At 40.8% G+C, this 144,179-nt stretch overlaps 1 long non-coding RNA gene across 1 annotated transcript in view; it reads left to right on the plus strand.

Moving 5' to 3' along the window:
- Positions 1-143,640: 143,640 nt before the first annotated feature.
- The window catches only part of LOC131188505 (uncharacterized), a 5,604-nt gene continuing 5,065 nt past the window's right edge, over positions 143,641-144,179 (plus strand). Inside the window, exon 1 of the long non-coding RNA XR_009152790.1 lies at positions 143,641-143,776. This is a non-coding gene — a long non-coding RNA (uncharacterized LOC131188505). The remainder of the gene's footprint in view (positions 143,777-144,179) is intronic.

A 144,179-nucleotide genomic window follows, 5' to 3' on the forward strand; every position in this document is an offset into this window, starting at 1 on the left:
TGGGTGGTTCAGAGAACCAGGAGCAAAAATCCCTGCCCCCCCACCATGCCCAGCTGAGCTGCACGATCTTCAGAGGTTTTTTTATTTTTTTTACTTTTAAAAACATTTTTTCTTCGGCTGAAAAAATGCTTTTAAAAGTAAGAAAGAAAGCCTCTAATGATCGCGCAGCTCAGCTGGGATCATCAGAGGCTTTTAAAAGCATTTTTTCTACAACCTCTTCGGCTGAAGAGGTTGTAGAACCTCTTCGGTAGAAAAAATGCTTTTAAAAATGCTTTTTTGAAGGGCCTCTGTGGCTCAGACTGGTAAGACAGTCTGTTATTAACAGCAGCTGCTTGCAATTACTGCAGGTTCAAGCCCCACCAGGCCCAAGGTTGACTCAGCCTTCCATCCGTTATAAGGTAGGTAAAATGAGGACCCAGATTGTTGGGGGCAATAAGTTGACTTTGTATATAATATACAAATGGATGAAGACTATTGCTTGATATAGTGTAAGCCGCCCTGAGTCTTCGGAGAAGGGCGGGATATAAATGCAAATTTTTTAAAAAAAGGCTCCTCTGACGATCCCAGCTGAGTTGCCTGATCGTCAGAGGCTTTTTTTCCTTTTAAAGGCAAAAAAAAAAAAATCGGCCAAAGAGGTTGTAGAAAAAATGCTTTTAAAAGTAAAAAAAACAGCAACTTGGCCACACCCACCTAGTCACATTAACTCCCCACCAAGCCACACCCACAGAACCGGTAGTAACAAATTTTACATTTCACCACTGGACAACACTTACTCAACACTCCCTTGCTTAGCAATGGAAATTTTGGGCTCAATTGTGGTCATAGGTTGGGAACCTGTAGATTGAGGACTACCTGTAAATGAATCCATCACTTCGCTGCTGGTTATCCTCATCTTCCCTTTCCTTCTATCTTTCCAAGCATTATGGATATCTTCATAATGAGAGAAGCTAGGCCTAGACGTTAGAGAAGCTAGGAATTCAAAGTGTGATGATTTGAATTCAGTCATTTGTGCCTCAAGTGAGAACTCTGTGTTGATTTGTTCAATGATTCATTTGTTTGTTTCCACGGTATTCTCAGGAATCTTGGACACCAAAGTTAAAAAATGGCAATACTCTTTTTGTCCTGATTTTTAAAGTCCAACTTTTGTTTCCATGGAGTGTCCCAAGAAAAACCATTGCCTGCAGAATTATGATCTTTGTAGGTTTAGGTACAACCTAGCATCTGAATATCTTTGCAAGGCCTCCATGGCTGTTCTATCATGTATATTTTGTGGCAGCTGGTTTCTTTACAACTAAAAAAACATGATAAAGACACTATTAATTATGCATGATATAGAGAGGAAGTAGAAAGAGTCCCCTCCCTTTTAGCCACCTCATCCACATCATACAAAGAAAACAGATTAGGGAATTCAAGACAGATAAGGAGAATAAATTTTCTCATGGCACTTAATGAAACTATGAAAATCACTATCTATAAGATGAGGTGATAAGACAATGGACCAAAATGAATTTAATGGGTAGTTGGATACGCTTATGGTAGATAAGTCATGTTAGCTATATCTTATCTTCATTATAAAGGAACTACCTCATTTTGCTTAATGGCACTACCATATTCTTAACCGGTCTTATTCCTGAACTACTTTATTCTTCCTATCCCTCCTCTACTTTCAAATTATTGATACAAGACACTGGGCTGTCAGCTAGAAAGTTGGCAGTTTGAAACCCACATACTGCATGATGGAGGGAGCTACTGTTCTTGCCCAACCTCCTGCCAATCTTAAAGTTCGAAAGCATGCAAATGCAAGTAGATAAATAAATACCACTTTGGTGGGAAGGTAACAGCATTCCGTGAGCCTCAATGTTGGCCACATGATCCATAGAAGTGTTTTTGGGCAATGCGGAGCATGGGCGGGGTGGACGGAGTGGGTGAGCAGTGACTGGGTGACCAGGAGGGTGGGGGAGGGGCCAGCTGTTAAACTGGTATTTGCCAGTTCGGTGAACCAGTTAAAATTTCTGCTAGCAGTTCACCCGAACCAGTCTGAACCGGCTGAATACCACTTCTGGAGCAGCCCCCTTAGAGCAGGGATGGCTAACCTTTTTGCGGTTGGGTGCCAAAAGCAGGGGAGCATGGAGTGGGTCATACACATGCATTCCCACACTCATAATTCAATGTGCCCCACCCCCTGTGCATGGATTCGTTATACCACCCCCCGTGCTCCCCTCGCTTTTGACACACAATGGCCTGGTGGGCCCGGTAGGCCCATTTTTCACCCTCTCCAGGCTCTAGAGGCTTCCTTTGAGCTTAGGGAGGGTGAAAACAGCTTCCCCACCCACCTGGAGGCCCTCCATAGGCTGGAAATGGTCCGTTTCCTGACTTCTGGTGTGCCTGGAAGGCCCATTTTTCATTCTCCCCAGGCTCCAGAGGCTTTCTCTGGAGGGCGAAAATGGGCCTTCTGGTCCCACCCGAAGTTGGGAAATGGGCCATTTCCGGCCTATGAAGAGTCTCCGGGGGGTGGAGAATGACCAAAAATCAGCTGGCCGGCACGTGCATGTGTGCTGGAGCTGAGCTAGAGCAATGCTCACGTGCCGATAGATAATGCATGCATGCAATAGGTTCGCCATCACGGCCCTAGAGTCAAATACAACTAGACAGGAGAAACCTTTACCTTTTTAAAAAAAATTAAGTATAGAAATAAATAATAAAAACATTGTTTTTAGAAGCCATTAGACTGTAAACTATAGCCAAGGTTATGACATGAAAACAAGGTACATTAGTATATAGTTTTTGAATTGGGTAGAGAATAAGGTCAGATTTAAAATCCAAATTGAAACTCTCTGGGTCTCTTTAAGAATCACATACAAAAGGTTTAGAGTCCTATCCTCTTATAATTTTTTGTGCCTTCTATTTTCCCCCAAGTTTTCCTCTTTTGAAAAGCCTGGGATAGGGAAGAATACATTGAACACACCTCTTTTTGCAATTGCATCTGTTAAAAGTGGTGAAGGACACAGAGTCACTGGTTTCCAACTTTTGACCTTAGTTTTCTTTCAAAAGAAGAATCAAGCATACCCTGAGACTATGCAGAAGAATTGTTTTCCAACTGATTCACAAGTGAGAAGAGGTTTGTTGGAAGCAGAAGTGGTATTCAGCAGGTTTTGACCAGTTCTGGAGAACCGGTAGTGGAAATTTTGAGTAGTTCAGAGAACCGGCAAATATCACCTCTGACTGGCCCCGCCCCCATCTATCTTCTGCCTCCCGAGTCCCAGCTGATCAGGAGGAAATGTGGATTTTGCAGTAACCTTCCTCTGGAGCGGGGAAGGAATGGAGATTTTATATATCCTTCCCCTGCCATGCCCACCAAGCCACACCCACAGAACAGGTAGTAAAAAAATTTGAATCCCACCACTGGTTGGAAGGATGATGACACAACCGAATTGTGTCCCCCCCCCCTCCAAAATTAAACAATAAACAGATCTGGTCTGAGAGGAAAGACATGAGGGACATTAGATAAACCAGGACCTTGGGATTCTTTCAGGAAACCAAAGCCCTCCTCTGATTAGGCATTTACCTCAGCACCAATGACAAAGAATGACTGTTTTTGTTTTCTTGTTTCATAGCCTTTTCAAAAAGTCCAAGGTCTTTTTCCAGAAGATCATTTCAGTGCACAATCAAGGTTTTATTGTTTCTTGGACACCTTTGAAGTCTGATGGCGGCAGCTGTTGACTTTTCCCCCAACGGCAGCTTTGAGTTCCCTTCTGCAGCAGATATAAATGCTGAGGTCAGCACAAGGGATATCGAGAACGCAGTGTGAGTTATAGATATGTTGTTGGCTCTGTGTTTCTAATCTCTACTGTGAAATTTTTAAAAAATATCCCTTCTGTCATAGATATATTGATGTAATAAAAGACAGTCCCAGGAGATAAAACACATAAAAGAGGGACTAACTCACTAGGCAATTTTTTACATACACATAACATGCATACACTTTTACTTTAGAAGCAGGAACCACAATATAGCATTATGGTTACAGAAAGGATAACTAAAATACCTAGTTCAGATTAAAGGGTTCGATGCAAAGCAGAATCAAATTAATTTTCTTGTGTAATTTGGGTTTTTATGACTAGATATCCTGAATTAAATGAAAATCAGTATTTATTTTTTATTTTTATTTATTTATTAATTTGTCAAACATGTACAAGATAGCAGGTATGAATATGAACATGGACATGAATGAATAGAATAGAATAGAATAGAATAGAATAGAATAGAATAGAATAGAATTTTTATTGGTCAAGTGTGATTGGACACACAAGGAATTTGTTTTGGTGCATATGCTCTCAGTGTACATAAAAGGGAAAAAAAAACCTTCATTAAAGGTACAACATTTACAACACAAATGATGGTCATAGGTTGCAATTTAACCCTTAATGATAGCAACAAAAAGTTACAGTCATACAGTCATAAGTGGAAAGAGATTGGTGATGGAAATGATGAGAAGATTAATAGTAGTGTAGATTTAGTAAATAGTTTGACATTGTTAAGGGAATTATTTGTTTAGCAGAGTGATGGCCTTCGGGAAAAAACTGTTCTTGTGTCTAGTTGTTCTGGTGTTTAATGCTCTATAGCGTTGTTTTGAGGGTAGGAGTTGAAACAGTTTATGTCCAGGATGTGAGGGATCTGTAAATACTTTCACATCACTCTTCTTGATTCGTGCAGTATACAGGTCCTCAATGGAAAGCAGGTTGGTAGCAATTATTTTTTCTGCAGTTCTAGTTATCCTCTGAAGTCTGTGTCTGTCTTGTTGGGTTGCAGAACCAAACAGACAGTTATAGAGGTGCAAATGACAGACTCAATAATTCCTCTGTAGAACTGGATCAGTAGCTCCTTGGGCAGTTTGAGCTTTCTGAGTTGGCGCATTTGTTCATTTCAACAAATGAAGGAAATAAATAAATGGGGACAGTAGGACAGGGACGGTAGGCACGCTGGTGCGCTTATGCACGCCCCCTTTACGGACCTCTTAGGAATGGGGTGAGGTCCACAGTAGACAGTTTAAAGTTGAAGCTGTGAGGGTTTGAGGATGTAACAATGGAGTCAGGTAGAGCATTCCAGATGTTGACCATCCTGTTCCTGAAATCGTATTTTCTGCAATCGAGTAATCAGGGGAAATAATTCTAGAACGGTAGTTATGACAGTCCATTGCAAGCAAATTTAAAAAGTATCTAATGGGCTCTGAAAGGTTAGAGAGTATTTAACTTTAAGAAGTTGCAAGCAGTTAACCAAAGGCACAAAGCATCACATGTAGGTGGGACTATCCCTAAATTGGTGGCGGTAACAGTGGAACACCAATCAAAGCAAATAATCATCAAGCTTTCCTCACAGTCTACCACAAACACACTGTATAAAATCAGTGGTGGGATTCAGCCAGTTCGCACCACTTCGGGAGAACCGGTTGTTAACTTTCTGAGCAGTTTGGTGAACTGGTTGTTGGAAGAAATCATTAGGAAAGAGAACCGGTTGTTAAATTATTTGAATCCCACCACTGTATAAAATATACTGTCCTTGTCACAACACTGACAGTGTCATGATCATTAACCTGTGCATTTTACCATTGTCAATATCATTCAGAAAGTGCTCAACAGACATTCTTTCTTTGGTGTCCCTGGGGAAGGCAATGCAGAAGACAGCTCAACTACAGTTTCAAGTGGTGTGCATATTTTGTCCCCTTAACTGGTTCTTCAACTTGGATCTCTTTCATTAGAATACAATGGGCGAGATTGAATCTTTGCAGAAGGTTATAAAGTTTATGGTTTGTGCTGCAGGGAGGTGGCATCTGGATTTGTTCCTTGTATCCTGGGGACAAGATCAGATCTGGTGCAGCGTGTCCCTTTTGGAGTGTGGCAGCTGAATGCCATCACTGTCATTCCCAGTAGGAAATGTGTGGGAGAGAGGCATATTAAACCTATGCCACTATGTTATTGCCTACCATAGCTTTAACTCAGCAAGGAGATGCATGAGCAGTTACAGAGCAACAGTGCCATGCCTGCAAATGCAGGAGGGTAGAAGACAATGGCCAGGGAGACTGGAAATGAAGGACTCTCCTCCATCCCTTTGTGAAAATCTCTTCTATCACTGAAGCCATCCGCCATTCTAGCCATTTGCTCAGTTGTTCTCAGCAGTGACTAAGAAGAATTTTTTTCTCTCTCTCCGCAGGAGCTTGGAAAGAGAAATTCCACGATTATTTGAAAACATTATGATTGTTTGCTCTTACAGCTATCAAGACTAGTATCCGTCAACAGCCCAAACTGTAGAATGCAGCTTTCTATAATTGGATTAAGATCTGGAATGGGAGTAAGAACTAATTTCCTCTGCTTGCCTGCCTGCCAGCCTTCTTGCCTACCAGTGCAAACTGCACGCAAAAGTAGATTGGTACAGGGTGAGACTGCAGTGCAAGCCAAAGGTTTAATTCTTCTTGTTTGAAGCACAAATTTGATCAATCCCCATGAATTCGTTCTGCAGTTTTCCAGGAAAAATAATCTTGTTGGCCAATAGAATGACCGAATAATAAGCATAGGGGGGCTGTTAAGCTCATTTACAGAGAGAATGAATATTTGTTTTCTTGTTGCAGAGCGAAACTAGATCCTGCTTCCCATCTTCTCCTGATAAAAGAGTGGCAGTGACTAGTTTTGACAAAAAGCTGCTCCAGATATAATATGGCATGACATGAATTTAAAATCTCTACAGCCCTGAACTGAACAGGCACTTAGTTACTTTAATTGATCAATTGATGCTTAAAATAAATATCAAGTACCGTAAATGCTACATCTCGAGATGAAAGCAACAACCAACCAGCAAAACTCCAGCATTCTGAAAAAATGGGCACTATTGAATAAAAGAGAACTGGTTTGTTATGTGGTTAAGGCACCAGACTAGAAAGTGGAAGATTGAATTCATGGGCGCAAAGCCAGCTGGGTGATTTAGGGCTAGTTACTCATTCTCAGCTCTAGGAAGGAAGCAATGGCAAACCATGCCAAGAAAACTGCAGGGACTTGTCCAGGCAGTTGTCAGGAATCAACACTGACTTGAACGAAAGCAAGATAAACAAACAAACAAAACCAAATAAAACTTCCTGCTACAACTAAGCTGTTAATATAGTCAGAGTTCTTCAGAGATTTTGTGACAATTTTTTTTATTAATCACGGAGGGCTTCATCTAACCCCATCTAACCACGTTTCAATCATCTTTAGACTATGATAGTTTAGTTCAGATAATTTTTACCCTACCTGTAGAAACTGTTTTTGCTTTGGAGATTTGTATATATTCTGGTGAAAATTGCTCTATCCTCATCATGAAAAGTTGTACATAAATAATTCACTAAGTGGTAAGAGCTGTTATTTCGTGTGATTTAGGGCTGCCTAAGCATTGACACTGATTCATTCACATTGCAGAAACAACCAAGAATTCAGTGACACTGACAAGACTCACGCTAAGACTCACGCGGGTTAGGTGCAGTGATGGGATTCAGCCAGTTCACACCCCTTCGGGAGAACCAGTTGTTAACTTTCTGAGCCGTTTGGTGAACTGGCTGTTGGAACAAATCATTAGGGCAGAGAACCGGTTGTTAAATTATTTGAATCCCACCACTGGTTAGGAGCCCTGTTAATAAGGAAAATTGACAGCCATGAAATCTTGCAATACAATGATCCCCTAAAGGTTATTATTCCATCAGCATGTACTAATATTTTTAAAAGGCACCTCAAAAAGGGTCTTCTTTTTAACATGTTTTTTTAAAACCTGGTTTTCTCTTTTGAATCAAGTAAGTATAACTTTCTTCAGTGTTATCAGTACTGTCTCCTGACTTACATTCTTAAGTTCAGCTCTTACGGTTGTGGTTTTCTGAATTTTCAAATTCAATTTCCTAATACTTTAAAACCAGTTAATCAAGTTTGTATCAGCCTTTCAGAAGTCTAATCAAGGCCGAAAAGACCAAAGAGGCAGGAAGTTCAGCAAATAGACTCTTGCCTGCTCCAAAAGTGACTTGTGAAAACAGCTGGCCAGCCCTGACCTCTTCCCAGATGTTCTTTTTAACAGCACACTTAATTTGTTTATGTTTTCGCCAATGCTGAAAATGGTGGCCAATTTTTTTTTTCTTTTTGTTTGTTTCTTTCTTTTTTGTTAAGGAGCCTTTGCAATGTTTTGTAGGTGGTCTTGTAAAGGGAAAGAGGTATTTAACCTCACCCCATCATCTTTTCCACAAGCCCTAATTGTTTATAGTAGTGAAGCTTGGTACCAGTCAGTGGCTGCAGATAGCAGAAGTAGGCCGGGAGACAGCAACAGAACTGCAGCTGTGGGTCACGCTACATACTGACACCACTGCCTGCCGTTCCTTTGGATTTGGGTTGGGCAAAGTAAGAGAAGAGAATTGAATTCTTGACATAAATCTACTCAGGCACATATATACAGAAAAGCAGATGTATACATTAAAAGGTATGCATGAGAAGAATGGGAGAATTTCTTATCAGCAAGAGTTTGGGTGGTCATCATAGCATTCACCCATGGCAAAGAAGAAGTAACATAGTCTTATGCCCTCAATATGTGCTGAAACTCTAATTCTCAGAATGATGGCCTGGAATTTGGGGAGGTGTTAAGTCTCAATAAAATTAGTTAGGCATGCTGGGAGTTGTAAGTCTCAATCCTTCTGGACAATACTAAGCTGGGGAAGGCTGGTTTAGAATGCCACATATGCAATCTCCTTACTTGTTTGAATGCTAATACTATAATATGTGTATAGTCTCTTGTTTTGTTCATTACCAAGAACAAAATGTTTGAATTGCCTTGTGGAAAGAAATGTGGGCTCAAATAATAACGCATGGGATGAAGTGAAGTTAAAATCATATGTAAAATGGAATAGAAAAGTCCTCATCCGTTTGTCTAAATGAGGCTAATTTAAACTGCCTGACTTCAGAATATAAATGGTATGTGTTGAATTCACTTCTTTCCATAAACCCATAACCCTAATTAAGACCCACTCAATGAAATTCCTTACTCAATGGAATTATCCTGTATAAGATATAGTGTGAATCAGAGGTGGTATTCAGCAGGTTCTGACCTGTTCTGGAGAACCGGTAACAGATATTTTGAGTAGTTTGGAGAACCGGTAAATACCACCTCTGGCTAGCCCCCACCGCCATCTATTCTCTGCCTCCCGAATCCCAGTTGATCGGGAGGAAATGGGGATTTTGCAGTATCCTTCACCTGGAGCAGGGTGGGAATGGAGATTTTACAGTATCCTTCTCATGCCACGCCCACCAAGTCCCACCCAACAAGCCATGCCATACCCACTAAGCCACACCCACAGAATTGGTAGTAAAAAAAATTGAATCACACCACTAGTGTGAATCATTTTTCTTGCTTCTAGAAGACCTTAATAATTACCATTAGTGAAAAAAACAGCTTGTTCCATATTAGTACCATACTTTCTCTGATCTGAACAAAACTGTTCAGACTGTCAGTTATTTCATGGCAATTTTTCTAATCAAATAAAGGCATAGCCGGTACCGCATTATTTTTTTAAATCAAAATTCATGGCAATTTTATCTCTGAATGTTATCCTAAATCATTTTCTTCCCGGTTTACACAGAATTACAGGCTGATCTAAAATACTGGGCTATGGGTCTGATTGACTTCTTTGGCCATATTGAACTAATTTGGTTTAATTTAATTCTCATTTCTTAATAAAACTATAGTTTTATAAGGATGTGGGAGAAACATTATGTGATCTCATTCTACAGAGCTAAAGTTTCCAGAAAGTTCCCAGAAAGCAACGGAATGAAACTTTAGCCAATTGAAATTTCTGATGCCAATGTGCAATAATGAGATGAATATCTTAATAATAATAATAATAATAATAATAATAATAATAATAATAATAATAATAATAATAATAATAATAATAATAATAATAATAATAATAATAATTTAATTTTTATACCGCCCTTCTCCCGAAGGACTCAGGGCGGTGAACAGGCAGATAAAATAATACCATATATTACAATAAAAACACTCTTTAAAAAACTTATTCAATATAGCCTAAAATTTAAAATACAATACAAAATATAAAATAAACCCCAATAAAATCCATATTTAAAAACCCTATTTAAGCCAGTCCTGCTCGGAAGAATAGATACGTCTTCAGCTTGCGGCGAAAGGTCCGGAGGTCAGGAAGTTGTCAAAGTCCTGGGGGAAGCTCATTCCAGAGGGTAGGTGCCCCCACAGAGAAGGCTCTCCCCCTGGGGGTCGCCAGCCTACACTGTTTGGCTGACGGCAACCTGAGAAGACCCTCTCTATGGGAGCGTACCGGCCGGTGGGAGGCATGTGGTAACAGAAGGCGGTCCCGAAGATATCCCGGTCCTATGCCATGGAGCGCTTTAAAGGTGATAACCAGCACCTTGAAGTGCACTCGGAAAACCACAGGTAGCCAGTGCAGCCTGCGCAGGATCGGTGTTATATGGGAGCCACGAGTGGCTCCCTCTATCACCCGCACGGCTGCATTCTGAACCAACTGAAGTCTCCGGGTGCACCTCAAGGGGAGCCCCATGTAGAGAGCATTGCAGTAGTCCAGGCGAGAAGTGACGAGGGCGTGAGTGACCGTGCATAAGGCATCCCGGTCTAGAAAGGGGCGCAACTGGCGGACCAGGCGGACCTGGTAAAAAGCTCTCCTGGAGACTTTTATCTTAAATAAAGTTTTTAGTTTTATGGTTTTTATATCTATGCTATGTTTTAAAACAGATGGGTAGCAATTTCCCCCCCTAAATTGTCAGTTTCACCTGGCTTGGTACCTTTTGGTGTCACTCCTTTTTTTTTTACTTGTTTTTCCTTATTGATTCAATTTTCTTTTGAAGATTCATTGTTCTGATATTCCATGTATTTCATCCTGGTACTTTGTGGAAGGACTAAAGGCAAGTCTATTCTAAGAGTACTATTGTGAATTTTATAGAGTAGTATTTTGTTTCATAGATCCAACAAGCACTTTACAAGTGTTGTAAAGAGAAACACATGTTATTTCTATGGTGTTAGTGACTTTGACATCCAGTTTCTGTATAGATTTCATCACAGATACGTTGCAAGTTAGAACAGAAATGAATAAATATGTCCCATTATACTAAAACAATTTCTTTAATGGAATCCTATTGCCCCTAATATATTTCATTTACTGTTGAGTTGCAAAATCTATTTTCTCTTGCTCCAGTGGAGCCCTAGCAATAAATCTTACAGTGAAGGGAAATTGCATATTATTGCTTGCTGAGACATTAATTTCATACAGTGTAACAATCACATTTTCCTTGAATCAAATGGATCTGCTTGCAAGAAGGCACAGTGGCAGTTCATTGTGCAAAATGGCAGATTGGAGCCAGTTTTACCCATTAGGAATCGGTGGGAGGAATAGCAACTATGGGTGAAATGGCAGGATCTTTTTCCTGCTGATCCCATAAGCAATGAGAGATACTGATGGTCTTTAAGGTATCTCTCAACCTTTTCCTCAACCTTTAGGATGTGTGGAGTACAACTCCTACAATTCACCAGTCAGCATCAGCCAGAATTCTGGGAGCTGAAGTCCACACATATTAAAGACATGGAGATTGAGAGACACTGGTCAATACATTAATAGAAGATGAGAAGATGAGGAGCAAGATGTTGTGACTCAGGCCCCTGGACTCGGCCTCCTGGAGGAGGATGAATCAGAGAGTGAGGAGGAGAAGCTGGCAAGGCCTGCTTCCCCTGGGCCCTCTTCCTCCCTGGCACCGCCCCAGGAGGAGGAGGAGGGGCTGGCAAGGCCTGATTCCCTCGGGCCTTATTCCAATTTGGCAATGCCCCAAGACCAATCTTGCCTCAATGCGAGACTGCGAAGACGGGATCGGCGCGCACAGCAGAGGAAACAGTGGGGCAAGCCCAGGGAGTACTGAGTCACAGAGCGACACCCACAGGGGATAAAAGCAGGAGGAGGAGCTTCTTGGCTCTTTGTGTTGGACAAAGCTGTGAATTTCGTGGGCAATCTGTTTCATGGATGGAAGAATCTCTTTATGAGTGACTTTTGCTTTATCTGCAATTTCCTGGTTACCTCAGTAACAGACCGTTTCAGAGATTTTGGCTGGCACGTGGGGAAACGTGGTCAGAACATTTCTGTGCCAAAAGGAACCCAGCCAAGTGTAAATAAACTGTTGGCAGAAAGCCTTTGACTGACTTTTTCTTGGGAGTGTTGGGGGGGAAACAGAACACAAGATAATTCAACTCAACCAAAGAACATCCAGGAATCAGTCTGGAAGTGCTTACTCACAACCACTGTCCACATCCCCCAAAATTCAGAAAGTAATTCATGCCATCTCATAATTCACCTGTTCTGTTTTTATAGTTCTCCTGTTACTCTTGGGCTCCTGAACCAACCGGTATGTACGTCTTTAAGCAGAGCAAGATGCTCCACTCCCCAAAATCAGTAACCATCCAATGTCCCATGTGCTAATTTTATGCTGTTTATTTTTGTGGCATCTAAAAGAGGGGAAAAAGTAGCAGTGAGTGGATCACTGAGAGTGAAAGAGTCCTTTAACTTGGATGGGAAAGAACTGGAAACCAAGAGTTAGAAGTGACCCATTTCTCAAAAAGAAATTCACCCATCTGCTTGATTATCCAACAGCAATAGTGGTATGTGTAATGTATTTGAATTTCAGGAGGGAAATTTAGGCAGGAAAAAAGCACGTTGCTGATTGGCTGGTGCCTCAGCCAAATTACTATTTAAAGAGGGGTTTTGCCTGTTGGTTTTCGCTGGGATCACAATAAGCTAAAGAGCTGTTGTCACTTGTATCGTCTCCTGCCTCTTCATTGCCCGAACTTAACATTGGCGACGAAGGTGGGATATTGAAGGCAGTGAGACTAGGAAAAGAGCTGAAGGAGTAACTTAGTTTCAAACCCAGCCAGTCATCCAGAGCGGATACATAGCGATGTCTAGCTATACACCGCCAGCACCATTTGACCCAGCCAAGGAGAAATGGGGGTTGTACATGGCTCGTTTCGAGTGTTTCCTCGAAGCTAACGAACTGCAAGGAATATCAGATAATCGGAAGTGCGCTTACTTCCTGAGCCACTGTGGGCCAGAAGTCTTCGATACCGCCGAATCGCTGTCGGAACCAACGGCTGTACAGTCGGTGCCATGGCCAGTGCTACAGATGACGCTACGAGCACACTACGCGCCAGTGCTGTCGAAGTTCGTGCAATGGTTCGAGTTAAAGCAAAGAGTTCAGCAAGAGGGCGAATCGATAAGCGTGTACATGGCCGCATTAAGGAAAGTCGCAACCCACTGTGAGTATAGAGACTTGGAGGACACTTTATTAGAACAACTCATTTGTGGGGTCAGGGACATCCGACTACAGAGGCGGCTGCTGTCGAAAAGCAACCTAACCCTGGCGATAGCCCTGGATGAGGCCAGGGCACACGAGATGTCCACCAAAGTGGCAGAAACCTTACAGAAGCCGAACGCACAAAGTCCCTCAGCGAAAGCAACGCCAGTCCACAGCGAAGAGATCCAGGCAGAATGGGAAGAGGAAGAAGAGGAAGAGGTTTTCCACACCGGGAGGCCGGAAAGAGGCGACCGTGATGAGTGCGTAAGTTGCGGAGGCCAACACCAATGATAGAATTGCAGATTCAAGGACGCAATTTGTCAGCGGTGTGAAAGAAAGGACATATAGCTCAGGCCTGCCGAGCCTCCCAACCTTCCCGCCAAAAATTCAAACCAGCCAATCAACAGGGCGCCGGTTCCGCGAAGCGGCCAGGGATTGGCCAGTTCAAAAAGGCGCGAAGTCGAATCACACCACTGTGCGAGTGGGCCACGCATCGACACGGCTAGAAAAGAAAATATTCACTAAGACCTACATCGAAGGAGTGCAGTGTAAAATGGAGGTGGATACCGGCTCATCAATCACGATTATGTCCTGGGACACGATCGCATGGGACCTGCCAGAAGTCGCGAAACGACAGCTGCAACCCCAAAAGCTGAGAGTGCAAGACTACCAGGGAAACCAGATCCCTGTTAAAAGAGCCACAAGGTCAGAGTAAGATATGGACAATTCAAGAAAACCCTGCCGATCACCATCGTTGACGGAAGCCTGCCCAGCTTACTGGGACTGGACTGGTTTCGAGCCTTAGGAATGGGCATAACCAGGATCCACAGCAGTGGAGTCAACCTGAAGGACGAATTGTTGAGGGAATTCGAGGACGTTTTTCAAGACAGCCTGGGCAAGTACATGGGGACCCCCATCTCATTCAATTTAGACCCCCAGGTAGCTCCCATTAGATTAAAAGCTAGGAGAGTTCCGTTCACTCTCAAACCCAAGATTGACAGGGAATTAGACAAACTAGTAAACCAGGGAATACTAGTCCCCATCGACCATGCAAAATGGGAGACACCAATAGTGACCCCAGTCAAACCGGACGGATCGGTCGTATTTGTGCTGACTATAAGGCAACGCTTAACAAGGCATTGCAAAAGAGTGCTTACCCCGTCCCCATAGTGCAACATTTGTTGCACTCGTTAGGACAGGGACAGGTTTTTGCCAAACTCGACCTGGCTCAAGCCTACCAACAACTACCAGTTGACAACGAAACGGCCGAAGCACAGACAATTGTCACACACTGGGGTGCTTTTAAATGCACTCGACTTCAGTTCGGAGTTAGTGTAGCCCCCGGGTTATTCCAAAACCTAATGGAACGGCTCCTACAAGGTCTGCCGGGAGTAGTTCCATATTTCGACAATGTACTGATATCAGCAGAAAACTTGGAAGAATTAGGGGTCAAATTGCGGAAGGTTTTGGGCATTTTCAGGTCTGCGGGGCTTAAGGTGAAACTCAACAAATGTCAGATAGGAGTTGAATCTGTAGAATTCTTGGGTTACTGGATAGATAAGGAAGGAATCCACCCAACTGAGAGCAAAGTGCGAGCCATTACAAAGGCCCCACCCCCAAAAAATAAAACAGAATTACAAGCATTTTGGGGGCTTGTAAACTTCTATGCGGTATTTTTAAAAAATAAGTCAACGGTAGCCGAACCGCTACATAAACTGCTAGCGAAAAAATCTGTATGGACTTGGGGTAGGGTTGAGGCTAAGGCATTTGAAGGCATTAAGAAACTTCTGTCCAGCGATAGCCTTTTAATTCAGTACAATGGGACGTTGCCACTAGTACTAGTTTGTGACGCATCACCCTACGGGGTAGGGGCTGTCCTCAGCCACAGGTTACCGAACGGCTCAGAAGCCCCTATCGCATATTTTTCCCGCACGATGTCCGCAGCAGAAAGGAACTATAGCCAACTAGACCGGGAAGCCGTTGCTATAGTCTCTGGGGTTAAAAAATTCCATGAGTACCTGTTTGGGCGGCAATTTGAAATAGTCACAGACCACAGACCTTTATTGGGACTCTTGGCGGGGGACCGTCCAACACCGGTTGCATTATCACCCAGGCTGACCCGTTGGACTATTTTCCTGGCAGCATATTCGTACCAACTGTCTCACCGACCGGGCAAGGATTTGGGACATGCGGACGCTTTAAGTAGATGCCCGTTGCCAGAGACTATTGAAGACCCAACCCCAGGGACGCCTGTCTTGTTAATTGACTCTTTGGACTCTGGCCCAGTCACATCCACGAAAGTGACTAGGGCATCTTACAAAGATATTATTATAAGGACTGTGATCGGTTGGGTGCAGAGGGATGGCCCGCTGCACCGGGGGATCGTTTCAAAGAGTTTACAAAGAAGCGTTCAGAACTGTCGGTATAAGGGGGTTGTCTATTATGGGGGGATAGAGTGGTTATTCCAGAGAAATTATGAGGGCATGTGTTGGAGCTATTGCATGTCGGCCACCCAGGGATTGTGAGGATGAAAAGCCTAGCGAGAAGTTATGTGTGGTAGCCACAAATGGATAAAGACATTAGTGACCGGGTATGGAAACGCCAAGCTTGTCAGGAATCAAGGCCACTACCCCCAACAGCCCCCATCAGGGAATGGGAGAAACCCCAGGGTCCGTGGTCCAGGATCCACATAAATTTTGCCAGGCCGTTCCATGGGCAGACCTTTTTAATTGTGGTAGATGCCTACTCGAAGTGGTTAGAAATTTTACTAATGAAAACCACAACAGCGGAAGCTGTAATCACAGTCTTGAGGCATCTATTTGTGACACACGGGTTACCCAACACTCTAGTGTCCGATAATGGCCCGCAATTCACGGCCATCCAGTTTGAGGGGTACTTGGCAGGAGAGGGCATCTGACATGTCCTCTCGGCACCTTTTCACCCAGCGACGAACGGACTTGCAGAACGTTTCGTATGCAGTGCCAAGGAAGTGCTATCTAGAATTAGCCCAGGAGATTGGCAATCCAAAATTGATACCTTCCTGGCAGTCCACCATAGAACGCCCTGTGTGACCACTGGCCGCAGCCCATCAGAGTTATTAATGGGTAGAAGACTCCGGTACCCCCTAGATCGGTTAAACCCAACATACTCCCCTGATGGGTACCAAAGCACGAAAGGAAAAACCAGAACAATGACAACAGGTGACCCAGTATGGGCACATAACTATAGTGAGGGCCCAGCGTGGCTTAGGGGAACAATTGTAGGAGTGACGGGCCCAAAGTCATACTTAGTGGACATGGGGGATGGCCGAGTGTGGAGACGCCACACAGATCAATTACGAAAAAGAATACAAAACGATCCAGAAACCAAACAGCCAGACCCTGACTACCACATATTTGAACCAACAGCTAGCTCAACCCCGAGGCGGTTGGAGGACTTAGCTGAGGCTGAAGAAGTCCAGCGATGCCAACCGGTTCCTCCAGAGGACAGCAGGGACGACTCTGCAAATAATCCAAGGCCGGAGGGCCCAGAGGAGGAGCTGGGAGGAACAAACAGTCCCTCCGACCAGCTCGACTCACTCCCAGGGAATGAATTGCGCAGGTCAGAAAGAGTTAGGAGACGCCCTGTCTACCTGCGTGACTACGTGGAGAGATAACATGCAAATGTTATGCAAAAATTATGTAAATATGGTAAAATGTGTTCTGGGAGGGGAGGAGTGTAATGTATTTAAATTTCAGGAGGGAAATTTAGGCGGGAAAAAAGCACGTTGCTGATTGGCTGGTGCCTCAGCCAAATTACTATTTAAAGAGGGGTTTTGCCTGTTGGTTTTCGCTGGGATCACAATAAACTAAAGAGCTGTTGTCACTTGTATCGTCTCCTGCCTCTTCATTGCCCGAACTTAACAGTATGTGGTCAAGCCAATCCAGGAAAAGCACAAAGGTCATCCTTGGAGGGACAACAGACTTCAAGCTGGGAGTTTGGATAGGCTTTGATTCTGGGAAATTAAAAACAATTCCTGATTCCAGAATTAAAATTAATAGTGAGGTAGGACCAGGAATAAGAAGAAAAAATCCACGTAGAGGTAGTTGGAAGAAATAATTACTAGAGATGTTGTAATTAGTTGAACCAGGAACCAGGAAGGAATATTTATCTTTTGTTTCAAAGCTTTTCATTTTACAGGCAGGCAACTCCTTTTCCATTACAATGCAATAAAAAAGATTCTGGTGCCTGGATTTCAGTTACAATAAAGCTAACCTAGTGTTGCTACGATTAGGCTTCATTTGCTACTAATTCTTTTCCTAAAAGACATTTACATTAAACTTTAATGTGTAACGTTCTAAGGCAGAGATTGGCAAACCTCTCGAGAGCTTTCTTGGATCACAATTGCCAGCATCATATCGACTGCAGCTTCACACCATTTTGAGATAAATGTTATGATCCAGGCCCAAGTAGGTAGTAGAAAACTTAGTCTGTGAAAAAACAAACTTTATTCGAACAGCTGAGAATTAATTCATTCCCAGCATCGTTCAACTCAAATTAAAACAAATTCCTCCCAACACAAATTCCTCAGTTCTCTGACAAACCTTGGTCCAATTAGGCAAACTGCCAAAGGTCTTTCTTGGCAAACGTTCAGAAATCACAAAAATAAATGCAAGACGTAGACAAAGCAGAAGATGAAGCTACCAACGTTCTTTTCTGGCAAAGCCCAAACACCGTTACCAGTTTGTTTTAAGCCTTAGGGGAGGGGCCAATCATTTCTTGGCCCTATTCCCGAATTGTCCTTTTTGCTTGAGCAGCTCTTGCCTTCTGGCAGCTCTTCTCATGTGTGCATTAGGAACAGGCTCCTCCTGTTCCTCTGCCTCACTACTATCAGTCTCTGGAGGCTCTGGAGTCCGCATCTCACTCCCCGATAATAATAATAATAATAATAATAATAATAATAATAATAATAATAATAATAATAATAATAATAATAATAAGAATAATAATAATAATAATAACGACAACGACAACGACAACAACAACAACAACAACAATAATAATAATTTAATTTGTATACTGCCCTTCTCCCGAAGGACTCAGGGCGGTGCACAGCCAGAATAAAATACACAAACTACGCATACAATACTAAGAACAACCCTTAAAAAACTTATTCGAATGGCCACATTGAAATAAAATATCTCCCTATAAAATTTACAAAAATTTAAAATTTAAAAATTTAAAATTTAAAAATTTAAAAATTTAAAACGATGGCTCTGGCCTCACCTCAGCCTTATCGCTGTCCGACTCCATTGCCAGTTCCGCAGGCTGCTGGTGGACCACAGCAATAATAATAAGAAAAAAGGCAACTTAAAGACCTAATTTAAGAATTACATTATCCTTAACGTTGAGGGAAAAGCAGAAGATCCTGGTCTTGCCAATGTGTGACCCACCACTATCCACTGTATAGCAGTCCATTGTGCTTTGTTCTTTCTCCTAGCTACCAAGGTCTGCCAGCTCATCTTAAGATGATGCTTAACTCTATGTGCTCTTAAGAGCATCGAGGCTGAGATTTCTAGTACCAAAGCTACTTTTCCCCATTCATTCTATTGCTTCTATAACGAGGTATTCTGAGAACTGCTCTACTTTTAAATTGGTCAATAAGGCAGCATCGGCTTTATCACATTTTACAACACTTGTGTTGTGCCTCGCTCGCCCCCCTCTCCGCAGCCGGGCCCCTCTCATCTCCTGCTATCTCAGCCAGAGACTGATAGTGCAGAAAAATGTCCTGGCATGCCTCCAGCCCCATGCCCGAACAAACCGAGCAAACAAACCTCCCCCCGATAGCATGTGCGCCTGAAGCCAGCCACGAGCTGGAATTGCCGGCAGCTGGGGACGAAACGATGCAGTGGATAGATCCATGCTTCTGGAGAATGGAGAGGCGACGTCAGCAAAAGGAAGGGAGGGGCAGGCCTGGATAAGTGATGAGTCATGGAGCCACACCCCATGGCCTATATAAAGGCTCTTCTTTCTGACATTCTTTGAGTCAGGCAAAGTCTAATTTGGATTGCTGAAGTCACATCCTGGTCTCCTGCCTGCCCTGAGAACTCTGACAGAACTTTGGCAAAGCTGCAGAGGCTTTGTGGCCACGCTTGATACGGACTTCCCTGACCCGGCCGTCAGAGGAGGAGTGGGACCCGACAACTTGCTTTGTGGATGTTTTTCTAGAAGAGAATTTGCTGTATAGAAGCAAAAATCAATTCCAGTACCTTTTGATTATTCAGCACTACTTTTTCCACATATGACATTTGAATTTGATGTTTCTTTTTCTTCTTTAAGCTAACTTAAAAAATATGGAGGATCCTTAGCTGGCAGAAAAGAGATATGGAATAGATTAACACAGGGTTGAAATGCTCCTGGTTCAGACCGGATCAGCCGATCCGGTAGTGATGGTGGCGGGTGCCCACTCAATTGCCCGGTCGCCCTCTTGCCCGCTTGCCCGCTTACCACTTCTTTTAAAAAATGCTTTTAAAAGGTAAAAAAGAGGCTCTGATGATCACAACTGAGCCACACGATTGTCAGAATCTTTTTTTTTTTAAAGGATTTTTTACAACCTATTCGGCCCAATAGGTTGTAAAAAAATGCCTTTAAAAGATAAAAAAATGGCTCTGACAATCACAGCTGAACTGCCTGATTGTCAGAGCTTTTTTTTTTTTTTTTTACTTTTAAAAGCATTTTTTTACAACCTATTCAGCTGAATCGGTTGTAAAAAAACTGGTTCAGATTTCACCACTGGATTAACATCTTGCAGCCACCTAATGATCTTCCAGAATTTTGCAGCTGATATCTCGTAGTTCTATTTGCAGAATTCTGGTGTAAACTATTATTTCAGAGGAGGCATTCAAAAGGAGCGAGCCATCTTTCACCATTTTGGCACCATTCAGATACTGAGACCATCGCTTTTGCAATTCCCAGCTAGCAAGACAGATGTTGTAACTCAGACACACCTAGAGGACAGCAGGAGGAAGAATGCTTTGAGAAAACGCTTGAAAAAATGCTGAACAATGTTTCATTTGGTCGTTTTCCTTCATGGTGGTCTGCAGGATTCCCATCAGGTGCTTATGAGCTATTTTCATTACACAGGCAACTTTTACTAATAATTGCCTGCAGCTAAGAAGGCATATTTGTTTAAATAGGCAGGCGTTCTGGTTTATTATTTAGCAGCCAGCTTTCTTAGCTTCATATATTTTGATAAGGAGTTAGTATAGCTTCTGTCCAGAATGGAACTGAGCTTTGTGGGGAAGGGAAAATCTAACCGGGTATAAAAGTCACTCAGTCCTACAGATACTGTACATCTTTTACTACAGTTTTCCTGCAAGAACTGGTTTTTGTTCTCTCTGGCTGGATGCTTCAATAAACAGTCAAGCGATTTGTTTCGGCTAAGGGCCCTTCATCAATCTTCCGTAATAAACTTCCTTCAGAAACAGCTGGCTTATTCCCAGGCTACCAGATCCAAAAAATCTTCCATTAAGCAATAGGATTACAGCTATATATCAGACTGCTTTTTATTTCAAAGTGGGAGTTTTTTGTCCTTATTGCAACACTATATTTACATATCCCTGTCAGGAAATTCTGGACTGCGTCAGTTCAGGGGAGAAAAAAGATTGACATTGCAGTTTGAGGCTATAATCTTCTACACACTCATTGCAAGAAGCCCCGCTGAAGTCAGTCAGCCTTAGGTAAACATGCATAAAATCCTAATAGATCTTTTTCCAAGCCAGATAGTCTCTGCTTTCAATCTATGCTTTTCAACACATTATAGCTGCTTTTTTTGTAAAATGGTTTACTTTAGTGTTTCTTTTTATGAATTTAAATAATTTATTGCACAATTAACATTTCATTTTAAGAGACCCAGATTTCTGAAATATACAACACAATCTCAAAACTAAAACAAGCATATATTGTAATTTTTTTAAAAAAAAAATCAGTGTTAAAACAAGAAAAACTTCTCAGTCACTTACAGATCCAACTTGAACAACACAAACAGAGATGATGTGAGGAAAGAGATGGATTTTCAAAGGCTCTATAGCAGGGGTCTTCAACCTTGGCAACTTTAAGACTTGTGGACTTCAACTCCCAGAACTCCTCAGCCAGCAAAGCTGGCTGAGGAATTCTGGGAGTTGAAGTCCACAAGTCTTAAAGTTGCTAAGATTGGAGACCCCTGCTCTATAGGACATTCTTATTTGGTACCACTCTTATTTGAGTAGAGTGCTTCAATGAATGTGTGTATCACAGAAAAAAAACCCACTTCTGAACAACCACCAGAGGAAAACTTTTTTGTTGTTAGTTGCGAAGTCATGTCCGACCCATCGCGACCCCATGGACAACATTCCTCCAGGCCTTCCTGTCCTCTACCATCCTCTGGAGTCCATTTAAACTCATGCCCACTGCTTCAGTGACTCCATCCAGCCACCTCGTTCTCTGTTGTCCTGTTCTTCTTTTGCCCTCAATCATTAGGCTCTTCTTCAGTGAGTCTTTCCTTCTCATTAGGTGGCCAAGATATTTCAGTTTCATCTTCAGGATCTGGTCTTTTAAAGAGCAGTCAGGGTTGATCTCCTCTAGGACTGACTTGTTTGTTCGCCTTGCAGTCCAAGGGACATTGTAATAAAAACCAGGTCTTTCTGCATGAATTTTGCATTTGCACAGTTCTATATCAGGCAAAGCAATCAATTACTAAACACTATGACCAACATTTCTATAATAAATATCTATCGGCCTCTTCCATTCAAACCTCATTTCTTTGGAAAGAATGAAACCTTTTGTTATAGGTAAATTTTTGTCCAGGCTATCTTTGATGCTAAAGTAAAAGCAATATATCACTTTACAAAGTGATTAAAAATACATCATACTTCCTTGAGTACCTTGAGGTACTTCTCTTCTACTTAGACTGAATCACAGCAGTTCCATCTGTCAGTTAGGTGTACGTAGTTTAGTATAAATTCTATACGCTATAAATTCTAAGTTAAAAGCAAAAAGGGGAAAACCCTATTGATAATCAATTATTTACCCATAACAAATTCCCTGGAACAAACGACATTTCAGAACTATAAACATTTTTTTATTCCTCCCCCCCCCGCCCCCCTTGGGATGAACAAAAAGGAAATCCTGACCTACAACTGAATCTCCTGATCTAAACACAATTTATTGCTGCTAATCTCTTTTTCATTTTAGCCATTATAAAAGGCAAATACATAAAAGACGATTGTAAATTTTCCAGGTCAAAAAGAAAACTTGTTGGGCAAAGTCCATCATAATACATTTTCCTCTTTTTATAAATAGACACTAGGATTGGGACAGATGTTTGTCTTGCAGTATTTTGCATTTAGTATCTGATGAAGGGAGTAGAATTGTTTCAGTCTGGCCACAGTATTGCCACTGCTGTTGCTGCTGCTCCACTGAGTAAAGACACTGACCACAATTCCCTGATGCTCTCCAGCAGAAGAATTTTGCAGAAAACTTAAGAAGGATCATGGGACCTGTAGTTAGATATCTGGGTGCTAGTTTGGGGAATAGTATTCAATATTTTCATTGCTGAGGTCAGGAGACAGTTTAGTGCAGTTATGCATACCTTTAACAGATACCCTTAGCAATGCAAGTTTCTAGAAATTTCTGCTAAATTAGAACATGCACACATCTTCTTTATACCCCTCTCCCAAATCTCTTGTCTACAAGGAGGACTATGGTACTTGTCTAAAGTTCCTTTTCCTAAAGCAAAACTCTCCTCCCCTTCAATTTAAAAATTTTGTGACCTAGGAAAGCTTTTGTTCTTTGACATCTCCCAGCATGGAGGAACAGCATGCAGAGTAGGGGTGGGGTTTTTTTTTAAATTTATTTATTTATCAATCATATATAAGATAACAGATAAAAGTATAAACATAATTTGGGTTCTACTTACCTTTACTACCAGTTCCCAACGGGAGCGTGTGCATGCGCAGAAGTGCCTTGATGACGTTGGGGCGGGTGGGCGGAGCCTCCCGCCAGTTTTACTACTGGTTCTATAGAACAGGACAGAACCAGGAGCAACCCACCATTGATGCAGAGGAAAAGAATGAAAGCTTCCTTCAGGCTATGGGGTGAAATCTCCCAGAGCCTACAAGGAACATAATCTAACCCAGGGGTCTCCAACCTTGGCAACTTTAAGACTTGTGGACTTCAACTCCCAGAATTTCCCAGCCAGCATGACCTATAAATATGAGCAAGTTGCTGGCTGAGGAATTCTAAGAGTTGAAGTCCACAAGTCTTACAGTTGCCAAGGTTGGAGACCCCTGATCTAACCTACTCTTCTAGATGCAGCGGAGTTGTGTTAGGATGATTCCTTCCTCACTCCCTCACTCCCTTCCTTCCACTGTGTGTTGTTAATAAAGTTTAAATATTATTTCAAATAAATCATATTTAAAGTTAGTTTGTATTTTGGTTGGTTGTAATCTGGTAACCTACTTTACTAGACCTTTTCAGATTGATGAAGAAAATGCTGGTCTTAAAATAACCTTGTATTTTCCAATTTGCTAAAAGTAGAAAACCATCAACCTCCTTTTGAGTGAAGGAGATAGTGATATGGAAACATCCTGACCCCCCACAGGGCCTTCCTAATTTTCTCATCCCTGCTATCAAGCCAAGGAAAAGAATGAAGTCCAGGACCAGTTTTTTGGGAGTAGTTGAATCACTGGAATTCCAGACCAGGAGAAATTTTAAACCAATGAATAGTGGACCTAGCCTTGACTGCACTGGTCAGCCATGGTTCTTATTTTAAAAGGTTAAGGGGAAAAAAAGATATGGCAATGGGCATTTACTGCCATATCTTAGTCCTATTAATTTGGCCAAAGCCACACAATGAATTTAATAAATAAGTAAGGGTTGAATTTGGGATCTGGAAGAGCAGAATTTGGTGACAGTTTACTGTATGCTCTAGAAAATATATTTTATGTACTAAAGTATCTTACTTTTGCTGCAAAATTCACACCTAACTCAAAAGCTTACTGGAGACTTTCTGTCAGTTTCTAATGTAAACTATCAAACCTCACATTATTGTTCAGAGGATAACATGCAGAAGGTAACAACAATGAACTATAATGCGGAGGTGGGATGAATGAAAGAATAAGCAAGTCTGTCTAATAGAGTTACAAGGTAGATTTTGTTACATATTCTGTTTCCAGGTAATGGAGACCTAAAAAATGGGCCCAGGTTATTTCTACAATGGAGAGAGGGAGATTTATTATGAGTTTTCTGTAATATATTTTCTTACAGCAGCTCAGAAGAGCCCTTATACTTGATTGATGTAATAGTACAGCACAATAGAAATGTAGAACAAGCAAGTCATATTTAAAACATGCACACACAAAAAGGTTCAGGAATGGCTTTATATTGTGATAAAATGTAATTCTCCCATAAAAAAGGAATTAAATGGAAAGTGATTTTGGACTTCTGGGCAACAACTAATGTCTAGCTGACTTCGACTGATCTCAAAAAGTTAAGCAGGCTGGGTCTAATAAATATACGGATGGGAGATCACTAGGAAATCTCAGGGATATGGGCTAGAGCCAAATTTTTAAAAAACAGAGGACAAGGAATCTTTACCATTAAAATAACTATTTTTACTCAAGGAAGACATTTACAGCGGTACCTTGGTACTCATCTGCTTTGAAACTCATCGAATTTGGTACTCAACGCATTTCGATGTGAAAATTTTGTCCTGGTACTCGTCGTTTGTTTGGTACTCAACGCATAAGCTAGATAGAACCTGTCAGTGTTGGCTGCCTTGTGACTCACCTCATTATTCTTTATGCGGAAAAATTGTTTGGTACTCATCGTGTTATGTATTCTTGTTTGTACCTTTAAATATTTGAGCGGGAAATCAGCACGTTGCTGATTGGACGAAGCCTCCAGCAGAACTGTATAAAAGGAGAGGTTTTTCCCCCAGCCTGTTGCTGGGTTCACCCTATATTAAAGAGCTGTTGTCACTACCCTGGTCTCCAGCCTCGTTACTTCCAGAACTTAACATTGGCGACGAAGGTGGGATCTCGAGGCTGAGGAGAACCAGAACCGAGCTGAAGCACGATAGACCCGAACCCAGCAAATCCAGGGCAGAAAAGCGGAGATGGCCAGTTACACTCCGCCCGCACCGTTCGACCCGGCTAAGGAGAAATGGGGGACGTATATGACCCGTTTCGAAAGCTTCCTAGAAGCCAACGAACTGCACGGAGTTCCAGACAACCGAAAAGGGCTTATTTCTTAAGCCCCTGCGGCCCGGAGGTCCTCGACATCGCGGAAGCCCTGGCAGAGCCAACGCCATTGCAGTCGGTGTCGTGGCCAACTTTACAGACTTTATTAAAAAACCACTTCGCACCAACGCCGTCCAAATACGTGCGGCGGTTTGAATTCGGAGAGCGAAGGCAGATGGAGGCGAGTCCATCGGTGACTACATGGCGCCCTAAGAAGAGCGTCAAGGACTGCGGATACCGTGACCTGGGCGAGGTGCTCCTCGAGCAACTCATCCGAGGTCAAAGACATCCGTTTGCGGCGACGGCTGCTAGCAAAGAGCAACCTAACGCTAGCCAACGCTCTGGACGAAGCCAGAGCACATGAAATGTCCTCCCAAGCGGCAGAGACACTGCAGAAGCGGTCCCACAAAAGGCGGCGCGAAGGCAACTCCGGTGCACCAGGAGGAGGTTCAGACCGAATCCGGCGGTGAAGGCGAGGAAGGGTCTGCCGCACCGAGAAACGCGACAAAGGGGACCGAGGCGAATCACGGAAGCTGTGGGGTCAACACCAGCGACAACGCTGCAAGTTTAAAGACGCGACATGTCGGCGGTGTGGGAAGAAAGGGCACCTAGCTCAAGTTTGTCGGCGGCCCAACCTTCCGCCGAAAATTCAAATCGGCCAATCAGAGCGCGGAATCGTCAAAGGCGACCCGCGATTGGCTCAAACAAAAAGGCGCGGATTCCAACCAAACAACTGTGGTCATAGGCGCGCCTCGACCAAAGTGGAGAAGAAGATCTTCACCAAGCCAAAAATAGAGGGAGTACGGTGCGGCTTGAAGTAGACACGGGATCAGCGATCACCATCATGTCCTGGGACACTTTGGCGAAGTCGCTGCCGTCCGTCGCGGCGCCACCTGCAAGCACAACGGCTACGAGTCCACGACTACCAGAATCGCATCCCTGTTCGAGGACCACCTCCGTCCGAGTCGAGTACGGTCCACACAAGAAGACCCTGCCCATCACGATCGTTGAAGGAACTTTGCCCAGTCTGTTGGGACTAGACTGGTTTCGTGCCCTGGGCATGGGAGTGACTGGCATCTACAGAAGTGACTGCAACCTGAAAGACATTCTCTTTAACGAGTTCAAGATGTCTTCAAGGACTGCCTGGGCAAGTACAAGGGACCCCTATTTCCTTCAACTTAGACCCCAGGTAGCCCCATTAGGCTAAAGGCGAGGAGAGTCCTTTTTCCCCTAAAACCAAAAATCGATAAGGAGCTGGACAAGCTCATAAATCAGGGGATTTTGGTGCCAGTCGATCACGCAAAGTGGGAGACGCCAATCGTCACCCCAATAAAGTCGGACGGGTCAATTAGAATTTGCGCTGACTACAAGGCGACGCTTAACAAAGCCTTACAGAAAAGCGCTTACCCGGTTCCCGTGGTGCAACATTTATTGCACTCTTTGGGGCAAGGGCAAGTCTTTGCAAAGTTAGACTTGGCCCAAGCCTACCAACAACTGCCCGTAGACGCCCGCACCGCCGAAGCCCAAACGATCGTAACACACAGGGGGGCATTCAAGTGCACCCGATTGCAATTTGGGGTCAGTGTGGCACCAGGGTTGTTCCAAAACCTAATGGAACGACTACTGCAGGGGCTTCCAGGGGTAGTCCCCTACTTCGATGATGTCCTAATTTCAGGGGAAAACATGGAGGAATTGGGGGAGCGTTTAAGAAAGGTTTTGGGGATTTTCCGGACAGCCGGATTAAAAGTCAAGGCAAACAAATGCCAGATAGGGGTCGAATCCGTCGATTTCTTGGGCTACCGGATAGACAAGAAAGGAATTCACCCTACTGAGAGCAAGGTCAAGGCAATTAAGAAGGCTCCAGCGCCTAAAAATAAAGCAGAGCTGCAGGCATTCCTGGGGTTGGTGAATTTCTATGCGGTCTTTTTAAAGAACAAAGCAACCGTTGCGGAACCGCTGCATAGGCTCTTAGGAAAAAATACTGTTTGGTCTTGGGGAAAGACAGAAAATAGGGCTTTCGAAGCAGTAAAGAACCTGCTCTCAAGTGATAGCCTGCTCATCCAATATCACAACTCGTTACCCCTAGTGTTGGTTTGCGATGCCTTCCCTTATGGGGTGGGGGCTGTGCTCAGCCATAGACTTCCAAACGGCACAGAAGCCCCTATAGCTTTTTATTCTAGAACGATGTCCTCCCCAGAGAGAAACTACAGCCAATTAGACAAAGAAGCACTAGCCATTGTGTCAGGGGTTAAAAAATTCCACGAGTATGTCTTTGGGCGGAATTTTGAAATCGTGACTGACCACAGACCGCTACTAGGGATACTGGCTGGCGACCGCCCAACGCCTGTGGCACTTTCGCCACGCCTGACCGGATGGACTATATTCTTAGCCGCTTATTCGCATAAGCTGCAGCATCGACCAGGAAAAGAAGTGGGGCATGCAGGCGCGTTAAGCCGATGCCCACTACCAGGGCGACCGAAGACCCCACTCCGGGACGCCCATCCTACTTATTGACTCTTTGGACTCTGGCCCAGTCACATCTAAGGAAGTGGCTCGGGCATCATACCGGGACATTGTGTTAAGGACTGTACTCGGTTGGGTACAGAGGGTGGCCCGCTGCGCCGGGCGAACGGTTCAAAGAATTTGTTAAAAAACGAGATGAGCTCTCGGCTCAAGGGGGGTGCCTGTTATGGGGTGATCGTGTAATAATTCCTGATAAATTAAGGGGAAAGGTATTGGACCTCCTCCACGAGGGTCACCCAGGGATCGTAAGGATGAAGGGGTTGGCTAGAAGCTATGTGTGGTGGCCACTCATGGACGCAGAGATTGCTGAGAGGGTAGGGAAATGCCAGGCTTGCCAAGAGTCCAGACCTCTACCCCCAACGGCCCCAGTCAGGGAATGGGAAAAGCCCCAAGGGCCCTGGTCAAGAATCCACATTGATTTTGCTGGCCCTTTCCACGGCCAAACGTTCCTAGTGGTGGTTGATGCATTCTCTAAATGGTTGGAGATCATACTCATGAAATCCACTACGGCCGAAGCAGTAATCGCAACCCTGCGCCACCTATTCGCAACTCACGGGTTGCCGGACACTCTGGTGTCCGACAATGGGCCTCAATTCACGGCAGCCCAGTTTGAAGAATACCTGGCAGAGGAGGGCATCCGACATGCCCTCTCTGCGCCTTTCCACCCTGCGTCGAATGGCCTTGCAGAGCGTTCCGTCCGGAGCGCTAAGGAGGCATTGTCCAGGCTCAAGCCAGGTGACTGGCAAACAAAGATAGACTTTTTCCTAGCTGTCCAGCACAGAACCCCAAGCACGGCCACCGGAAAAAGCCCAGCCGAATTACTAATGGGACGGAAACTCCGGTGCCCACTTGACCGTTTGAATCCCCATTACACGCCAGAGGGTTACAAGGGGGAACTAGAAAAGACAAGGGAAATGAGCATAGGCGACCGGGTGTGGGCCCGTAACTATGGGGACGGCCCCAGTTGGTTCGCAGGCCAAATAATAAAGATAACCGGGCCAAAATCGTACGTGGTAGAGCTACCAGACAACCGAGTGTGGAGGCGCCACATAGATCAGTTAAGGAAACGAATAACTGATCAAACCGAACCAAATGAAACAAATCATGACCAATACCAATTTGAATTCACAGCTGACAATGACCGGGAGGCGCAAGACTTAGCTGAGGTCCCAGAGTTCCAGCGGCGCCATCAGGTTCGAGGGAAACAGCTGGGAAAGTTTCAGAAGTAATCCAAGGCCGGATGGCCAAGAAAAAGAGTCAGCCCATAATCCAGAGCCCGTTGGCTCAGAGAAAGAGCTGAGAGGAGAAAACAGCCCCTCCGACCAGCTCAATACACCACCCAGAACTGAACCGCGCAGGTCAGAAAGAACTAGGAGACGCCCAGGTTATTTGCGTGACTACGTCGAAAAATAACATGTAAATAAATATGTAAATAGAGGCAAAGTGTTTTCTGGGAGGGGAGGAGTGTTATGTATTCATGTTTGTACCTTTAAATATTTGAGCGGGAAATCAGCACGTTGCTGATTGGACGAAGCCTCCAGCAGAACTGTATAAAAGGAGAGGTTTTTCCCCCAGCCTGTTGCTGGGTTCACCCTATATTAAAGAGCTGTTGTCACTACCCTGGTCTCCAGCCTCGTTACTTCCAGAACTTAACACATCGTTTTTGGTATATCGTGTGTGTGTGTGAGAGAGAGAGAGAGAGAGGGGGTGGGGGTGGGGGGTGGGGGAAGGATTCACCTATCCAGCTCAACTGGATTTGGACATACATTGCAAGCATGCAATTAGATTTGATACATCATTGCTCTGATATGCACACCTTGGTGCAGAACTATCTATCTGCAGTGATGCATTCTGGTCCACCCAGACATCCAGTTGCTAAGTAAAAGCTCCCATTTTTGCCTAGGTGCATTTGTGCGCCTTATAAATCACACAGGCAAGACTTGGTGCAGCTTTAGACCTCCATGTTTGCTGTTTCTCCTGCCTTTCCACAAGCTTCAAAGTCATAGTTCCACTTATTTCTTCCCCCTTGCCCCCTGGACAGACCCCCAGCTTCCCCAGCTAATTGGTAACATCTGGGAGGAGGCTGAGCCTTGTGATCGAGATGAAGAAGGTGCTGGTGGGCAGCCAGAGGGCCCCTGTTTTCAAACAGAAACCACTTTCTGGACTGGATTAGGCACTTCCTTGAGCAATAAGAACACCCAGATGTTTCGGAGCCAGACAGCACTCCTGCTCATAAAGAGAGGAAATTGACTCTTTTCTTTTATTTATTTATCTACTAGGAATTGGACCCAAAATCTGGCAGACATTTTATTTTTCCAAACTGAGGAAAGGTCACTGAGGCAACAGGGGAGGTACTCCCTAGGAGTTGCTGGCAGCAGTTCAGCTTTCTCTATTGTTCAAGCTGGAGGTTGGTTTTTTTCCCCCTAGGCCCGCAGGGGTGTCCAAACTTGGCCCCTTGAAGAGGGGTGGACTTCAGCTCCCAGAATTCCCCAGCCAGCATGAGCTATAAATATGAGCAACTTTCTGGCTGGGGAATTCTGGGAGTTGAAGTCCACCACTCTTCAAGGGGCCATGTTTGGACATCCCTGCCCTAGGGAGAGGATTTTCACCCTTTTTCTGTCACTTTCACTTCCAGGAGAAAACTACCCTATTTCTAAAGGGCATATTATTTGCTAATCTGCCAGTGAAATACAGGGTTACCATCTGACAAATGCCCAAGTAGACTATACAGAAATTGGCAATATAGTCTTGAGCAAATGTCAGCCTCCGTAATCCAGCATTACACCTCTTTGTGGTACCATCAGGTTGTATCTTCCTAGTTAGCTATAAAATGTAGACTAGTTGGGTTCACATAGAATGATATGCTATAACATGGTTTGATTGGTTTTGACAAAGTCTTGGGTGAACACAGCCTGATGTAGGTCTTCTTCTCCTTCTCCATTGAAGTATACAGGTGGTCCTCAACTTACAACCGTTCATCTAGTGACCGTACAAAGTTACAGCAGCACTGAAAAAAATGACTTATGACTATTTTTCCACACTTAACGATTGTTGCAGCATCCCTGTGGTCATGTGATCAAAATTTGGATGCTTGGCAATTGGCATGTATTTATGACGGGCTGCAGTGTCCCAAGATCAAGGGATCATCTCTTATGACCTTTCTGACAAGCAAATTCAATGGGGAAGTCAGATTCATTTAACAACCATGTTATTAACTTGACAACTGAGGCAACAAATTTTATAAAATGGGCCAAAACTCACTTATTAACAAACGTCTCGCTTTAGCAACAGAAATTTTGGATTCAGTTGTGGTTGTAAGTCAAGGACTGCCTGTATCTTTGTAGGCCAAGAATCTCAGCTCTCATACAACTAACTTGAATCTTGGGGTTTTTGTTTTCCATGGGAACAAAGAGGGAACACTTTACTCATGTCAAAAGGTCCAGAAGCAGAGGTGGGATTCAGTCGGTTCAGGCCGGTTCAAGAGAACCGGTAGTTAAATTGATGGGTGGCCCCATCCCTCCCCTCCCCTTCTAGGAGTCCCCATGCACCCCATTTTGGCTCCCAGGTAAGTGCAGGGAGGCCTCCTAGGCCCAAAATGGGGTGTGGGGGTGTGGTGCGCCCCCTGTGGCCCATTTTTGCTCCAGGGAGGCTGCAGGGAGGCCTACTAGGCTCAAAATGGGGTGCGGGGGAGGCCAACATGCCCCCCCGTGGCCCGTTTTTGCTCCTAGAAAACTGCAGGGAGGCGTACTAGACGGGGGGGGATTTCTCTGATCTGGCCTTAGCCTGCTAGTGGTAAGAATGTACCCAATGAAGGCACATCTTCAGTGATCCATAAGGAGGCAATCTCAGAGCTATGGCAAAGAAAATTTGTGGATGACTCTTAAGTAGTGGTGGGATTCAGCCAGTTTGCACCACTTCAGGAGAACCGGTTGTTAACTTTCTGAGCGGTTTGGTGAACTGGTTGTTGGAAGAAATTATTATGGCAGAGAACCGTTTGTTAAATTACTTGACTCCACTGCTCTTAAATATATTAAGTGGCAGAAAATGGATTGCAGTTCTGGCATAATAGCTACAAGTGTATAGTTGGTGAGATTTACCTTTTACAGCCTCAGAGGTGTTTCTTAAACAAAAATGCATAGGCATAGGAACACTTAATACAGATTAATTATACTTTAACCATTAAAATGTATTTTGGAAGCTTATGACAGAACACCTTCCTTTTGAATGGTTAATAGGAGACAGGGGTTTTAAATATAAAACTCCCCATACCACATACAATATGCCATCAACTAATTTTTTTCCAGCTTCCCTTCCTCCTGCAGCAGTTCAAGAATAGAATTAACTTGAGTTCCTTGGATTCTCACTAGAAGTTATTCTTTGTCTCCTTGGGGAAATAGAATGTGTTAAACTATTATCCTTCTTTATTCTTAGCCCTGCACAATTTACAATTATGATTGCTCCATCAGTATAACCTCCATTTATTATTTCTGGTAAGATTCTGAGAGATTACTGGGGATTTTGTTCAAAAGAAGATTGTATCTTTGAATAACAATTTGCAATGGGATTAATGCAATGGGATGCAAAGAAAATATTTCAACTACATATGGCTAGTCAGTCAAGTTACATTTGGGTTTCATAGAACAGTCTACCTGCTGTAGAGTAACACCCCATATCAACTAGTGACCGGTTTCATCCTTTGGATAATTTCTTTCAATTTGTTAGACATTAGTTAAGGTTTTGTGGGTGTTTTTTTTCAACTATGTGGCTTATTTTAAAAGTACACAGTTTCCATTTCAGGAAAAACAAAATAATCCAGCAATTAATATCATGCACATCTGGATCTTTCTGGATTAATCATTTGTTTATATTTAGTAAGGATTTGGTTAAGACGTGTATATTTTAAATAGCTTCTGTTTTATTGAAATGTATATAAGTGCATGCGAGAGAAGAGGAAGCGAAATGACATTTTCAGAATCCTTTCATAAGGATAAGATTTGGTGCTACAGCTTCGTTCCTCTCTCACTCGCTTTTTCATTTTAACGGAGTGGGTTAAAATGCTGTTTCATTGCTCTTAAATTAAATGCAATTATCTATTCAAATGCTACTAGGGACACCACTACTGTAGTTAAAAAAACACTGACAACTTGAGGCCCAAGTGGTAGCTTAGTCATCTAATTCTGGATTTCACCCGTCAAATGTTACCTAACAGGAAATTATAGTGGGATGTCTAACCTTGCCTGAAAATATGGAGGAGGCAGATTAATATCAAGTCCTATGAGGTTAGCAAACTTCAAATGAGAACCACTTTGAAGTCTGGAAATATTTTTATTGCAAGTAGGATAATGTAATAAAATCTTGAAAACCTCCCCAAGTAATTTTTCTGCATAATGTAATTAACACACAGTTACTCTGAGCCTTTTTGTCATGCTTCCCGTTCCTCCTGGTCTCTAAAGTCTCTTCTGTAACAGCCCTGTTTCCTCACTTAATTGTCTTTCTGCCGTCTCTCTGTTCCCAAGGTCAGTTAGGCATTCCATAACAGACATCTAAATCAGCTACAAATGCCGGTTTCACCTGCCAGTCAGAACAGAATGTCAGGTCGACATTCTGCCTCAGTCTTGTGAACTGCACCAAGAAAAGCCACCCAAGGAATCATACATGATGTAGCCAACAGAAAAGAAAGCATGAATGAAAAGGTCTAATCTTAAGTAGAGTCAGGCTGCCTTGAAAGAATACATGTTCTGGATAAACAGATATTTTTCTATTCAGCCAAACTAGTTTTGCAAGATCTCAGCACAGCTCACCTGAACTAGAGAAAACCTGGCAGTATAGGGCACCTACTGACATCTGTAAAATATCTTCTTAAAGAGCAACGTAAGGCTTACGGGAAAGGTTTTGTGCAGTTCTACTCTTGCTGAATAATTAGAAGAATGCTGTGATACACTCAACAGCTGAGTATTACAATCCTGTAATGTTAAATAATGTTCACACAAAAGCAGTGGACGCCCAGCTTCATCATACTATGAGGCTAATATCAGGAACTATTAAATCAACACCTTCCAAATGGCTACTGGTGCTAACTTACGATCCCCACACCTTAAACAGACAGTGGCAGAAATGTATGGCAAACCGATTATTATCTATACACAAGAACAATCAAATACTCAAACAATCAAATACACAAGAACAATCAAATATTTACGGGACCACCTGCTGCTACCAATAGCTTCCCATTGACCTGTGCGCTCCCATAGGGAGGGTCTCCTCAGGGTGCTGTCAGTCAAACAATGTCAACTGGTGACCCCCAGGGGGAGGGCCTTCTCTGTGGGGGCTCCTGCCCTCTGGAATGAGCTGCCTCCAGGGATACGTCAACTCCCTGACCTCCGGACCTTTCGACGCAAGCTAAAGACTTTTTTGTTTCATCGCGCAGGGCTAGCTTAATGTAGTTGTAATGGGGGTTTTACTATAGTTTTAGTCTGTTTTGGCCTGATCGAATTAAGATTCTTAAAATGTTTCTTAATTTTTGTGATATTTGTTTTTATTTGGCTGTAAACCGCCCCGAGTCCTTCGGGAGAAGGGCGGTATATAAATTAATTAATTAATTAATTAATTAATTAAATGAATAAATAAATACTCAGACTCAAATCTCGGAACCCACCATGGAAACTTGGACAGCAATTAATCAAAGAAGACTTTGATATTGAGGCACCAAGAATGGGCAACTTTTAACCCAGATCTGTTTAATTTAGTGACTGATCTAGTACAATGCTCCTTCGGCTTTAATCAATATAACAATATAACAACAGAGTTGGAAGGGACCTTGGAGGCCTTCTAGTCCAATCCCCTGCCCAGGCAGGAAACCCTACACCATCTCAGTTATCCAACATTTTCTTAAAAATTTCCAATGTTGGAGCATTCACAACTTCTGCAGGCAAGTCGTTCCACTTATTAATTGTTCTAACTGTCAGGAAATTTCTCCTTAGTTCTAAGTTGCTTCTTTCTTTGATCAGTTTCCACACATTGCTTCTTGTTCTACCCTCAAGTGCTTTGGAGAACAGCCCGACTCCCTCTTCTTTGTGGCAACCCCTGAGATATTGGAACACTGCTATCATGTCTCCCCTAGTCCTTCTTTTTATTAAACTAGACATACCCAGTTCCTGCAACCGTACTTCATATGTTTTAGCCTCCAGTCCCCTAATCATCTTTGTTGCTCTTCTCTGCACTCTTTCTAGAGTCTCAACATCTTTTTTACATCGTGGCAACCAAAACTGGATAAAATATTCCAAGTGTGGCCTTACCAAGGCATTATAAAGTGGCACTAACACTTCACGTGATCTTGATTCTATCCCTCTGTTTATGCAGCCCAGAACTGTGTTGGCTTTTTAAGCAGCTGCTGCACACTGCTAGCTCATATCTAAATGGTTATCCATTAGGACTCCAAGATCCCTCTCACAGATACTACTATTGAGCAAGGTGCCACATATACGGTACCGGTGCATTTCGGGTTTTTTGCCTAAATGTAGAACCTTACTTTTTTCACTGTTGAATTTCATTTCGTTAGATAGCGCCCAATGTTCAAGTCTGTCAAGATCTTTCTGTAACTTGAGCTTATCTTCTGGAGTGTTGGCTATTCCTGCCAACTTGGTGTCCTCTGCAAATTTGATGAGTTCCCCATCTATCCCTCGTCCAAGTCATTGATGAAGATGTTGAAGAGTACTGGGCCTAAAACAGAGCCTTGGGGTACTCCACTGCATACTTCCTCCATGTGGATGTAGTTCCGTTGAGGACTACATGTTGAGTGCGTTGGTCAGCCAGTTACGAATCCATCTGGTGGTGGTGCTGTCTAACCCACATTTTCTACTTTATCTAGTAGTAGGTTATGGTCTACTTTATCAAATGCTTTACTGAAGTCCAAGTAAATTATATCGACAGCATTCCTCTGGTCTACTAATTTTGTCATTTTGTCAAAGAATGCGATAAGATTAGTCTGGCATGATCTGTTTTTGACAAACCCATGTTGGCTTTTGGTTATTACTTTGTTTGCTTCTAGGTGTTCACTGATTCGTTGCTTGATTATCTTTTCCAGAATCTTCCCCGGTATTGAGGTCAGGCTGATAGGTCTGTAGTTTCCTGGATCTGTTTTTTTTTCCTTTTTTGAAGATGGGAACTACATCAGCTCTTTTCCAGTCCTCTGGCAGCTCCCCTGTGCTCCAGGATCTTTGAAAGATATAGTTCAGTGGTTCTGAGATCACGTCTGCCAGTTCCTTCAGAACCTTGGGGTGTAATCCATCCGGTCCTGGTGATTTGAACGGTAATCTTCCAAAGAAAAATTGGCCAGCGCTCAATCAGATCCAAACCAACCACGGCAGGTGCCACTATTGAAAATACAAATGGGAACTTGTTGATAATACTAACTGTGACTGTGGGAACATCCTGCAAACTGCATCATATTGTGATGGAATGCCCGCTCAGAAGGTTCCCTGGATCCTGTCAAGAACTACATCATCTTGAGGGCACTGTTATGGCTAAATGATCTAGATATCTGGCCATAGGCTTGATGCTCATACATAATTTAATTTTATTCATAATTTTATTCATCATTAGTAGTAGTAGTAGTAGTAGTAGTAGTAGTAGTAGTAGTAGTAGTAGTAGTAGTAGTAATAATAATAATAATAATAATAATAATAATAATAATAATAATAATAATTTAATTTTTATACCGCCCTTCTCCCGAAGGACTCAGGGCAGTTAACAGCCAGATAAAATAACAATCAAATACAATACAATAAAACCAGAATTAAAAAACCTATTCAATTTAGCCAATAATTTAAATATAAAATACATAACATCGTAAAACCCCATTAAAAGTCCTATTTAAAACCCATTTTATGCCAGTCCTGCACGGAAGAATAAATACGTCTTCAGCTCGCGGCGAAAGGTCCGGAGGTCAGGAAGTTGACGGAGTCCTGGAGGAAGCTCATTCCAGAGGGTAGGTGTATTATGCATTTTTTAAATAATTCACTGTTCTGGTGTTTTAAATTTTGATATACATTTTACATGGTGTCTTTGTGAATTACATGGATTAATGCTGTATTCTGAAATGCCATATGAAACAAACAAAATAAATGTTAGAAGAAGTCTAGCTCTACCTCTCAGAACTGGTCATTGCTTGCTGAAAGTCAGCAACTAAATGCTGAAAGAGAGTTAGGTATCACACAGCCGCCCTGCATTCCCAAAGGAAGCCATATGAGAGGGTTATCTTTGCTTTTCTACTTTAAGCTTTCTTACAGTGACTGGAAAAGGTCGCCATCTTGGGGTTTCTTGCCTCAGGCAACAAAATGCCCAGGTCCAGTCCTGAACTACAGAGCCTAGTGAAGACCAGACATTATTAAATCACTAGACATATCTTGGAAGAGTTTGACAATTCAACTGCTAAATATCTGCATAGTATTGCTGTCTCTGCCCCGACTACAAGTAAGTGTATATTTGACCTCCTTTTCTGCCACAGTCCACTCTGTATCTGATTTCACCAATCATCAGGTTAATCTTAAAACAGTTATTTTCAGCTAAACTAAGAATATAGATAATGGATGAAAGAAATACAGACTCTGTGGAATAATATTGGCAGCAAAAATATTTTCAGGATTATTTATACAGAGGATTTATAAACCACTCCAATCTGAACTATTCCCTAAGAAGTAATTCAGTTTGAAATCATAGTTAGTTAAAAAAAACAACTAGAGGTATTCCTATGAAACTGGTGGTCTTACCAACTTCCTAAAAACCAGAAGGGAGCAGGGCCTGATTACACCTTAGGAGGTAAGTTTTTCTAGAAAGGAAGGACTACTTGACCCTTGAGGGTGATATATATCTCAGTTTGCTAAGTTTGCTAACTAATGTGACATGTAGTGAGTGGGCCTACCAGATCCAATCAGATGAGCAGATGTTATAGGGAGCAAATAGTATTGCAGATACCTAGTTTTGTTAATAGATTGTGATAAATAGATAATTTTGTGGTGTGTACCCCAAATATAGGATGTGGTGGCTCAGTGGCTAAGGCGCTGAGCTTGTTGATCAAAAGGTCAGCAGTTCAGCGGTTCGAATCCCTAGTGCCATGTAATGGGTTAGCTCCTGTTACTTGTCCCAGCTTCTGCCAACCTAGCAGTTCGAAAGCACATAAAAAATGCAAGTAGAAAAATAGGGACCACCTTTGGTGGGAAGGTAACAGCATTCTGCGAGCCTTTGGTGCTTAGTCATGCTGGCCACATGACTATGGAGATGTCTTTGGACAGGGCTGGCTCTTCGGCTTTGAAACAGAGATGAGCACCACCCCCTAGAGTCAGGAACGAGCAACTGACATGTGATTGGGGTTTTGGGGGTGGTGGTTTGTTTTTAACAATATCAACATATGACTCCCTTTATTTGACTTCTAAAGGATTCAGATATTCTTTTGAGAGATAGGTCTTTCTGAAAAATGACATCTTCTCATTCAAAGAGAAGGCATGGAGAAATCCATACAATATTATTCCCTTGGTAGAAATAAATGACAGGATTTCTCTGCTTGTGACTAATGGCTGCAATTAAGAACTATAAAATCCACAATGCTAATTAAAGATACAATCTTAATCCTAGTATGTGGCATAACATTCAGCCTGTCAGCAGTGGAATTACTAACCCAAATATTCATATAAATATATGCCTTTATCCCTTTTAGAGCGAGCAACATTATGCAAAGTGCAGAAAAGAAATAAGAAATATCAAGCAAAGAAAATTATGACGTGATAATTAAAGGAAATAAGCTAAATCTAGTTTACACTAGCTAAATCTAGTTTACACTGGGTTGGTGTGGAGAAAATAAGAGGAGGAAGGTGTGTCGAATATATTTGCTGCCTTGAGTTATTTGCAAAAATAACAAAGGTGGGATATAAATAAATTTCCACATCTTTTTATCCTTGCTTCTATTTTTCCACATATCAATTCATACACTGCCTTTTGTTCTTCTTGTCGCCTCTCTCTTTTCTAAAAGCTGATCAACTCTGTTGATCCACAAACACTAATATATTTTTGAGCTTATTTCTATTTTTGCCACGTATCTCTGAAGGAACATATTTCCAATACATTCAACTTATGTTTATGTTTCTTCTGAAACACTCAGTTTTCACTTCCATATTACAAATTGGATAGAGCACTTTTTTATACACAGACATGGTCACATCTTTCAACAAATATTCATTCATTGTTATTCACTACTTTCTTATCAGCATTTGCACCCCTTGTCATTTTTCCATCCACAGCCTCATCTGTCAGGGAACACAAATGAATCAATGTGCTCTAGTTTTCCCCATATGTATGTAATTCGTATTCATTCACTCCATTTTATTTATATTGTTGGTACCTAATATATTAATTTTCACACACTTTATGCACCTCATTCCCATCTAACATTTTCTGCAAACCATTTGTATACAAAAATTCATTGACATTCATGTTCCTAACCAACACACTTTTACCATCACCCAAGTATTCCTTATGCATTTCTCTTCAATTCACTAAATAAAGGGATATCACACACCCTTATTTTCCTCACTTCTCAGTGTCAAACCATTTGCTAAGCGTTCAGTTCCCTTCTCACTTACTTTCCTTACATCATACTCAGTGCTGCTGTTACCAAATTCAGCATCTAACTTCGACTCCATATTCCCAGAAAACATTCTTCAGTTCAAGTCTGTATCATTTGCTTTCTCTAAAACAACAATAAATGTACACTAAACCTTATTACGTTCATACTGGAATAAGATTCTAATACAACATGTCCTGTTGTGTTTTTCTCAATAAAATATTTTTAAGGATTAACTTTTGAATGCATCAGAAAGGAAGCATTAAAAGTCATCCCAAATTAAATGAATGATTTTTAAATCTAAGCAGCAAGGTGTACATTTGATACTGAATTTGATGCAAACTGATGACGTTTTACTTAAACTTTACTTAAATACACATCTTGGGGGCATAAAGGATAGAATGGTAAAGGTAAAAGATAATAATGCCATCATGTTGGGCATGACTTCTGGTAATTATGGACACAATTATGTCATTTTTGGCAACAATACAGAAGTATACTTGTTCCAATTGAGAAGAAGGGGTCAACCTATTTTCCAAAGCACCAGAAGGCAAGACAGGAAACAATGGATGGAAACTAATCAAGGAGAGAAGCAACCTAGAAATAAGGAGAAATTTCCTAGCAGTGAGAATAATTAACCAATGGGACAACTTGCTTCCAGAAGTTGTGGGTGTTCCATACTGGAAGCTTTTAAGAAGAGATTGGACAGCCACTGGTCTGGAATGGTACAAGGGGGTTGGATTAGAAGACCTTCAAGATCAATAACAAAATCTCTGTTATTCTATTATTCTGGTTTGTCACTATTTATATCCAGGATTAGTTTTTTTGACTATAGCTTTGGTATCCTGAGTGGTTTTACATCCAAGTACTAACTGGACCCAGCTTCCAAGTCTAAAAAAATCAGCTGGATGGTGCTATCTCTTTTTGTCACTTTTGTTACTTTTTCAGAAGAGTAGTGAATATTCTAGGACAGAGTGTTAAAGGAATAATTAGACTGTGTTGGTAGTGAGAGCTGAGAATAGAGACTCGCTGCTTTTAACTTAGAAGGAGAAGCATTTTCAAGAAATTGTAATTCTGAGCTCGCAAATAGTTGGTAAGTTAAAGCCCTTCTGCGATCACATCTTAGCAGTGATTCCACTGAAGAGATAACAAATGACTAAATATTCTTTCCACTTCTCTTGGTTGAATCCGATCCATCTGTCAACCCTGAAGCTGACCTGACCGGAGCCATCTTTAGAGAGAGCGCCAATTAATTCTATTCCTTACGTTTTAGACCCAACCTGAACATTATCGATTCAGATTTCACTTGCTTGACCTTCTGTCCACTAACTGGGAACTGAAACAATTATAGTATAAAATCAAAGTCAGATGCACACAGGGTTTGTCACATTATTCCATGGTGGGCTTTAAAGCCTCAGCATGTGCCCTGTCTGGAATCTGCCCTGCATAAAAACTCTTGAATCCAGCATCGCTGTACCAAGGTGTCTCTGGTTAAAAGCACACAGAGTCTCAAGGGAGAGTGATTTTCATGGTTTATGTCTCATTTGATTAACGGGAAAGTGTAATATACCATTGTTCGGATGAGCTTGGTAACTACAAAAGCTAATTACTTCTTATGAGCTTCTCATTTCCATTAGCTCCAGAGTTAATTGCATTTGCTTAATTATTTGGAAGTCACTTAATATGGACTTTGCCCACATACCACAGTTTAGCAAGAGATTAGCTTTGTGTTTGGCCTTGTATATAATGTGACAAGCTTCAATGGAAAAAGAGGGGATCCCAAGCTCCAAGTACGCAGTGTTAAATGCTTAGTTAGCACTTATTTTTTCTCCTAAGTGCTCAGAATGCACATTGCCGCAGGGATCTCTTTAAAGAACAGGCCAAATTTATTAATTTATTGCAATATTTCTGGAGGGTAGAAAGAGGGAAATCTAACGTTGAAAGATGTGATACAGATAGTCCTCGACTTACAGCAACTGAGTCCAAAATTTCCATTGCTATGCAGTGTGAGTTTTGCCTCATTTTACAACCTTTTGTGCCAGAATTGTTAAATGAATCGCTGTAGTTGTTAAGTTAGAAACATGGTTGTTAAGTGAATCTGGCTCCCCATTGGCTTTGCTTGTCAGAAGGTCACAAAAGATTATCACACAACCACAGGACACTGCAACCCTCATAAATACACGCTAGTTGCCAAGCGTCCAGATTTTGATCACGTGACCACGGGGAAGCTGCAATGGTCATAAGTGTGATAAATGGTCATAAATCATTTTTTTTCACTGCCGTTGTAACTCCAGGCACTAAAGGAATGATTGTAAATTGAGGACTACCTATATTAGTTTATGTAAGGCTACTCAATGAGATTGAGATTAGACTTAGATTTGGGCTAGGCGTGTTCATATCAAAGCTTATACTCTTTGATACTTTAGTGTCCCTGGCTTCAATTTTGTATTTATTAGTGCTATATAAAATTCATAACTTGGGGGTGGGGGGGAGGATGGAGCCATGTAGGAAAGCACATGCTTTACTTCTAGAAGATAAAAATCTCTATGACATCAGACTGGGAACAAGAGATGCACTAATTTCAGAGTTGGAAGGGTTTTGGAGATCATCTAGTTCTAATCCCTGCCTGCTCACTGTAGGATTTACAATATTTTTACCTAAGTGAGATAAAATTGCTATCAATCCCTGTAGAGAATACTGAGCAACATGGATCAGTGAGCAGATTCTGTAGGAGGTAATTTCTTGTTTACTCAATTTCTATGCTGCTGCAATCTCACAGCTCTCAGTGGTTACAGTGTCACAACACAAGCAACAGAATTAAAACAATAAATAATTCAAATGGCAAAAACAAAATTAAAGTGGGAGAAAAAAGAGCAAGTGGCACAGGTGATGTTATTGAAAAAACTTATTTTTTAATAACTTCCTAAAAGCTATCAATGAGGAGCCAGTGTTCTCAGTGGGGAGCCCATTCTATTCTTCAATATTTCCTAGTTCATCTCCCTTAGCATCCCAGAAATATGTCCTTACATGATCTAACAGCCTAGGCCAAAGCTATCAGGAGGAGGTAGTCCCATTGGTACCCAACCGCAAAGCCGTGAAGGAATTTATAGACTCGCATCCTCTTTCAAAATTGTATTCGGAATTAAACCAATAACCAGTGCTGGTCTTGTAATACATTTATAATATGCTTCCAACATTGAAAATCAGTTAACATATGACTGCCACATTCTGGACTAATTATCATTTCTGGCTAGTCCAGTGGTGGATTTCAATTTTTTTTATTACCAGTTCTGGGGGATGGCTTGGTGGGGGTGGCATGGACTGGTGGGCGTGGATTGGTGGGCGTGGATTGGTGGGCATGGCAGGGGAAGGATGCTGTAACATCTCCATTCCCTCCATTCTCTCCTCAAGCAGGGGAAGGTTACTGCAAAATCCCCATTACCTCTTGATCAGCTGGGACTCGGGAGGCAGAAAATAGTTGGGGGCAGGGCCAGTCAAAATTTTTACTACCGGTTCTCTGAACTATTCAAAATTTCCACTACCGGTTCTCCAGAACTGGTCAGAACCTGCTGAAACCCACCTCTGGGCTAGTCTTAAAAGACAGCCCCATGTAACCTATAATGGTGATAATGAGAGCATGAATTACTTTTCCTGTGTCCTCCTGCAACAATAAGGATGCAAAGACCGCTGGTCACAGCCTCCACCCGCTGTTCAAGCAGGAGCTGTGAGACCAGAAGGACCTCCAAATCACAAACTGTCTCCTGGATGGATAGACCTGGTCCATCCAGGAATAACACTGGAATTAAACAAGAACCCAAAGAGCAACACTAAGTTCAGTTTCTATCCACAGCCTCCATGTTCAAGGACTGACCATCAACAGCATGTCCCCCACAGTCCAGGGTAGTGATGTATTGATGGGGTAAATCAGCATATAGATAATACTGTACCTCAAGTGGTCAGATGACCCTCCCCCATTGGTTTTCTATGCTCAAGGCTCCCATGTCATGGGGTGTCTGGGACAGCTGCCTCAATCTTTGTGATCTCATTCATGGAGGTGTCTCTGCATTCTGCCTAAAAGCTCATTTGCAATTCACCCTGTATTAAACATTCTCTTTTCTTCTTCTTATTGCCCTGAGAGGAAAGAATGATACAGCAGGGGGAGAAGAGGGACCCCTACAAGGGAGCACAAAAGGAATGGCATTTGCATTGAAAAACCACCAAGTGAGCAGCAATTAAACCGTTGCTTTCTGGGAAAGCACTTCAGCCAGACCATTATTGACTATAGACTTGGTTTATGATGGCGGCAGCTGAAACACATAATACTGCTATTTATTTTCTGACAGGTCTTTGATAATCAGAGACTGTGCTCTTCATTTACCTTCAGCCGTGCCAAATATTTTACCACCTTCTTGCTGTTGCCCTGTTTGCGGAACATCTAGCTGGCAACTTCGTTTACAGCAACTAATTCTGCCATGATTGTGCTGTTCAGAACAAGTTCACCCAGAGATGTTAAAGGTTAAGGAAAACTTGGGAAGTTTCTTATTTCCTAGGAAAAAGAAGTCAGATCTGTCATGAGCCAGGAAAATCCCTTTAAGAGAATTCAGTCCATGAATCATGTCTGTTGCTCATGAGAATTGCCAGCTTTCTTTTTCCTGTTGTGCATTTCAGATCTGCAGGGAAATGAGGGCCCCAAATGCGGCGGTAAGGAGACTGAAGTCCTGAGTCCATGGCCAGCACAGAAAAGTTCAGGGAACATGACTCTAGAATAGAATAGAATAGAATAGAATAGAATTTTATTGGCCAAGTGTGATTGGACACACAAGGAATTTGTCTTGGTGCATATGCTCTCAGTGTACATAAAAGAAAAGATACGTTCATCAAGGTACAACATTTACAACACAATTGATGATCAATATATCAATATAAATCATAAGGATTGCCAGCAACAAGTTATAGTCATACAGTCATAAGTGGAAAGAGATTGGTGATGGGAACTATGAAACGATTAATAGTAGTGCAGATTCAGTAAATAGTCTGACAGTGTTGAGGGAATTATTTGTTTAGCAGAGTGATGGCCTTCGGGAAAAAACTGTTCTTGTGTCTAGTTGTTCTGGTGTGCAGTGCTCTATAGCGTCGTTTTGAGGGTAGGAGTTGAAACAGTTTATGTCCAGGATGCGAGGGATCTGCAAATATTTTCACGGCTCTCTTCTTGATTCGTGCAGTATACAGGTCCTCAATGGAAGGCAAGTTGGTAGCAATTATTTTTTCTGCAGTTCTAATTATCCTCTGAAGTCTGTGTTTTTCTTGTTGGGTTGCAGAACCGAACCAGACAGTTATAGAGGTGCAAATGACAGACTCAATAATTCCTCTGTAGAACTGGATCAGCAGCTCCTTGGGCAGTTTGAGCTTACTGAGTTGGCGCAGAAAGAACATTCTTTGTTCTAGCATGTTTATTCACTAGGCTAATATGACACTCCAATCATACCTGAATCTGAGTATCTTATATCCATTAGTACAGGGGTCTCCAACCTTGGCCCCTTTAAGACTTGTGGACTTCAGCTCCCAGAGTTCCTCTGCCAGCTTTGCTTTGCTGGCTAAGGGACTCTGGGAGTTGGAGTCCACAAGTCTTAAAGGGACCAAGATTGGAGACCCCTGTACTAGTACTAATATTAAAACGATATAAAAATATCCGTAATAACAACAAGAAAAACAACAACCCCAAAACAGAGCATTAACATGCTCATGTAACCTACATCCTCAGGACAGAACAAAACATGCCCCCTCTCCACATCCCAAAACATCATTGAAAGAACCAAGCTGTAGCAGCTTTGCAAAAGACCTGAAGAAATAAAGCCTATCTGATTTCACAGGAAATGCACCACAGGGAATAACGGCAAGGGTGGCCCCAAATCTGAGATCTCAACAGATGACATTTCTTAAGGATCAGATCCAGTGAGAGCCATCTCTTCCAGATCTTATCGGCCAGGCAGAAAACACTAGAAGTAAGCAATCCTGTAGATTCTCAGTAATGAACTATGAAGGGCTTTTGTAAGGGATAAACAGCACCTTGAATTACACTCGGAAACATGCTGGTAACCAATGCAGCTCTTGTTGCATGAGCAAATCCATTAATGCCCATACTTAAGTAAATTTAGTATTGTGACCAGTGGTGGGTTTCAAATTTTTTTACTACCGGTTCTGTGGGTGTGCCTTGGTGGGCATGGCATGGCTTGATGGGTATGCCTTGGTGGGCGTGGCAGGGGAAGGATACTGTAAAATCTCCATTCCCTCCCCAATCCAGGGGAAGGTTACTGCAAAAGGTTACTGGGCCCAGAGGGGGGGGGGTCCCCCTTGTGGAGATGTGCCCTCCAGGTTTCCGAGCATTTCATCAGCCGAGGGTCCAAGGCAGGGGTGGGGGGTGGCGGTTGTTATCAAGGAGGATCTAGAGCCGAGGGAGACCACTATTCCTCAGATTGCCGGTTGTGAATCCCTCTATGTGCGGTGGGGCTATAGGAATCAGTTGGGCTTGGTGATCGCTTGGTGATCGCGTACCTGGCTCCTTGCTGCGTGACCACAGCCCTGCCTGAGCTGTTGGAGGTACTTGCTGCTGTGGCGGTTGAGACCCCCAGACTTATAGTCATGGGGGATTTCAACCTGCCATCAGCTGGCTCGTCATCGACGGCAGCTCGGGAGTTCTTGGCTTCCATGACGGCCTTGGACCTGATTCGAGTAAATGATGGCCCTACGCACACGGGGGGAGGCACACTGGATCTGCTTTATATCTCTGGACAGTGGTTAAATGATCTGGTATTAGATGATTTAGTAACAGAACCAATGTCATGGTCGGATCATTTTCTCCTTCACCTAGACTTCCGAACCGCCATTCACCACCGCAGGGAGACGGAACCTATCGGTGGTTCCGTCCCAGGCGCCTGATGGACCCCGAGAGGTTCCTGACGGAGCTTGGGCCATTCCTGAGGAACTGGCCCACGGCATGACTGAGGAACTGGTGGTGGCCTGGGAACAGGCAGCGGCGGGGCCTTGGACCGTGTCGCGCTTTGCGGCCTCTGACCCGGCGTAGATCTCGACCGGCCCCTTGGTTCTCCGAGGGGCTGAGGAGATGAAACGCCGGAGAAGACGCCTGAGAGCACCTGGAGGTCCAGTCGCTCCGAAACTGATCGGACACTAGTTGGGTCCTATTCTAGGACCTACCTAGTGGCAATGAGGCGAGGCGTTCTCGCCTCCACCCTCATTGCGTCGGCAGATAACCGCCCGGCCGCCCTGTTTCGGGTCACCTGCTCTCTCCTACATCAGGAGGTGCGGGATGACCCTTTGCAGGGACGGGCCGAGGAGTTTAGCGGTTATCTATACGATAAAATTGCTCAGCTGAGGGGCGGTCTGGATCAATTTGGGATGATCCAAGCGAGGGAGAGGAGGCACGTCTTGTTGAGTCCATTTGGGATGAGTTTGACCCTGTGGCTCCCGAGGACATGGACAGGTTGTTGGGGAGGCTTCACGGCACGACATGTTTACTGGACCCGTGCCCTTCCTGGCTGGTACTGGCCACTCAGGAGGTGACACGAGGGTGGCTCAGAGGATTATCAACGCTTCTTTGTTGGAAGGGTTTTCCTGCCGCCTTGAAAGAGGCGGTGGTGAGACCCTCCTTAAGAAGCCTCCTGGACCCAGCTATTTTGGGTAATTATCGTCCAGTCTCAACCTTCGCTTTGTTGCGAAGGTTGTAGAAATGCCGTGGCGCGACAGCTACCCCAATACCTGGATGAAGACGTCTATCTAGACCCGTTCCAGTCCGGCTTCCGACCCGGATACAGCACGGAGACAGCTTTGGTCGCATTGGTGGATGATCTCTGGAGGGCTCGGGACAGGGGTTATTCCTCTGCCCTGGTCCTACTAGACCTCTCCGCGGCGTTGATACCATCGACCATGGTATCTTGCTGCGCGGTTGGGGATTGGGAGTGGGAGGCACCGTATATCGGTGGTTCTCCTCCTATCTCTCCGACCGGTCGCAGACGGTGTTGACAGGGGGGCAGAGGTCGACCGCGAGGGGCCTCACTTGTGGGGACCCTCAGGGGTCGATTCTCTCGCCCCTTCTGTTCAACATCTACATGAAGCCGTTGGGTGAGATCATCAGTGGTTTCGGGGTGAGATACCAGCTGTACGCTGATGACACCCAGCTGTACTTTTCCACCCCGGACCACCCCAATGAAGTTGTTGAAGTGCTGTCCCGGTGCTTGGAAGCAGTACGGGTCTGGATGGGGAGAAACAGGCTCAAGCTTAATCCCTCCAAGACGGAGTGGCTGTGGATGCCGGCACCCCGATTCAGTCAGCTGCAGCCACGGCTGGCTGTTGGAGGCGAGTTATTGGCCCCAAAGGATAGGGTGCGCAACTTAGGTGTCCTCCTGGACGATCGGCTGTCGTTTGAAGATCATTTGACGGCCGTCTCAGGGGCCTTCCACCAGGTTCGCCTGGTTCGCAGTTGCGCCTTCCTTGATCGGGATGCCTTATGCACGGTCACTCATGCGCTCGTTACCTCTCGCTTGGATTACTGTAATGCTCTCTACATGGGGCTCCCCTTGAAGTGCGCTCGGAGGCTTCAGTTAGTCCAGAATGCAGCTGCGCGGGTTATAGAGGGAGCTACACGTAGCTCCCATGTAACACCGATCCTGCGCAGGCTGCACTGGCTGACTGTGGCTTTCCGAGTGCACTTTAAGGTGTTGGTTATGACCTTTAAAGCGCTCCATGGCTTAGGACCTGGGTACTTACGGGACCGCCTGCTGCTACCACACGCCTCCCACCGACCCGTACACTCCCATAGAGAGGGACTTCTCAGGGTGCCGTCCGCCAAACAATGCCGGCTGGCGGCCCCCAGGGGAAGGGCCTTCTCTGTGGGGGCGCCCACACTCTGGAATGAGCTTCCCCCGGGTCTACGTCAAATACCTGACCTTCAGACATTTCGTCGTGAACTAAAAACACATCTCTTTATCCGCGTGGGGCTGGCTTAAATTAGTTTTAAGGGGAAATTTTATTAATTTTAAATGGGTTTTTTTAGTATGGAAATTTTTAATCTCAGGCTAATTTAAATAAGTTTTTTAAATGGTATTTTAATCTGTATATTGTATTGTTTTATTTTTGCCTGTACACCGCCCTGAGTCCTTCGGGAGAAGGGCGGTATAAAAATCAAATAAATAAATAAAATAAATAAATAAATAAAATCCCCATTTCCTCCCAATCAGCTAGGACTTGGAAGGTAGAGAATAGATGGGGGCGGGGCCAGTCAGAATTTTTACTACCGGTTCTCTGAACTACTCAAAATTTCTGCTATCGGTTCTCCAGAACTGGTCAGAACCTGCTGAAACCCACCTCTGGTTGTGACGGATCAGATTAGAGAAAACTTGCATTGGGCCAGTAGCCTCAGGAATGCCCAGTCATAGCAATGTCAATTACTGCTTTCTGGACTCTGGACTCTCTCTCAAGACTATTTATTTGGGCAGACAGCTGCTGGGCTACTGTCTGCGGGCCCCAAACCTGTCTTCCTGGCAGAAAGTGACTCAGAGAGTGAGGAGGAAGAACCGACAGGGCTTCCCTCTGCAGGACCTTCCTCTCTGGCTCCATTCCAGGTTCCAGAGGCAGGCCAGGTGGAGGAGAAGGAGCTGACATGGCCTCTTTTTCCCGACCCCTCCTCCTCCCTGGCAACACCCCAAGAGCCAGCTGTGGAGGATCAATCTTGGCTAGATGCAAGGCAGCGACGCCGAGAGAAACATGCGCAGCAGAGGAAAGGGAGGGGCCGGCCCAGGGAGTGCTGAGTCACGGAGCCACACCCTATAGGGCATAAAAGTGGTAGAGCTGCCATTGGGCTTCGTGATGGACAAAAACTGACTTTTGGAAACTTTGGCTCCTTTATTGCGAGACTAAGGAATTGGCTTCTGGATTTCTGTTTATTTCTGAACTCTGGGTTGCTCCAGCAACGGACCGCAGTTTCACTGAAGAGATAAGAGGACTTGGCAGGCAATCGCAGTTTCATTGCCAGAACTGATATCTGTAGTAGGAATAAATTGCTGGCAAATATAGTCAGCTCGTGTGTCTTCTTGGTTGTGGTTGGGGTGGGGGACAGAACGGCTACTAAGTAATGGTTCCAGAATAGCTGCTTAGTTGAGGAATTTATCCCAGGGTGAAATTCACTTACCTTTGCTACCAGTTCACAAATGTCAGTATGGGCATCTCCTCCACACATGTGCAGAAGGTAAAAAACGGGACATGATGACGTCCAGGTAAGTGGGCGGACCCTCCTGCCGCCGGTGCTACCAGTTTGCCCGAGCTGGATAGAACCGGCTGAATTTCACCACTGCCTTATCCCCACCATTCTAAGACAGTGTGTGCACATTTCTCATGTACCTTCAGTCTTACAACCTAATCCTCCTTTATTCAGAAATGACAAGCAAAATGATAAATGATTTCTACAAATTACAGAGCAGCTTTTAAAAAACCTTTTCTCTCACTGAATTCTGGTCCATAGACCTGGTTCTTGTTCTTGGTGTGGTATTCATTCAGTCAGGAATGTTTTAGATTGGAGGTTGTTATTGAACATAAAATTAAAATACATTGTGATTCACAGGGACTGGAAGTATAGAGTATGGGTATTTAAAAAATATAGCATCATGAAGTTTTTAAATTTGTTATTGGGATTTTTTTTTTAAAAAAAGTCAAAAACATTTTAGAATGATAGAATTTAGAGGTGATATTCAGCAGTTTCTGACCAGTTCTGGAGAATCAGTAGCGGAAATTTTGAGTAGTTTGGAGAACTGGCAAATACCACCTCTGGCTGGCCCCAGAGTAGGGTGGGAATGGATATTTTGCAATATTTTGCAATATCCTTCCCTCAGGAATGGGGTGGGAATTAAGATTTTGCAGTATCCTTCCCCTGCCACACCCACCAAGCCACATCACTCCCACCAAGCCATGCCCACAGAACCGATAGTAAAAAAATTGAATTTTACCACTGCCTCAACCATTAATTCAGTGACCCACCCACCCCAAGTCACCATGACACTGAAAAAAATGACTTTTGACTAGTCTTCACACTTAATGAATGTGACAGTGTCCCCATGATCACTTGATCAAAATTTGGGTGTTTGGCTTCTATTTACAGCTGTTGTTGTATCCCAAAGTTATCCATTTGCCATTTGTGACCTTCTCAGAGGGCTTTGAAGATCAAAATCAGTGGTGGAACCAGATTTGCTTAATGACCATGGCAAAAAAAGGTAATAAATTTGAGTGTGGGTCACTTAATGACCGCCTTGCTTAGAGATAGAAGTTGTAAATCAAAGATTACCTGTAATACGATAGCAATAAAAAGTTGCTATGTGGAATAGTTGCAATAGTAGTAGAAATTATAGTGAGGTCATCATAATCAACACTAAACCAGTATACATTTAAAAAGCAGGAAGATTTTAAATATATTGTCTTCTCTGCCCATCACTCTTCATGGATGCTATCTGCTCCTTTTCAAATACAGAAGCCATTTGTGCAAGTCATATAGTCTGCCACAGAATTACAATCTTTCCTCTAAATTCCATGTTATTATTATGCATATATTTATTAGTAAAGTCAAGTATTTTCATCTTGCTATAGCATTTTTTTTTTAAAAAACAAATCAACAAACCATCTACCAACTCCTCTGATAAAAGGATGGCTATATGAATGTGTTAAATAAATAAATCTACTTTCATCACAACATGCTTCAGCCATCTCCGGTTGGATAACCTCCAAATGTACTGAATTATAACTTCCATCTCTTAAAGTAAGGTTAAACCATGCTGGGAGGGGATGATGGGAAGGGTAATCTAACACAGGACTGTCAAACTTTTGGCCTGTGGGCCAGATGCATCATGTGCTGGCCACGCCCATGACCGGTTTAACAAAGGGGGGGAAGTCCCACCACATCACGTGACACTGCCGTGATGATGTGAGTTTGACACCCCTGATCTAACACATCTGGAAGGTATCTCTAATGTTTCAAAATCCATCAGCCTTATTTTTGCCCACCTGAATCTATATCTGTATCTCTTAAGCTTTGCCTGTCATACAGGTATTGCTTTACGTAAATGTAACAGGTTTTGGAGAATTGCTTTCCCACCAACTACACTGAGCAAGAGCAGAAAGAAGACATAACTAACTAGCACTCAGCAGGTCACAATACACTAGAGTAGAACAATGGAAGGTCCATATGGAATAAGTCAAGTATTTACCTTCCCCGCTTGACTCAAAGTTTCTTGACCTGTATTTTCAACATGATAATTAATACCATTTGCTAGCCAGCTTTGGTACTGGTTTGTACTTTCCCTTCAATCCTTTTTTTTAAATATATATAATTTGGGATTTTCTGAATTTGTTTTGAAAATTGAAGTTCGAACTTCTGGGAATGCTTATCTTTCTGGTAGCTGTAGCAGCAACACATAGGCAGTCAAAGGAAAGCATCAAATTGTGGTTTTTTTCCGTTCACGAAATGCCTTGCCTGTGAAGTTTATTTTACAGATATGTTGAGAAAGCATCCATAAAGGAAAGACATTTACTGATTTCAACAAGGAGGGGACCATATTGGATACTCTATTTCTCTACAAACTGAACAGTATTAATGTTTTACGAAAACTTTAAAGGAAAACTTAGATCTCTTCTAAACAAGTTTTCGATATATATTAATAGGGATGGGCAGTATGCTCTCTGCCTAACAAAATGTTGTTTCAAATGAAAAATAATTACGTGGAAAGTGCTGCTGACACATTCTGGTATCCAGGGATTTATTATTCACTATGCTTACATTTGCCTCGTTCCAGATTTCTATTTTGTTGATTATGAATTTTGTTTTGGAATTCCAGACTAATTCTTGCACAATGTTCATGTAATCTCAAAAGTATTGTTTGGAGAAATCTAAATTGTTTAGAAAGACGTGGGTAGAAATAGACTTCAACTTTGTGCAGTGGAGAGAATATGATACAATGATAATGTTAAGTTAATAAAATGGGCAGGCTACAGAGCTATGCTTACTGATTTGTGTGTTCTAGTTAAATAGAATCTCCTCTGGAGACATACTTAAAAAAGAAAACTTGGCATGCTATTGTACAAGTGGAATCTAAGGGTCTAGAAATGGATTAATTAACCATGATATCTGATTTCACATGATGCTATGTAGCAAGTCAATTTTCTGTCCTTGCTTTACTGGAACAAATCATGTTCAAACCTTTTATTATTTTTACTATTTTATTTCCTTGACTTTGAGTCAATATTGACTTCTGATAACTGTCTGGACTAATCCCTGCAATTTTGTTGGAAAGGTCTTTCAGAAATGCTTTGCCATTGCTTCCTTCCTAGGGCTGGGGAAGAATGACTGGCCGAAGGTTACCCATCTGGATTCTAGTCTGATGCCTTAGCCACTATACCATCTCCCACTTCCCATCCTGGCATGCCTCCAAACACCTTGTCCATCTAGGGAGGAAGAATGCTTATCCATCACTTGCCAGCATCCCCTAACCAGCTCTACCTCACCAGCAGACATCTGAGATGCTCCTTCATCATTCCCTCACTGTTAAGATATTTCAAATTTCATCCTTAGTTTCAAGGCAGCCAATCACTGCTCACCTGTTGGGCCTTGCAATCAACCAGTGGAACAGCAGGGAGGCTTTTAAGAAGAGACTGTAAAGCTACTAGTCTGGAATGGTATAGGGTCTGCTGCTTGAGCAAGGGGTTGGACTAGAAGACCTCCAAGGTCCCTTCCAACTCTGCTATTCTGTTATTCTGAAAGTGTAGTATTTCTGAAGCAACCACAGCTTTCCCAAATCGAATTCCCATTAGAATCATGAATCCCAGCATTCTGTAAATTAGCCCATTTGTGTTACCTTGCTTCAACAATTGTTGCAACAGATCTTTCAATTTCATCCAACTGAAGGTTACAGACAAACATACATTAGAATTTTAGTAATATATATATAAAGACTGGTAACGATTTTAAGAGTATGAATATGTTTGTGATGTTAGAGACAGTTAAAAGATGTTTATAGTGTATATTCAGTTTCCAATGCGGGGATATTCATTGTCTCATTTTACTGAATGGGGATGCAATGACTCAGCAGTTAAAGAAGCTGAACTTGTTAGCTGGAAAACTGACAGCCCAAGTTCAAGACCCAAGTGCTACACGATGGGCTGAGTTCCTGTTAATTGCTCCAGCTCCTGACCACCTAATAGTTTGAAAGCATGCAAATAGATAAATAGAAACCACTTCAGTGGGAAAGTAACAGTGTTCTGTGCACATTGGCATATTGTTGTGACCTAGGCTCAAGTAGTTATTACCAGACACAATCAGTCAGGGGTGAAATCTAAAAAAATTTGCTACCTGTTCTGTGGGTGTGGCTTGGTGGGTGGGTGTGTCCTGTGACTGAGTGGGCATGGCCAACTCAATGTCCCTCACAGCTATGCCAACTCAGTCACAACCCCCCCCCACAAAGCCACGCCCACAGAACCCAGTAGGAAATTTTTTTAAATTTCTATTCTGCCTTTTCCCTTTTTGCGAGATGCCTGCAGCTGCAGCCTCTCCGCCCGCTTGCCACCCACTCGCCACCTGTTCTCCCTTCACCTTGGGTCAGGGGCAGGGCCTAGGGATGCGCCATTCTCCGAGGCCTCGGAGCTGCCACCTGCCTCAACGGGGTCGGGGAATGCACCATTCCCCAACTCTGGCCTTTCTCTAGAGCTGCCGCCCACTCGCCGCCTGCTCGCCCTTCGCCTTTGGTCAGGGGTCTGGGCCCAGGGATGCCCCATTCCTTGAGGCCCCAGAGTTGCCACCTGCTCGCCGCCTGCCTCAACCGGGTCGGGGAATGCACCATTCCCCGACACCAGCCTTTTCCTGGAGCTGCCGCCCACTCTTCCTTCGCCATGAGGCATATACTTATTTTCCTCCAGCGGCTGGCTGCCAGGAAAGGCAAGCGTCCAAAAGTTACCGGAGTTGCTCTCCTTGAATATGCCACCTTGTTCTATGCTGTGCAAGTGCACACCCAACCTGCCAATGATAAATAAATGAAATAAACGGTGTGCGCTTGCGTAGCCGGTGCATGGAACAAGCAGCAATGGCGGCAGCATATTCAAGGAGAGTGACTCCAGTAACTTTTGGACAGTTGCCTTTCCTGGCAGCCAGCCGCTGGAAGAAAGTAAGTATACGCCGTGTGGTGAAGGAAGAGCAGGCGGCGGCTCTGGGGCAAGACTGGTGTCAGGGAATGGTGCATTCCCTGACCCAGTTAAGGCAGGCGGCAAGCAGGTGGTGGCTCCGGAGTCTCAGGGGAATGAGGCATCCCTGGGCCCTGGGCCCTGACCAAAGGCAAAGGGCGAACAGGTGGCGAGCAGGCAGTGAGTGGGCAGCAGCTCCGGAGAAAGGCCGGAGTTGGGGAATGGTGCATTCCCTGATCCAGTTGGGGCAGGCGAAGGCTCCGGGGCCTCGGGGAATGGGCTCCGGCCCCTGACCGAAGGGCGAGCAGGTGGTGAGCTGCCTTCCCGGTCCTTGCGAAGGCTGGACTGCGGGCCGTGGACTGGTTTGGGGGCGTGGCCAGCCAGTGATTGCTACTGGATTGGCGAACCAAACCCAATCTCTACTACCTACTCGCCCAGTCCGGTCCGATCCAGTAGCATTTCACCCTGCAATCAGTCCTAAATAAACATATTTTATTAGAACACTTAGTCCAAATTAAGTCTAAAACAAAGTCCTTCATAAAAAGTCCTTCAGCCTTATCACAAACCTTTGTCTTCTTTGGCACCCTGCCAAAGGCTTTTCTTGGCAAGAACCCCACGAAGTTCAGACACAGAAGACAAGATACAATTGTAGCAACATTGCTTTCCTACAAAGAACCAAGAGCCGTTGCTGCTCTTTTAAGCCTTATGGGAGGGGCCAATCATCTCCTGGCCTTACTCTCAAGTTGTCCTTTTTGCTTTAGCTGCTCTTGCCTTTTGGCAGCTCTTCGCATGTGTGCACTAGGAACAGGCTCCTCCTGTTCCTCTGCCTCCCTGCTATCCTCCTCTGGAGGCTCCAGAATCCCAAATGGCCCTGGCCCCAACACTGCCTGTGATGCAGAGCCCTCGTCCAGGCCTTTCTCTGACTCCAGGTCTGGCCCATGGTCCTCCCCAGCCTCCTCACTGTCCGACTCCGCTGCCAGGTCTGCAGGCTGCTGGCAGACCACAATACATATAGTCATGCTGGGCACATGATCCCAGAAATATCTTTGGACAGTGCTGGCTCTCTCAGCTAAGAAATGGAGATGAGCACTGCCCTCTAGAGTTGGATACAACTGGAAGGGGGAAACTTTTACCTTTATTTTACAGAACAGGGGAAACAACTAGATATATTCTAAATGTCATTGACATGCAAGTTTTATGAACTGAGTCTCAAGTTCTGCCAGCAATGGTGTGGGATCTGCAATAAAATTTGGATGATGTCATATATGACCAAGGCAAATTAATTCAAAGCAAACAAGACCCAGATCCGTTTGGATCTAAATGGCAACTCCCTGGAATTGAAATGTTTAGGGCATTTGGTAGGGTTTAGCTATATTCCTGGTAAAACAATGCCTACTCTTCAAACAGGGTGATTAATCTGCTTTCTTTCTTCTGCACATACTGGCTCCCAGATGGTAGTGTATTGTTCTGGCTACCCAGCAATTGATTTGTAGATAATTCAGGTGGCTATTTATTTATTCAGTTGCGATTGCTCATTTTTATATAAAAGCAAAACCTTACGTTGCGATGGGGGAGGCTTAAAATTTTAGCATTCTGTCATGTCTCTCGCATTAATTTTTTTTGTATCGCTGTCTGCTAAAAATCTGTGATTTCCAGGAATAACTGAAACAGACTTAATGAAAATGATTAAAACAATATTGCAAAGAAAAACCAAACTGTTAAGTTAGACTCGTAACTATTATAATCAATATGCCGGGTTAAAATCTTTTAACATTCCAGTAACGTGGCTCGTTCCTTCAAACTGGAATAAACACATATACAAGCAATATAACAATGTGTCTGTGTATGGTGAGGGAGCTAGACAAATATATTACTTGAATATAAATTTTTGGTTGAGGTTTAAGCCTGCAAGCAAGCAATAACAGATAAAATCTATTTGGCCTCTCTGCCTCCCCATTATTGCTTTAATTTATCCAAGCAAATAAAAACTGGTGCCTATAGGCTACGTTGATGGAATCGCTGCAGATACCATGAAGCAAAGCGTAAAGATGATCTCTTGTCATTTTAAAAGCCCATTACCCCTTTATGTGCAAGTTAACAAGTATCACCCTACAAAGACTGTGTTCTTTGAAAACAGATTTTAACCTGAACAGATTTCAGGTTCAGACGGAACCTGAAAAGCTTACAGAAGCCTTCATGGAAAAGGATTGTCTAGCTGACAAGACTAAAACTCTTATAAAGAAGGGGGAAAAAATATTCCCAGAATCAGTTCAACCAACCTGAATTAATGGAGAATTAATAGAGTATTAATAGAAATACTGTTAACATAAATATGACTTGGATTTTCATGGATATTTTGTTTTGGTTTCTAAGGCCGCTGGAAGTATGTGCAATTATAGTTTCTGATTACCCACTCTTCAGATAAAAGGATGCATGATGACCCAATCCTCAAACATTTATAATAATGTAGGAAATACAAATATCTGTCTGTTAATTCAATGCACGTATCCTTTTTTAAACTCAGTTGAATGAATATTTGTGACTAACATCAATTAAAATGCAAAATAATGGAATAACATTAATAATATTGCAATGGGGTTTGGACAGGACAAATGTGCCACCCTCACCATCAGCTGGTAAGGAAAAAGAGTGAAAACTAAAGGAATTAATATGCCCTTTGGAAATAACATTAAGAATCTGGATGAGGACAATAACTACAAATACCCGAGAATCCCTCAAATTGATAACACAGGTACCGTATATGTGGTACCTTGCTCAATAGTAGTAACCTAGTGGACAACCATTTAGATATGAGCCAGCAGTGTGCAGCAGCTGCCAAAAAAGCCAACACAGTTCTGGGCTGCATAAACAGAGGGATAGAATCAAGATCACGTGAGGTGTTAATACCACTCTATAATGCCTTGGTAAGGCCACACTTGGAATATTGCATTCAGTTTTGGTCGCCATGATGTAAAAAAGATGTTAAGACTCTAGAAAGAGTGCAGAGAAGAGCAACAAAGATGATTAGGGGACTGGAGGCTAAAACATATGAAGAACGGTTGCAGGAACTCGGTAGTTTAATGAAAAGAAGGACTAGGGGAGACCTGATAGCAGTGTTCCAATATCTCAGGGGTTGCCACAAAGAAGAGAGAGTCAAACTATTCTCCAAAGCACCTGAGGGTAGAACAAGAAGCAATGGGTGGAAACTAATCAAGGAGAGAAGCAACTTAGAACTAAGGAGAAATTTCCTGACAGTTAGAACAATCAATAAGTGCCTGCAGAAGTTGTGAATGCTCCAACACTGGAAATTTTTAAGAAAATGTTGGATAGCCATTTGTCTGAAATGGTGTAGAGTTTCCTGCCTGGGCAGGGGGTTGGACTAGAAGACCTCCAAGGTCCCTTCCAACTCTGTTTTTTTTTATTTGAATTTATATCCCGCCCTTCTCCGAAGACTCAGGGCGGCTTACAATGTGTTAAGCAATAGTCTTCATCCATTTGTATATTATATACAAAGTCAACTTTGATTGCCCCCAACAATCTGGGTCCTCATTTACCTACCTTATAAAGGATGGAAGGCTGAGTCAACCTTGGGCCTGGTGGGACTTGAACTTGCAGTAATTGCAAGCAGCTGCTGTTAATAACAGACAGACTTAGTCTGCTGAGCCACCTGTTATGTTATGTTATGTTATGTTATGTTATGTTATGTTATGTTATGTTATGTTATGTTATGTTATGTTATGTTATGATAACATCAAGCATACTGATCTTAATGGCTGACCAAGTAATGGGAGAGTTGTCTGAGATCACTCAAAGCATCTCTTCTCATTCCCAAGGGATGGGAATGAACAGATTGAGGTTGTACCAGTCTCCACCTGTCAACAAAAGTTAGGGCTTCTCTGTGTATATCTTTGTGTGTGTATGTTTCTCTGTCTCTGTCTCTGTCTCTGTCGTCTCTCTCTTTCTCTCTCTCCATATATATAGAACCAAAATAGCATTTATTTTCCTTCTACCAAAGGGAAGATGGGAACCACATCAGCTCTTTTCCAGTCCTCTGGTAGTTCCCCGGTGCTCCAGGATTTTTGAAAGGTGTCCTCCAGTGGTTCTGAGATCTCATCTGCCAACTCCTTTAGAACTCTGGGGTGTATCCATCAGGTCCTGGTGATTAGTATTCGTCAAGATCAGACAGGTGTTCTCTTACTGGGTTTTTTTTGTGTGTGTGCTTATTTTACCTTTTATTTCTAGTCTGTCTTTTATGGTTATGTTTTTGGTAGGTTGGACTATAGTTTCTTTTTGTGTGAAGACCGATGCAAAGAATGAGTTAAGCAGCTCTGCTTTCTCTCTGTTGCCTGTTACTTCCTTGCCATCTTCTCTTTTTAGTGGACTGACTGTTTCCTTTATTTTTTTCTTGTTTTTTTATATGTTGGAAGAAACTTTTTTTTTAATTATCTTTGACTTTTGTTGCAAGTCTTTGTTCATTCTGAGCCTTTGCTTTCCTGACTTTGTCTTTACAGATTCTGGCTATCTGCTGATATTCTGCCTTAGTTGTGTGTCCCACTTTCCAGTTTTTGTAAAATAATTAAAACAGTAAAGCAAAGGGTTAAAAAGTGTAAAAAACTGTAAAAAGCATTTTAGAAAACAACATATGAGAGATTATGTTAATAGTAGGAAAACTACTGTTTTCCAATATAATGTATCCCCCCCAAAATCAAGACAACTTCAAAAATTTAAACTATATTTTAAAATCTTTGGGGGAGGAAAAAGAGATTCTTATTCTCCCAAGAGCACTGGGGTTTTTCACACCAAGTGTGTGACATGTTGGTGTCTCTGGACGAAATGAAAATCATCTTTGTGCACTCAGAATACTGGGATATATCTGGAATTTTCAGTTTCCTGAGCAGAAGTGATGCAAGTTACAGAGAAAATAGAAAAGGGGGAAAGTGAAATAGCACAATAAATTGAAGAGCGGGAAAAAAGAACACACCACAACAGGCAACTCTCATCGACTTGGGGGACACCGACTATTATGTAATATAAAGCAGCTGGCAGCCCCAGGAGGCAGGATGCAATCTCTTTTGCTCAGAGAACAGGGGTCTTATGTTCCAGGAAGCTCAGCTCTCTGACTTAATCCTACTTGCGCCTTTCACATCATGAAACCGTCCATGATTTCAGGACAATTTGCCACAGTTGAAATAATGGTGAAGACAGCTAGGCTGCAGCTGGCAACTCTGAACAAAATGCAACGGGTGAGTGGGTGGGCCGGGGGAGGCTTGAGAGAGAAAGAAACCCAGGCTGTGGGGAGGAAAAGGAAAGCGTTTGGGGAGGGGGGGAAGGAGCATTTATTTTCACCTCTTTGCCCTTTAAAGCAATTATTTGAGGTTAGTGTTAGTATTATTAAAAGGCACTTCACATCAAGACAATCCAAACACTTGCATTTCCCCTCTTAACATATAAAACAGCAACAATTTGACTAATAGCAAATAAATGAGCCGAGACTGCCCAAAGGGTTTGGTATCTGTACTGAGGCAGCGCAATCATGCTACAAAAATTCCTTATGAAGGGTTGCAGAAGCGAAGGAAAAAGATAATCATAATGAATGGCAGCTTACACTTCAGCCCACCCTCAAAACTATCCCGTTTATTATTACATCTTGCTTGGAAATTCAAAGCAGAAAAACGTGGAATGGAGAGGAGAAGTTTAAGTGCAATTTTAACAAAAGCCGATCCTGGTTATGACAATATTCCAAGACTAAGTTGTTTCTCTCAGCTCTAGGAAAGAGATAATGGCAGGCCACTTTTGAAAAACCTTGTCAAGAAAACTGCAGGGACTTACCCAGGCAGTCTCCGAGAATTAGACAGGATGGAACAAAAGGGGGAAGAAGATTTATTTGGCTCTGTAGTAGCCCATCAACTGGTGTATTGCTGTTGATGGGCTACTTCAGAGACAAATAATCTCTGAATTATTCTTGTTGGGGATTTTACCAGAAATTTACAGTAAAGAAACTGTATGTTTGATAATTCATGTAATAACTGCAGCTAGGATTGTATTTGCACAAAAATGAAGAGATTCCTATGGATGAGTATGTAATTAGGAAAATATTAGAATGTGCAGAAATGAACAGGCTAACACTTGAAATGAAAGAAAAGGAACAATCCGATTATTACAATATATGGGAATTATATATTGTAATAATCGGATTATTATTTACCTTCAAATTTCTAGGTTCTATCATATTGCAAGATCTCAAATGGACAGCTAACATCAAAAACATCATTAAAAAAGGACAACAAAGAATGTTCTTTCTGCGCCAACTCAGTAAGCTCAAACTGCCCAAGGAGCTGCTGATCCAATTCTACAGAGGAATTATTGAGTCTGTCATTTGCACCTCTATAACTGTCTGGTTCGGTTCTGCAACCCAACAAGAAAAACACAGACTTCAGAGGATAATTAGAACTGCAGAAAAAATAATTGCTACCAACTTGCCTTCCATTGAGGACCTGTATACTGCACGAATCAAGAAGAGGGCCGTGAAAATATTTGCAGATCCCTCGCATCCTGGACATAAACTGTTTCAACTCCTACCCTCAAAACGACGCTATAGAGCACTGCACACCAGAACAACTAGACACAAGAACAGTTTTTTCCCGAAGGCCATCACTCTGCTAAACAAATAATTCCCTCAACACTGTCAGACTATTTACTGAATCTGCACTACTATTAATCGTTTCATAGTTCCCATCACCAATCTCTTTCCACTTATGACTGTATGACTATAACTTGTTGCTGGCAATCCTTATGATTTATATTGATATATTGATCATCAATTGTGTTGTAAATGTTGTACCTTGATGAACGTATCTTTTCTTTTATGTACACTGAGAGCATATGCACCAAGACAAATTCCTTGTGTGTCCAATCACACTTGGCCAATAAAATTCTATTCTATTCTATTCTATTCTAGAGAATAAATATGAATGAGTGAAATAGAGAAAATGTTTTAACAAAGTTAAATAAGCTAAGAAGAGGATGGTTATAGTGTTAGGTATGGTATATATTAGTATTAAGAATAGATAAAATATGACCGTTAATCGTAATTGTTATTGTATAACATATTTGCACAAAATGTTTGTACGCAGATGACATACTGTTTAATGAAAGATAATGTTCAAATCAAAATAAAATTAAAAAATTTTATTAAAAAAAACTGGTGTGAAACTACTTCAAAAAGGAAGTGATTTTGTTTTTCTCGTATCTTCTTCTGATCTGTCTGGACTCAGAGCATGAGGCTGGCATCTTTAAAACTGACCTTGATTTTGTTCTATTTGGCTTTTGGTTCCCTTCCTGCACTTCTTGAGTTGGTTTATCTGAAACTAGAAAAAGCTTGTTTGGTTTTGTAATGGTGCACATTTATAGATCTAGAGAACAGTTCATTTTCTCATTAGAGGGAAGTTTTATCTCACTCCCCACCAGCTCCTAGATTCTCTTAATAGTATGCATAATAATATGTAATAATATGTGGCTCAGTGGCTAAGACACTGAGCTTGTCGACCGAGAGGTCGGCAGTTCAGCGGTTTGAATCCCTAGTGTAACAAGGTGAGCTCCCGTTACTTGTCCCAGCTTCTGCCAACCTAGCAGTTCAGAAGCACATAAAATATGCAAGTAGAAAAAATAGAGATCACCTTTGGTGGGAAGATAACAGTGTTCTGTGCGCCTTTGGCATTTAGTCATGCCAGCCACATGACCACGGAGATGTCGTCGGACAGTGCTGGCTCTTTGGTTTTGAAACGGAGATGAGCACCGCCCCCTAGAGTCAGGAATGACTAGCACATATGTGCGAGGGGAACCTTTACCTTTACCTTTTAATAATATGTTGCTAATTGACAGGGATTTTGTCAGGATGGTGGCAGGGTAATTTTACAGCTTATTTCACAACAGAAAATTGCATGCAGCAAAACATTGCTCACAAAATACTTTAAGGAAATTGGTGGTAGTGGGGATAAGTTCAGCCATGTATTTTCCTGACCCTTTTGGGAGAGATTCCTCCAAAACCGGGACAAACTCAGAACATAGCTGGATTATGTTTGTTTCCACTGTCCCTTGGTGTTTCGAGATTGATGGAAGTGAACCATAAGTGATTGGCTTCAAGCTGCTTTTGAGAGGTTGGAGAGTGTCAAAGGTGATTTTCTCGAAATGCTATGCCTCTTAAATAGAGGAAAAGCAAAAACAATGAATTTAGCTGGGAGGCATAAATGCGCATTGTTTTTCATAGGGAGGACAAACAAACAAACAAACCACCAAGATGAATTACCTTGGTCTTCTTAATAAGTTTAAAGTAGTCTCGATCAGCTTTCCCCAACATTGCCCCACTAGTAGTTTTGGATTACAATGGTCACCATCCAAAATCAGCTTTTTGAAGGATCTGGATGGGGAAAAGTAGTGTAGAAAAATTCTGAAGAATGCTTAACATTTGTAGCACAGGGATTTATTTATTACTCTCACAGGCTTTATAGCCTTACCAAATCAAATGACTCTGGACAGCTTACAACACATTATATTTGAAAAAATCAAGAATACTAATAATTCATCAACCCTACTTCAACATGGACACTAATAACAATTAATTAGGGTTGAAAGCATGGTTATCTATTTACTAAATAAATTGGGATAAACACATTAATAAACTTGCTATTTACAGATCAAGTATTTGTCCAAGCAAAACAGTTGGAAATACATTTTTTTCCTGATTTTAACATACATCACAGAAAAAAACTATACCCCCCTCACACACATATACAGTACACAAAACAATCTTCATATTATAGATAGAAAATTCAGATTCTTGTTGACTGAGACAGTTTGAACAGATTAGAAAAAGTGAAAGTTATAAAACTGAGTTACCTAAATTTATAACTCGAATGAAGCACCATCATGTTATTACTTTATCCTGAGGTTATCCGCATGAACAAAAGCTCATATCACTAGCAGCATCTTTTTATTGTACTGAATAACTAATTGCCTCCCTATCTCAAAGTACCATATTTTTCGGAGTATAAGATGCTCTGGACTATAAAACGCACCTACCTTTTTTGGTGAGGAAAAAAAGAAAAAGAAATCTACCTCTGCCTCCCAGTAATTTTGCCTCGTTGCACCAAACAGCAAATAGCCTGCTTTACTTTCATTTTCATTTTCGTTTTCAGCATAGCTTGATTAGCACAAGAACAAAAAATCTGCTCTCAGCAATTTACCTCCTTGCAGCAAGCAGCAGAGACCCACACAGCAATAGGCAATTGCAATCCCTGTAGTCTGAAACAGCTGGCAGTCGGGAGGACGATCCAACAGACAATCAACTTGTGCTAATTAGGCTGTGCTGAAGCTGAAATGGGCTGTTTCTTCTTGCTGCTTGCTGCGAGGAGGTAAATTGCTGGGAGGCAGAGGCCAAAGGGTGGGGGTTAATGGGTGGCCGGGGCTACATTCGGTGTAATCCCCCCTTTTGGGGGAAAAAAGGTGCGTCTTATAATCTGAAAAATATGGTACTTAAAATTTAGAATATAAAGAAATTGTATAGGCATATCCAGTTATCATGATGATGTGGATATTTTTATGACAGTGATGAATAGAATAATTAAAGCAATATTCTTTTCACTAGTAATCCATGGCAGTCAAACCTGGACACCTGGAAAAGAGGAAGTAAAAGAAGATAGACATCTTTAAATCATGGGTTTGGAAAGAAGAGGACGCTAAACTCAGCAGTGTCCTAGGGATGTGTGTGTCATACCAATCAATCTGACAATGGGCCTACATCCCAAAAAAAGTGGAACTTGTGGCAAAACAAAGCAATTCTGCATTTATCATTTTGATGAAAGCAGATGGAATTGCAGATGCCTAGACATGGATTGCAAGAAAAAAAAATTAATCCTGGATCAAATGTAGGCTGACTGGTGCTTTCTATTGTTGAGCACTAAGCAGAAACTCATATACATGTGAGCATATGATACGATCAAATTAAAGATGCAAATTTGGCAAGGATGATGGAAGGAGAAGAAGGGAAAGATGATAGATAAACTGGATGGACTGAAGAGATTACTAGAATTCTCTTGGAAAAGCAACGAATTAGTAGAGAAGGCAAAACATTTTGCAGATAGACCCTGGGCAGCCAACCCAACTTCATGTTGCATAGCTAATTAACTAAGATAATTCATGCTGTTCCTGAATCTAAGATTTAGGTGATTCAACAAGCTTGAAGTAGGCATTGCTGAGCAGATCCTTCTAGCTTCATGAGTTTTATTTACACATATTGCTGAAGTAGATTAGTATAAATTCAGCAGATAAATTCAGTCCTCATGTTACAGTCATTCATTTAATGAAAGTACGAAGTTATAACAAGAGCACTGAAAAAAGTGACCAATTCTCATACCTATGATCCCTGCAGCATTCCTGTGGTCAAGGGATCCAAATCTGGGTGCTTGGCAATTGGCATGTTATTCATGATGGTTGCACTGTTTGGGGGGGGGGGGGTGTCATCTGATCAGAACTTGTGAACTTCCCAACTGGCTTCTGACAATTAAAGTCAATGTCACAAACCAGATTTTCTTAATGATCATGTGATTCACTTAACAGCAGCTTAACAATCAAGGCAAAACAGGCTGTAAAATAAGGCACAATTCACTTAACAAGGGCCTTGCTTAGCGACAGAAAAGTTGGGCTCAGTTGTGGGTGGTAAGTCGAAGGCCACCTTACATTCATTCAGCATGCTAATGTCCATTAGCTTTTGTCTTTATTCAGATTTAAGAAGTGAAAAAGTTACTGTTTATTTCAGTCTAAAAATTAAGCATATTATTGCATAAAGGCATGGCTGATTTAAAACCAGCTACATAGAAGATGGGACCCTAAATCTCTGTGGCTGGGCCATGAAAATTCTAAGATGAGCAGGAATTAAAGAGCAAAGAGGATAATGCTATCAACTTTGCCTGAAACAGTCTGAGTGCTAAACTCATAATGGCAGCTGTGCACGCAACTTTAATAATTCATTAAAAAAAGAAGCTGTTCAGAGCCCAGACAAAATCATCGAAACAAATATCTGCCTCACTATTGATTTAGAAAGCTTCCATTGCTCTGCAATATGAATTAAATAATGTTTTATTCATAGAAAGTAAAGATTTTATTACCCCATTTCCCCTTCATCTCTTTTCCCATGCAAGCTGATTCCTTTACCAGAAATTATTAGGAAGATTTGTGGCAAAGATTGTGCTCAGTTGTACCTCTAAAGAGTTTTCCCCTCCTTTGCTCTATGTTGATGATGGATGAGGATGATGAGGATGATGATGAGGAGGATTTTGTTTTTATTTCTCAAGGAATAGCACAGTATAAAGAAGAAAGAAAGAAAGAAAGAAAGAAAGAAAGAAAGAAAGAAAGAAAGAAAGAAAGAAAGAAAGAAAGAAAGAAAGAAAGAAAGAAAGAAAGAACCAGACCGAACACTAGTGAGATCGCTCCGAACCAGACCGAACACTAGTGAGGTCATATATTCAGACCTACCTAGTGGCGATCAGGGTGGCGAAACATAACTATTTCTCCGCACTCATCGCATCGGCAGATAATCGCCCAGCCACCCTGTTTAGGGTGACCCGCTCCCTGCTTAGGCAGGAGGCTCGGGAGGACCCCTTACAGGGACGTGCTGAGGATTTTGTTCAATATCTGTCTGATAAAATCGCTCAGATTCGGGACGGCTTGGACACTGATTGGATAGATTCAGGTGGGATGGCGGAGACGAGTCTTGAGAATGTTATCTGGGCTGAGTTCGATCCTGTGACTCCTGAGGACATGGACAGGTTGTTGGGTAGGCTGAACTCCACCACATGTTTATTGGACCCGTGTCCCTCCTGGATGGTGCTGGCTCCAGGAAGTTACCAACGCTTCTTTGTTGGAGGGTGTTTTCCCTGCCGCTTTGAAAGAGGCGGTGGTGAGGCCCCTCCTTAAGAAGCCCTCCCTGGACCCGGCTATTTTAGCGAACTATCGTCCAGTCTCCAACCTTCGCTTTTTAGCGAAGGTTGTTGAGAGTGTGGTGGCATATCAGCTTCCTCAGCACCTGGAGGAATCTGTCTATCTGGACCCGTTCCAGTCCGGTTTCAGGCCCGGTTACAGCACCGAGACGGCTTTGGTCGCGTTGGTGGATGACCTCTGGAGAGCCCGGGACAGGGGTTGTTCCTCTGTCCTGGTTCTTTTAGATCTCTCAGCGGCTTTTGATACCATCGACCATGGTATCCTACTGCGACGGTTGGAGGGATTGGGGGAGGGAGGCACCATTTATCGGTGGTTCTCCTCCTATCTCTCTGACCGTTCGCAGATGGTGTTGGCAGGGGGGCGCCTCACTTGTGGGGTGCCTCAGGGGTCTGTTCTCTCCCCTCTCCTGTTCAACATCTACATGAAGCCGCTGGGTGAGGTTATCCGTGGTTTCGGGGTGGATTATCATCTGTACGCTGCTGATACGCAGCTGTACATTTCCACCCCGAACCACCCCAACGAAGCTGTTGAGGTGATGGGCCGGTGCCTTGAGGCCGTGCGGGTCTGGATGGGGAGGAACAGGCTCCAACTCAACCCTTCCAAGACAGAGTGGCTGTGGGTACCGGCGTCCCGGTACAGTCAGCTTACACCATCACTGACTGTGGGGGAGGAAGTACTGACCCCCAGGGAGGGAGTGCGCAACTTAGGCGTCCTCCTGGACGATCGGCTGTCCTTAGAGAATCATTTGACAGCCGTCGCCAGGGGAGCATTCTATCAGGTCCATCTGATTCGCCAGTTGCGCCCCTTCCTTGACCGTGACGCCTTGCGCACAGTCACTCACGCCCTCGTCACTTCCCGCCTGGACTATTGCAATGCTCTCTACATGGGGCTCCCCTTGAAGAGCACCGGAGGCTCAGTTAGTCCAGAATGCGGCCGCGCGGGTGATAGAGGGAGCACCGCGTTGCTCCCATATAACACCTATCCTGCGCGGCCTGCACTGGCTACCGGTAGTCTTTCGGGTGCAATTCAAGGTCTTGGTTACCACCTTTAAAGCGCTCCATGGCTTAGGACCGGGATACCTTCGAGACCGCCTTCTGCCGCCGATTGCCTCCCAACGACCTGTGCGCTCCCACAGAGTGGGCCTCCTCAGGGTGCCATCGATCAAACAATGTAGGTTGGCGGCCCCCAGGGGGAGGGCCTTCTCTGTGGCGGCACCAGCTCTGTGGAACGAGCTTCCTCCAGGATTACGACAACTACCCGACCTCCGGACCTTCAGACGTGAACTGAAGACTCTATTGTTTCAGCGTGCAGGACTAGCCTAAGATAGAAGGTTTTAGCATATTTTAATGGGGTTTTTATAGGTTTTACTGTTTTAGTGATCAGGCCATGATAATATTTAGTTTTAATTGGGTTTTAATGTTTATTTATTATACTGTTTTAATATGCCTGTGAACCGCCCTGAGTCCTACGGGAGATGGTGCGGTATATAAGTTTGATTAATAAATAAATAAATAAATAAATAAATAAATAAATAAATAAATGAATGAATGAAAGAAAGAAAGAAAGAAAGAAAGAAAGAAAGAAAGAAAGAAAGAAAGAAAGAAAGAAGGAAGGAAGAAAAGAATCACATTTGTTGGTGTTTTTCGGAAATTTAATTTCCAGCAAGAACCTTATTCAAGTAGCACTGTAACCTAGAAGCAACAAAGTACACTTTTCTGTAAATCCAAGTTGATACAGCTGAAATATTTAGCGCTTTTAAAATCTACCCCACTTAATTCTGTAAGTTGAATGGATTTGTTTTAAGTTTTCTTATCTGTTTTATTTTATTGCATTTTGTTATTCTGTTGATATTTTTATCCTGTTGGCTGTTCAGAGACATTTTATGTGAGATGGATGGCCATATAAATCGAATGGATGGATGGACGGACAATAACTATATGGTTGACTTTGCACAATTTTTCCCATAATCAATCAATTTCTATCATTTGACCTCTGTATTTAGTAATTTTTTCATGTTTGTTTGCATGTTTGACTCTTCTATCTCCACATATTGCTACATCTACAAATTTTACTCTTTTAGTTCCCGTTACATTGATATATTCTGGACTGGGGATTTGTTTGCATGCAAAAATCATATGCAATTTTAACATCACCATTTTCAACAACTTCTTCAATTTTCTGATTATACCAGCTTTGGGAAAATTGGAAATAACCACTTTTATACAAATGCCAATGGCTCATAGTAGTCACTTTGTCATGACATTGTTTGTAGTCAATCCAACAATTTTACTGCATTCACTAATTATACGAGCCACAGTTTCATCTTTCTGTTTACAATTTACTGTTGCTCAATACATACAGAATTCTTGATTTCATCACATTTGTTTGCAATGCTTGTTCATGAGCTGCAAAACATTACCCCTCTGTTTTCTTCTTGGTAGTGCCTGTGGGCTGTCATTCCCAATTCCTGTTGTTAATTCATTTTTTAAAATTTCTTTAAGGCATTGGTCGTATAATGGTTTATTTCTCCAATTTTCTAAATGGCTTTCCATAAAAAAAGTGAAATGTTTTTGTTTCTGCTACTCCAGGGGTGTCAAACTCAATTTCATTGAGGGCTGCATCAGGGTTGTGTTTGACCTTGGGGTGCTGAAGTGGGCGTGGCAGGGTGTGTGTGGCCAGCTCGATGTCACTCATGTCGGGAGGTACCTGTGGTGGCCCAAGTGCTCCTGAGCTCCATTTTTGGCTGTGATGGCCTCCTGCACCTTCTGCCAGGAAAATGGAGCTCGGGAGGGCCGTGTGTAGTCCTCCCGAGCTCCATTTTCACTGGCAGAGGAATCATGGGCTGGTCCTTCACTGTTTCCAGAGTGGTCCCATGGGCCAGATCTAAGTACCCTGTAGGCCGGATCCAGCCCCCAGGCCTTGAGTTTGACACCCCTGTGCTACTTGATGATAATTTTCTCTTTGCTTGCCATGATGTAATCATTTTAATTCACATTTTTTCTTCTTCAGCTGTCTGTTTTGTCTGCAGGAGGCCACAACCTCAATTTTTTCATGCTAAACATAGGCAATTATAATCACTTCACAGATGCAAGATTTTGGGTCTTTAGATCTCAATTGTCTCATTTAAGCTATCTCTGCTTTATTATACAGTTTGTCTGATTACTGCTACTGCTCATGTCTTTGTGACTTTGACTGTATTTCCACCTCTTAATTTTGAATTTTTTGCAAAGTATTATTTGATTTGAGTATTTGTGATCTTGCTGTAGTAAAGATGTTGATTTTCAAATTTTTTGGCTATTTTTTTTCAATGTTCTCTTCTTTATAAAAAGACCTTTTGATCCATTAATCACTGTTCATCATTACTCTAATTCTGAATGTATGTTTCCAAATATTCTCTTTTGTAATCCTCTAGACCAGGAGTCTCCAACCTTGGCAACTTTAAGACTTGTGGACTTCAACTCCCAGAATTCCTCAGCCAACATAGCTGGCTATGGAATTCTGGGAGTTGATGTCCACAAGTTTTAAAGTTGCTGAACTGAACACCCCTTCTCGAGACCATGTCTTTCATTCTGCTGAGTCTCATCTAGTTGCTTTGCAGCTGGCTGTTCTAGAAGACTAGTTAAATTCTGCAACCATTTCTCCATGATTGTGGCTTATTTTTTTGGGGGGGGGGGGATTTTATCTTCAGTAATTTCATTCCAACCTCATGGTAATCCATTTTTTAAAAGAATTCTGATTGTTCTGAACTAGTAAATTTGCTGTCTGATTAATTGTTTAGCTTATGTCCGTATTAGCAGGAAGCTAGGATCATGTCCAAGTTTGTTGCTGGCTTTGGATTCTGGCATCTTAGAAGAGGATCAAGTCAGGCACTTGGGTTCATATTTAAAACTGATATGTTAGTTTCTCTGCTGGCAAGTGGAAACCAAAAGGGAGTGATGTATGAACTGACTTATAGGCTAAATGAGAACACATATCAGTCAAACGTTTAGTTGCCAGAGCTTGTTCTCTCTCTATACGTGTGTACGTGTGTGTACACATGTTCTTATGTCCAAATCTTTTATGATTTAATCCACAGTTGAGATGAGAAATGGGATCAATTTTCATACTGGCTGCATTTTATAAGCTAAATCACTGAATGGCATTTGTAAGCCAATCATCAAAAAAATAAAAAAGATAGCATTTTCAAGCCATTGAAAGGAAGTGACTTGGTTTCCACAAGATGCAAGCATGTTTCTTTGATATGAAGAACTGCTCAGGCTTCATCCTGGACTATAAATGCATTTAGATTAACAACAAAGTTGCTCATTAGTTAACTTTAAGAATTGACTAATTTAACAGCAACTTTAGGATTAAAATCGGTAAGGAGCTTAAATTGATTAATCAGTCAGTCTAAAATTCTCCAGTAGAATGGATACTTATAGGCATACTTGCTCTTTTAAGCCATTAAATTTTATGGAGCCTTCTTCTAAAGAGGTGTCTTAGAGTCTTTATGAAGATCTTTGTTGCATTTGAAAAAAATATGCAGAATTGTTTAAATTTTAATAATTTAGTTTTAAAGCATAGACTACAAATTAAAAAAAATAAGCAAGTCTTAAGGCAATTCTGCAGCCTAAACCTGCAAATCTTCTGTACTGGTCCTGGCTGCTTCTGAAGTTAACGTAACAAATCCCAATCCAGATTGCAATGATTTGGCAACAAACCCAGTTGACGCTTAACCTGGACTATGATAAATACAGTCCTTGATTGGCCATTCCCCTGCTTCTGATCCTCCCCATCTATTCAAGAAAATGAAGCCGTATTGATTGGATCCTGTGTGGGCAAGTCCTTTTAGGGTTTGTTCCTTTATTAAATGACAAATAAAATGGGAAGGCTGTGAAAAAATAGAAAGGAGAGTAGGCATAGATAAACAAAATTTAGAAGTAGGGGATCTATTGGAAACTTATTTCATAAGCAGCAACTCAATCCAACCTCAGTCTGGGAAGAAAGTTCGCAAATAATTCAACTCTTTATTAAACTTACATTTTGCAAGAGTTTGCGTTTATAAGACTACCATTAAATCAGTGTTCACACCCCACGTCCATGTTCTCACCTTTAACATCACAGTCCTTCCATTGTTCATTTTCCCACTTTTTGCTCTGTTGCTGCAGTGATCAAACCAAAGAGAACAAGTTATTCCTGTATTCCATTGTAGGTCCATAGGTGTCGTGTCCCACTCCTCCGCTGACGGCCGGGTCAGGGAAATCCGAATCAGGCGTGCCTCTGCAGCTCTGCCAAAGTCCTAGAAAAGTTCTCAAGGCGGGCAGGAGACCAGGAAGTGACTTCAGCAATCCAAGGTAGACTTTGCCTGACTCAGAAAATGCCAGAAAGCAGATCCTTTATATAGGCCATGGGGTGTGGCTCCATGACTCAGCACTTATCCAGGCCTGCCCCTCCCTTCCTTCTGTTGCCACCGCCTATCAATTCTCCTGAAGCGAGGGTCACTCCAGTCTGCAGCTGTTGGTAATTGACCTTCCTCAGGCTCACATGCTGTGGGGGAGGGGGAGGGGTCTAGTTGCTCCGTTTGCCTGGGCATGGAGTCAGGGCTGGGGGCTGGGGCCGCTTCTTCTTCCTCGGCCTGTCTGAGCATGGAGCCAGGGCTGGGGGCAGGAGGCATGTTAGGACATTCCTCAGCGTTCGGAAGCAGATAAGACGGGCCCGGCTGCGGAGAAAGCGGACGAGGAACAACAATAGGAACCTTGTAGCAAGGAAGAATTGATTGTTCAGATTCATAGTAGAAAGGAAGACCTTTCATTGAGTAGGTTATACCTTACAGAATTTTGCTTTGTTGTTTTTTTTTTAAAGGAAGGCAACAATAGAACACAATGGTCACAGAGTGGAAAAGAAAAGAAAAGAAAAGAAAAGAAAAGAAAAGAAAAGAAAAAGAGTATATTTCACCCAGTCTGCAGAAAACAAAACAATGTCCATTGGGAGATGTATAGGTAAGTAGTATTGGCAAAAGAGAAAGAGAAAACATGGTGAGCAAAGACACCTTGATAAGACCATCTACTGGAGGAAAGGTGATAGGCCAAATACTAGAGCCACTCAGAGCTGAGGATGTCACTAAAGTGTAAACACCCCGAAGAGCTTAAGACACGGGTGTCAAACTTGCCACATCACATTGCCATCACGTGATGTTTTGTGACTTTTTCCCATTCGCAGAGCTGGGATGGGTGTGGCCTGTGCATGACGCAATCGGCCCGCAGGCCACCAATTTGACACCCCTGGTAAGACTACTCCCAATGAAAAACAATACTTTTGAAGCAGAGTTTCAAAACATGCATTGGTACATTTGTGATGGACCGGGAGGATAACATTAATTATTGCTGCATTCAGGAAATGGTGACCCTGTACTGTAAATGGAGCAACCAGAAAGTGTAGACATGGCTTTATTTAGACAGTTAATTGGCAAATAATTAGCAATTGGTATGTGATATCCTCACAAAGGTGAGGAGATGCTAGCTAGAAGGAATTTAAGGAGCCCCTGCGGATTTTACTCCGCTAGTCGTTGCTGACTCTGGGGGGGGGGCGGTGCTCATCTCCATTTCAAGGCCATTGACCCAGACATTTCTATGGTCATATGTCATGATGTCATGGAGCACTGTTACCGTCCCACAAAAGTGGTGCCTATTTATCTATTTGCATTTGCATGGGACAAGGACAGGTGCTCATTCGGTCATGTGGCAGTCTGGTCTTGAACTCAGGCTGCCGGCTTTCCAGCCTACAAGCCCAGCATCTTAACTGCTGAGCTACCAAGCCAATCTTAGAAGGAATTTAAGGCCACAGTAAGAATATTGGAACATTCAAATTACATTTACGTGACAAGCCAATGACATTTTCTCACATGACATTACAACGCTCTCTGCATTTCTGTTTTCTATCCTAAAAGTATAAACTCCATGCTAATTACTGTTACACTACTAATCCTGTCTAAGTGTGATAAACTGTTTAAAGCAGTTACCTTTTTTATTTTAAATGAACTGAGTATTTAAAAATCCTTTTTAATAGACAAAAGATCTTTCTTTAAACCAAGAAAACTCCCAGTTTGTCTTTTGTCTAGCCTATTTTACCCAAGCAGCCATCAGGGCTTAATAAATGAGTTTCTCTAAATCCATAGTGTCCATTAAAGAAGCATTTAATTGGGCTGTATTACAGAAAGTCTTCTTCCCAGTTTTCATAAAAATAAACACATGTTTTAATTTATCTCTGCACGAACCAACTATCAATTCAGAGAATAACATCCTATTTTATTTCTGTAATTGTTAATTTCCAAATATGAGCAATTCTTACAAATTGTTTTCCAAACCTCAAATATTTATCCCCAGTTATTGCTAATCTAGGTCTCCCAACGCCAACACAGCAGTTAAAAATATTGCTTTGCAAATCTTCTCAGCCCCGGGCCTTAAGCCTGGTTCCACCCAGTTTGTGTATTAAGTGAGAGAATATTTCCTTTGTAAGTAACATGATATTTTCTCTGTATTGACTGATCATAATGCCTGGGTGGTCTTTACATTTCTCATGAATAAGAGCTATGCATTTTGACCCACCCTTCCTTTTTTTTTATTCAAAGGGCTTGATAGCAGCAGAACACAAAAAAGGTGGTAAGAAAGACTTAGAGACTGTCATATTTTCATGCAAAACAGAATATTGGCAGCTATGCTTCACTGACTTACACAGACAATACTGCAATCTCTTAAACTTTCCAGAACATCTATACTACCATAAAATATATCAGAGTCCTTTTATAGTTATTATTGTTGAAAAATCTGATTGGAATAAAGAATTTAGATGAGAATCCTGGCTGAGGTTAATGAAATTGGGAAAGGCTGGTTATAATTAAATTAAGAAATGATCTTACTAAATTGCGACACTACAGAGCACTGCACACCAGAACAACTAGACACAAGAACAGTTTCTTCCCGAATGCCATCACTCTGCTAAACAAATAATTCCTCAACACTGTTAAACTATTTACTAAGTCTGCACTACTATTAATCTTCTCATCATTTCCATCACCCATCTCCTTCAACTTACGACTGTATGACGGTAACTTTGTTGCCTGTGTCTACGATTTATATTGATATTGATTGGTTCCTGATTGCTTATTTGTACCCTATGACTATCATTAAGTGCTGTACCTTAGAATTCTTGATGATCTTTTCTTTTATGTACACTGAGAGCCTATGCACCAAGACAAATTCCTTGTGTGTCCAATCACACTTGGCCAATAAAAAATAAATAAATTCTATTTTGCTTGAATAAGACATACAGCACTTTAAACTTAAAATAAACCTAACAAGAAATAAAAGAAGACATGAGACAGGGATGTTTGATTTGGGATGCAAAAATCTGTACAACTACTAGACGGCAGCAAAGAGGTTCAAAAAATTGTGGCTGCTTCCTAGTGAGCATTCTGCATATTTTTTATTTATTTATTTTTGTCACAACAGTATACAAAAACAAATGTCATAGATAAAACAGCATATCTTGAAGAATATATATATATATATATATATATATATATATATATATATATATATATATATATATATATATATATATATATATATATATATATAATTAAATTATGCATCAACTATATTAATTGGATATAATGAAGGAACAATAAGACAGGAACGGCAGGCATATCTGTGCTCTTATGCACGCCCTTATAGTCCTCTCAGGAATGGGGTGAGGTCAATAGTAGACAGTTTTTGGTTGAAGATTTTGGGATTATGAGTAGAGACTATGGAGTCAGGTAATGAGTTCCAAGCATTAACAACTCTGTTACAGAAGTCATATTTTCTGCAATCAAGTTTGAAGCGATTGACATTTAGCTTGAATCTATTTTTTGCTCTTGTAATATTGCGATTGAAGCTGAAGTAGTCTTTTATAGGAAGGATATTGCAATAGATGATTTTGTGTGTTAAACACAGGTCATGTCAAAGTCGACGGAGTTGTAAGTTTTCTAATCCCAGGATTTCAAGTCGGTATAAGGTATTTTGTTGTTTTTGGAGGAGTGAAGAACTCTTCTAGTAAAATATTTCTGGACTCGTTCTATTGTGTTTATGTCAGAGATGTGGTATGGGTTCCAGACGGATGAGCTGTATTCAAGAATAGGTCTGGCAAATGTTTTGTATGCTCTAGTTAGTAGTGTAGAGTTTTTTGAAAAGAAGCTGCGTAAAATTAGGTTTACAACTCTTAGGGCCTTTTTTGCTATGTAGTTGCAGTGGGCTTTGGCATTAAGGTCATTAGATATGAGAACTCCAAGATCTTTGACAGGTGGGGGTCGTCAGTTAGGTAATGTCCATCCAGTTTGTACTTGATGTTGGGGTTCTTTTTCCAATATGTAAGACTTAGCATTTGCTGGTTGAGATTTGGAGTTGCCAAGTTTTAGACCAATCAGAAATTAAGTCGAGGTCTTCTTGAAGGGTAGAAGTATTATTAGTGGTATTAAATAGTTTGACATCATCAGCAAAGAGAACACAATAACTTGAGATTAAGTCACAGAGATCATTTATGTATAGTATGAAGAGTGTTGGTCCAAGAACACTACCTTGGGGAACGCCACTTTTGACAGGAACAGGATTCGATATAGCATTGCCAATTTTGACCACTTGTTGTCTGTTTGACAGAAAGGCATTTATCCAATTGTGAAGAGGTCCCGAAATACCGTAGGATTTTAGTTTAAGGAGTAGTTTATCATGTACTACTGAATCAAAAGCTTTGCAGAAGTCTATGTAGATTGCATCTATTGCTTTTCCTTGATCAAGGTTGGTAGTCCATATATTTTTGCAGTGGAGTAGTTGTAGGTTACAAGACAATTTTTTTCTGAAACCAAATTGTTTATTAGATAGAAGGTTGTTTGTTTCAAGATGGAGTGTAATGGATTGGTTAATGATGGATTCCATTACTTTGCATGAGACACAACATAGAGAGATAGGTCTGTAATTTTCAACAAGGCTTGGGTCTCCTTTTTTGAAGATAGGGATGACTGTGGCTAGAGACCAGAGTTTTGGAAGGGAACAAGTTTTGAAGGCTTTATTAAAAATTATGCTTAGGGGTTCAGCTATATTAATTGAAAGTTTTTTTAAAAAGTATGCACATAGTCCATCTGGTCCGATAGATAATGATGGTTTTAGGTTGCGAAGGGCTTTCTCAACATTATCTTCTGTGAAGTCTATATGTGTTAGGTCGTTATCTTCTGTAGAATCTATATGTGTTAAGTTAAATATTGTTGGGTCCTTAGTGCTCTCTGAGTTTGGTTGTTTTCTTGCAGATGTTTCATTACAGTTCATAGGTAATGAAACATCTGCAAGAAAACAACCAAGGTCAGAGAGCATCAAGGCTCCCACAGTTCAACCCTGAGCTACAAATATTCTCTTCTATTGCTATTCTGAATATTCTCCTGCATAAGACTTTGCTTGCTTGCTCTCTTCAAAGCTGGTCTGAAAAGCACAATAGCCACCACTGAGCTGTGTTCCCTCTCCATATTAAATTAATCCTCAAAGGTACTTTTTCAAAGGGCCACTGGACTTTAAAAAACAAAAACCTTTGAGACAACTATGGCATGGATGACTAAGAATCTCCACCCACGATCTCTTATGATCGTAAAAAACGACTATAAAAATCTATGAAAAATATGGCAGTTAACTTTTCTGAATCAAGGTAATCAAAGAAACCTGGCTAACTTTGCCTCTAAGATCTGTTAACGTGTAAATTTGAATACACATAACCATGAATAAGTGCAGATTCACAGTAGTTCTCCCAATAGTAATATCCATTAAGTGGAGATATGATCGGTGGGAAGTACTGTTTGTGAAGACTGGTTGCTAGCAATTTCCAGTTTTGGGTTTTGTTTTAAATCAACATAAATATAATCTGCAAAATATTTGTTGCCTGTAATTTATTAAGGATTATACGCCTGACAAAGCTGAGATCTTTTAAGACTTTCTGCTTGGCTTGTTTCCCAGTCTAACGATGACAAGAGTCTGCAGAAAAGAAAACAACTTTACATGCCACTAAAAAAATCACACCCCTTACAATGAACGAACTTTGCTACTTAGATTTAAAAGAGTATGGCGGATATAGAAAACACCAGATGGGTTGTGTCCAGTAAATGACCTTTCATCTTCCTTCCACTCCTTCTAGTTTAAAAGTGTTTCACAACACTGAATGTTTTCTTTTAATTTCCACCATCTCTGGGAACAATGCATCTCGGGATCATAAAAGAGAGATCTGAAACAGTTTGTCTTATGCACGCCCTTATAGTCCTCTCAGGAATGGGGTGAGGTCAATAGTAGACAGTTTTGAAAGAAAGAAAGAAAAGAAAAGAAAAGAAAAGAAAAGAAAAGAAAAGAAAAGAAAAGAAAAGAAAAGAAAAGAAAAGAAAAGAAAAGAAAAGAAAAGAAAAGAAAAGAAAAGAAAAGAAAAGAAAAGAAAAGAAAAGAAAAGAAAAGAAAAGAAAAGAAAAGAAAAGAAAAGAAAAGAAAAGAAAAGAAAAGAAAAGAAAAGAAAAGAAAAGAAAAGAAAAGAAAAGAAAAGAAAAGAAAAGAAAAGAAAAGAAAAGAAAAGAAAAGAAAAGAAAAGAAAAGAAAAGAAAAGAAAAGAAAAGAAAAGAAAAGAAAAGAAAAGAAAAGAAAAGAAAAGAAAAGAAAAGAAAAGAAAAGAAAAGAAAAGAAAAGAAAAGAAAAGAAAAGAAAAGAAAAGAAAAGAAAAGAAAAGAAAAGAAAAGAAAAGAAAAGAAAAGAAAAGAAAAGAAAAGAAAGAGAAAACATGGTGAGCAAAGACACCTTGATAAGACCATCTACTGGAGGAAAGGTGATAGGCCAAATACTAGAGCCACTCAGAGCTGAGGATGTCACTAAAGTGTAAACACCCCGAAGAGCTTAAGACACAGGTGTCAAACTAGCCACATCACATTGCCATCACCTGATGTTTTGTGACTTTTTCCCATTCGCAGAGCTGGGATGGGTGTGGCCTGTGCATGACGCAATCGGCCCGCAGGCTGACTCGGGGGGGGGGCAGTGCTCATCTCCATTTCAAGGCCATTGACCCAGACATTTCCATGGTCATATGTCATGATGTCATGGAGCACTGTTACCGTCCCACAAAAGTGGTGCCTATTTATCTATTTGCATTTGCATGGGACAAGGACAGGCGCTCATTCAGTCATGTGGCAGTCTGGTCTTGAACTCAGGCTGCCGGCTTTCCAGCCTACAAGCCCAGCATCTTAACTGCTGAGCCACCAAGCCAATCTTAGAAGGAATTTAAGGCCACAGTAATAATACTGGAACATTCAAATTACATTTACGTGACAAGCCAATGACATTTTCTCACATGACATTACAATGCTCTCTGCATTTCTGTTTTCTATCCTAAAAGTATAAACTCCATGCTAATTACTGTCACACTACTAATCCTGTCTAAATGTGATAAACTGTTTAAAGCAGTTACCTTTTTTATTTTAAATGAACTGAGTATTTAAAAATCCTTTTTAATAGACAAAAGATCTTTCTTTAAACCAAGAAAAGTCCCAGTTTGTCTTATGCACGCCCTTATAGTCCTCTCAGGAATGGGGTGAGGTCAATAGTAGACAGTTTTGGTTGAAGATTTTGGGATTTTGAGTAGAGACTATGGAGTCAGGTAATGAGTTCCAAGCATTAACAACTCTGTTACAGAAGTCATATTTTCTGCAATCAAGTTTTGAAGCGATTGACATTTAGCTTGAATCTATTTTGCTCTTGTAATATTGCGATTGAAGCTGAAGTAGTCTTTTATAGGAAGGATATTGCAATAGATGATTTTGTGTGTTAAACACAGGTCATGTCAAAGTCGACGGAGTTGTAAGTTTTCTAATCCCAGGATTTCAAGTCGGTATAAGGTATTTTGTTGTGTTTGGAGGAGTGAAGAACTCTTCTAGTAAAATATTTCTGGACTCATTCTATTGTGTTTATGTCAGAGATGTGGTATGGGTTCCAGACGGATGAGCTGTATTCAAGAATAGGTCTGGCAAATGTTTTGTATGCTCTAGTTAGTAGTGTAGAGTTTTTTGAAAAGAAGCTGCGTAAAATTAGGTTTACAACTGTTAGGGCCTTTTTTGCTATGTAGTTGCAGTGGACTTTGGCATTAAGGTCATTAGATATGAGAACTCCAAGGTCTTTGACAGGGTGGGGTCGTCAGTTAGGTAATGTCCATCAGTTTGTACTTGATGTTGGGGTTCTTTTTCCAATATGTAAGACTGAGCATTTGCTGGTTGAGATTTGAGTTGCCAAGTTTTAGACCAATCAGAAATTAAGTCGAGGTCTTCTTGAAGGGTAGAAGTATTATTAGTGGTATTAAATAGTTTGACATCATCAGCAAAGAGAACACAATAACTTGAGATTAAGTCACAGAGATCATTTATGTATAGTATGAAGAGTGTTGGTCCAAGAACACTACCTTGGGGAACGCCACTTTGACAGGAACAGGATTCGATATAGCGTTGCCAATTTTGACCACTTGTTGTCTGTTTGACAGAAAGGCATTTATCCAATTGTGAAGAGGTCCCAAATACCGTAGGATTTTAGTTTAAGGAGTAGTTTATCATGTACTACTGAATCAAAAGCTTTGCAGAAGTCTATGTAGATTGCATCTATTGCTTTTCCTTGATCAAGGTTGGTAGTCCATATATTTTTGCAGTGGAGTAGTTGTAGGTTACAAGACAATTTTTTTCTGAAACCAAATTGTTTATTAGATAGAAGGTTGTTTGTTTCAAGATGGAGTGTAATGGATTGGTTAATGATGGATTCCATTACTTTGCATGAGACACAACATAGAGAGATAGGTCTGTAATTTTCAACAAGGCTTGGGTCTCCTTTTTTGAAGATAGGGATGACTGTGGCTAGAGACCAGAGTTTTGGAAGGGAACAAGTTTTGAAGGCTTTATTAAAAATTATGCTTAGGGGTTCAGCTATATTAATTGAAAGTTTTTTTAAAAAGTATGCACATAGTCCATCTGGTCCGATAGATAATGATGGTTTTAGGTTGCGAAGGGCTTTCTCAACATTATCTTCTGTGAAGTCTATATGTGTTAGGTCGTTGTTATCTTCTGTAGAATCTATATGTGTTAAGTTAAATATTGTTGGGTCCTTAGTGCTCTCTGAGTTTGGTTGTTTTCTTGCAGATGTTTCATTACAGTTCATAGGTAATGAAACATCTGCAAGAAAACAACCAAGGTCAGAGAGCATCAAGGCTCCCACAGTTCAACCCTGAGCTACAAATATTCTCTTCTATTGCTATTCTGAATATTCTCCTGCATAAGACTTTGCTTGCTTGCTCTCTTCAAAGCTGGTCTGAAAAGCACAATAGCCACCACTGAGCTGTGTTCCCTCTCCATATTAAATTAATCCTCAAAGGTGCTTTTTCAAAGGGCCACTGGACTTTAAAAAACAAAAACCTTTGAGACAACTATGGCATGGATGACTGAGAATCTCCACCCACGATCTCTTATGATCGTAAAAAACGACTATAAAAATCTATGAAAAATATGGCAGTTAACTTTTCTGAATCAAGATAATCAAAGAAACCTGACTAACTTTGCCTCTAAGATCTGTTAACGTGTAAATTTGAATACACATAACCATGAATAAGTGCAGATTCACAGTAGTTCTCCCAATAGTAATATCCATTAAGTGGAGATATGATCGGTGGGAAGTACTGTTTGTGAAGACTGGTTGCTAGCAATTTCCGGTTTTGGGTTTTGTTTTAAATCAACATAAATATAATCTGCAAAATATTTGTTGCCTGTAATTTATTAAGGATTATACGCCTGACAAAGCTGAGATCTTTTAAGACTTTCTGCTTGGCTTGTGTCCCAGTCTAACGATGACAAGAGTCTGCAGAAAAGAAAACAACTTTACATGCCACTAAAAAAATCACACCCCTTACAATGAACGAACTTTGCTACTTAGATTTAAAAGAGTATGGCGGATATAGAAAACACCAGATGGGTTGTGTCCAGTAAATGACCTTTCATCTTCCTTCCACTCCTTCTAGTTTAAAAGTGTTTCACAACACTGAATGTTTTCTTTTAATTTCCACCATCTCTGGGAACAATCTGTGTCTCCTGTGCTTTTTTTTAAAAAAAAAAAAAAAGCAAGAAAAGGCATCTCGGGATCATAAAAGAGAGATCTGAAACAGTTTGTCATATACACAGATCCTTTCACTGAATTGCCAGTGAATTTTGGGAGGCCATTAACAATAAAAACCCTGAAAACACAGACTATCAACTGTGCCAGCAGAAGGGCATTTTCCAGTTAAGAAGAGCAGAATGATATCATCTTTTCGTTCCCTGACACTGCACATTAACCAAGCTAAGGAAGCAACATGAGGTTGTTGACCCAGATGAACACAAAGTTTCCCACAGGAGGGAAAGATAAAAAGTTGCTAGGGAAGCATTCTTGCTTCACTTGGTTTGAATCACCCCTCTGCCATGCAAGACACCCTCTGTTCTCTTCTAGGAACACATGGAACTAACAGAATAACAGGGTTGGAAGGGACCTTGGCGGTCTTCTAATCCGACCCCCTATTCAAGCAGGAGACCCAGTGGTGGGATTCAGCCGGTTCGCACCACTTCGGGACAACCGGTTGTTAACTTTCTGAGCAGTTTGGCGAACTGGTTGTTGGAAGAAATCATTAGGGCAGAAAACTGGTTGTTAAATTACTTGAATCCCACCACTGAGGAGACCCTATACCATTTCAGACAAATGGATGCCCAGACTCTTCTTAAAAGCCTCCAGTGATGGAGCACTCACAACTTCTGGAGCCAAGCTGGTTTATTGTTCTCACTGTCAGGAAATTTCTCCTCAGTTCTAGATTGCTTCTCTCCTTGATTAATTTCCATTGCTTCTTGTCCTGCCTTCTGGTGCTTTGGAAAATAGGTTATAATAACTGTTATGAGGGCCATTCCAGAGAGTGTGTCTAGAGCAGGGGTCTCCAACTTTGGTCCCTTTAAGACTTGTGGACTTCAACTCCCAGAGTTCCTCAGCCAGCAAAGCTGGCTGAGGGACTCTGGGAGTTGAAGTCCACAAGTCTTAAAGGGACCAAGACTGGAGACCCCTAGTCTAGAGGTGATTTTTGAAGGAGGGTGTGCACAGTGGATTATTCTCCCAATTTTGTATATGTGTGTGAGTGTAGTTTCAAGTCAGTTTTTGACTCCTGGCAATGCTTGGACATGTCCTTGTGATTTTTTCAGGCAAAGCTTGTTGGAAATGATTTGCCTTTACTACTTCCTAAGGCTGAGAGAGAATGACTAGCCCAAAGTCACCCAGATGGCTTTGTGCTTAAAATAGGATTAGAATTCATGGTCTCCCAGTTTCTAGCCTGGTACCTTAACCACTACCCAGGAATGAAATCCAAATTTTTTTCTTACCAGTTCTGTGGGCGTGGCTTGGTGAGCGTGGCAGGGGAAGGATGTTGCAAAATTCCCATTCCCTCCCCTCCTGGGGGAAGGATATTACAAAATCTCCACTCCCACCCTACTCTGGAGCCAGCCAGAGGTGGTATTTGCCAGTTCTCCAAAGTACTCAAAATTTCCACTACCAGTTCTCCAGAACCTGTTAGAATCTGCTGTATTTAACCCCTGCCACTACCCCAAATCAGCTCTCCCAACTAGGGCCAGTTTTTCTTTCATCAGTTGGTACCCAAAAATGTCCCTAATGATTAATAGCATGCTTTAGGTTGTGAGGTCAGTTCAATTTTAATCTGATTTTCAAATATATGTTTAATTTAATTGTAGGATGGCTATATGGGGGTGCGGGTTTCAGTCTTGAATCAATTTGAACTTCTTTCTTAATCAGCTTATAGCGCAACAAAGGTGCGCTGGTATATTTGAGCTCACAGTCAAATGGTGATTTCCTGATTTATAACAGCAAATGCCATTGCAAAAATAATATTGTTTTACCAAACGGCTAATCCAAAGTAGGAGGCAGGGCTAGGTGGCAAAGACTCTGAGGGCTTCTGGAGGATTGTGAGTTTTGAGACCTCCAGATTTCCAAACTGCCAGTTTAGCCAGTTCCAGTATAGCGGGAATTAAAAATCTAATAATTCACTGTATCCCTCTGTAATACTTTGGCTGTATTACAAGTGGAACTTGTTAAACTGAACAGTTAAAAATGGGAGACTAGCCTCCTCCAGTTTAAAGACTGCTTCATCCCAGCTAGCATTATCCTCAAAAACATCTGCAGCATATCTGATTGGAAGAGGCTGCTCCAGGATTACTACTGGGATTGGATTCACTGCTTAAATTATAGCAACAATATGGACAGGTGTACAATACCGGCACTGGAGACGACCTGAAAGGAAATATTTGTCACATCACCAATCATTTTTTTTCTTTCTACATTTACCTACAAGTGCTCAGATCAACCAATTGTTGCTTCATTGGTTGCTACAAAAATTGACCAATCAGTTTGTCCACTGAACCTGGCATCTTGGGTTGAAACAATGACTGGCCCAAAGTCACTCAGCCAGCTTTTAAGCCTCAAGCGGGAGTAGAACTCACAGCCTCTTGATTTCTAGCCTGGTGTCTTAGCCACTAGACTAAACAGGCTCTCTCAACACAATCACAAACTGTTGCCAGCTATTTCTTCTGCCTTATCTGCAAAAATGGTTAGGACATTCAAAATAATTAGGTATATATTTATTTATTTATTTATTTATTTATTTATTTATTTATTGTTTCAATTTCTATATCGCCCTTCTCCCAAAGGACTCAGGGCGGTTTACAGCCAAAGTAAAGACAGTTAGTACAATTTTTAGGACCAGTTTAAAAGGAAAATTTAGAGTTGGTTGAAGAGCTTAAAACCAATAAAACCCCTTATTAAAACCCCACTAGGCCAGTCCTGCACGGTGAAACAAAAATGTTTTCAGCTCGCGTCGAAAGGTCCGAAGATCAGGGAGTTGACGGATACCTGGTGGTAACTTGTTCCAGAGGGTTGGTGCCCCCACAGAGAAGGCCCTCCCCCTGGGTGCCGCCAGCTGATATTGACTGGCCAACAGCACCCTGAGGAGAACCTCCCTATGGGAGCGCACTGGTCGATGGGAGGGGATTAGCGTTTGGGCTGGGGGAAATTGGGCAAAAACCTCATAAAAATATGAGATTAATGACATTTGGATTCTCAGAAATAAATGAATCAGCCAAGAGTTAGGCAATAGAAAATGTCTAACTCTGAATGAAATCTCAACAGCTTTATGCTAAGCTATCTGACAGATCAAGAAGCTCTTAAACACAAATTTTAGCAAACATTATATTAAAGCTATGTTTTTATTTTCCTCTTTCCTCTTTCTGCAAAGAGAGTAGAGACAATCAAGATTTTGCAGTTAAGAATTAGTTCTGTACTCCAATCCCCATTCAGACATTCCTCCTCCAATTGGTATTGGTGCCAACAGGTTGCTAGTCTTCTGCTGAATATATGGGTTGAACAGTGGTGGGATTCAACTAATTTAGCCACCGGTTCTTCCTAATGACTGGCTGGGCGTGGCTGGGGGGGAATCATGTGACTGACTTGGTTCGGGCTGGCAAAGAGGGAGCAGTTGTGGTTTGGGCCGGCAAAGAGGTGGCGGCAGGCCGTTTGGGCTGGCAAAGAGGTGATGGCAGCAGGCTGTTTGCGTCAGCAAAGAGGAGAGGCCAGGGTGAAGGCAGGCTAGTGAGCTGGGCCACAGTGGCCACATGGTCGAGGCAAGTGAGCTAGTAAGCAGGAGAGTCAGATAGCAGTAGCTACTATGCCGTGATCAAGGCAGGGAAGGCAACATAAGGAGTGACTGGGAGGGGCGGAGCAGGGCGGGCGGAGTGTGATTAGCCGGTTCGCCAAACTGTGCAAAAATTTAACAACTGGTTCACCTGAACCGGTCTGAACCGGCTGAATCCCACTTCTGAGGTTGAAGCAGGAGAAGAAGATGAAGGTCCAAGATTACCTTTTTGTTACCTCTCATTATTAGAATGAATTTTTAAAAAGACCTGGCACCCCTTTTTAAATAATCTATTAAAAATGTCACCCCCCAAAAAAAGCTTTGGGAAATGCCACAGACTGGATTATTGTTCTACAAACAACAACAAAAAGAAACAACAACCGTCTTCTGATATTTGTTTACCCTTTCAAATACCCACAAATCCAAGCCACTCAACAGCTCAGAGGGGGGCTCACAATCTTTCAGATAATCAGTAAAGAAAATACAATAAAACTTTCTTTTCCCCAAGCTTGTTAAGCTCACTTACATTAGTATATGAAAAGATGTGGAAAGTGACCGGATGATTACCCTTGGTATTAGTAATGCTGTATTCCATTCTGTGATCCAAACAGCTTCAAGTAAAATGCTGACAAACTGGAAGAGCCCCAACTCTGACAGATGGCTCTGAAGGCATCCAACAGATTTCTTGAGAATGAGCCAATTTATGATTATTAGAGACCGCAGTCGGTTCAGGACTGCCCAATAAGAGTTGTTGAGCAAAGACCTAAATCTACCTTCTATAAACTGGATAACAAATGAATGTACAACCGAACCAATCCATACTACACTATACAATGCAGTTACAAACCTAGGTTTTGAACAACTAGTAACTAACAATACTAGACTCATGGACTGCCTCGACCTCATCTTTTATAATAACACAAACTCAATTTATGGACTACAAGTAAAAGAACCCTTTTCCAACAGTGACCGCTGCATGATAGACTTTTGTCTAAACATACGCCCTCACATAAATCGTCACAACAATAGTACTCCAAACTACAATTTTAAAAAAGCCAACTATGACCTTATAAACAATGATCTCTCATTTCTTGACTGGCAAAATCTAGTCTCAACCAAGCAACCGCAGTTCAGTTCTGATAATGCATCTCCTACCTTGTGCTGGCTGTATGTGAGATGTGAAAATGTCTATTTGTATGTACATTCCATGTGGGAAGCTGCTGATATGAAGTAGTATCCAGCTCAGGGTTCCATGATTGGATTAATTCAGGTGACCCCAGCCAGTCCCACGATTAAGAACAATCAGTTAATAATATGATTAAAATTGGGGCACAGCCACTCTAAGACTATCTGGATGGAGTTTCCCACCTGGCCTAATGCCCACCTAAATTTCAGTTTTTAATTCTAAAATCCTATATGAATTGAATCTCAGCTAGCATGAAGGGAAGGATTAGGAGAACCATTCTGGCAGCACATTTGGAGTCTCTTGAAGCTTACTACTTGACTTAGTTGAAATGGGTTTATCAGAAAGGAGCAGTTCAGAGAGGCCTTAATCTTTAGGAAGGGAAAGTCTTAAATTCTGTTTATATATTCTTGTTTCTGTACATATACTGTATGTCTGGTTATCGTTGAATATCTATTAATAGCCTCCGCCAATCTGATGCCTTTCAGATGGGCTGCAAGTCTACTCCCACAATTCCCACACTGTCTTGGAATTATGGAAGCTGGCACCCAACCTTTGGTGAGCATCAACTTGAAGAATCTTCATTCTATAGAGAGAAGCCAGTGCGGAGTTCACGGGAACGTATCCGTTGCAGAAAAGATAGATCAGGCCGTGATCTAAGTTTGCTGTGGATAGGGTTGGTTCTAGCGATTAAGTTTATAGCATAAATGAACTTTCGTTTGCTGGTCTCATTTATGCAGATGACTCTACAGAATCTAGGCGCCATTGATCCATTACTGTTTTTGTATTCTGGTCCATCTCTGGAGACTGCAATTATTTCGTCAGGGGAGATGGTTGGTGGATTACAATTTTTTATGATGTTACGAACCTTAGTGATATCTGGTTCACTGGTGTTTTCTAATCCAAATAATATAGCATTTTGACGTTTTTGTTCTCTCTCGATGGTATCTTTTATTAGTACGGCTATGTTGTCTGGTTGGTTGGCAGATATTTGTAGTTTAGGTTGTGTATTAGGTAATGTTTGTTGGATTGGGAAATGATTTTGATCTGTTGAGTTTTCAGTTTTTTGTGCTGTAATTTTTTTCCCCCCAGATTTGAGAAACGTGGTTCAATACATGCTAGTATTCTTTTTCTGTTTTTCTCTGTGTCAGTTTTGACTGGCATTTTATTTAGGTGGGAGTAATTTTGCTAGTGGGTACAAAACCTCTAGCTAAAGGGCGGCGGGGGGGGGAATCCACTAATTCTATTTCTGTAGGATTACAAGGATCAAACTAGATGTAATAAAATCTGCCTAGGATCTTGTAGGTTGCAGCAGATGGTAGAATGCACTCTGCTTGGTACGGTGATCTTGGAAACTAACTTTGCCCCAGTTAATACTTGAATGTGTAGGAACCCCCTAGGAACTCTAGGGTTAAACTGGACAGTCAAGGAGCATTTTGGAAGAAGACAAATCAAGCTGTAATTTTGTCAAGAAAATGTCATAGATGTAATTGCCAAAGCTAATACAAAGGAATCTTTACCTTCTCAATGGTTTTGTATAATCAGGATTTTTTTTAGTGGGTTTGCTATTTGATTTGAATATTGGAAAACAACAAGTCTGAACAGAGCCTGAGGATATGCATGTGTTTCGAGGGTTTGCAGAAAATGTTTTTCAGTTGTCACTCTTATCAACATGTACCATTCAAAGTTTCAGACACAACACAACTACACACAACTTCCCTTATCACCATGCCTATACATACAGTAGTCATTTATATATTCCTTTGACTTCTGAACTTTTCTACTAAATGATCACAGGTTTGGCAAAACAAAAACTTCTCCTTTCTGGAGAAGTTCAGAAAGAACAGAAAAATCAAGCAGTTGCAGCTGAAAGACTGATAAAGGCACAAAATGGGTAAAATTAAATTTTGCAGCAGTTAGCAGAAACATTTAAATGTGCATTTCGAACTCTCATAGTAATACAACAGTCTTTTAAGACAGGCTGTGTTATTTTTGTTGATGTTGTTATTGTTGTTGTTGTTGTTATGCCTGTTGGGTCCATATGGAGTGAGACAGAGATGTCTCTGTGACCTTGATAGAGATCTTAGGAATTGCTGGTTCATACTAGTTTTCTCAGTAAAAACCTGATGAAGTTGAATGTGTTGTTTTATTTTTTTAAGGCAACAGCTTCTGGGAAGCGAAGGACTCCTTACCAGTCATTTGCTGAAACCTCTGAGGTTTTCCTCAAACCCCCCACCCCCCTCAGACTATCTGTGGGTCTGGCTAGAGTTGAGTGCAAAGCTTGGACTCCAATTGCTTCAAGTACTTCCTCTGTCCATGCGGTTTTCATCTGGACGCCAAAGAATGGAGGGAAAAACTTGTAACATGCCAATTATCCTGGCCTCAAAACCGCAAATGATGGTGCACAGCTGTTGGCAAAAGAAAACGTGGTTCCAAATATTTAATAGCTAATTGCCTAAACTTTGTCAGGATCGTCTGCTGAATCTGTTTTCTATTTGCTCTGGGTTTCTAGTTAATTTTTATTCCATAAAAGGGGCAAAACAATATGAGGTGGTTTTTTTGTGTGTGTGAGAGAGACTTTATTACAGTAATCTTTCTCACCTGCTTTGCTTCAATATTTTCAGAGATAATCCAGAGGAGATTCATCACTGATGATGCCTCTTCCATTTTAATCACAAGGTACTTTTGGTGCAGGAAACCTGTGTGGGTATGCATATACACCCATCTTGAAAAAGCAGTTTGCTGAGCAATTTGATTGTCTGTGCATGTGCTAGCATAGTTACATTTATTGCAAGATGTGAACAATTCCAGTTTGCCTTTTCAGTTCCTTAATTTTGTTTTCAAACCTCATTTTAACCACAATTTTGTTTTCAAAGTGCAGTCAATGCTGCAAATTGACATGCAGTCCCTGAAACCTTTGCCTTACTGTGTGGATTGAGTGCAACATGTGTGTGTGTGTGTGTGAGTGAGTGAGTGTGTGTGTGTGTGTGTGTAACTAGCATTGTTTACTTCCCCATTTGGAAATCTTTTGTGGGAAAAAGAATTGTGTAGTGTAGTAAAACAAAAATACAAAAATATCCTTTATATATGAACTAGAGAAGGAAGCATTGCATTGCTTTTGAAATAATTGATTGCATATAATATGATACTGGCTTTTATTATATTGTGTACAATTGTATTAATCAATCTGTGAGAAAATGTCTGGAAAAATAATATCAGAATAAGAAGTACTGTTATGGAGAAAAGGGAGGCTCCCAATTTCTGATTAAGCTCCTTATTTTTAGAATCTGTCTTTAGTTTGACATACGTACAAATCAGAGGTTGTATTCAGCAGGTTCTGACCAGTTCTGGAATTTTGAATAGTTTGGAGAACCAATAAACACTACCTCTGACTGGCCCCGCCCCCATCTATTCTCTGCCTCCCTAGTCCCAGCTGATTGGGAGGAAATGGGGATTTTGCAGTAACCTTCCCCTGGAATGGGGTGGGAATGGAGATTTTACAGTATCCTGACCCTGCCACGCCCACCAAGCCATGCCACGCCCACCAAGCCACACCCACAAAACCGGTAGTAAAAATTTTTGAATCCCACCATTGATACATATGATATATACATACATCAGATTATTCCCTTGGAGTGCAGTGTAGAGTAGCCTCCTTATTGTGCACCCTAGGCAACACGACTTTCTCATGGCTAAATAGTTTATATATTCTGCCTACTGGACCTCACAAGGATCTCCCAGCAAGAAGCAGCAGCATGAGTACCAAAATAATAAAAATAACAGTTAATGCTGTATTCTGTAATGCCATATGAAATAAATAAATAAAATTATTCCCTTTTGCCCTAAGGCAATGTTACACAAAGTGCAGAAAAGAAACAACAAATAGCAATCTAAAGAAATTAATGGCGTGCGATAAGAAAAAGAAAGGAAATATTGCTAACTCTAGTTTATGCCAACATCATTCCGTACATTCACCATTCCTTTCTACTGTAGCAAACCATCCTTGCTTCTAACATGCCCATACACAACTTTATTGCCTTATTTAAGCTTCTCACCTGTCTCTCTTTCAGCAAATCTATCCAAACTCAATTTTGTGGGTTTTCCTTTATGTACTGTATTTGTTTTACAATTAGATTCTTATTCATTTTTTCTGAATGACTAAACCATCTCAGTGTACTTCTTTTATTGCTCTCTCACTTTTTTAAAAAAATTTTTATTTATTTTTAAACATAAAATAAAAAAACCTCATCAAATCAATTCCATTACAACGTGCTGTAAGGGTGTTAACATATCTTCCTGTGCACTCACAAAATAATCATCTCTTCCATACATCATTCTACCCTACATCTTTTTACATGCTGTCCATTAACATATCTCCACATACTTCTGTCATATTCTCTAGTATAGCAATAGTACTTAGACTTATAAATCACTTTACAGAGCTTTAAAGCCCTCTAAGTGGTTTACAGAGTCAGCCTATTGCCCCCAACAATTTGGGTCCTCATTTTACCCACCTCAGAAGGATGGAAGGCTGAGTCAACCTTGAGCCTGGTGAGATTTGAACTGCCAAATTGCAGGCAGCCCACAACCAGAAGAAGTAGCCTGCCGTACTGTACTCTAACCACTGCACCACCGCAGCTCATATAACTATTTTCTTCCTCTTTCAAGCAACTTCCACATCATCGTTTCTTGTGTAGGGGGTGGGAATAAAAGGAGGGTTTGGGAGGAAGGGGAGGAGATAGAGGAAGTGCAAGAGAAGGAAGGAGGGGCTTGGCTGGAAAAAGAGGAAAAAAATAGGAAAGTGAGGGATAAGGAGAGAAAAGGAGGGATAAGGGAATAGGCTAGCAGAGTTTTTGTGGGGCAAGCCTGAGGGAGAAAGGTGATAGGAGAGGAGAGGCTTCTGTGGGGCAAGCCTGAGGGAGAGAAGGGGATAGGATAGAGGAGGCTTCTGTGGGGCAAGCCTGAGGAATCCATGAAGGAGCAGAGGCAGTGGAAGGAGAGCTGAGCAGGCAATTCAAGAGAGGTAGAGAGGAGAGAGAGAGAGAAAGAAGGACTGACCAGCCACATGAATACCATCTCACCACACGACCTGCCTGCTGAGAGGAGGCTGACCACCAGGGTGAAATGCTCCCAGTTCGGAGCAGATCGCGTGATCCGGTAGCGACCATGGCTGGTGGTTTGGCAATCCAGTAGCGATGGCGGAGCGAAGCGAAGGCATGTGGACTTCCGAACCGGTAAGGAAAATAAGTAGATTTCACCCGTGCTGACCACCATGACGCTACATGACCTAGGCCAGTAGAGGTGCCTGAGCAAGGGACCAGTGTGGACAGGTGGCCATACCAAAAAGGGCCAGGAGAACCCAGTCTCCAGCGGCCCTGATTGGGATAGCACTACATTTACAGCCAGTATCCATTAATTCTATTATTTTAAATATTTCTAATTCTATTCTATTATTTCTAATTCTATTCTATTATTTCTAGTAAAATAATTCTATTATTTTAAATATTTATGTACAAATATTTTATACATAATTTCTACTTTCTCTTCCTATAGTCATTCTACTTTCATTTTTTTCTTCATGAGCATTTTCTCCAAGTTCCATTCCTGATACTATCAAAAAACTACCTGTAGTGAGAACCTCTCCTTGCTAATATATGATTCGCTAAATCTTTCCACATTTTATCATAAGCAGTCAAATCTATTGTATTTTAAATGTATAGCCATTCTTTGGTATACATTCCAATTGATGTATGTTTAAACCACACGTTCAAAACAAGCCAACCCTTTTCTAAGCAGATATTCACCCAATGGACACTATTTTCATTCATTGTTGGGTCTTAGAGTGGTCTAAACATTTTTATGTACTCTCTCATTTTGTTCTCACTCATCGACTCATGTCACCTAACACAGTATTTTCTGACCACCCTGAAATTATATTCATTCAGAACATTGCACTTTTTCTTTTAAAATTCATCTTTGTTATTTCTGTTATTGCTATTCTCTGAAGCAGGACATGCACCTGTCACCAGCCTCTAGATTTCTGCTTCAATGTGTACCTGCAAATGTAGATGATATTAATTTATACTTTTTGATATACCTCTCAGCCTTTCATTCATACAGTTCCAATTCCCAATATAAATATTCATGCTATTCCATGTAATCAAACCATCCTCATTCAGATTTACAACATCCTTTCTCTTTTAGTTCTTCTAGTTGTACAGACACCTAGCATATTTATGTTTCAATCATGTTAGTTCATGTCCTTTAACTTTTACTCCTGTTACATTTCAATATGCAATTGTCCATAAGGCACGGTTGACACCAGATGGGCCCATTGATATCGACCCCTGCGGTGCAGTCAAGGCTTTTACTAGTTTTACATCAGTGGAACCGTATTATTACTACAAGTCAAATTACGGATCAGCAAGAAAAGCCTTTTAAAGTCATTAACCTTTTATTTTACTGAATTCTTCCATGCCTTAGTGGAAATAATGTTAAGAATCCATGATTTCATGGATTCCACAGGTTACTGCTAGTAGGTGAGACAAGTTTTCTTTTTTACTGTTTCTGTTTTCATACCTAAAGATGTTTCTGTTTTCATACCTGAAGATATTGATTTTCTCTTTTGAAAATGAATGCGTGATCAAAACAGTACCTAAATGAGCCGTCTGTTTAGCAAATTATTTTCACCCCTCTAACATTGCAAGAATACAATTTGAAATTTGTTAGAGCAGGTGTCCCTAACACTATAATGCAAATGACCAGCTGTCTGCAAAAAATATAAATCCTTCCATTTCCCACTATCCTGTCAGAGCTGAAGAAGCTTCTTGGATGAGAAGCGAAACGTCTTCAAAGGGAAAAAAAACACCAAGAAAGTCCAGTTGCTTCCTGAAAAAGCACCTTTGGCACAACCATGACCTGGATGACTAGGAATTTCTACAGACTTTTAACTATAATCAGCACTGCACATTTGTGAGTTGAATCCTTAAAGGAGATGTGCACTTGGCCTTTTTTTTTTTTTTTGGTAATTGCTTCTGCCAGTGACACAAGTATCAGTAAAAATGTCGCCCAGGGGTTTTTTGCATTTTCTTGTTGTATTCAAGCGAAGCTGGGAATAGAAAGTCCTTTAGGTAGTATTTAAACTGTCACCTCCTTTGAGAAGCCTCTATAAGTATAACAAAGCTCTTTCTTATGTCTCTTTACAAGAGGCAGATTTTTTCTTCTTCTTTAGCAAAAGAAAATAAGTTTTGTAGGTTTGGTACTTATATAGAGCAGGGGTCTCCAACCTTGGCAACTTTAAGACTTGTGGAACTCTGGGAGTTGAAGTCCACAAGTCTTAAAGTTGCCAAAGTTGGAGACCCCTGATATAGAGCCTACTATCCTGTGAATATATTTACAGTACTCATTTAAAAACTTGTTTTTGGCTACATCTGGTGTAATCTAATGCTCTGTGTGTGCATGTTTGTGTATTGTGAATGTGTGTGCACTTGCACAAGGATAGTTTTAAGTTCATTTATGTGGAAATGAACCAGTCTTTAAAGAGTCAATTGCACATACGGCAAATTTGGATATTTTTATTCAAACTACATAATTCTGGTAACTGTATGTTACTTCGCTTCTCCCTTTGAGTAAATGAAATACCCAGAAGTTGTGTTCCTTTAGTCATCCAGCTTTACTTTGTTCCTTAGCCTATAAATATTTGAAATTTTCAAATAGCATTTTCAGTCAGCTTTAAACAAAATTGTGAAAAACTATCCAGCTTTTAGCTTTCAAATACAAAATATGTTGTAAGGATCATTGGTCAGACTCTATAGGTTTATAATTTATATTTGGATGCATCAATTGTTTGATTAGAATTTATATGGTTTCCTTGGAGTTTGAAATATTGTTTTGTGCTTTTTGTTTTTTTAATATGAGTTTTAAACTTCAAAGTTTACCTTTGCGGCTGGATAAACCCCAGCTTTTGCATGACAGTAACAGCAGGTCATCTTTGTCAAACTTCCAAATAGTTCAGTTCCTTGACATCTTTGGAAAATGAAGGCTATTTTCTGTTCCATTTCAGTGACAGAAAAATGTGAGATCATTATGCACTTTTGGATGAGGCTATACTACCTTGTTCTGCCCTTCCCTGCTAGCTGTATTTGTTGTTCTAATTTAGCATGATGGGGACTGGCAATTTGGTCACTAAATGATACCAATCATGTGATTGAGGCTGTGCTTATGATTTTATTTCAGCTTTCCGTTTTCCTCCCTCTCCCACCCTTTGGAATGTTCATTCCAGCACTGCAATAATTAGCAAGAAGGTAATTAATGTGTGTATTTACATTCATTGGAGAGGAAGGGATTACAAGAGAGTAAACAGACACAATGGGAAATGCATACAGAAAGCAATGTGCTACTGCCAGCTAGCTGCCTAATGTGAGGCTCCTAGTCCCCAACTGCTTAGGAGGCAAAAGAAAACCTTTAATGTAAACGGATTAGGGTCTTGTCAGTTATAGGCAGCAGCTGAGAACTTAAGATCACAGAGCTGAGCTTGTCAACTTGGCCTTAATACTGTGGAGAAAAGAGATAACATATTTAGGCAATCTCTCTAGGGGAGGGACAGAATTAAAAAGAAAAGAACAAATTATAATGATGAACAGATGATTGGGAGAGGATCATGAAATTATTTTTTCAGCACTGTTGTAACTTCAATTGGTTGCTGCATAGAGTAGATGGTAAGCAAGGTCTACCTGTAAACAAGATTTGCTATTTGCTTGCTGCACATAGGACTGTTCATATGGCTTCTAGAATGATGCCTTGGTAAATTAAAAACGTTTCCTTTCTTCAGGGAAATTGATTGGTTATGTTACAACTGGATGGGATTAAGTGACCTCCAAGCCTTCTGAACAACATTGAGCTTTATCCATTGATTAGAGTTTTCATAATTGCTGAAGGAATGTCACTGATATTGAGGTAAATTTGGGAGAAGGTCTGCTCCAGAAGGGAAAAAATTCATCCAGAAATAATGAAACTCCAGAAGATCAAGAAAAGAAGTAGGAAGAGGATAAGAAATGGAAAGCCATTATCCAGGCTTTTGGTATGTCACTAATTTCTTGCTTTGTTTTTTAGGAAAATACCGCTGCAATTCTATAATCCCTGGAAAATCTGTGCTTCCAAGGGTTATTCAATGCAAATGTTTATATAGCCATTCTATCTTCTCCTCTTTAATCTTATGTACAAAGTGGGCATTTGCTTATACAAATTGATACAATAAATTCAGCCTGCTAGAAAGAGGTGGGCGGCACATGAATTAACCAGTTCGCCCCAGCACCGAAAATGTGAGCGCACCTTCCGCGCATGCGTGCGGCCTTCTGCGCATGTACTTTGCTCGCACACTCACTTGCAAGCATACGTACGGCTTTAAAAAATGCAGATAAATAGGACAGCATAGCTCCGGGGCAGGTCACAACTACCAGTTCGGCTGAATCGGCAGCAGTTCACCACTGCTGCTAGATTCGTCTTTGCCATATTTTCTCACTCCTCTGATGTAGGAGAAGGAGTAGCAGAACCTGGGGGTGGAGTTAAAAGAAAGAGCAGTCTAGAATTCCTACATAGCAACAAGAAAATTAAGTCCAGCCTCCCTTGAATTCCGTTGATGCTTTTCTAATCCCAAGCAGGTGCCTGTCAATTGAGAAGATTCCTATGCATAAGCATGATTAGCAATAATTCAGTTTAATTGGACTTTCACTGTGTGGATCTGATCTTTCACCACCTGACGTCTTCTGAACCAATAGTGGAATCTGAAGGGGGGTGTTTTGAGGATCACCTGTAGTTCCATTGCTGGTAGAAAATGTTGTCTGAGTACAAAGTTAGCAGCACTTTTTGCTGATCTCTAGAAAGGTGAATTTCTCATGAATAGTATTAAGAGTTTTACTATGAAATATATGTAAGAGACTTTACAAAAGTGTAGGTATCAAAAAGATGAAATTGTTCTTTTCTTATGTAAAAAGCAAGACAGGTTAAATAAAAAATGCATTAGGACTACTTAATTTCATTTCTTCTTTAGATGGCATCCCTGTAGTTTTGAGTGATAATTGCTGACATATATTTGCTTAATACAATCTCATTAGTGTAATATTAAATGAATAAGTATGGATGGAAACTGAAGGTGTTAATGACACTTTAATTGTTACAGGGCTGCAGCAGAGATCATATGGTAAGACATGTGGTATTCATATTACTACCTAATTATATTCTTTATGGTCACTATAATTACAATGATTATCAAATGAAGTATATTATGATGGGGACTGTTGAGTTAAATTATCTTGTGTATATCGAAAGTTTCATTCCAGGTATTTTACTGTACAATTTAATCTTTTAAAAATGAGGTTAGAGCCGCCACCGTGTTTTGTGATAAAGAGTTCCACATGCACTGTTTTAAGGTGGTTTCTTTTGTTGTTGTTGTTGTTTTGTCTTTATTTTCACCTTTGTTACAACGGATAAGCAAGAAAAAGAAACATTTTTTATGTTCTCTTTGTTTAAAAGTCATATTTTCCTGCTACTTATCTTTTTTCCCATTGTGGTTTCTTCTGTGTGTATCGACACAACCATCCCAGAACTCTAACAACATGAAAAATGATTTGGATGTGAGGTTACACTGAGCCTTTATTGTTCCACAGAGACTCTTTTTTTATCTTTCATAGTAGAGGATTTCAAGAGTGCAGAAAGATATTTGAGAATGTGCTGTCTACTGTTGTAAAAAATTACCATCTGTGTCCTTGGCCTGATAAAGATACTGTGGAATCAGCTTGTTAAAATAATAACATTGAATCATGCTGCATATAATTTGAGCATAATATTTAGCTTAGGATATTTTGCCTGCAGATATCATTTGTGTTGACGTAAAAAGGGGACACTAAAAACATAATGCCTCATAGGAATAGCTTATAGTTTTACTGTTATTAAAGCAGCCTCATTTTTTTTGCTTGCAAACAGTTTTTTCAACATATCTTTACCTTTGCATCAACCAGGTGATGTCCAGAAAGTCATGGGGTTGCTTGTTGGTGGTGTTCAGTCTCAATATTCAGCCATGTCCAATAGCAATAGGAATAGCAATAGCAATAGACTTATATACTGCTTTACAGTGCTTTGCAGCCCTCTCTAAACAGTTTACAAAGTCAGCATATTGCACTCTACAATCTGGGTCCTCGTTTTACCCACCTCGGAAGTCTGAGTCAACCTTGAGCCTGGTGAGATTTGAACTGCCAAATTGCAGACAGTCAGCAGAAGTACCCTGCAGTACTGCACTCTAACCACTGCGCCATCGTGGCTCAATGTTATTCCAATGCAACAAACACATGAACATAACAGAACGTGGTTTTTCTTTCCATATATCCTTATTTTTCTTTACGCAGTTACTTCTATATCTTTTTTTTTTATTGAAAAAGTTTTTAAAAACTTTCCTCCCGTTTCCCCCTCCCCTAGCCCCTCCCCTCCCTTCACAATCCCCCTCCCCTCCCCCAACTTCCCAGAACAAACACAAGGTGTAGCTAAAAATAAAACAAACAAACTAAAAAAATTTCCCTCCTAAGAAATTATACCCTAACTCAATTATACTCCTACAATTCTCATCAATTCCTAACCTCCCCCAAAACAATCAAAAATAATACATCCTAATCATTCAAAGGCAGTCTGATAACTCTTAGTCTGATATCTGTTTTGAATATAGTCAATCCATTTTTTCCATTCATTTAAATACCTGTCTTGCGTATTGTCTTTCAAAAAGGCTGAGATTTTTGCCATCTCAGCCAAATTGGCAACTTTCAATAGCCATTCTCCTATTGTAGGTACTTCTTTTTTCTTCCAATACTGTCCTATCAGTAATCTTACTGCTGTTATTAGATTTAAAATCAGTTTAGTCTCAATTACTGTACAGTCCGTAGTAATTCCCAGCAGAAAAAATTGCAGCAGGAACTTTATCTTCTTTTTCAGAACATTTTGTAGAATCCACCAAATTTTTATCCAAAAAGCCTTAATATTCTTACAAGTCCACCAAATATGAAAATATGTAGCGTCATCACAATTACATCTCCAACATTTTGCTTGCATATCTGGATACATACATGATAATTTCTTAGGCTCTAAATGCCATCTATAAAACATTTTATAAAAATTTTCCCTTAAATTCTGTGCCTGCGTAAATTTAACATTTCTAACCCAAATTTTTTCCCAAGTTTCCAATAATTTTGGCTCCTGAAAATTTTGTGCCCACTTTATCATACAGTCCTTTACCAAATCCCTTTCAGAATCTATTTCAAGTAACACATTATACAATCTCTTTATATGCTCCTGAGATTGATTTCTAATTTGCTTTACCAAATTTTCCTCATTCTGGACTATACCAATTTTCTGATCTTCCTTCCATCTAGCACGTAATTGCCCGTATTGGAACCAAGTATAATTTTTCCCTTCTTCTTTTAATACGTGCAAGGATTTTAGTTGCAAACTACCACTTTCAGTATACAAAAGATCTCGCAATTACTTCTATATCATATAGAACTGATCCTCAAGTAACAAATAATATCCCTTTGAAATAAAGGTTATCACAATTGTTAGGCAATTGAAGCAGAAATCCTCATTAGCACTTGCTAAAACCATGGTCATCTGTTCAACACAGCCACTTCATTTTATCTAATGTTTGTTTTATTCATTAACATTATTCTAATATTTCTTTTATTTCTGCCTTATGTCCCTGTCCTCTACTTTCTAATGTATATTTTAGGTTTAACCTGATGGGTCCTAATCCCCACTATAACCAACACCTACTTGCCTCCTCTTAATATTTTTCAATGTAACTTGCACTAAATTTGGTTGCATTTCTTCACTGATTGAGTGCTTTCATTTTGGCTTCATTCATTTGATATTTTCTTCAAATCCCCAATGTCTTTGCCTAGGGATTTGTCCTTGCTGAAGTGCATCAGCTGAATATATTAATGAGTTTTAAATCTAGCTTTGAGTATGTTTTGCCCATTCTACAATAGCTCAGGATGATGTGACAAACTGTTTCGTAAAGAAATAATCTACAGCTCCTTGAAAAATGAAATCCTCTATTATGCGTCCAATTATGAAACTAAATCCATAGAAATAGCAGCTGAAATCTCTCCAATGTAATTCAATCATCATCATAACGTTTAACTGGAAATTTAAAGCATCTTATACAATCCAAGTGCCTTTATTCTTTCAACACCATCAAAACATAATCTGTCTATTCTACCTACCAGGTGGGATGAATGTCCTCCATCCTACAGAGGATTGTAAAATACTACTAAAAAGCAACCAAATCCAAACAATGTGTTTTTTATATTTTTTTATTTCAGATTGTGTCTGTTGATCTATTTTGAATATTCTAAAGATAAATATGAGAGCTAGTTTGGTGTACAGAGAACAAAGCCATCTGGGCGACCTTAGGCCAATCATTCTCTCTCAGCTCTAGGAAGGAGGCAGTGGCCAAGTCACTTCTAAAATCTTGCCAAAAAGGCTACAGAGACTTGTCCAAGCAGTCCCCAGGAGTCAGGACTGACTTGAAGGACACCTCCCACAATTGGGGGTGGGGGTGGTGGTAGAAAAACAAGTGTATCTCTGAGGTAATTTACAAAATGAACATTTTGGGCTCAGTAATTTCTCACGAATGAAACAACTTCAATCTGGAACATGATAAAACCTTAGCATTAAATTAACATTCTTAACTTACAGTGTTTAAAGAGGGTACTCCAAAGAAATAATATTTAGCAATTATAACTGGAAAGAATACTCTTACTCTTATCTCTCCCTTAGATTACTACTAGAGTTGAACTGAAAATAAGGTGGTGTTTTTTTTCTCCTGGAACAATTCATATCCAGTTTTTTCCTCCATTCCCCTCCCCAGCCTTTCTATAGTACAATGATGGCGAACCTATGGCACGTGTGCCACAGGTGGCACACAAAGCCATATCGGTGGGCACGGGAGTGTAAAAGCAGGCCTTCCAGTCCCACTGGAAGTCAGCAAACGGGCAGTTTCTGGCTTCCAGAGGATGATGGGGAAGGCTGTTTTTGCCCTCCCCAGGCTCCTAGAAAGGCTCTGGAGTCTGAGAAGAGCGAAAAAGGGGCCTACTGGGCCCACTATGCCATTGTGTGCCAAAAGGGGGGGGAACATGGGGGACACGCAAGGCGCATAGAATTAGGCACACACCCGAGTGACTCCCTCCACTTTTGGCACCCATTGGCAAAAAGGTTAGCCATCATTGCTATAGTATATCAGTGAAGTAATTCTAATTTGTCTTGGCAAAAGAGTGATGGTAAACTAAGTCAGGGCATATATAATGAATAACAACAGATAATAGCAGTGATTCAAATGGATGTGGGTTTCAGCTGGGAAAGATGGGAAGCAGATTCATGACCTTCACAGAGACTAAGAGCTGATTGGTTGCCTGGACAGGGAAACATCAAGGTGATGTTTCAGATTGATGCTGCTTATGGTTGATACCAAAGGGCCAGAAAGAGTTTATTTATTTTTATTTATTTATTTATTTATTAAATTTTTATACCGCCCTTCTCCCGGAGGACTCAGGGCGGTGTACAGCCAAAGATAAAACACAAAATATATACAATTAAAACATTTAAAACAGCAAATTACAAAAAGGCTGATAATTAAAATTTAGTTTTAAAATTTTAGAAATATTAATAAAACCCCGAATTAAAATTTAACACTATTATGCCAGTCCTGCTTGAATAAATAGGTGTGTTTTTAGCTCACGACGGAAGGTCCGAAGATCAGGCACTTGACGTAAGCCAGGGGGAAGTTCGTTCCAGAGCGTCGATGCCCCCACAGAGAAGGCCCTACTCCTGGGGGCCGCCAGCCGACACTATTTGGCGGACGGCACCCTGAGGAGACCCTCTCTGTGAGAGCGTACGGGTCGGTGGGAGGCATAGGGTAACAGCAGGCGGTCTCGTAAGTACCCGGGTCCTAAACCATGGAGCGCTTTGAAGGTGGTAACCAAAATCTTGAAGCACACCCGAAAAACCACAGGAAGCCAGTGCAGGCTACGGAGTAATGTTATACCCATTAATGTACTTTGTTCTTCAAACATTCCTCCCTTTGGGAAACAGGAGACTGTTTTGCTTCTGATAAAGGAAATGCTGACTAAACATCCTTTTCAGCAACCTTGGTGCCTTGAAGTATCACTTAGTTCAGTTGGGTTGCTGTAAAAATTCAATAAATAAGTAAATCTCACCTTTGTTGGCATCTTTTCTGGCTATTGGTGCTTTGCTAAGCTACGGACCTCTGAAATGTTCAACTTTGTTCACCACTGTATTAACCAGCACAAGACTAGGATGAAAAAAATTCTTATAAAATATGAATGTTTTTCCCCCTTGGGATGGCTTAAATAAAAGAGAGGAAAAGCTATTCAGTGAGACTAGAAAAATCAGCGAAGCATCAATAATTCACAAGTTGCCAATACCAAGAAATACCAAGGCATTAAATCAATGAATGTTATCATTCTGTGTATGTTCTGTGACTCGGCAGAACTTTGGATTGAAATTTTGAAGTAGATTGTTTACCTACTGTAATAAGAAAAAATTCCAGGGCAAACTGCATATTGTAAGTGTTGGTGGGTACTGAAACTGTAAAATAAAGGAAAGCTGAAGTAAGGTCACAAGCACAGTCATAGTTTCAATTAGTGACCGCTTCATTTAACAATTGAATTGCCAATTGTGATCACTAAATGAGAACTCCATATATACCCAGCAAACCTCAAGATCTTTTTGTATGATACCTACATATATTGTTGTGACAAAATAAATAAATAAATAAAATAAATAAGATATAATGGGCAAGGCACATTTATTTATTTAACTAACAATTACAGCCGTCCATCTCACAAGAAGTGACTCTGTGTGGTATACAATAATACACTGCATCTGTTGGAAAATGTCTCAAAGCAGAATTTATAGGGACTGGAAGTGATCTAGCTGGCTTTTATGGTAATTTGAGAGAAAGAATGCAATTTAATAAATATCCATACATACTCCTATGTTTGTTTATTCAGAAACAAGACGTATTGAATTTAATACAGTGAGGATATTTATACATAAATGTGCATAAGACAATAGAGCACTGATGGCTAACCTTTTTGCCGTCGCATGCCAAAAGCATGGGGAGCGTGGGGGGGGTCATGTGTGTGCGTGGCCACATCCACAATTCAATGCCCCCTCACCACCCTCCCACACATGCGCACAACCCCCCCCCCATGACCCCCATTTTTGGCACGTGATGGCAAAACGATTACGGTGTGCCCGTTAGGCCAGTTTTTCACCTTCCCCAAGCTCCAGAGGCTTTCTAGGAGCCTGGGGAGGGAGAAAACGGCCTTCCCCACCCCCCCGGAGGCCAGAAACAATCCATTTTCCAACTTCCGGTGGACCCAGAAGACCCAAAAACCAGCTGGCCAGTGCACGCATGCACGCTGGAGCTGAGCTAGGGCAATGCTCACATGCCCACAGATACAGCTCTGCATGCCACCTGTGGCACGCGTGCCATAGGTTCACCATCATGGCTATAGAGCCTTGGTGGTGCAGGGGTTAGATTGCAGTACTGCAGGCTACTTCTGCTGACTGCTGGCTGCCTGCAATTTGGCAGTTTAAATCTCACCAGGCTCATGGTTGACTCAGGCTTCCATCCTTCTGAGGTGGGTAAAATGAGGACCCAGATTGTTGGCTGCAATAGGCTGACTCTGTAAACAGCTTAGAGAAGGCTGTAAAGCACTGTGAAGCGGTATATAAGTTTAAGTGCTATTGCTATAAACATAGACTCTTTGCCATGTGTATACAATCTTTTGGCTTGCCTGAGTCACATTGAGTGAGGAGGAATATAAATTATTTTATTTATTTATTAAATTTTTATGTCACGTATCTCCCCCATAAGGTGATTCCAGGTGGCTTGCATAATATAGTTAAAATATATAAATAACACAGTTTTATATATATATATCTTGTGAGACCTCATTACTAGCTATGCAGGGCCACAGGCTGTGGGCTGTGGGTTAAACACGTTGGCTCTTTGCACTTGTATGTTGGGTCCAATGTGATTAAGTCCCAGTGGAATGTATTCCCCAAGGAATCTACGTTAGAATACTGTAGTCTAATCTCACTGCTGTCTAATGTTGACTTTTTAATCTATTCATAAGAAATGCATTCCAAGACTGTCAGTAGGATCTTTTTACATATGTATAAGCCATGTAATCTTCAACTTCTTAATATACTTTTCTGACAAGCTGTCTCTTGAGCTACCAAAATGAATTTTGCATTAATCTTTTGTATTATATTCGCTTAGGTTTTTTTTTAATTGTGTGATATAATCTTCTCACTTTGAAACCTTTTTCAGTGTCTGTGATTCCACCTTTGATGTCATGCTACATACTTCTTACAACAAAGAATCTGTTTTCAGAAATATATAGCTTAAGGCATATTTTTCTGTCAGGTCAACGTAAGGGACCTTACATTTCTTCTTCCTGAAACAGAGGTTCCATAAATCACAGACAAACTCTTATCAAACCCAGATGCAAGCTTTTTGTTTCCGCTTAGATGGAAAAGTTCTGTGCTACTACCATGTTTCCCCAAAAATAAGACCCTGTCTTATATTTTTTTGAGCCCTGAAATAAGCGCTTAGCCTTATTTTCGGGGAGGTCTTATTATTTTGGGGCGTGTGGAGCAAGATGGGGCTCCTCTTGCTGTCTTACCTGATTTCCAGCTCTGTATTTAAATATTTTCGGGAAGGGCTTATTTTTGGGGGTAGGCTTATTTTAGCGTATGAGCTCAAAAGCCTGATTGGGCTTATTATCAGGGGATGTCTTATTTTCAGGAAAACAGGGTATCTATCACTAAAGCCGCAATGATAATCCAATACCATTTCCATTCTAATCCAAGATGGAATATTTTAATGGTCTAGTATTAAATTTTTTCTCATATACTTAAGAGAAGCAATGCTTTTAATCCCAACAGGCAAAGGTTAGTAAACAAGCTAATTTCATAGGAACAAAAGGACATTGTGACTACATTATTGTGATCATCGAGAATGGCTCCAGTTTCAAACTGAGCCAGCACTTAGCACACAGGCTTTTATCTCTACCTGAGCAGGAAGGAAGAAAGGAGGTGTCTAGTCTCACGAAGGAGTCATGATAGATCGATAGCACTGTGGTTTTCCTGCTGTCAGAATTATTTTTCTTAGTGACCTGTGTCCTAACAACAGACACTGAGCAGGAAGAAAAGCAAGTTCTGTCTTTCTTGCCACCTAACATGTAAAGCATGTTTTGAGGTTTAAATTTCAGAAAAATCAAGAAGTATGGTCATTGGATTGGTACATGTTACCATGGCCTTTTTCTGATTATTCCACTCCAGCATTGCCCACTGATAAATATTTTTATAGCTTAATACAAATATTTGCTCCACCAGCTTGACAATCTGCTTCTTCAAAATATTGTAATACTGGCAGCGTGATTACTGCATTAATGTCTACATTTTTAAGCAAGCTTTACTTAAAGGTTAGGATTTCTATCATTGTGGCTCAATATTTTCTTATAAACTACTGGGAGACTGTGATATGCCCAAACACAGTCAGTATATACAATAATAATTGGCAGAATATGGCTCTTTCTCCCCACCCCAATATATACACACACAGCCCCGTAAATATTATTATTATTATTATTATTATTATTATTATTATTATTATTATTATTATTATTATTATTATTATTATTATTATTATTATTATTATTTACTTTATTCATTAAACATGAAACTCAGTCAACTGAACATTCAAAAATGCATCACAAATACCATTGACTGGTGCTAATGGTTGATACGGGTTACTGCCAGCATCCTAAGGATCAACCAAGTACCTTCTTAAGATGTACAATGTTCCAAGTAGCGCAGTTTTTTGCAGTTCCACTGGTGTTATTGCAGGAAGCTGCAATTTGTTGATGTATCTTATAAAATTCTTGGACATGGTACCAAGTGCCCTGATCACAATGGGTATCACTGTTACATGTTTCATCCATAGCCGTGTAGTTTCGATGGCCAAGTCGCAATATTTCATAATTTTTTCCAGTTCTTTTCCTTCGACTTTGTCATCTCCTGGTACTGCGATGTCAATAAATTGTAAGTTTCGGTTTTCAACAACTGTGATACCTGGCGTGTTGTGTTCCAAGTGACAATCTGTCTGTATTTGAATGTCCCACAAGATCTTCACCTCCTCATTTTTTATAACTTTTTCTACTTTATGTTCCCATGACTTCTTCTTCTACTACTTATTATTATTATTATTACATTGATTTGGCAGAAGGAAGTATTGTGTCAATTCCTGGAGGAAATAGTGGAACATTACTCTAACCCATAAGTAATTCCTATGCTGTTAACATTAATACAAGAAAAATGAAGCAATTAAGGCTCTTGTTCCATCATAAAGTTGAATACACTCATGGCTGACTCAGCCTTCCATTGTTAGGGAAAATATGTTGACTCTGTAAACCACTTAGAGAGAGCTGTAAAGCACTGTGAAGCAGCATATAAGTCTATTGCTATTGCTACATTTGTAATGGTATAAACCATCTCAGACTGACAATAGGAAATCCTATATTCTTAATTCTTGTAAGAGGGACCAAAATATCCATTGCTAAGCAACGTGGTTGTAAATAACAATATCATATGATTGCACTGCTTAGCAACAACAGTTCTGGCTATTTTGATTTCCACGTTAAGCAAATCCCATGGTATCATTAAACATGATGTCACATGATCACCAACTGCTGCCTCCTGCTGGTTTCCCCATTGATGTTACTTGTCAGAAGCCGGCAGTGTAGGTCATAAATGGCAAACATGTGATCGTTCAGATTGTGAACCATATGTCCACAGGGGCACTGCAACCATCGTAATACAAGGACCTGTCATAAGTACCACTCAATCAGTGTCATTGTTCATTCAAACACTTGCTGAATGTATCTTGCAGATGTGTATTTGTAAATGTTGTAATTCCCATCCAGTGTGTTGACTTCATTCAAAGCACGAAATGTTATCCCCAATTGCCAGATTTATATCTAATTTATGGAGTCCTTGGTGTTCTCTGAGTTTGGTTGTTTTCTTGTGGACATTTCATTACCTAACATCTTCAAAGTTAGCTAACCCAAAGTTCCTCTTATTAACCATTATACTATACTGGCCTCCTTAATAATGATATGTGTCCACAGGTTACATGTATACAGGCAGGGTAGATGAAAAGGGCAGTATGTTGTCATTATTTTTTATGCTTATAAACATCTATTTGCAGTAAGTGCCATTATGTGCGTCATAGCAACTTCATTAAATAATTTATGAACCATTTGCCAAGTTGTGTCGTAACTTGCAAAGTCATATTGACATCATTGTGGCTTCCATCAATTGCCTATTTTGTGCTCCAGTGACCTTTCTTTGGACTACATCCAAAGTACCCTTTGAAGTGTCCTTGAAGACAATTTAATTTTTTCCTTTGCCAAGAAAGAAAAATAAATTGAATGACGCCACATTTTATACACATTTCTTCCATTCACAGGTCCTAAACCTGGAAGGGAATGACGCATTTGCATCTGACATTTGTACTGTTTCGTAATAAAAAGCTAGAGACACAAACATGTTTATATAAATCAGAAATTATAAAAACTATTTGCAAAAAGCATACACACTACAAAACATATATACATGATGATATGCTGGGATAATACATAGAAAACACATTTGAACATTGATGGATGGATGGATGGATGGATGGATGGATGGATGGATAGATAGATAGATAGATAGATAGATAGATAGATAGATAGATAGATAGATAGACAGATAGACAGACAGACAGACAGACAGATAAAAATCCAAATTTTTTTATTACCGGTTCTGTGGGCGTGGCTTGGTGGGCATGGCAGGGGAAGGATACTGCAAAATCCCCATTCCCTCTCCACTCCTGGAGGAAGGATATTGCAAAATCTCCATTCCCACCCCACTCTGGGACCAGTCAGAGGTGATATTTGCCGGTTCTCCAAACTACTCAAAATTTCTGCTACCAGTTCTCCAGAACCTGTCAGAACCGGCTAGATTTCACCCTGGATAGATAGATAGATAGATAGATAGATAGATAGATAGATAGATAGATAGATAGATAGATAGATAGATAGATAGATAGATAGATAGGTAGGTAGGTAGGTAGGTAGGTAGGTAGGTAGGTAGGTAGGTAGGTAGGTAGGTAGGTAGGTAGATAGATAGATAGATAGATAGATAGATAGATAGATAGATAGATAGATAGATAGATAGATAGATAGATAGATAGATAGATAGATAGAAATTTATGCTGATTTATTTTGCAAAACTCAAAAACTGACATGGAAAAAGGCACATTTTGTGTTCTCTCTCCCCCAACAGAAGTTCCCGTCCATGAAACTTGTTCCTTCAGTATATTTAGACATTTTCTCTCCCTAGTTTTGCCACCAGTAAAACATGCAGCAGGATCACAACTGTTGGGAAAAGTTCCCAGCTACTATGTTCCTGACATGCAATCATGTCACCTTTTCTCAGGTGTAGAACTCATAGAAATTTTTAAATGCAACAGAGGATGCTATAAAAAGGGTTGAGAAGATTTGTTTGGAGATTTCAATTTCTTTGCACATATTTCTTTTTCGCTAAAAATCTGCCTTCCCCTAGCTTTCCATCAAAGCAATCTGCTAGATGTTGTGGTAGCTGTAAATCAATTACATATATGCACACAAATACACGTACCAAAAACATGGAATCGGTCATCTATTGGTCAATTAAAGCGAGAGATGATGAGCCTGAAGTGCATGGGTTTAAGGCTAGTCTTCTTTTATACTTGACACAAAAGAAGAGAAGATGGGGTTAGTATAAAAACAACAAAAGGCCAACAAAGAAATTCAGAGATGGCTGATCTGTGTGTCACTTTTTGGTATGCCTTGTATTAATAAATACAGCTGTCCTTTTGAAAGAAGCCTCCAAATTAGCTTGATGTGAGCAGTGACATTGGGTTCTTGCTCCTTTGTGTTTGCAAAATAAATAAAAATAAGAGGAAGTTCATAAATAAATGTATGTCTGCATCATGCTGCAGCTATGTAAATTTGGCTTGGCTGTACTTTCAAACTGTTTTGCAAAAGTCAGATGTGAAGTTTTTCCGGGAAATCTACAGGACTCAACATGACATCTTTCCTAGCATATCAATTCCAGATCCAACAAAGCTAATCAGAGTTACACAACTGACTTCAGTGGGATTCAGATACGGGATAACATCACTCTGAAATCGTACTGTGTATTTTTGATTTATCTGCACTTTAAAAATCCAGCATGTGAGATGTGGTTTTTAGAAAAAGATTGGGCCTCAAAAAAACATATTCAATGGCGAATTTGAGGAGTCTGTATAGCATTGTAGTTAATTCAAGCATGAATGATGAGGTTATGGAATTCTTTATTTTTGAGCTGCAAAATTTTGAGCTATAAATTACATATTTAATATTTATGTGTGGTTTATAGAATCAGAATAAGAAAACTGTGAATATGATAAGGACAGAGGTTTGGACATTCATTGTCAGAGTCAAAATTTTGGTTCACTGAATGAAACTACTACAACTTCTACTGTGTGGCCACTTTTTAGGATCTTGGATCTCTAAAGTTCTTTAGAAGCTGAATCCAAGATACAGAACACATACACTGAGTTAGAAAATAATGGATTAGTAACTTTTTTTGTTCATAGCAATATTTTTCAGACTTGGCCATTTTAAGATGTGTAGTCTTCATGCTGGCTTGGAAATTCTGGTGGTGAAATCCACACATCTTAAAGTTGCCAAGTCTGAAACACACTTAATTTTTAGGATTGCTTTAAGCTTAGACAAGCCTGGTAAAATTATGTATTGCAATGAATCTTAAGCAAAATCCAAAACCGGCAAATGAGATATGGAGTTTTCAGTTATAACTTTTTTCCTTTTGTTCCTAATTATTATCATCACCCCATCTTCACTCTCAGAAGTACTTTAAAAAAAAGCACCTGCACTTCATAATTGTAAAATGATTGCCTCCCCCACACAAGAGTCCATCTGGAATTGTTGTATATAAATAAATAGCTTTAATAAATGAAGATAACTTCAAAAATCATTCAGTCAAATGATATCTCTTCCTAGTTCAGCATCACTCAAAGTAGAAAGTCACACATACAAAGTACTTATGTGTGTGTACATAAGAAACAGATCAACCTGAAAGATAAAGAGAACCCAGGAAAAATTTTAAACCTCTCCCATGAAAAAGGCCAATTCTGAAAGTATTACATTGGAATATCCTGTCACTTATGAAAGTTACTACCATGACACAAGACATAAGTCTTGCACCATGCAGCAGTCAAAACTGAAGAAGCTTCTTGGATGGGAAGCAAATTGTCTTCAAGGAAAAAGCAAAAAAAAAAAAGGTCCAGTTGCCTTTTAAAAAGCACCTTTAGGACAACCATGACGTGGCTGATTGAGAATCTCCATGGACATCTGAAGCCGAAATATTTGGAGAAAGAGTTCCGTAACTTTTGAAGAGAAAAACAGGAGTCTCTGTACAGCTTAGAGGAATCCATCAATATTATTTTTAGTCCAAGCAGTCTAGTGAAAGTGAGTAATGCCATTCATGTTCCTTCAAGGGGACCTTCTGCTCTTAGGAAAACAGATTTAGCAAGGTTTACACTGAATGGGGAAAAAGGGACCAACCATAAAGTCTTTTTAATCTTATCTCCTTTCTTCCTTTGTGCCTTTGAAAATTTTGGGTCTTTACAAGGGACCTCTGGCCTCTGTTATTTCCTTTATCATGATTTTCGATAAGACTGAATCAGAAGATGGATGTTTTTTTTGAAAGAAAGAAAGACAAGGGCATCCTGGCAAAATCATCTGGAAATGAATGATAATTACGCTTTGCCAAGTTTTTCCTGTAGATATAAGGAGATAATGAAGGCCTCTGAGAGAAAATTAGCCTTTTCATTCCCCTCAAGCTGTGAATTACAGCCTAATGGGCCTCCAGTCTGGCAATTAAGGTAGTTGGAGCACAAACTAAAAAATAATCAAGACGACAGGATAAGCAACTTTGGCATCTTCAATATTCAAGTTTATTATAGGATTACCTAAAGAGATCTGACAAGTATGGCACCTGTCAGAAAATAAATATGTGTGCGTTCATGTGTATCTGAGGCTGTATAACAGTATTTTTTTAAAAAAATGTACATGAGATGTTGGCTCTTTCGATTCTATTTTGAGAGGCTCTCTTTTCCCTATGAAAGCAATTTTACCGGCAGTTAAACAGGTGAAATCCAAATATAAGCAATTTTCAAAGTAACTTCCCTGGCACTGACATGTATCTTTTTATAATCTATTCCTGATGTAATTTACTGAAAGAACAGCTTTCGGTGGTTTTCTATAGCAGTTTTTCTCAGCCTAAGAAGCTTTCAGTTATGTGGACTGTTTTAACTCCACATAAGGAATTTCAGGGAATTGAAGTCCGCTTTTCTTAAAGTTACTGAGGTTAAGAAACACTGTTTTAGAATGCTGTTCTAAAACTGTTTTAGAACACTGTTTTGTAGCAGACCTAGATTTAAGTGTTAATTAACCTTCCTGCAGTAGTTTTCTGTGGATAACAGTTCAAGCTCTTTCAATACTGTAAAGTCCCACATTTGCGATCTCTCCTGTTCAAAAGAGGCCCTTGAGTTGCGGATTTCAAAAAGATCAGCCGCATTGGCCTGCCTAGGCTGTGAGGAATGGGTTGCAGCACTTCTTGAGGACATGCTAACCAGGGGTGAAATCCAGCAGGTTCTGACAGGTTCTGGAGAACCGGTAGTGGAAATTTTGAGTGGTTCGGAGAACCAGAAAATACCGTCTCTGGCTTGTCCCAGAGTGGGGTGGGAATGGAGATTTTGCAATATCCTTTCCCCAGGAGTGGGGTGGGAATGGAGATTTTGCAGTATCCTTCCCCTGCCATGCCCACCAAGCCATGCCCACAGAGCCGGTAATAGAAAATTTGACTTTCACCACTGACGCTAACCTATCTTCCTTCAGTACAAGCCAATAGTTCCAGACAACAGCAAAAGCCTGAGAAGACAACTTGCAAAGTTGGATAGAGAATTCTGCTGGAGTATGTTACGCTTTGCTTTCTCTTCTTCAAGAACCTTAAGGGTATTTGAATACGTTGTGGCTTATATCTTTTTCAATGCTTGGACGGAAAGAAAAGGTAACAGGTTAACAGATATAACCTAGAAGTTAAAGCCATGGATAAAGGCTTCTCTTTGAATTTTCTATGGTTTTGGTAGACCATTGGATCAAACCTGAGTCCATGTTCTAATGCATAGAGAAAAATCTGCTGCCAATATCCTCTACTTCAGCGGTCCCCAACCTTTGTGGCTTGGTGGCTTGGCCGGGGGTGGGAGAGAGAAGTCAGGCCATACGAGGGGCGAGCCAGCATGCATGCACATGCACACATGTGCGCATGCGTGTGCATGCTATCCCGCCACTCGCATGAATCAAACTGTGTGTGCCAGCCTGCAGCCTGGTTGCAGATAGGCCATGGCCCAGTAGTTGGCTGCGGTCCGGGGTTAGGAGATGCCTGTTGTACTTCTAACCAGTACAATACAGCTAGGGAAGAATGCTACTGTGAGAGACTGCATGAGCCATGCTGCCTCCCATTGGCCATCAGGTGACTCAATGAGCTGCAACCTGATTCCATAGTGTCCATCTGAACAGAAAGTCTTTTTTTTAGCCAAAGATCCCAGAAGGCAGGAAAATGGTATGATGATATAACTAGATAATAACGGTGTAAGTATCGGGGTCTACTTTTTCACATTTTAACAGGCATCTGGGATTTTAAAAAATATATTTTTGATTAAACCAGTTAGGATGAAAGTGCATTTCCTTTTGTTTCCTGCTATATTTTGTTGCCAATTTTTGGAAATATAACTTTGTAGGGTCAAGAAACAGATAAAGGGGGGTGCATTGGACATTGCATATGCAATTGTTCTAGAATCCAATATTAATCAGCTTTTTTTCTCATTAATTTTAATTGTTAAATTGTTAAAAATACATTTAAAAGAAACCTCATATACTTAATAGACATCAGTTTTAAATAAATACATGTAAAATCGGGGCGATAACCATGGTATAACCAAATTATTATTCATTGTGTATTATATATTTAGACAGACTTGAACTACACTGACTTCAATGTATTTGTGCTGTATTACGTGTGCCCACTTACTTACACACACACGTAACTGTGGTTTAATTAATATTCTGCAGCAATTCCCTTCACCAAAACCAAGAACTGTCCCAATTAAGTCCAGCCACAAGCAGACCAGGGTTAGTCTACAGAGTAATGGCCCAATAGTTCACAAAGCACTTGAAAGTTGTTCAAACAAAATAATTCCATCGGAAAAACTTAAATCCACAGACAAAACTTAAATCCACACTCCAGAGAACTCACCAGGAAAGAAAAGTCCAGATTTTCCAAGGTATGATTCAATTCTAAGCATGGTGTCAATCCAGAGTGAGGCAGGAATCATGACAACCAGAAAACACACAGCTAGAAAACAAATACGTTGTTCCCAGCAACATCTCCATCTCTCTTCTGTGATAAATAGTCAGCTTCCAGTGCAGTCCATCAAGATGAGTGGGTCTTTCTCCTCTTGAATAGTCTGGCTGACCTTTTCTGCTCCTGCCTTTTCTCTGCCCTATGTGTTCTTGGATCAGGTACAGAAGGCAGTTCCTTTTCTTCTTCTCTGGCCGTCTGCCACTGTAAGCTTTCCCCAGCTGGAACCTCAGCCAAATCCCTTCCAGATGGCATACAGAGCCATCAATCAATTCAGTTCCTGACATGCCAGGAATTGGCTCATCCTCCCCCGAGCTGATATCTAAGGAGGTATCTGGAGAATCACTCAATGGGAGACCTCATAGTATTGATTGCACCTAACATTACCTAAATCAAGAATCTCCAAACTTTTTGAACTGGTGGATACCTCTGAAATTTGGAGAACACATTATTCTCACAAAATAATTGTTAGGGTAATGCAATCACTGTCCGTGACAACTGCTAAAATAAAAATAACAAAGATGAAGAAATATTCTGGTATCTGTACCTATGATGACATCAAATAATGAAAAATTCATCATGATGTCATAACACAAATGCTGTCCTTTTGGGTTTGTGTTAATATCCAGAGAATGAGAATGGAATGCAAGTCATTGAATTATGCAGTAGTAGTATCCCAGAAGACCATGAACATCTTACTAAAGCACAGTCTTTGTGTCAAAATTTCTTAGTTATGCTTCTTAAATTGGCATGGTTATTCTAGATTGTGGTAGGCCACTCTATTGTTCTTCTGCAGTACTCAAAATTCTGTATCATAGAAATCTGATATCCCTGGCTATTCAGCCATTCTTGTAGAAAACTAGTTTCTTCCTGATTACATTTCAATATTACCTGGGTTACATTTCAACAATTTAACTATTAGTGAAAGAAACACACTGTTTTGACCTAAATTTAAGTGTTAATTAACCTTCCTGTAATAGTCTCTAACTCTTCTGCTTCAGTTTCCTGCCTGATGAAAGACTAACCTTTCTATAAGCATTTAATTTTTAACTGCATTGGGAAAGCTGATGTAAAACATTTATGTGTGTGGAATAAATTGAATGAAAAGATAGGCTCCATGTTTAATTCATGTTCAAGCATTACCTTAATGGCTTTTTAGTAAGAATTTCTACGGGTGAAAGTGCATAACAAAATTAATATCTGGACTGATTTTCAGGAATTAAGATGCCTATGTATACCGTATCATAATACAAGGAAGAAGATATACTGGTATTGACCAGATGATATTTAGGGCAAGGTAATCAATGTCTACACTGATCATTATTTTATTCTGAGAAGGAAGGGCAATTGCCTAAACTTTTAGCATGTCCTGTTAATTTTTGCATGTGTATACTTCACATGACCAGAATAGTTCTTCAAAGTGCAGGAGCAACTCAAAAATGTCCTCATCCAAATGAAAGAACTAGTGTAGATATATGCTAAGATCTGCCTTACCTTGGTTCATACCACTGCCATTTCTCCCTACCCAAACTTCTTAGCCAGTACCTCCCTCTTAAAGGTCTTTGCAATGTGTGACGTATCCACAGAAGCTACCTATATGATAACAGTGCATGTTCAGGAAAAAATGATAGCAAAATTGGGCCTGACTCACTTAATAATCTCCTTGTTTAGAAATAGAAATTCTGGTCCCAATTGTGGTTGTAAGCTGTGTCAAGAGTGGGATGGATAAAAGATGAAGGCAATGCGATGAAGATAAATTCTTTAAAAATATGAAAACTATGAACAATATGAACAGTAAACAATGAACAGTATGAACAATGAACAAGGACATACATTCAACTTTGCAGCTACTAAGATTGTTGGACAAGCAGGCACAAAAACAGCCAGGGAAGTGAGTGAAGCCTGGGAAACAGGCCTCTCGTCAGTCAACAGGAATGCTGATTTACCACCAGTTTATCAAGTACTTAGGAGGTGAGGGCTTGTCAGCAGAAAGAAACAATAGCCAATAGCTTAATAGCCAGTCAACAATACCCCAATCTACATCTAAAAAGCCACATAAGCAGACACCATATAAATACCACACGGAGAATAGCTCAAAGCACACATCTGCTAGAGAGAAGTTCTGTGAAGTTGGGCTCCAGCAAGAGTCCAAAAGCTCAGAAGACCAAACTTCTGGTCTCAGTGACCAATCCCAGATTGAATCCTGCAACATTATCCTGGGACACGTACCGTATTTTTCAGAGTATAAGACACACCTTTTTCACCCAAAAAAGAGGATGAAAATCTAGGTGTGTCTTATACTCCGAATGTAGCCCCAATCAGCTTCTCAAATGGAGGTTTCAGAGGCTGAAAAAAGCATCAGAAATGAAGCTTCAGAAAAGAAGCCCCTAAAAAGAGCTTCAGTGGATTTTTTTTTTAAAAGCTATTTCGGAGGCTTCCAGAGGCAGAAAAAAGTTTTTTCTGAAATGGAGTTTCAAAAGTTTCAGAGGCAGGAAAAAAAGAAAAAAAAAGCAAGGCACAGAGCTCACAACCAAGAAATCCGTTGCTAAAATTCACCTCTGAAACAGCTGATTGGGGGTATTCCGGGAGGCCAATCCACCTGCCAATCAGCTTTTTTCTTATTTTCCTCCCCAAAAATTAAGGTGCGTCTTATACTCCTGTGTGTCTTATACTCCGAAAAATACAGTATATTTGCCTTCATTCTTTAAAAAATAGTTTGCTGGGCATGTTCATGCTATCAGAGGGATGAGGGTAGGTCCTCTGTTTCAGTTGCCTACACTTTTCTCTGCATTCGAGGAAATTCAGAACAAGCAAAAGATCAACTGAAAAAACTGCTGTTCTGAATCTTTTCTTATCTGGCTTCTTTCCAGGTAAGCATGTATGACATTGATTGCAGTTTCCTTCCAGGGAATTAAATGATAAACTTGCCAAACAACACAGCAGAAGATTATTCCAATTTTCAACCCCTGCTATCTCTTTTGTCTATGCTTTTTTTCCTATTTGAAGCAATGGTTGCACGTATTGTGTGATCTTATTTATTTATTTATTATTTATTTATTTAATCAAATTTTTATACCACCATTCTCCCGAAGGACTCAGGGCGGTTTACAGCCAAATAAAAACAGAACAAACATAATAAATACAGAATACTATTTAAAAAACTTATTCAATTTGGCCCAAGTTAAAATATCTTTAAAATAATAAAACCCACTAAAATTAAAACCAGATAAAATCTAAAATCCTATGCCAGTCCTGCGCGGATGAATAAATATGTCTTCAGCTCACGGCGAAAGGTTCGAAGGTCCGGAAGTTGGCGAAGTCCTGGGGGAAGTTCATTCCAGAAGGTGGGAGCCCCCACAGAGAAGGCCCTACTCCTGGGGGCCGCCAGCCAACATTGTTTGGCGGACGGCACCCTGAGGAGTCCCTCTCTGTGAGAGCGCACGGGTCGGTGAGAGGCAATCGGTAGCAGTAGGCGGTCCCGTAAGTAACCCGGTCCTAAGCCATGGAGAGCTTTAAAAATAGTAACCAGCACCTTGAAGTGCACCCGGAAGACCACAGGTAGCCAGTGCAGCCTGCCCAGGAGTGGTGTCACTTGGGAGCCATGAGTGGCTCCCTCTATCACCCGCGCAGCTGCATTCTGAACCAACTGGAGCCTCCGGGTGCTCTTCAAGGGGAGCCCCATGTAGAGACCATTGCAGTAATCCAAGCGAGAGGTAACAAGAGCATGAGTGACCGTGCATAGGGCATCCCGGTCAAGGAAGGGGCGCAACTGGCGAATCAGGGAAACCTGATAAAAAGCTCTCCTGGATACGGTCGTCAGATGGTCTTCGAAAGACAACCGCCCATCCAGGAGAATTCCCAAGTTGCGCACCCTTTCCATCGGGGCCAGTGACTCGCCCCCAACAGTTAGCCGCAGCTGCAGCTGACTGTACTGGGGTGCCGGCATCCACAGCCACTCTGTCTTGGAGGGATTGAGCTTGAACCTGTTTCTCCCCATCCAGACCCGTACGGCTTCCAGACACCGGGACAGTACCTCGATATCTTCGTTGGGGTGGCCTGGGGTGGAAAAGTACAGCTGCGTATCATCAGCATACAGTTGGTACCTCACCCCAAAGCCACTGATGATCTCACCCAACGGCTTCATATAGATGTTGAACAGGAGAGGCGAGAGAATCAATCCCTGCGGCACCCCACAAGTGAGGCGCCTCGGGGTCGATCTCTGCCCCCCTGCCAACACCGTCTGCGACCGGTCAGGGAGATAGGAGGAGAACCACCGATAAACGGTGCCTCCCACTCCCAAACTCTCCAGCCGGTGCAGCAGGATACCATGGTCGATGGTATCAAAAACTGCTGAGAGGTCTAATAGGACCAGGGCAGAGGAATAACCCCTATCCCTGGCCCTCCAGAGATCATTCACCAACGCGACCAAAGCCGTCTCCGTACTGTATCCGGGCCGAAAGCCGGACTGGAACGGGTCTAGATAGACAGTTTCATCCAGGTATTGGGGTAATTGACGTGCCACCACACACTCTCTACAACCTTCGCCACAAAGCGAAGGTTGGAGACCGGATGATAAAACCTAAAACAGCTGGGTCCAGGGAAGGCTTCTTGAGGAGGGGTCTCACCACCACCTCTTTTAAGGCAGCAGGAAAGACCCCCTCCAACAACGAAGCGTTAATAATCCCCTGGAGCCAGCCTCGAGTCACCTCCTGCGTGTCCAGTACCAGCCAGGAGGGGCAAGGGTCCAGTAAACATGTGGTGGCATTCAACCTCCCCAACAACCTGTCCATGTCCTCAGGAGCCACAGGGTCAAATTCATCCCAAACAATCTCAACAAGACGAATCTCCGACCTCTCACCTGGATCTACCCAATTTTGATCCAACCCATCCCGAAGCTGAACGATTTTATCGTATAGATAACCACTAAACTCCTCGGCACGTCCCTGTAATGGGTCATCCCGCTCCCCCTGTTGAAGAAGAGAGCGGGTCACCCGAAACAGGGCAGCTGGGCGGTTATCTGCCGACGCAATGAGGGAGGAGACGTAACAACATCTCGCTTCCCTCAATGCCACTAGGTAGGTCCTACTATATAACCTAACTAGTGTCCGATCAGCCTCCGATCGGCTGGACCTCCAGGAACTCTCTAGGCGTCTTCTCCGGCGTTTCATCTCCCTAAGTGCCCATTCAGCTATGAGTCCAATTGAATTGTGTAAAGCTCATTCCTAGGTTAAGAGGATACTTCTTAGACTGAATCAGAATTGGACAGTATGGACTGTATTTGCAACAGCTTCTAATAAACATACACTCTCTCACATGCAATAAAAATCTACATCCTCTCTTCTTATCGCATGCATATATGTTGGCAAACATTAAGGGGGAAAATCACAGCATGACTGAGTCATTTTCATCTTCGTGTTGCACACTCCAGAACGTTCCCAAGACATTCCCCAAATTTTAGGGGAATTTTAGAAAAATAAACTCCTGAATGTAAAGCAGTCCTAAATTGCAGGTGGGAGGCAGTTGGCAAAGGCTCTTAATTCATCATTACCAGATTGCCTTTGCCCATAATTAGTTGCAATAAGTAAAGAGATAAAAATCAACTTTCAGCAACAGCAGGAAATTAAATACTCCATTAATAATCAAATGAGTTGGCCCAGAAGAAGCAGTCTCGAATCAGAACCTTGAGAAACGGTTAATGAGTTTGTTCTTCCCTTTTAAAAATTCAGAAAAATTGTTACATGGTTCCTCTGTCTACAGAAATGATACGGAATTTTGAATGGCTCCTGGTGCCCAGCTTTATTTCCTAGTTGACTTCACCAAGGAGAAGATAGAACAGGGTATTTGGGAGGAATCCTACATGAAAAGTTTATTTTAAAATGGTTTCTGCCTTAGCAAATCTAAGTATAAAGCAAAGAATATGCTGATATCACATTCAATCTGAATTTCAATTGTTTATGTGGATCTTCTTTTAAGAGAACTAATCGAGGTTTATTCAGAAGTCAACATAAAAGAAATGTGTAATTCTGAGGCAATTTATGTTTGATGCTAGTCTAAACTTTGAAACTTGGTTTGTTTGCTCGTTTTAAGCAAAATTTAGACATTTTACTGTTTGCAGTGTTAAAGAAAAAAAATATGGCATTACAGTAGCTTTATTAATTAACATTAGTGGCTACAAAGCAAATACCTTGTTACAAAATATACTAAAGAACTCTGAACGGGACACAAATATTGAATAGCAAGATTAAATATGAGTTTCTGATCCCACATACATTGCTCTCAGCCAAACCCTGTGCAAATAACCCTAAAGTAGAATAGATATTTTATCACCATATTAAGTCCTTGAATAATCCTTGAGGGATCTTGGAGTCTTAGTGGACAACCATTTAGATATGAGTCAGCAGTGTGCAGCAGCTGCTAAAAAAAGCCAACACAGTTCTGGGCTGCATAAACAGAGGGATAGACTCAAGATCACGTGAAGTGTTAATACCACTCTATAATGCCTTGGTAAGGCCACACTTGGAATACTGCATCCAGTTTTGGTCGCCACGATGTAAAAAAGATGCTGAGACTCTAGAAAGAGTGCAGAGAAGAGCAACAAAGATGATTAGGGGACTGGAGGCTAAAACATATGAAGAACGGTTGCAGGAACTGGGTATGTCTAGTTTAATAAAAAGAAGGACTAGGGGACATGATAGCAGTGTTCCAATATCTCAGGGGTTGCCACAAAGAAGAGGGAGTCGGGCTGTTCTCCAAAGCACCTGAGGGTAGAACAAGAAACAATGGGTGGAAATTAATCATGGAAAGAAGCAACTTAGAACTAAGGAGAAATTTCCAGGCAGAACAATTAATAAGTGGAACAACTTGCCTGCAGAAGTTGTAAATGCCCCAACACTGGAAATTTTTAAGACGATGTTGGATAACCATCTGTCTGAGATGGTGTAGAGTTTCCTGCCAGGGCAGGAGGTTGGACTAGAAGGCCTCCAAGGTCCCTTCCAACTCGTTGTTGTTGTTGTTGTTGTTGTTGTTATTATTATTATTAATACTAAAAATATTACTTTACATACATACATACATACATACATACATACATACATACATACATACATGCAAATAGACAACTCATGACCCACTGGGTCATGTTTCAGAGATATTTCATTACCTAACCAGAGAATATGGTTATGGTTCAGAGAATAATATTTCATTACCTAACCTTTCTTTTATGTTGAGGACCCAGATTGTTGGGGGGGCAATAAGTTGACTTTGTAAAAAATATACAAATAGAATGAGACTATTGCCTTATAAACTGTAAGCCGCCCTGAGTCTTCGGAGAAGGGCGGGGTATAAATGTAAACAAAAATAAATAAATAAATAAAATAAAATAAAATAACCGGGGTGGCAAAAAAGCAATGGGAGGGGGGAGGATTTCCAATTCCTTGTTGACTTCCTCACTGAGTTTCCTTGTGGGTAATCTGAGGAACCTTTCTTGATAATGTTTTTGCCCTACAAAGTTTACAAAGTAACAAACAGACACATCAGTTTTAGTATATGTACCGTATGTGTGATTAGAGACACTAGTTTTGGAAAACTAGAGATATTCTCAGATTTGAGTTCCCGGATTGTAGATTTTATGTCCTCTAAATTCATAAATGGCTTAAATTATTGCTTTCTTGAGAATAAAAGTGTGGTTTAAAAGTGTGGTTGTTTCTCATGTGACTCAAGTGTGCTACTACAAAAATGTGTTTACAAATAAAAATGCAAAATGCAAATGAATTATATTGAATAATTGAATATCAGGTGCATCTGCCTCTGCATTTAAAAAGCTTGCCTTCTGAATTCATTTGCTTTTAGAATATTTAGTGTGATTATTTTTATCCTAAGTCCTTTACAATATTAATGACAGGACCAAATTTGTCTCTGCACAGTTGTTCATGATGCATCATATTGCTATATAATTTTTAAACCAGAGACATGGCAACCTATTTCATTACTTTATCTCATTAAAACAGCCAGTTGGCAAACTTTTATCATATAATACCAATTCATAATTTTAATTAAATATTTAATATGCACGTGCAGTTTAATAATGGCTAAGATTTTACACTGATTTGTCTCCTTTCTCGTTCTCAGTAATATACCTAAATTCACATTCTAAACGTATCTGGAATAACATGTTTTTTGTGTATATATATACACTTTTCCCTCAAATATCATGTTAACAAGATTAATTGGAGCATTCCAATAAGAATCTCAGATTTTTCTGTTCATTTGGAATATCTTTTCCTGTGACAATATCACATGTAAGACCCAAACAAAAAGACCCTCACTCATTTATAAGAGAGAGACCAAACATTCAATTTCTGCTTTTTCCACACTTCCTTTTCAAGGTCTCTCTCTCTCTCTTTCTCTCTTTCTCTCTCCCTCCCTCCCTCCCTCCCTCCCTTCCTCCTCCCTCCCTCCCTCTCTCTCTCATTCTCTCTCTCTTTCTCTCTCCTTTCAAAGTCTGTTTCTGATTTTCAGGGCATGACCTTGATTTTACATCAAACATTCTCCTCATCCTGCTGCTGTCTGGCCAGATTACAGATGTTAAAGCTGATCTTTCATTAAAAGTTTGGGGTTTTATAGTTTTCTTAAACCAAATCCATCTAAAACATTAAAATAAACAAACTTTTACATTTATCCTTTCTAAACCCTCCCAGACTTTGCTTCTTTGTCTCTGACTTAATGAATAGGCAGCTGCAAGGTATGATGGCTAAGGAAATTTCACTCAAGTAAGCAACAACCGGTTTAAATCTTTCACAGCAAAGGGAGCAGAAGAATGGCTGTTCTGAATTGTCTCTCTTCTGCTAGCTCTGCATTCGGCTAGCAACTCTTTTAACTTCTTACACAACGGTCTGGCTTGTGATGATTGAAGCAACACATTTGTGTTTCAGTTTATTTCATCCATCTCCTAACTTGTTTGAAAAATGAGATTAGACCAGCTCTTGTTTATCTATCCACAATGCCATCGAGATGGTCTTGCTGTCCCACATTTTGATGGTTTTGTGAGAGTGGGGGTTAGGCACTGGTGGGATTCAAATAATTTAACAACCGGTTCTCTGTCCTAATGGGTAGGCGTGGCTCAGTGGTCATGTGACCGTGTGGGCATGGCCAACTCAACATCACTCAGGTCAATGGATGCTTTGCCTTAGCTGTTACAATGTAATAAGAGTTAACCAGAGAGGCAGTTTCCATAAGCAGGGCGATAAAGATTAGGCTAGAAACAACACCAGAATGTTTCCTTCCTGCCTTCTTACAGGATTAGCCCTGTAAAGTGGAGAAAAACAAAACAAGATTTCTTCCAACAACCGGTTCTCCAAACTACTTAGAAAGTTAACAACCGGTTCTCCCGAATAGGTGCGCACTGGCTGAATCCCACCACTGGGGTTAGGAGAACAACCTCATTCTGCTAGCAGTTTTATGGCTTTTATGAAATACACATTGCAGTTTACATGTGAGTTTTACATCGACATCATCTCTGCAGCTCTCATCTTTTCAAGACCTGCAGAAGAGAAAGGGATCCTGGATTGCTTTTGAATGACTATTCAGTACAAAAAGAATAGAAAGGATACAAAATCTTTCTTTCCTTGCTCCTTCTCCTTCCCTGGAGAGCCATTTCAAGAAATAGTCATAGATTAAATACTAATTTATTGGACTAATAGTTTCAGCATGACCAGTGAAGAAAAACATCCTATCTTCCGCTGTATGATTGTCTTCCTGGTAGCCTATGGCTTCCTTGGCCTTCCATCATGTGCCCAAAGGAATTTGCCATGAAGGATTTTCAGATTGGAAAGCCAAGCCTGAGAGTTTGTAGAAATGGAGAGAGAATGGGGGAAATTCCTGCAGCCACCTCATAGAATTAAAGTATGGGAATCTTAAATCAATCACCCAAATAAACTTAGAAAATTCTGAAGAAGGTAGAAGACTCAAAGTGTCTTTCATAGGTAAACAAAATGTTAAAGAATCCAAAGATTAGATGTTGTACATCTATAGCTAGCTCTCACTTTCATTCTTGTCTATCCCAGCCAAATAGCCACTGGCAAGGACTTCTGGGAGCTATAATCTACTCCATTATAGGAGGGTGTGCATCCCTGGCCTGTGCATTTTAGAGCAGAGTTGGCAAGCTTTTAGAGGCTGATGAATACTAGGGGGAAAGAGAATGAGGAACAATAAGGGTGGGTCTGAGTTTTAAAACTTTTTGTTCTAAATGTAAAATATTTCATCAGGCTCACATTATTTTTATTATTATTATTATTATTTTCTATCTCAGAATGGTAGAAAGCTGCCATTAGTTTTCTGTGATCATACCCAGAAAGAGCTTTAAAAGGCTACAAAAAAGGGAATTGCTACTAACTGGTGAAATTAATTTAAATTTAAACCCTCTTTGAAAAGATCTCTTCTAATGACACAACAACATATTGGTTTAAAACCAAAGCTGTTCCTATTGGGTATCCTTCCAGAGAAAATTAGTAAAGCAAATATTTACTTGATTATAACAGCAGCAAGGATTTTTTTTGCACAAAACTGGAAAGCAGAGAAAATACCTCTGGAAGGGGAAGTTATCAAAAAAATCTTAGACTGTGCAGAAATGAATAGATTAACTTTGATAATTAAAGAAAGAAAGGATTCAGAATATTTTAAGATATGGGATCAATTTTATCATTTAGAAAAAATATAGATAAGCAAACTAATAGTTATGTAAGAAAATGGTATATTTAGAATATTGTACTTGTGAAAAATGTAATCGATTATATGAAAATGAAGATAGAAGAAACAACAAAGAAGGTGAAGTCAAGAAGAAAACACCGAAATGTCACATGGAAGAAATGACTGATGTATTAAATGTTTGTTTGAGTATAAAATAAAAAACTTTATTCAAAAAAAAAAGAAAAAGAAAAGATCTCTTCTGTCAAAGTAAAGCAAATACTGAGGCCTGCATGATGAAATGGTGGAGAAGTCAAACATCCTTTCCCAGAAATCCCCTGGATTTTCAGACCAGTGTGTGAGAGAGGTAGTGTAGTCACACACAGTTCTGCTTTCTGGGGATTAAAATATCAAAATGCAGAAGCTGAAATAATTTCTAGGGGGGCTGGAAGGGAGGCAACCAGGTGATGGATGAGAAGGACCAGGCTGTAGCTCCACCCTGGCAAGACTGAATGACTTTTGGATAGGGAGGTTTCATTTTTATATCAGAAAGAAGTTGCACTTCCCCCTTTGGAGCTGGTACACAATTTGGGAGTTTTCTTTGGCTCCTAGTTCCTGCTCAAGGGGTTGGAGGCAGCTATGGCTAAGAAGCCTCAATACAAATCTGTCTTGTGTACATGGAGACCCTTCAAATAATGTGCTCTGGTCACCTCGCACATGGACTACTACAATATGGTCTATCTTGGGCTGTCTTTGAAAATCACTTGGCACCTGCAGCTAGTCTAGAATTCAGTGGCATAAACAATTATGGGCATGCTTTGACATGTTCTTGCAACATCTTTTCCGTGTGACAACAAGTAGGTTTCTAGACATAATTCATGATGCTCAATATTACTTACAAAGTATAAATCCTGATTATCTAAAAGAACATCTGTCTTCCCTAGATTCTGCATGGCCTATACAATTAGGGAGAACTGGCATGCTCCAGATCCCTTCTTTTTGAGGATAGGAAAGCACAAAGAAAAAGTCATCATTAGCTAACATTGATTGATCGATTGGGGTAGTAAATTACTGGGCACAATTTCTGAAGGAATCTATGTATCCTGATATCTTCTGCTGGTCTTTTCAAAGATCTAGTCGTGCTAACTAAGAACTTTGAATATTCCCTGGGCGCTTTTAGCCTGGAAAATATTAGACTGAGCATTTCTTCCCAATCAGACATATCCCTCTCCCATGACAAATTAACATGTATGGCTTCATAACAACATAACACATTTCTACTCTGCTAATCAGCTTTCCTAGAATACAGATTATAGCTACATCAAGGAGATGTAGGAAGTTGTACAATGTGAGGTGGTGCATATTGATGAGTAAAATTAAGACCACACAAATTCCATTCAAAATAAACAAAACTCCTCAATATTTACTTTTCTGAGCAAACTTGCAGGGAACTCTGCTGTTTGTTCATTTTAGCACAAATATGATGACATTGCAATTCAGTTTGGTTTGTTCAAGCTACTTTTGGACTTTTCTTTCCCTCCTTTCCTTTTTTCCCCCCTTCTTCTTTTTCTCTCTCTCCTCCCTATTTCTCCTTTCTCCTGCAGACCTTTGCACCCCATCATAGCCCTCTGCTAATTGGATACATCTGACATGTCGGCTTCTTTGAAAGTTGGCCAAAGCTCCGTGGCAAGAAGGATTTACAGAGTGAAAGTTTTACCAGCTGGAAATCCCTGAATCAAAGCTGTTCTTTCCACAAAGAACAAACAAATAGATTGGATCCAGACCATGGTGGCTTTCAACTTTTGTGTTAATATATCACACTCATTACATTTGGGGCTCGGGTGGAGAGATACAAGAAGGATTTGTTGAACTTTAGTAGTAGCTTGGGAGGGAGACATAGAAAGGAAAAAAGCTACTAATAATATTATTTTAAGTCTTTAGCTGTAACTTTCATTTAACTGAAAATTTCCAGACTGGCCCATATTTCTCCAACGCTTTTCCACATTGCCTGTTCATATTGTAGAAGAGGCAATCATGTATTAGAAGAGCACATGCACTATTTTTTATTTTTTATTTATTTATTTTGTCACAACAGTATATATAAGCACAAGCATGAAAATAACTACATAATATATAAGCATATATATGTAACATAAGTATGTAATAACTATATTAAATATGAGTCCGGCATCAGTCCTGAATTTCACCGAATAGAACTGAAACTCTAGTTTTGCTAGTTTACATGTGTTCAAAACTGAATACATAGATTAATAATCAAATATGGCATACAATAATGTTTTGACTTTATAATATATATGAAACACGTATTCCTCTTAACAAAAACTTGGGCTCTCCAGACCACATAATAATAAAGCTGTGGTACTTGCATAGCTTCTTCTCTGGTAATATTACACTACTAACCAGAGTAGGGGTGGGTTCTATTTACCTTTACTACCAGTTCGCATTGTGCCCATGCGCTCACTACATAGCTGTTGACTTCTGCAGAAAAGTAGGTAGTAACACTATTTATTTTTATTTATTTATTTATTTATTTGTCGAGTATGTATTAGATAATATATATAAGTATAAACATGAATTGAATACATAAAAAGAATACAATTAAAGGGAACATTAGGACAGGGATGGTAGACATGTTGGTGCACTTATGCACGCCCCTTACAAACCTCTTAGGAATGGGGTGAGATGATTTCTTCCAACAACCAGTTCACCAAACTGCTCAGAAAGTTAACAACCGGTTCTCCCGAAGTGGTGCGAACTGGCTGAATCCCACCACTGATTCCAGGCATTGACCACTCTGTTGCTGAAATCATATTTTCTGCAATCAAGTTTGGAGCGGTTAACCTTAGTTTGTATCTATTGTGTGCTCGTGTATTGTTGTGGTTGAAGGTTGCCCTTGCAAATCTGACATTCTTGTAATAATGACTACTTGACAAAGGCCCCGCCAAGATTTAGCAGAAACAGGGGTGGAGACTCTGTGCATGGAAAAAAAAATCCAAATTCTCTTCACACGTTGGTATCTTTAAATTTATCTCTGGATTTGCATAATTAGTGAGTTTCACCTGCCTCACACAAACAGATGTTATTAAAAGGGAGGAAGAGCTACAACAACCAACCCTAGAGCATTTTGCTTTCCTATCTCCAGGGATAGCCATGTTTTTAATAAACACCTGCTTCCCGCTTTAGATCATGTCCAGCCAATAATACAATCCACGCCAGAAAAAAAGAACATTGAAAAGAAGAATAAAGTAAAGAGATGCTTTCCGTCCATTTGAGTACACTCTACAAAAAAAATGCTGAGGACAACATTCCTTGTGCATATCATGTAGCAGTCTCTAGCGCTAATACAATTACATTAAAACATACATAATTGCATTGTACCTCCTTTAAATCCAGTGAAATATTACACATTTCATTTATCTCCACCTCCATGCCCACATGTAAAGAAAGCAAATAAAAACAGCCCTTCTGTCTTATGTTAATGTGAAAAGTCTTACTACTAATTCTGCTGACTGCCAGCAGTTTGATCCTGACTAGCTGAAGGTTTAATCAGCCTTCCAGCCTTCTGAGCAGTGGTGGCTTTCACTTACCTTTGCTACTGGTTCTGCGCATGCACAGAGCTTATTTGATGACGTCCAGGTGTGTGGGTGGAGCCTCCCGCCACTGCTACTACCGGTTCGCCTGAACCGGGGCCAACCGGTAGCAACCCACCACTGCTTCTGAAGTCAGTACTATGAGGACCCAGATTCTTGGGGGCAATATGCTGACTCTGTAAACCCCTTAGAGAGGGCTGTAAATCACTGTGAAGCGGTATATAAGTCTAAGTGCTATTGCTATAGCTAAAATGTTGCTGTTGTGACCGAGGCCCAAGTAGTGATTACCAAACACAATTCAGTTCTGAACAAACTTATTTTATTAAAACAGCTGAGAATTAATTTATTCTCAGCTTAGTCCAAAACAAAGTCTTCAGAAAAAGTCCTTCGGCCTTATCACCAACCTTTGTTGTCTTTAGCAACCTGACAAAGGCTTTTCTTGGCAAAACCCCCACAAAGTTCAAGATACGCTGACAAGAAGCACTGGAATCAACACTGCTTTTCTACAAAGAACCCAACGGTTCATTGCTGCTCTTTTAAGCCTTATGGGAGGGGCCAATCATCTCCTGGTCTTACTCCTGAGTTGTCCTTTTTGCTTCAGATGCTCTTGCCTTCTGGCAGCTCTTCTCATGCGTGCACTAGGAACAGGCTCCTCCCATCCTTCTGCCACCTCTGGAGGCTCTGGAGTCCGCGCATCGCCCCCAGATGGCCCTGGCCCCATTTCTGCCTCTGATGCAGAGCCTTCGTCCAGGCCTTCCCCTGACTCCAGTACTGGCCCATTGTCCTCCCCAGCCTCCTCACTGTCTGACTCTGCTGCCAGGTCCGCAGGCTGCTGGCAGACCACAACTGTTGCTTGGTGTGGCCCAAGAGGAGTTCCCATTTGGGACAATGTGTGGCTCAGTCCAAGGGTTCCTTGGAACAAAGCTGAGGTGCATGTGATATGTTGGCGTTCTGAGGCAATTAGCAATGGGTGAGGACCCCACCCCCAGTTACTGTTTTTGAATCATCTACTGGAGGCAGACTATGCGCTCTTCCTTATGAGCAGACTCTTATTCTAAATGACGGGATGGTGAGAATGGTAAAAGGTTGAGATGCGTAATGTTGGATACATCATCCCCATCCACCGAACTCTTTCTTTCCTTTACAGTGCAGAATAGAGGGGTCCTACTTTCCATCTCTACACCATTATTGTTGCGAACATAAAAGGATCGAGGCTGGAATAATCAAAGCCCACTTCCTTTGGGATTGTCCATGCTATTTACCGCCCAATATTTTTTTTCCCAATAGTTCTGGAAAATCATGTGCCTATTGTCATAGAGATAAACTGTTGTTATTAACTTCCCGGCCCTTCTGTCTCTTTCCTGTTGTCTAGGTATTCCACTGTTTCCCCCTGATTTTATCCTGTTTTGCCAGTTAACTGTTTCTGACATTTGCTCATCTTTAATAAATAAACAACGAGCTTATCATTTTGCTAGCTGAACTCTGTGGCGTGTCTGCTTGTTCTCACCTGGATATGGGGATTGGAATGTGCTGGGTGTGAATTAAACTAGAAATTACCACTGTCATTTCCCAATAGGTAAAACTCTGTTGCAGGGATTTCTGCTGGCCTATCTCTGACACCCAGTATTCCTTTTTGTTTTCCCTAGAGAGAATAGCCTCAATCTATCTTGTGCCAAAGAACTGCAGGTTCTCTTTGTGGCAAAGAATTTAGAATTCCCTGCTCCTGCCAACTTATAATTGTAAGCTTGGGTATAGTGACCAGACGTCCCTCTTTTGGCGAGACAGTCCCGCTTTTTAATAATTTGTCCCGTGTCCCGCGGCAATTCCAAAAAGTCCCAATTTTTTTTTGTTTCACTCCCATTCTGAAAATGGGAGGTGGCAACGCAAGAGGAGGAGGCGGAGAAGGGGGAGTGGCAGAGAAGGGGGCACGAGGGGGAGGAGAGATGCCGCTTGACTTCACCCGAGAGGAAGAGGAGAGCCAAGAGGAGAGCCGAGCCTGCCTGGAAGAGCGGAGAAGCAGCAGCCGCTCCTCCTCCTTCAGGCAGATGGCAAGACTCAGCACGCATGCGCAGTCCCCCCCCCTCCCGTCAATGGTGTCCCGCTTTGCCATCCCTGAAATCTGGTCACTTTAAGCTTGGGCCTTGTAAATAAGTGCAAAAGGAAATATTGTTATAAGCAGTATAGAACCCATGAGCTTCAAAATGGGTGGTTTTGTAGACTTTTCAAAGTTTTCAAGATCCGTGCTGTGATTTAACATCAAGCAATAGCGAATTCAAATGGTGTGCCTGGTACTTTGTGTACTGTATAATTCACTCTTAGCTAAGAGATAGCATAAAGTCTATTTTTTTCTCAGTTTTGTGCTACTCTACTAGCTGATTTCAGTGCTTGAGCTATTCTTACCCTACCCCATTTAAAAGTATCTATTAATCTTTTTTTGTTAATGCAATATGAAATATTCTAAGTGCATGTTGCAGTTCTTGAGAAACGAACTTCTTTTCAGGATCACATATGCATTCAAACACAGGACATTCAGTGACAATTAGGACTAGTATATATGTAAAGGATCCAGATTCAAATGTGGGTTGTTTGTCTGCAGTATTGTTCCCAGTACACAAACCCAGTGGGAAATCTTTTCCTGATTCTCTTAACTGAAAAAAAAAATGTTGGTCTTTTAAGCATACTGTATTATTGTAAATTCTTTTTGGATTTATCTTTGCTCAGGGCATGAATAGTTCTTTATTTCTGCAGGGCATGTAATCACTCTGGAATTTAGTGAAAGGGAGGCACGGCTATACTGTCAGGGAAGCATAACAATCCTCAGCAAACATCTGTGTATATGTGCAGAGTTAGCGACTCCATGAAGTTATCTTGAAACTTTACTATGGTATTTCGTTCTTCAGTGACTTTTCAAATCCCTTAAATTCCCACTATGGGTTTAGCTACAATATTAATTATATGAATTAATTAATTAATTCTATTACACCAAGTTCTGAAAGACTATGACAGGGCAAAAACAATTAAAATATCCAATAGTCCAGAACAGAATAACAGATAACAGAATAAAAGAGTTGGAAGGGACCTTGGAGGTCCAACTCAAGCAGGAGAGCCTATACCATTTCAGAGCAATGGTTGTCCAATCTTTTCTTAAAAGCCTTCAGTGATAGAGCATCCACTACTTCTGAAAGCAAGCTGTTCCACTGATTAATTGTCCTCATTGTTAAGAAGTTTCTCCTTAATCCCAGGTTGGTTCTCTCCTTGATTAGTTTCCATCCATTGTTTCTTGTCTTGCTTTCTGGTGCTTTGGAAAATACCTTGACCCTCTCTTCTTTGAGGTGGCCCCTCAAATATTGCATCACTGCTATCACTGTTTGTGTGTGTGTGTGTGTGTGTGTGTGTGTGTGTGTGTGTGTGTGTGTGTGTATAAACATAAAAAAGCCCTCCAACATGGTATGATAAACTATCATACTAGCCGCCATCAATTTATGGGGGAAGCCATGGCCTTTGCCTCCTCTTCCCTTTCTGTTGGAGGATTCTTATTTGGTCCCACATAACATCTTGAAACTTACAAGCTATCTTTCACCTAATCCGTTCCATTCTTCAATGCACTGCTAGTTCTATAAAATGCAGTGGGAAAGATAAATATGATCAGAATTGAGGAAAACAACCTCTATGCAGACATTATCAATAATAACGTAATAATGCCCCATGGTCTGAAAGTAAGCTGATTAGCATCACACAATACTATGCTAATATCTCCACAGATGTTGTTTAATGTCTTGTTTTATCCATATTTACACAGCTGGGAGTAAGGCCCATTGGATTCATGGGGATGTCCTTTGGAGAAGAAATGTAAAAGGCTTGCTCTGTCAGAAAGCTTTTAAAATCATAATAGATGCTTGAGAGTAAATGCTAAATCATGTATTTCTTTTCTTTTTATAGCTGTAAGAAATTTAGAGGATCTATTAACCTTACCGGTCGGTCAAAACCTGATTGCCCTGGAGGACTGAACAGATTCCTCCATGTAGGGGTGGGGATCCAGGGGTGAAATCTAATTTTTTTTGCTACCGGTTCTATGGGGGTGGCTTGGTGGGGAGGGTCATGTGACTGGGTGGGCGTGGCTATGTAACCATGTGACTGGGGGATCAAAAGACAGAAACTCAGTAACAATGTCCTGCTGGAGCAGGGTTGGATTAGATGATCTCCACGTCCCTTCCAGTCCTGGATTATCCTCTGAAGCTGCGTCTAGTGCCAGGTTTGTACTCCTTCCTTCCTCTCCTCTCTTCCTTCCTTCCTTCCCTGCCTCCCTCCCTTCTTTCTCTTTCTCTCTCTCTCTCTCTCTCAAAAATGAACCCCCCCCACCCCATTGTTTGCTTAGCAGGCTTCAGGGAAGGCTCCGTTGTTTTCCTAGTAGGCTTCAGGAAAGCCTGCTGGGAGAAAAAATGGACTCCCACACCCACACCCCCATAAAAAAAAGGCTCCGACGATTGCGCGCCATAGCCTCAGAGCCTTTTTTTACCTTTAAAAGCATTTTTTTGCAACCTATTTGGGCAATAGATTGTAAAAAATGCTTTTAAAAGGTAAAAAAAAGCTCTGACGATCACAGCTGTGGCATGCGATTATCAAAGCCTTTTTTTTTTTACCTTTTAAAAGCAGGAAGTAACGACACCTGGGCGGGTGAGTGGAGCTTCGCTCTACCATCGCTACCAGATCACCGAACTACCAGCCATGATCGCTACTGGATTGCACAATCCCGTCCGGTCTGGGAGAATTTCACCCCTGGGGGGATCCCTCTCCTGTAAAACTCTGGTTTGAAATCCTATTTGCAAACCTTCCTCTGATTTTGGCAGGAGGTTTCCCTGATTGTTACCAACAAAATACGTGTAACCTGTACATTCAAATATGTTTATGAGAAATAAAAATAAAAACTTTATTTTAAAAAATGTGTATTTATTTATTTATTTATTTATTTATTTATTTTGTCAAGCATGTATTTTATGACAGATACAAGTATAAACATAATTATAAATACATGTAAAGGATACAAATAAAAGAAAACATTAGGACAGGGACGGTAGGCATGTTGGTGCACTTATGCATGCCTCTTACAGGCCTCTTAGGAATGGGGTGAGGTCTACAGTAGACAGTCTAAGGGTAAAGTTTTGGGGGTTTGGGGAAGAAACCATAGAGTCTGGTAGTGCATTCCAGGCATTGACAACTCTGTTACTGAAGTCGTATTTTCTGCAGTCTAGTTTGGATCGGTTTACCATGAGTTTGTATCTATTGTATGCTCTTGTATTGTTTTGGTTGAAGCTGAAGTATTCATTGGCTGTAACCTGGTCATTTAATAAAAGGGAAATTGAAGAAAGTTCAGAACTTTCACCCCATCCTTTCCCTACTTAATTTTATCTATATAGTTCAAAGAAATCATGAGCAGATGTTTATACGGGATACACTGTTGGAGAAGAAGTGTTGAGGTATATGCATCAATTTCTTCACCACTGCTTCCTGCATCAAGCTTACTAGTGATAGATTTTTCTTTTAAACCTTTTCTTTAAAAAGTTCTAATTATAACATTTTTTTTTCTGACTGGTTGGAAATTTGCATGTACTTTTATAAATGTCTTCTGAGGTCAGTCAGGTTTCACATATTTTTTTTAAATAGTTGTATTTGTTGATCACTAGGGAGATTGATGATTCTTGCAAGGAAGAGCTGAAAACTCTAGCTTTGTACTTCTAATTTATGTTACAGCATGTACTTTGATTTTTATTGTACTTTTAATTTTTTGTTTAAGAAAATTTCTGTATAGGAGGTTTAAAATATTTTGCATAGTTTCTTTTTAAACTTAATGTTTAAAAAAATTCCAACACATACATTAATATAAAATTTAAAAGGTTTATTCCTTATTTCCAAACTTATATATAGCTTATTCCTTTTGGCAAATAAATTATATTCAAAATTTAATGTTTGTTCCAGTACAGTGGATAGGATAAGATAGGATAGGATAGGATAGGATAGGATAAACTTTATTATCACTTTGAATGTACACTAATCGCCATACATTAAAATGAAATTTTGTTGCATACAGCTCTCAATGTGTCACCACCTCCAATATACATTACATAAACATGACAAAATAAATAAATACATACATACATACATACATACATACATACATACATACATACATACAAAATTGTGCATATACCCACACAAATTATATGACATAGAGGAACAGCCTTCCATCCTTTATAAGGTAGGTAAAATGAGGACCCAGATTGTTGGGGGGGCAATAAGTTGACTTAGTAAATATACAAATAGAATGAGACTATTGCCTTATACACTGTAAGCCGCCCTGAGTCTTCGGAGAAGGGCGGGATATAAATGTAAAAACAAAAACAAAAACACAGGCTTTCTTGAAGAGGTGTATTTTGAATTGCTATTTGAAAGCATAAGAAGAAGTTAATGTTTTGGATGCCTACTCCATGGCAAGTGGAAGTGGGGAGGGAGAAATCACTGAGAAATAAGAAGATCTAAGTTTCTCAAAAGGCCGTTTGACTATACTTCTAATAACCCAATATACTATACTGGGTAGAGCAGGCCTTTTTTCTTTGAATTAGTAGCTATCCCTGAGTTGAAAATATATCCTAGAACAAATCCCCAAACCTTTTGCAACAGTTTCACAGCAGATGGTTTGCCATAATAAAGATTCTCTAAGGGGAGCAAATTTAGATCCTATTGTTCTAACTGCCTGTTTCTCAGCTTCACTGTGGGCTGCTTTTAATTCAGCAAGAGCTTCTTCCCTGGCCACGAATCTTGCAGAGCTCTGTTCTGGCCAGCTGCACCCCTGGTTTACGTAAAATGAGAACAAAATGCCATTCAGAGAGAAACTTATTCTGTCTTATGTGGTACATAACAATTATACCAAGCTATTCCTCAATCGCTTGTTTGACTTTCTCAACCAAATAATTTATTATAATCAATCTATCAATCTTTATTTCATTTTTCATCAACTTATATTTATACAATTACAACCACTACTTCTATCGTGACATAATCTTTAAAGTGGTCAAAATCACTGGGATTCTACCTTCTTCATCTTATTTTAGGGGAAATAACTTACAAAATAAATGATTTTCATTAAAATCTGGTTAAAGCTAAAATACTTTGGCCACCTAATGAGAAGAGAGACCCATTTAAAAGACCCTGATGTTAGGAAAGATTGAAGGCAAAAGGAGAAGGAGATGGCAGAGGATGAGATACTAAGATAACATCATTGAAGGAATGAGCATAAGTTTGAGCCAACTCTGGGAGACAATGGAGGCATGCTACGATCCATGGGGTCACAATGAGTGGGGCACACTTAGTGACTAAACAAAACCAAAGTAGATAATATAATTGTTTTGAAATAAAATGATTCGTTGTTTTTGCCTGCTGGATTAATTCATATGCTGAATCCTTCACAGTCCAAGCTTCCTCTGAATACTAGCATTTTGAGAATGCTAGTCTTTCTTTCCCATTAAAGAAATCTACAGGCGAATAGAATAGAATAGAATAGAATAGAATAGAATAGAATAGAATAGAATAGAATAGAATAGAATAGAATAGAATAGAATAGAATAGAATAGAATTTTTTTATTGGCCAAGTGTGATTGGACACACAAGGAATTTGTCTTGGTGCATATGTTCTTTGTGTACATAAAAGAAAAGATACGTTCATCAAGAATCCTAAGGTACAACACTTAATGATAGTCATAGGGTACAAATAAACAATCAGGAAACAATATCAATATAAATCATATGAATACAAGCAACAAGGTTACAGTCATACAGTCATAAGTGGAAAGAGATGGGTGGTGGGAATGATGAGATTAATAGTTGTGCAGATTTAGTAAGTAGTTTGACAGTGTTGAGGGAATTGTTTAGCAGAGTGATGGCATTTGGGAAAAAACTGTTCTTGTGTCTAGTTGGTCTGGTGTGCAGTGCTCTATAGCATCGTTTTGAGGATAGGAGTTGAAACAGTTTATGTCCAGGATGTGAGGGGTCTGTAAATGTTTTCACAGCCCTCTTTTTGATTTGTGCAGTATTCAGGTCCTCAATGGAAGGCAGGTTGGTAGCAATTGTTTTTTCTGCAGTTCTAATGATCTTCTCTGTCTGTCTTGTTGGGTTGCAGAACTGAACCAGACAGCAAATGACAACCTCAATAATTCCTCTGTAGAACTGAACCAGACAGCAAATGACAACCTCAATAATTCCTCTGTAGAACTGAATCAGCAGCTCCTTGGGCAGCATTCCCCCCTCCCTTTCAGGCACCAGAGATAAATGGACTTTTAGTGGAAACAGGAATATTGCAAGTTTTATGGCAGAGGGAATAATTGCTGGGGATATTACACAATAAAATAACACTGGAATCCACTTCGGAAGTGTCAAGATTTCATTGTGGAGCAGCTGTTTCTGCCTGTTGTCAAGGGAAGGAAGTGAAGAAGACGATGAAAGAACTGTCCTTCCCTCTTTGCCATTGCCATTCCTAGCTTTTATTTTCAAATCTCTGCATATGAAACAAATCACATATAATTTGCTATTCTCTTAGCATTACTTTTCTTACGAAATGCCTATCAAAAATGAAAGTGCAAAGGACAGGCGCGTATCTATATTTGTTGTGTCTGCGCCCCCCCGAGCCGGGGCCCCTGCCAGAAAGTGACTCGGAAAGTGAGGGGGAAGGGCCATCAGGACTTACCTCTGGAGCACTGGCTTCCCTAGCTCAGCTCCAGGAGCCAGAGGCAGGCTAGGTGGAGGAGATACCGAGGCCTCCGTCCCCTGACTCTTCCCCCCCCAGGCCACGCTCCAGACCCGGCTGATGGCAATCAGGCCTGGCTGGACCCTAGGTTTCATAGGCGGGAGAGGCGGGAACAACAGACGCAGGGATGGGGCAGGCGTAGGAAGTGCTGAGTCACGGAGCCACACCCCACAGGGTATAAAAACAGCAAGGGCTGCTATACCACTTCAGCTGCTTAGAGGGAGAGAACTTGAGCTGAAGTATGGTTTGCTCCTGGTTTCCTGGCTGACTCATTGGCATCAAGAGAGATAACAGACACACTTGGCAGACGCTTGCTAGTTTGCTGCCAGAGCTGATAGTAGCCATGGACTGATTTGCCGGTTAATTAAGTCATCGCTTGTGTCTCCTGCATTGGGTGAGGGGGACAGAACAATATTTTTATGGCTAATATGTGTTGAAAAGATTCAGGAAAAGCAGGAGCTCATCAGACTTTACTCTTCTATTCTTATCAAGCTTATGCATAGTTTGATCATTAATAACATGGGTGGGGTCTCTGGTTTAAGAAGCAAGTTCCTGGTTATTTCCCATTTAATAGTTATCTATGACATGAAACTAGGAATAGCAATAGTACTTGGATTTATATACCGCTCCACAGTGCTTTTCAGCTCTCTCTCAGTGGTTTACAACATCAGCATGAGCCCCCAATAATCTGAGACACCTCTAAAAAATGGAAGGCTGAGTCACCCTTGAGCTGGTCAGGATCGAACTCCTGGCAGTGGGCAAATTCAGCCTGCAATACTGCACTCTAACTACTGCGCCACCACAGCTCCTGTATTCCAGGAAATATTAATTAAATTTCATCAACTATAGGAGCCAATCTGCCCTAACATTTTCTAATAAGATCCAGGAAATCAACAACATTAGAATTCATAATATAAAATATTTTTAGCAATATATCTTTCTTAAGACTTTGGTTGTTTATAATCCATGGGACTTCCAAGCACTCATCCATTAATTCCAATATACCGCACATATCTTTTCTTAAGTCTACAAGCCATATCTTTGCATTATTGTATGGCACATAGAAAAAATGGTCCAAAAAGATGGACCATCTTTTAAAAAATCAAAATAAAATAAATGAACAGGAAATGCAGAACACTAAAAGGGGATGAAATATAGAATCAATCCATAGAAACTGGTGCAGGTGATTCTGAGTGTTACAGCGCTTTTTGACTATAGCATCTGTTTGCCATATGTGAGCTATGAAATGTATAGATCCCAGATTATAATTATTATTTTTATTTGCATTTATATCCCGCCCTTCTCCGAAGACTCAGGGCGGCTTACACTATGTTAGCAATAGTCTTCATCCTATTTGTATATTTATATACAAAGTCAACTTATTGCCCCCAACAATCTGGATCTTCATTTTACCTACCTTATAAAGGATGGAAGGCTGAGTCAACCTTGGGCCTGGTGGGACTTGAACCTGCAATAATTGCAAGCAGCTGTGTTAATAACAGGCTGTCTTACCAGTCTGAGCCACAGAGGCCTTGGAAAACCATAAGTATAAGAAGAAAATAGGTCAGCCCCCCAAGATAGATATCCTGCCTTATCCAGTCTGGCACTTGAAAAGAAGCAGATAGATTCCAGATTGTATTCCTTGTTTACATTTTAGAACGCTATAGGAGACTTGTTATTTAGTTAGCTTTTACCATCTAGACCAGGGTTCCCAAATCCCTGGGCCACGCCCCATTACCAGGCTGTGGCCGGTTCAGAACTGGGCTGCACAAGCAGTGGGCAAACATGCACAAAGCTCCACATACACAAGTGGTAGGTGCTTGTGCTCACACACAAAACTCCATTTGCACAAGCTGCATGCTTGCACCTCCACTTGCACAAATGGTTATGTGTGTGGGGGAGAGAGGATGGTTCTATGTTAGTGGCAGGCATGTGTGTGAGCGCACATGCCTGCCACTAACATAGAACCAGAGGTGGGTTTTAGCAGATTCTGACCACTTCTGGAGAACCGGTAGTGGGAATTTTGAGTAGTTCGAAGACCCGGTAGTAAAAATTCTGACTAGCCCCATCCCCATCTATTCTCTGCCTCCCAAGTCCCAGCTGATTGGGAGGAAATGGGATTTTGCAGTAACCTTCCCCTGGAGTGGAATGGGAATGGAGATTTTGCAGTAACCTTCCCCTAGATTGGGGAGGGAATGGAGATTTTACAGTATCCTTCCCCTGGAGTGGGGTGGGAATGGAGATTTTACAGTAACCTTCCCCTAGATTGGGGAGGGAATAGAGATTTTACAGTATCCTTCCCCTGGAGTGGGGTGGGAATGGAAATTTGGCAGTAACCTTCCCCTAGTTTGGGGAGGGAATGGAGATTTTACAGTATCGTTCCCCTGGAGTAGGGTGGGAATGGAGATTTTACAGTATCCTTCCCCTGGAGTGGGGTGGGAATGGAGATTTTACAGTATCTTTCCCCTGCCATGCCCACCAAGCCACACCCACAAAACCGGTAGTAAAAAATTTTGAAACCCACCACTGCAAAGAACTATCCTCTCTCCCCCACCCACCCATCTGTCAAGCTGGAAAGCAGTTTGGGGACCGCTGATCTAGATCACAGCATGCTAGCAACAAATAAGTCCGGAGAAAATTGAAAGAGTTCCTTAGGGTAGAAAAAAAAAAGTTTTGGCATAATTCAGTATCTCAGTGGATCCAGTGAATAAACTCTGCTTGCTTTAAATTATATCAGTTCTTGAGATGGTCCACAAAATATCCTAGTACATAATGTTCCTATTTAGAGTTCTAACATACTAGCCATAGTGTTTAAGTGATAACCTTGCATCTTCAATTTTTCATTCTCTTCTCCCTCTCTTTAAAAAAATGCCAAATATTATATTTTGATAAACCTTGAGGTCTCCCAAGCCTTCTGACATGTACAGGCAGTCCTCAGCTTATGACCATTTGTTTAGCAATCGTTTGAAGTTATGACGGTGCTAAAAAAGGTGACCTGCAACAGGTCCTTGAACTTATGGCTATCACAACATCCTCATGGTCACATGATTGCAATTTGGGCATATGGCAACTGGCATGTATTTACAGTGGTTGCAAGGTCCTGGAGTCCTATGATCCTCAGTTGCAATTTTCTCAGCTGGCTTCCAGCAAGCAAAGCCAAACTGGATCCACTTAATGACCACAGGAAAAAAAAAAGATGGCAAAATTGTTTATGGTCACGTGATGGCTTTTTTAACATTGCTTAGCAACATAGATCCCAAAAAATTATCATGTATGTATCCTAATATCCAAGCGAAATGTTGGAGGTGTGATTGTGATGACGCTACATATTTTCATATTTGGTGGACTTGCAAGAAAATTAAGGTCTTTTGGATAAGAATTTGGTGGATTATTCAAAATGTACTGAAGAAGAAGATAAAGTTCCTGCCACAATTTTTCCTTTTGGGAATTATAACGGATTGTACAGGGATTGAGACTAAATTGATTCTGAATTTAATAACAGCAGCAAGACTGTTGATTGGACAATACTGGAAGAAAGAAGAGATACCTACAATAGAAGAATGGATACTGAAAGTTATTAATTTGGCTGAGATGGCTAAAATCTCAGCTTTTTTAAAAGACAATACACAGGAAAGATATTTAATTGAATGGAAAAAATGGATTATCTACAAAACAGATATCAGATTAAGAAATATCAGATTGCCTTTGAATAATTAGAAAGTTATTTTATGTAATGGGGAGGGGGTTGGGAGATGAAAAGCTTTGGATGTGGTTATTTGGATTGGAAGGGAAAATTTTATTCTATGTTTGGTTTATGTATAACAATACCTTGTGATTGACCCGGGAAGCCGGGGGAGGAGGGGAAGGGGTTTTGGGAGGGAGGGGGGAAAAAAGGGGGGAAAATGTTTTTGTTTTTTAAAACTCTTTCAATAAAAAAAAAACCCATTGCTTAGCAACAGAGGTTTGTCTCCCAACTGAGGTCATAAGTCGAGAACTACCTAAATGTGCAATTGTGGACTAGGATGATTCCACTATATGCATTCTGGTTAATACATAAAGTGGTTACATACACAAGACAAAGGAAACACAAATGTTCCTGATTTTAAATGTGGTTTTTTTATGTATAGAATTTTAGAAAGAATGATAATTTAAATTGATATACAACATACCTCATGATAAAGGACGAGTACAAATGCTTTGTGTGCCCTTCAATACAGTGGTGAAATCTAAATTTCTTTTCTACAGGTTCTGTGGGCGTGGCTTGGTGGGGGGGTCATGTGACTGGGTGGGCGTGGCTATGTGACTGGGGGATCAAAAGACAGAAGCTCACTAACAATGTCCTGCTGGAGCAGGGTTGGACTAGATGACCTCTAGGTCCCTTCCAGCCCTGGATTATCCTCTGAAGCTGCGTCTAGTGCTTCCTCCCTCTCCTTTTTCCTCCCTCCCTCCCTCCCTCTTTCTTTCTTTCTTTCTTTCTTTCTCTCTCGCTCTCTCTCAAACGAACCCTCACCCCTCCATTTTTTGCCTACACCCCCCATTTTTTGCTTAGCAGGCTTCAGCTTTTTTACCTTTTAAAAAATGCTTTTAAAAGTTAAAAAAAAAGTCTGGGACGATCAGGCACCTTAGCTGAGATCATCAGAGCCTTGTTTTAACACTTTAAAAGCATTTTTTTTACAACCTCTTCAGCCAAAGAGGTAGTTTAAAAAATACTTTTAAAAGTTTTTTTAAAAAGGCTCTGATGATCACGTGGCTCAGCTGGGCATGGTGCGGGGGGGCAGAGATTTTTGCTACCGGTTCTCCGAACCACCTGCTGCCATTGCTACCGGATCAGCCGATCCAGTCTGAACCGGGAGCATTTCACCCCTGCTTCAATATCTTGTCCATCTGTTAATGATACAGAGGTATCTTGAACAGCCTGCTCTCCAAGCCATCCCCCATACCATGCAGGAGATTGTTCCTCTCAAATATTTTTTTTAAAATTCATCATCATGAAAATTTTTAACATTACAATAAAGGGTTGTCTTCCAAACGAATGCAAAATCTGAAATGGCAACAATTTGAAGGAAAGTCTTTCACACAGAACTAAGAAGGGACTCATTGCTGGATTTATCAAGAACACGTCCTTCTTTCCTAGGTCTTCCCGTCACTATGGCAAATTCTCCCAGGTTTTATCTTCAACTTTAGTATTTAAGCTAGCCCCATCCAACAGAAAGAGTCTGACAACAATAATGCTGACTTTATAAGACATGTTTTGAGTGTTCAGGTTGTTTTACACGCGTTTGATAACTTCCAGATATCTGTGGAAGACACTCTGTTTGCACTGGTCTTTAATAGATTTGATACTCCTTGATCAAATGTTTGGCTACCTGTTCAAAAACCATTTTGAAGCTTTTTTTAAAAAATGTTCTTCATCCTGAACAATTCTGAATCTTTTTATGATTGGTTTGTTTTCTCCCACTTCGATGCTTGGTTTGATTGTTTAACATATTATTTAACTGATAGGCCAACATAAACACTTTAAATAAATTATACTGATAATTGTATGGCACCTGGAAAGATAGTTCCCATTTTATAAATAGTTATTCTGATAATGATCAGATCTTCCCAGCCTTTGAACACATTTTTTGGGAATTCTGGAATTGAAGTCCAATTCATCTGGTAAAAATAAAGTGTTTCAACACTTGCCATTATGCAATATGAAAAGGAGAGGAAAATTCATTATTGAAATTAATGAGAAGTACATGGATGCACCTTTATGAATTTGATTTCAGTGAATCTTGCCTTGTAGTGTAAAGTTCTCCCAAATGCATTGTACCCCAAATCGTTTATTTCCTTACACCAAAGAGGAAAACATTTTAAGCTTTTGATTTGCCCCCTCCCACTTTCAGTAATACTCTATGGTGATGAATCATGCATTTTTTTGTAACTGGTAAGAATATAAACTCTTCAGATTTATTAGACAGACTGAAAAAGATTTATGCAGCAGTTAAGTGTTTTTCTTGCAGTTAATATATTTATGTATTTATCTAACATAATGTGTCTTTTTAATGACAATATTTATGGATTAGATACCAAAAATCTGTTAAATAGAAAAGAGGAGCAAAATATGGAAGATGGAAATTGTACCCATTAAAAATATCATGTGGAAAACATTCTATTTCTCACATATTTTGTTCATTTACGTATTATTTAGTAGACAATCTGCTGCAAAATGAACAAGGTTTACATTTCATTAGAAAAATAAGAATAATCATGATCCTGTCAAAGTCCTGTTAAGTACTAAATTTATTGACGCTCAAAAAATGCAGTGTGTAGACAGTCTTAACATAGTCTTACATTGTCATGTATACAACCTCAGCTTTTCAATTAATTCATTTTTCTTCATCCAGATGTCTTATAGTTATGCCCTATTAATTGAGGTTCATGTGGCCAAGAATATTGCCATTTGGGTAGGAATGATGGGAATTGTGATCCACTCCATCTGGTGGACATCAGATTGAGAAAGATTGGATTAGTCCTTTCGTTCTCACTGAAAAGAATTTAAGGCTAAAAAACTGTTACTATTTAGCTAAAAATAATTTCAAGGAATTAACCGAGGTTCACAATTGTCCAAAATTGCCTGTAGGCTTATTTGAGACATATTCTTTCCTCTTGTCTTTTTATTTTCATCTTTTCTGTCTCTTCCACTGCTGCCTTGTCCACTGACAGTAGCTACCTTGTACTCTACTGAGGAAAGAGAAAATTTGTTTTGAATAAGTTAGCTTTATGCGCTAAATTAATATTACTAACATTGGCAACCGTTTTTGCTAATATTGGAGCTGTAAATCAAAAACTGAATCTGGGATGGACTGATATATGTAAGATGACACCTCAGGCACTAGTTCCTATGGAAATTGGACCACTTCACTCTGTTTTGTGTTCTACATTTCCTGCACATTTCCCCCATTTTTGGACCATTAAGTGCTTACAGTTTTTCCATGCTGAGTAATGAGAGGACATTGCTCCATTTTTCCTGTTTTCTACTCCAGAATCAGAAGTAGGTTGGATGAGCTACTACCAACAGCAACATAAGATGGATTATGCTGCTTCTGGAAACCATAGCCAGGTACAAAGTTGATTTGGGGTCTCTGCACAACCCTAATAAATATCGGTGTTTGAGAGACTTCCCTCCCCCTCCTCCTCTCCCTCCTTCTCTTCCTCCTCCTCCACAAAGAACTTAAAATAAGCTATTTCTTGATACTTGTTTTAATGTGATCAGCTGTTAAGAGGAGGACTGCAGCAGTAACAAACTCTTTGAAACAATGGGTGTTTTAAGTTCATGTTCTCCTGACATTGACTCTAATTGCATTAATAGCAGGAGGGCTGCTGGACCTGTCACGATGCACTAATTACAAAGCTTTGTTTCTTCTGCTTCCTCAAACGATCCGAGTTCCTCAGAAGCTGTCGGTTCAGTTTACCATCTGCTGGTTTTCCCACTGCACTCAGTGGTAACAGGTGGGAGTTGATTA

This window comes from Ahaetulla prasina, chromosome 1 (assembly GCF_028640845.1).
Source record: "Ahaetulla prasina isolate Xishuangbanna chromosome 1, ASM2864084v1, whole genome shotgun sequence".
Taxonomy (NCBI): domain Eukaryota; kingdom Metazoa; phylum Chordata; class Lepidosauria; order Squamata; family Colubridae; genus Ahaetulla; species Ahaetulla prasina.